The sequence below is a fragment of the Ips typographus genome, linkage group LG6 (assembly GCF_016097725.1).
Source record: "Ips typographus isolate SLU linkage group LG6, UJ_Ityp_2.0, whole genome shotgun sequence".
In the NCBI taxonomy this organism is placed as follows: domain Eukaryota; kingdom Metazoa; phylum Arthropoda; class Insecta; order Coleoptera; family Curculionidae; genus Ips; species Ips typographus.
Window position 1 is genome coordinate 3638911 of NC_138427.1, and position 119368 is coordinate 3758278.

General features: G+C 34.1%; 8 protein-coding genes and 2 long non-coding RNA genes across 16 annotated transcripts; 4 read left to right on the forward strand and 6 right to left on the reverse strand.

Annotated features, from left to right (window-relative positions):
* Positions 1 to 1977: 1977 nt before the first annotated feature.
* On the forward strand, positions 1978 to 21162 carry LOC145730370 (cadherin-AgCad1-like). Of its 3 annotated transcripts, none has more exons than XM_081981552.1 (31): positions 1978 to 2242; positions 5086 to 5136; positions 6048 to 6209; positions 6266 to 6498; positions 6558 to 6680; positions 6818 to 6964; positions 7018 to 7149; positions 7610 to 7706; positions 7763 to 8085; positions 8140 to 8328; positions 9549 to 9745; positions 10974 to 11193; positions 11459 to 11637; positions 11693 to 11877; positions 11936 to 12104; positions 12288 to 12438; positions 12496 to 12646; positions 13231 to 13413; positions 13612 to 13724; positions 15633 to 15878; positions 16068 to 16226; positions 16284 to 16422; positions 16478 to 16587; positions 16647 to 16881; positions 17031 to 17224; positions 19118 to 19219; positions 19277 to 19496; positions 19552 to 19819; positions 19879 to 20079; positions 20294 to 20467; positions 20961 to 21162. In XM_081981552.1, exons 1-31 carry the CDS (start codon positions 1993 to 1995, stop codon positions 21040 to 21042), a joined length of 5385 nt encoding a protein of 1794 aa, XP_081837678.1. In that variant the 5' UTR covers positions 1978 to 1992; the 3' UTR covers positions 21043 to 21162. The 3 variants fall into 3 exon arrangements, with proteins under 3 accessions (XP_081837678.1, XP_081837679.1, XP_081837680.1); XM_081981553.1 differs by lacking the exon at positions 1978 to 2242 and adding an exon at positions 3148 to 3305; XM_081981554.1 differs by lacking the exon at positions 1978 to 2242 and adding an exon at positions 3562 to 3580.
* A 676-nt stretch (positions 21163 to 21838) lies between these two features.
* LOC145730374 (uncharacterized) lies at positions 21839 to 23328 on the reverse strand. Of its 2 annotated transcripts, none has more exons than XM_081981561.1 (3): positions 23143 to 23328; positions 22266 to 23078; positions 21839 to 22200 (listed from the first exon to the last, which is right to left on the reverse strand). In XM_081981561.1, exons 2-3 carry the CDS (start codon positions 22941 to 22943, stop codon positions 21916 to 21918), a joined length of 963 nt encoding a protein of 320 aa, XP_081837687.1. In that variant the 5' UTR covers positions 22944 to 23078; positions 23143 to 23328; the 3' UTR covers positions 21839 to 21915. The 2 variants fall into 2 exon arrangements, with proteins under 2 accessions (XP_081837687.1, XP_081837688.1); XM_081981562.1 differs by having other exon boundaries at positions 22266 to 23096.
* A 971-nt stretch (positions 23329 to 24299) lies between these two features.
* Brr2 (U5 small nuclear ribonucleoprotein l(3)72Ab) lies at positions 24300 to 40375 on the forward strand. Its single transcript, XM_081981551.1, has 15 exons — positions 24300 to 24521; positions 25884 to 26047; positions 27286 to 28397; positions 29804 to 30903; positions 31961 to 32099; positions 32162 to 33461; positions 34164 to 34727; positions 35869 to 36265; positions 36872 to 37061; positions 37119 to 37282; positions 37346 to 37658; positions 37716 to 37944; positions 39448 to 39676; positions 39733 to 39975; positions 40034 to 40375. The coding sequence occupies exons 1-15, from the start codon at positions 24477 to 24479 to the stop codon at positions 40271 to 40273; spliced, it is 6429 nt and encodes a 2142-aa protein (XP_081837677.1). The 5' UTR covers positions 24300 to 24476; the 3' UTR covers positions 40274 to 40375.
* Positions 40376 to 40779: 404 nt separating this feature from the next.
* slo (calcium-activated potassium channel slo) lies at positions 40780 to 83124 on the reverse strand. Of its 2 annotated transcripts, XM_081981556.1 has the most exons (30): positions 82933 to 83124; positions 79863 to 80149; positions 77830 to 78015; positions 75538 to 75599; positions 74312 to 74408; positions 72688 to 72799; positions 72479 to 72630; positions 72258 to 72425; positions 66500 to 66591; positions 65396 to 65506; positions 63057 to 63162; positions 59254 to 59406; positions 59041 to 59196; positions 57383 to 57495; positions 54994 to 55149; positions 54856 to 54932; positions 52490 to 52558; positions 50293 to 50343; positions 49666 to 49692; positions 48952 to 49014; positions 47833 to 47862; positions 47399 to 47540; positions 46005 to 46070; positions 44988 to 45162; positions 43744 to 43968; positions 43414 to 43693; positions 43146 to 43282; positions 42976 to 43088; positions 42671 to 42920; positions 40780 to 42130 (listed from the first exon to the last, which is right to left on the reverse strand). In XM_081981556.1, exons 2-30 carry the CDS (start codon positions 80043 to 80045, stop codon positions 42008 to 42010), a joined length of 3675 nt encoding a protein of 1224 aa, XP_081837682.1. In that variant the 5' UTR covers positions 80046 to 80149; positions 82933 to 83124; the 3' UTR covers positions 40780 to 42007. The 2 variants fall into 2 exon arrangements, with proteins under 2 accessions (XP_081837682.1, XP_081837681.1); XM_081981555.1 differs by lacking the exons at positions 52490 to 52558; positions 57383 to 57495; positions 66500 to 66591 and adding exons at positions 56725 to 56837; positions 71521 to 71612 and having other exon boundaries at positions 82933 to 83123.
* LOC145730376 (uncharacterized) lies at positions 67943 to 69248 on the reverse strand. The gene is made up of 2 exons (XR_014178608.1): positions 68045 to 69248; positions 67943 to 67997 (listed from the first exon to the last, which is right to left on the reverse strand). It is a non-coding gene; the product is annotated as an uncharacterized LOC145730376 (long non-coding RNA).
* Positions 83125 to 84051: 927 nt separating the features above from the next.
* On the forward strand, positions 84052 to 87576 carry Rh50 (Rhesus blood group-associated glycoprotein Rh50). Of its 2 annotated transcripts, none has more exons than XM_081981191.1 (9): positions 84052 to 84502; positions 85239 to 85425; positions 85481 to 85631; positions 85686 to 85836; positions 85892 to 86055; positions 86614 to 86751; positions 86805 to 86903; positions 86966 to 87080; positions 87172 to 87576. In XM_081981191.1, exons 2-9 carry the CDS (start codon positions 85259 to 85261, stop codon positions 87342 to 87344), a joined length of 1158 nt encoding a protein of 385 aa, XP_081837317.1. In that variant the 5' UTR covers positions 84052 to 84502; positions 85239 to 85258; the 3' UTR covers positions 87345 to 87576. The 2 variants fall into 2 exon arrangements, with proteins under 2 accessions (XP_081837317.1, XP_081837316.1); XM_081981190.1 differs by lacking the exon at positions 84052 to 84502 and adding an exon at positions 84560 to 84822.
* Positions 87577 to 87627: 51 nt separating this feature from the next.
* On the reverse strand, positions 87628 to 91826 carry LOC145730150 (glycerol-3-phosphate acyltransferase 3-like). 2 transcript variants are annotated; one of them, XM_081981189.1, is made up of 9 exons: positions 91608 to 91826; positions 91188 to 91451; positions 90977 to 91134; positions 89586 to 89661; positions 89279 to 89530; positions 88863 to 89215; positions 88460 to 88810; positions 88296 to 88409; positions 87628 to 88235 (listed from the first exon to the last, which is right to left on the reverse strand). In XM_081981189.1, exons 2-8 carry the CDS (start codon positions 91332 to 91334, stop codon positions 88322 to 88324), a joined length of 1425 nt encoding a protein of 474 aa, XP_081837315.1. In that variant the 5' UTR covers positions 91335 to 91451; positions 91608 to 91826; the 3' UTR covers positions 87628 to 88235; positions 88296 to 88321. The 2 variants fall into 2 exon arrangements, with proteins under 2 accessions (XP_081837315.1, XP_081837314.1); XM_081981188.1 differs by lacking the exon at positions 87628 to 88235 and having other exon boundaries at positions 88279 to 88409.
* Positions 91827 to 91983: 157 nt separating this feature from the next.
* LOC145730153 (uncharacterized) lies at positions 91984 to 94080 on the forward strand. Its single transcript, XR_014178552.1, has 2 exons — positions 91984 to 92945; positions 92997 to 94080. It is a non-coding gene; the product is annotated as an uncharacterized LOC145730153 (long non-coding RNA).
* Positions 94081 to 94587: 507 nt separating this feature from the next.
* Positions 94588 to 95584, reverse strand: LOC145730152 (uncharacterized). Its single transcript, XM_081981192.1, has 4 exons — positions 95430 to 95584; positions 95098 to 95372; positions 94812 to 95041; positions 94588 to 94754 (listed from the first exon to the last, which is right to left on the reverse strand). The coding sequence occupies exons 2-4, from the start codon at positions 95360 to 95362 to the stop codon at positions 94686 to 94688; spliced, it is 564 nt and encodes a 187-aa protein (XP_081837318.1). The 5' UTR covers positions 95363 to 95372; positions 95430 to 95584; the 3' UTR covers positions 94588 to 94685.
* A 5369-nt stretch (positions 95585 to 100953) lies between these two features.
* Positions 100954 to 113213, reverse strand: LOC145730335 (arylsulfatase B-like). The gene is made up of 7 exons (XM_081981508.1): positions 112980 to 113213; positions 107945 to 108104; positions 103580 to 103806; positions 103271 to 103526; positions 103060 to 103217; positions 102865 to 103000; positions 100954 to 102204 (listed from the first exon to the last, which is right to left on the reverse strand). The coding sequence occupies exons 1-7, from the start codon at positions 113076 to 113078 to the stop codon at positions 101297 to 101299; spliced, it is 1944 nt and encodes a 647-aa protein (XP_081837634.1). The 5' UTR covers positions 113079 to 113213; the 3' UTR covers positions 100954 to 101296.
* Positions 113214 to 119368: the final 6155 nt, after the last annotated feature.

Sequence of the window (119368 nt, forward strand, 5' to 3'; positions counted from 1 at the left end):
CCGGCTAGAGATAATTAGCAATAGAGGACAAACGTTTTCGATATTAATGTATTTTTTTTAAATAAAACTTTTACCGGATATGTTCTGTGTTTTTTTGTACTATTTTCAAATTTATTTAATGGAAAGTAACCGGAAGGTTAATTTGTTATTTTGTAAGAGCTTTAACAATATTTTAGTAACAAGAGAGAGTTACAAAAGAAACGCGCGGATTTGAGGCGTATTGTTCCTCCGTTACTAGGATCTGGGCTAAGGCTAGTCACGGTTCCTCTAGCTTCAAGGCCTTTATAAAAGCCAGCAGCTAGGTAGGTTTTAGAGAAAAAATATCACCATCCTTAATAATGCTGCTACCAAACAAGTTGGTCCTTATGTTTGAGACTGCATCACATTCACAAAGCACGTATTTAGGAGTCTCTTCACAGAATCTGCAGTCTTCGTGCTTTTCTAGGCCTCTCAAGCGACAGTGTCCTGAGAGGAAACCTGTGAGCGAGAATAGGTTTCTTTTGCTCAATTTTACAAATTTTTCCTTTTCCGGTTGTAACCTCCAAGAAGTTTCTTAGAGTGCACCAATCCAGTGAGTTGTTTCCAAAGCTTGACTCTTTCGTGTTCCTCCTTCAATTTGAGCTCGTGTTACAGGTTCTGGTCTAGTAAAAGTAGTTCCGATTTCTTTTTAAGACGAAATGTTGGCTTTCTTATTTCCCTTTGTGTCCTGGAACCCAGAGCAAGGTGACTTTATTATTTTTGCCTAGTTCATTGAGCTTGCCTAGATATTTAGAGCTGACTCTGAACTATGGTTGAGCTCAGCGCTGTTATGGCTGCTTGACTATTGGTCAGAATTGCAATATTCTACTTATATCTTTCTATTGCCTGAAAGATACTGGGACACTTTCCCATTGGTTCCGAGTATTTGGTTCTTAGCTCAAAAACTCCTGGTCCTGTTCCCTTGTGTGTCTTGGACCCATCCACATACCATTTAATGGTGTGTTCAACCAGACGGTAAGTAACAGATTCATTAGTTTACTCTCTCTTGTTGCTTAACTTAGTGAAAAACGTAAGTACTTCCAAAGTTATATTTCCTGATGCCTGATCCTTTCGGATACCTCTGATGTGGAATGCTTTTCGATAGAGATGTCTAAGCTCTCCTACTTACCAGCATTCCCCCTTCAACACTTCAACGATTCGGGGTCAGTCCCATCTTTCGATCTTCGGCGATTTGTACGGTTGACAGGCGTTTATGGCCCATTTCAACCGTTGTGCATATGATGCTATATCCCAGTCAGCCAAACATTAGATCATTATCTCATTTGATTCAGAAAATTTAAATTAAATAAATGAAATTTTCAGCTGCGTAACTGAAAGTTTATTAAACTATTTCACAATAACAAACATTAATCATTTACGACAAGGGGAAATAAGTACCTATGTATAATTCAACAACGTTTCATGTCACTACTGTCACGGTTACCACAAAATGATCGATTAATGCTAAAAGTAGAAATGTTATTGTGATTTGGAGAAGCAGATAAGTTTTTGGCATGTAATGGCGAAAAAAAGATTTTAACTTTTTCTTTTTTCTTCGAGTTCTTTTTTCGTCGAGTTACAGATGGATCCAAAACCGTGACGGAGGCAGGGGCAGCTGTGTATGGTGCGACTTCGGAGACGAGGCTTAGCTTCCCTCTAAGCTGCCACACCATCTTCCAAGCCGAGATCTTCACCGCTACGCCGGGAAGATATATTTATCTGTATGGACAGCAGGGCAGCAATGGCTGCCTTAAAAGCTGATTCAACGACGTCTGCGCTGGTGCTGGAGTGTAAAAAGACACTCCTGTCGCTCACGCGGATCGCCAAGGTACGTCTAACTTGGGTTCCAAGGCACTACGGTGTTAGAAGAAACGAGGAGGCGGACCGGTTGGCCCTACGTGGCTCCAAAGAGAGACCCGTAGTATCCGAACCATATTGTAGAAAAGATCCGATATTGCTTGGGAGCCCGGAGGCATGTGGCAGTCGCGTTGTCTCATGTGCTTCTTTCCAAGAAACAAGTCGAAGTCCCTGATGGAATTATCCAGAAAGGACCTCAGATGTGTAACAGGACTTCTCACGGATCACTGTCGGATGAGAAGACACATGCACATTTTGGGTCTGTCACAGGATCCGGAATGTCGCTTGTGTCTGGAAGACGAGGAAACTCCGATACACGTTCTCACACAGTGCCCGGCACTTGCGGCGATCAGAAAAGAGCTTTGGGGTAAGAGTGTATGTAATCAACCCCCGTCACCGAACTGGAGGGATACTAGCTTGTGATGGGTCACAATGGGCCCGGCTAGCGGCCTAAGTGTCTTCTCCGAAAGGAGCCCATCTAACAATATCATCATCATCATCATCAAATATGTCGCTCTATGAAAGTGGTTGACGAATGACTTGGGGGTGTATTATAAGGTGTCTATTTAATTCCCACGGTCCGTTGGTCATCTTAAGGGTATTTGCTCACATGTATGTACAATGTTGATCTCGTTATTCGATTTCGTGTGAAATCCCACTCATCTTCTAACAGTTAAAGATGAAGTTTAGTACTTAACACACGTGTAGAATATACTACAAACATTGTAATTTTTACATATGCATGCGTTAAATATCCTATATATAAATATTATCATAATTTGTTTCAGGAGGCTTATCTAAAAAAAAAAACCATATATAATACATCCACCTTAATACGCAAAAACAATATGACAATATCCAGATTCCAGTGTGATTTGTTAAACGTGATGAAGCGTTAAATATGGTTTTAAAACTGGAGCTTATTCATAAATATATCAGATAACATAGTGTTATCTTTTAATTAATAATATTTGTAAAGCGTATTAGTTCTATCTCTGTTGAGTCTGTTGTCAACCATTATCACTATTTATGTACATACTATTAATTTTATGCTATGTAAGCTTTTTATAACATATTTTAACACACACACACACTGAAACTTTCTTTGTGATTTTAATTGCAGATATTCTTGTAAAAACAACAAATTCTGCCTTGAAGTTTTGATCATATCAGCTTGACATTTAAATTTCTGCGCAGCAAAAGACAGAAAACAGATATTTACGAAAGCCTTGTATAAGTACATTAATAAAGCTTACCTATGAGATATCACTGATACGGATTATCTAAGGACAGAAACATTTGCTAGCTCTTAATTTCGGTATTTTGCTTGCTGCTGTGATTTTTTTAGATTATAGTTATCATACAGTAACACAATAGAGACGTGTGTGGTGCTTTCTTGTGCTAATGTGCTTTGTTTCAATTATTTGAAGGTATTTTTTCAGGTTATATAAAGTTTTTTGTTTTACTTGTGTCACTGTTCATATATAATAGTTAAGCACTATTCAAAACAAAAATTTCAAATAGGAATAAGTGTGGAGCGAGAAACATTTGAAAAGGTTTTCAATTTACTACATGAACTTGTAATTTTTTATTATTAATCTTATCAAAATCGCAAAAAGTATACCTAAAGCATATAAAACATTTGATAAGAACTGAAGAGTTTCAAGTGAACAGAAGATAAACTTAAATAAGTTTTCTTCCAAAGGTAGATGCAACTTCTTTGTAAAACGTGCCTCCGGATTGCATTGACATTTTCAAATCAATCAAAATGTTCAACTTTCTGTTTACTGTTTTTTGTCCTAACTTTTCTTCTTCTTTGTTGTTTTCATCAGTGTGTGTTGCCGGAGTGTTTATATTTACGTTTTCTGAAGCACTTTTTTCATTTTCAAAAAACAAAACATGATTTTCTAAAGTTACACCTATGTAAGACGCGTTTCAATCTATTGTATGATTCATGTAAAATTCAAAATTTTGTAATTTACGTAGTTGGTTATTCCAAACCAGTCTCACCTAGTGACTCACCTATTTTTTATTGAGATTTTTCGTTTTCCAATCCAAAATTGTCACATTTTGCAGGTTAGTCTACTTATGCGCTTTTAGTACATTATATGCATAAACATTCTGTCTTATTCATTAGTATGATTTATAGGTTAAATGCATGAAATATCTTCTAGAGAATAGTTTATACTTCTACAATTATTCAACGTCTTCAATTTTAAGACAACAACATTATCATAACTAACGAATCGCAGCTTGTTTAGTTGATTAGGAAACATCCTCTCAAATTGGAGATCAAAATATCTGAGTGGATTTTTTTCTGACAAGAGAAATTAAAAACAAAATATTATTGCGATTTTTTTTGTTGATAATTTTAATCAAATTTAAGCGTCAACTTTATGAGTGTATGTACAGATCTTATATTAATATTGAAGTGATCTCAAAATATTTTTTCCGAGTTTCAAGTGATTGACACTATCAATACTCTACCGTTGTACCGGGTGATAGTAGCTCACAGTGTCCTATGATGATTGTTGAAATTAGATCAGATTTAACATGTAATATGTTAATAAAAGATATGATACTTACTTCTTGTATTGGCTCACGTCTAAGGTCTGCAAAACCTCTAGCGCTTCTTTTCAAAATGGCAGATCTAAAACTGTGGTATTGTCAGTCATTGCCTCAACAGTAACCTCAACTGTTTTCTGTAAATCACTTTTATTGTAAGGTTTGCATTCTGGTTTCCATTTCGCCGTTCAGTTTACTAATCCGACGATCTAGCTTTCCTTATGGGCCCCTGAATAGTCCCTTCATGGTTGCTTTCGTGTCTTCGCAATTTCTTTGCTGCTTGCTTGCTTGCATTGCTTCCAAATTTGCTTTGAACTAGTTTTGACTCACTTGTCGTCAGCTTGCAATCTTGCTTCCATCAGCTTCATAACGTGTTTCACTGCGTTCTCCATTTTCAAACTTTTTCGTCCTAAAGCTCTTCTGTCTTCTTAAATTTTTAATCCCACTTCTTCTCTTTCTTCCACTTTTTATTTTTATCTCACCCTTCAAATCGTGTCATCTATTTTACAAATAGCTGTATCACAAAGTTAACTCAAACAAACAATTATACGAAGTAACACAAAGTAAATTATCTGTATACGGGGTGATCAAAAATAACTAAAAGCTCCTTTATTACAAATATTAAAACTTGCGTACATGTTTTAGGCATGCTGCCCCGATGGTATTTAGGCTTCATCGTCAACATTTGCCTATTAAGTAAGTATAGTATGTTTTGTTTCTATTTTATTTAGTATTAAAAGCCCTATACAGAAATTGCTAGATGCAGCATTTTTCTTGTCTACATATTCTCCAACTTATAAATGAAAGTTGTTACAAACTTCAAATCAAGAGTAAGCTACTATAAATTATTAATATAGTACTCATTTATCTATACTTCCGGTCCAAATGGTTGTAGATCTTCCGGTTTTCATATCCTAGTTGAAATACGAAAGCGTATGTCGAAGTTTGACACCATTGTTCACACTGTCCTACAGTATATGTTCTCTAGCTCTTAATGGACAGATCAAGCTTTCTTCTATGAAATGAACAGAACTGAACATAAATATTAAATACGAAAAATATAAAAATCAAAGCCCTAGAACTCATCTTGAAAGTCGACGACAAAAATGAGAATATTTGTTTTACCAATGTTAAAGCTAAAGGAATTGACAGAGATCAGAAGAAGTAATTATGTATTTGAACAGTTTTTGCATCGTGAGGTCCTTTCAAAGACCACAAATTGAAATAAAAGTTGGGAAAAGAGACAAGACAAACAAAACAAATATTAACGAAAAACTGTATCTCTTCAGATAAGCAATTTGGTATATAGGTGAGTTCGGCTCCTACGTCATTTTTGAGTGATCTCTATAGATACCTGCGCTATATTGATTGCTTTACAAAACACCTTGTAGATTCACTATCAAAATTGTATCTAATCATGCACACCTCATCATGCTCATTTCCTTTAACACCATGTATCTTGCAAACGTTTTAGAGTTTGCAAATCTAAGATCATATCAACTTTCAGTTTTCAGTTGTAAAGCAAGCAAAACAATCGTAAACAACCTGTATATTTTACACTGAATTTTCTTATTATGTAAATTAATTATCTTATTGATAACATTTAGATCACTTTGACACTTACGTTTTGGAACAAGCAGACAACGAATATATTTTAAACTGGACGGAAGACTACAAGAATGACGCATTCACTTTGGACTTAAAAGAAAACAATCATGATGGAGAAAACGCTTCACGCTTACTATTATTTACTCTAACTCCAGATGCAGGTAAGTGCCTGGTTGTCATTTCACAAAATATAAAATTAAAAATAATACATTTTTAGGTGAAACGTTTTCGACTTGGACCTTTTCTAAAGGATCATTCACTTCAAAAACGGTAGAGGTGGATGGTTCCTATCAGTTCTACACCCAACAGTATATGGATTATGAGACGGAAACTGATCACTCCTACACACTTTACACTCTTTTGGGTAATAGCCAAATAACAGTAGTAATAACCACAATTAACATTGATGATGAACCTCCGACTCTAACTGCAACAATGTGCACCATGAATGTATATTATACTGTTTATATCGAAACTCCTATTTGTTACGTTTGAGTTTATTTTTATAGGAAAATACTGACTATACAGGAACTAATACAAACTGTACTGCCACATTGTCGGACCCTGATGGTTGGTTAGGAAATACAACGTTCCAAATTGTAAACAGTAATGCAAATGCAGAAACATATCTGGTAGGTTTTCTAGATGTTGTTAATTTTGTAATCAAAATTACTTTTTGGCAAAAACGCAGACTAGCAAACTAAGCTACTAATTATCACTGCAGGTGCTTGCTTTCATCGAATTTTAAATCAGATTATTTACGTTCCAGGAAAAAGAAGACGAGCTATTTACATTCTATTTTGATAAAGATATTGCAGCTAATGTCTACAGTACCACAGTATACTTAAATACCCTTCCACCCAACCAACTAGACTACGAGACAAAGATTTTTTACTCTTTTACGGTTCAAGCAAAGGTAAAATCTATTTGATATGTTATCTGGGTAAAATTATGTTTGTTTTTGAAAAGGATGGTGCTGGACATTCGACAACCCCTAACGCGGATGTTACGTGTATTGTGGATGTAGGCGACTTAAATGATATGCCTCCGGAATGGACTGACTATTTTAACACCATGCAAATAACCGAAAAAACCGATTATGTAAGTGTATTAATGTTGTTCGGTTTTATTACTAAATTTCCTATGTTGTTCATGGATATCCACTAAGCTTTTATCACCACATCCCTGAAACACCCCGTATAACAAACGCTTATTCTTCAATTGAATGTAGTTTATATGGGACTTTGACATTAATTTTGAATAGATAATAACACCAATTACCAACCAGTGAATAATGAATCATTCTTCAGAAGTCTTTAAGACCAAAATGTCTCGCTTTGGTATTTTTTCTTTATACTTTTGCTAAATTCTGTCAGGAAAAAGAAAATCCACAGGTTAAAATTGTTTTCAGAGACTCACAGATCTTGAAAGGTAAATTATTGTGTTAACCACAGAAAACACAACCGGTCTCACGTTAGTGTTATTATTATATCATATTATCATCATAACTCTCATTACATGCTTGTTCATAATAATTATAATGTATAATAATTTTTTACAGTCATTTACTGTTACTGCGATAGACGGAGATCGATATATTAATGCTGATATAATCTACTTCCTTCTAACCTCTGATGATGGAGGTGATTACTGCAACGGTAGTAACAACTTACTGCAAAATAACTAGATAAATAAGTTATGTTTTTAATTGTAGGATCATGTGTGAACATCACAACACAAGGCAAAAAGGGAAATATCACAGTGAAACCAATTGATCGAGATACCAATGATATTTCAACATACAAGTTTGATATAATGGCTCAAGAAACGGACGAGCCTCCCTACACTGTAAACCTTAGTATCACGTTTTTCCTTGAAGATCTTGATGATCACAGTCCGGTTTTCTTGTATGTTAATAGAACAAATGACACAAGTTTCGACGTCAAAAATGAGGATAAAAAAATCGTACAGTTTACTTTTTACGAAAATTTTGCAGGCGCTATCGATGGAAATATTGGGATTCAAGATTTAGATACTGTAGGTAAGTTTTGAGCAAATGTCTGCAAAGTAGGTAATCATATGCTATTTTAGGGTGAAAACGCTCAGTTTTCGGTAGAATTACAGGAGAATGAAGAACGGTTGCATAGCGATGTTAGCTATACTGATGCATTTTTGGTTGTACCCACCGCAGGTTACAAAAATGGCATTTTTACTATAAACGTGAAAAACTCTACTTATTTGGATTTCGAAAATGAACCTTGGCAAAATATCACATTCTATGTACGAAAATTTGTATAAAGCTGTGCATAGTGTTTTAGTAACACGTCAAGTAGCAGGTGGAATTGGTCTGAGATTTTCTTTATTGGAAATGCTTTGATAACTAACGAACACAGTTTCAGTATATCAATTGGATCAGAAACAATATAGTTTTGCTGCAAAATCTGATGACATCTGTATTCAACTGTATGAGTTAGACTGAACAAATGGCGCCCCCAAGTCTAGGAAATGCTCCATAGATGCTACATCATTCGTCGTGTCTCAGTGGATTGGGATTAATTTCCAATAAACATACATATGATATCTGTGTACAACCAAATGATGCGCCATTTATGGAGCAGTTCCTAGACTTAAAGACACCATTAGTAAATTCTGTCATACAGTTGAGTACAGATGTCACCAGATGATGCACAACAACTCTATCTATCTAAACAGCGCTAAACATCCATCTTTGCATATAGGCCTCCTCTTTTCTACTCCATGCCTCTCTATCGTTGGCGGTTTGTGTCCATTTTACTCAAGGGTTAAGACCCTTTCTCAAGTCACCTGACCATCGCATTTGGGGTCTTCCTGTTTTACGCTTGTTACTCCATGGTCTCCACTGTAAAGTAATTTTATTCTATCGGTCGTCTTTTGGACGCATTGTCACAACCACTATCTTGAGCAATACGATATAATTCAAAATCAAACATCAAAACATCTCTGTCCTTTTAAGATTTTTCTTCAATGGAGTTGGAGAGGAGTGGAGAGAGATTTGTTCTATTTCCAAGTTGCAGTTTCATTTTCAACGTCGTTTACATGTTTGAACTAGTTTGATTGTAGTATTCAATATCCCAATCAAACAGATTCTACGGGTTTTACATCCTGGGGAATGCAAACTGTGTCGAAGAACACCCTTTTTACGTCATTATGATATTTCAATGTTTTCTCAGCAAACTCATATTCAACAAGTTTTACATTTTCCAAGTGCCTTCATTAAGTCTTTTTGACATCTTCGGTAAATTTTAGATATTTGGGTTATACCAAGGATGCTAAAAGTTTTTTAAAATGAGTTGCATCCACCAAATTTCTTCTTCAAAGCATTTTATAAAACTCTTGTTCAGGTCAAGACAAATCTTGTCCTACGATACGTTGGTTTAAAATTTGCATTACTACTGAATGGCCTACACTTGCTACTCGACGTTAAAACGTTATGCATTTAAAACATCAATGTAATATTTCAGATTCATTCTTCTGGGACATTGAACAGTTCCAACGAAGACTATTTGCTAGTAAATATCAATTTACTAGACTACAACGATGAGCTCCCAATTTTTAAAAATTCCTCATATGCTGTGTCAGTTAAAGAAAATATTAAGAAAGGTGAAGAGATTATTACTGTTAAAGCCACTGACCGAGACGCTGAAGATGCAGTACTAAAGTAAGTTCAAATTAAAGAATTTTCATAGAGAAGTTTAAAAAATTACTTAATACCATTAAACAAATTTTACAAAAGAACGACCACAATTTCTCTATAATTGATTATTCAATTAAAAACCACCAGTAGAAATCTCATCAATCAGGCCTACAACACCAACCTCTCTATATCTTAGCTCATTTTTGTTAAAAATCTCATCTGACGAGCCAATACTCTACATCAATATATCTCACCTATACCAACTCTATCCACTTATTCAATTCAATCCGACAGATTTTAGCGCTGAGGATGTCTTTGTTAACCGAAACCGATGCGCTATAAATGATTTTGAGAAAAATTCGTACAAGATGTTCTCATTGCGCACCCTGCAGTCATTACAGTACACGCAGCATAACCAAAACCTTCTTGACAACAGTACATTGCCCGTGATGATCCTGAAGACTTGGCTCTGAATCTTTTTTGACCCTCTGTTTCTTTTTACCTGAAATCTTGTAATCCTTTAGTAAGCATATTCTAGCCAACGGAACCTGCGCCCCACCAAACCTTTATAGAATCTTCCATAATTACTTACCACTTTCAACTTTCAAAATGTTATAAATAATGTGTTCAGTCCATTTCATCTGTCCATAAAATGTTCAACCCAGATAAATGTGGTTTGTACAGAAGTCAATGTATTGATTCCCACGTTGAAGCCTTCTGGGTGACGGCAGCAGCACATCTCAAACCTCTCCTCGATTACGCATTGCCTTTGTCAGAGTACATCCTTTCATTCCATAGTACAGAGTTGAAAATACGTAGCACCGCAATCATCGAATACGTAGAAGGATTGACAAGTCTCGAGATGTAAGAAATTTTCCTAAATGCTGCTCTAACCTGCTCGATGCGGAAACTTTTTCCTCCTTGTTATTCCACTCACTGCTCAACCAACACTCCAGGTATCTGACGCTGGAGACTTTCTGAATGTGTTGGTTTCCTGTAAGCTCACCATTTTTGCTAATAACCATAGCTTTGGTATTACCTGATATTCAACTTTTGCCCTCCTTCTTTGCTTTTGGTCAAAACTCTATCCAGCAGCGCTTGCAAACCATCAGACACTTCCCGCCAGCAGAACCGTATCGTCCGCATAACGCAAGTTATTAATTACTTCTCCGTTGACAACAATTCGTTCCCGTGCTTTTTAATTTATTTAAACCGTGGTTAAAGTAATTCAATATGAACTTCTTTGTTTTAGACATTCACTAGTTGGTGCTAGCACTATAATCGATGCAATGGCTATCGACAGTGCCGAAGGCATAATTACAGTGGCTGGAGAAAATTATGTGTTTGACTATGACCGAATAAATCCAGTTATTTTCCAAATAGAAGCAGTCGATAAAGCTGATCATGTAACGACCGTACCTGTTACTATCAATTTGATAGATGTTAACAATAAAGCACCTACTTACGTAGTGGTAAGTGGTTGATCTTAGATAAAACTCTCCTAAAATGTATGGGGTAATTAGATATGTCTTACTCAAATGCTTACTCCGTTAACTTGGATTAGCAGGACAGTCGCTTCCTCAAAGTGTGTTTTGACCAAAACTAAATATAGTTTCAAGGAAGAAAGCCATTTTAAATGTTGCTTTAGATATTCGATTATAGAGAATTATTACATTATGTACCTACTGCAATTTTTCACAAAATTCTTATGATAGCCTTTTTGTTGTAAAACATTAGGAAGATATAATTCAAGTGGAAGAAAACCAAGTAATTGGAATTGCCTTAAATGCAACAATAACGGCATCTGATGTTGATACTGATCGAAAATTAACGGCCGAAATAAACTGGGATAGGTCTTACGCAAGGAAAAACTCTCAAATGCTGCCGACAAGTGCCAATAATACAAAGGCTATGCAGTAAGTACTCAAGCAATTAAAAACCCGCATTAAATATGTTTTTTATATTTGTTAGATTCTTGGATCTGACTTATGAGCAAACCAGTACAGACACAATTTCCATAACATTATATGTTAGTAACAACAATGCTAACCAAACAGCTCCAGACTACGAGACCTTCGATACTCTATACTTAAGCATCAACATAACCGATCTAAACACGTTAGTTCCAGAATTTGAATCAAAGAAAAGTACTGAAGGTATAATCACCCGAGCTACTTCAATTATAAAGTATTGTAAGAACGGTTGGATTTGCAGCTCTTGTTATTGTAAACATTATCGATATTAACGACAATCCTCCTATATTCACCGATCAGTCGAAAGCGAAAAATCGGACAATCTACGAAGAGTCTCCGATAAATACTATTGTCGGCACTATAGAAGCTACAGATTTAGATGTGGGTGATGAAGTAGAGTACACGTGCACGTAAGTATAGAAAATATGTCCGCGTGGTCGTGGCTTTGATTGATTGGAGAAGAAAATCATTAATTATACAGTTTAGTTCAAGAAAATATAGAATAGAATAGTATGAAGGTGGTGGATATCTGTATTTTATATTGATCATGACACTTCATATTATTTTAGTACATAACATACATTAATGTTTAGTTATGTCAATGAGACTCTGGATTGGTTTGAATGCGACTCTTCCGGTCAAATAACGGCTAAAACCGCCAATATTGACGCTGATACCGGTCCTGTATACAACGTAAGCATTAATTGTACAGCCACTGATGGATTCTGGACGACTTGGCACGTTGTAAGGAACAGGTTTTACTGTTAGTTGGCTAGTAATATTGTATTAAACTTTTTGTAGTTTGACATTTACATATTGGACACGAACAACAAAGAGCCGCAAATTAGAGTCAACGATTCTTTACCAAGCGCTGCGGTCGTCGAAATACAAGAGCAGTCTCCCATTGGTACTTTTGTAACTACTGTACCAGCTCCAGACGCTGATCGAGATGGTAAGTTATTTAAGATATACAGAAAATGAACTGAAGTTGTTCATATACAGGTGTGGTAAAAAAAACCGACCATAGGAAAACCGTGTAACTAAGTTATGGGTTAACATAATTGGCCTATTGGACTATTCCTATTTATTTCGATGAATGAGTGTTTACTGATTTCTGAACTTATTTTTTAATGGGACTACTTGGACATTTTTTGAGTTTTCTGTCTTTGTCTCGTGCATGTATTAATGTTTATCTGTACGTTACACGGTTTTTCTTTTACCGTAAAAAATTTAAAATAAATGAATGAACATAAAACAAGTCACCATGCATATGTGTCAGAAGAAATCAATCCACCTTATTTTGTTCGTTAATTAGTTGTACAATATAAATCATTTTGAAATTTTCATACCTATACATACGCTTATGCTATTTTTGTATGCTATTTTACAAATTTTTAAACTCTGTTCAGTGTAGAGTAAAATTTAGAATACGATGACGCAGATACCAGAAAACTACTCTTGAGGTTCTGAACTGGTGTTTAACTTTAACAAATTCAATAACAAAATTATTTTATTATTTCATAATTTGTTTTGCAGTTCCCTACCATACGGTCCAATGTCGACTGAACCAAGGTGAAGAATGTTATAACTCGTTTGAGCTGGACTATGAAATCTTTGAAATCAGAGTGAAAGTAGGAGGATCAGACCTCGACAGAGATACTAAAAAGGCAAACTATACTTGTACTTTGACTTGCACCGACAATCCGAACAATGAACAAAGTATGTATTGATCAAAAAAGAAGGTTTGCTTTTTGTTGTTATATCTTGTTGAATATGCCGAACAATTGTTCTTTAGATACCCAGTATTTTTGATGGTTTTGATCAGTCGGTTTTTCAAAATAACAATTATTTATCTTACTAAAGCCTAAAGTGATACTTTTTTGAATGAGCACGACTTATAATTTTTAAATGTTTTAGATGGTGGACAAAAATCAGACACCACCAGTTTCGTTATTAAGCTTCTTGACATTAACAACCACTGTCCAGAAATGAAAACGTCTGAATTAGAAACTATCGAAGCCCTTAAGGAGGTAAGATGAATTAACTTGATATAGGTATACCGAAATTCAAACAAAATTGGTAGGGCGTTACAAATACTAATAATTTACAACATAAAATCAATACACCAGTATTATTAGTGTGAAAAACAAATTGGTTTGATGACCATGAGGTTGGTAGCAATGAGCGTTATTCTCAAGTTTGTTTAGTTCCCACATAGCAAAATTGTATGCCTGGAATATGCTTGGCAGTTACTTTCAGACAGGGGTATGTATATTCTCAAATATATGCCAGATATGTGCCCAGTATATGAAAGTATATTACCATTACGGGCCTGGCATATTACTTTGTCCCTTTAGTTCATGTGCCAGGCATGTTTCTCAGGAATCTAAAAATAACATTGATGTAGGCGGAAACTTTAAAATTGTATTTTTTTTGTAATTTCATTAATTTTTGTAGTTTTTGTTTGGTTAACGCGTTGTAATCTTCTTGTGCTTGAGTTACCTCAACGGCTGAATGAAAATGTAAGGTTTTAAAATAAGACATATTCATATTTTGCTTTTCTTATATCGATTTATAGTTTATACTATATTTTCATTATTCTCATTTACTCATTCAGTTTGAAATAGTGTGGTATATCTTGTAAAAATTTTTACAAAAGTAGAAATAGTGAAAATAAAAGAAGAAGCGTCTAGAAAAGTTTCGAACATTTGTAGAGAATTTTTGGCATTTATTTTATTAGGGGCGTATCTCGCATTTCCAAAAGAATTCTAACGGCTTCTCGTAATTTTTAGTAAATATTAATAAAATCAGGACCTCTATGTTTGGTAGGTTTTAGTAGTATTTAGAGCTCGATTTAGAGACTTCTGACACTTCCAAAAAAATTCTAGAGGCTCCTAGGAATTAATCACTCTGGCAATATTGCTAAACTTTTTTTTTGCAGAACATCACCCTACTTTTGTTTGATTTTTGGTATCTATACATAATTATACAGGGTGGTCCTACGAGAACTGCATCGATCGATTATGGAAAAAGTACAAATAAGAAAAATCTGAAAATTTGAGTAGCCACCAGAGTTGGAGGTCATCATTCATCTAAAATATGGGGATACTTGCTTATTTTAAATGGAATGAAATAATTCATTTATAATGTCGTATACCCATATTTATCAGTTTCTGAGATATTCACCATTTTTTCTTTGTTTTTCTGTTTTGCTATGTTAAACAAAATTGGTTCTAAGTGCGGGTGCAGTAAGGCGTCCAAATTAATTATACAAAGTGTTAAAAATTTGCCTTAATTTAAAAATGTAATAATATAGAGGGTCTTATTTTAAAATAAGCAAGTTGATACCTACTTCAGGTATAAACAAAGGTGCCTCCATCTTAAAAATATTTTAGTTGAACGACCCCCATCGACTTTGGTGGCTACCCAAATTTTCAGATTTTCCTTATTTGTACTTTTTCCATTATCAGTCGATGCAGTTCCCCGGAGGACCACCCTGTGTAGATTAGGGAATTTTAAAAAAACCAGTCGAAGATACCGGGTGTCCAGTATAGAATTCAGCAACACTTATTTCAGAGACCGTGCAACACCAAAAAATTTTTACTGAAACTTGTTGAGACTCTTGTAAACTATAAAACAATTTTTTATACAGAGTGAGTCAAAAAAAAATGCGATCAAAACTACTTTTTTTAGGAGGAGCAGCTTCATATTTTTGAATTATTAATTTGTTTTTATGTTCCATTCCAGGTAAATGTCTACTACTAAATGTCTAATTTTTACAGTTAACTTTGTAGAATTTTTAAACTCTATATATTTGAAACTATATTTTCCAAATTCATATAAATAATATGTTTTCTTGTAGCTGTTGATGATTTTCTAGACTGGTTTTTCTAAAAGATTACCCGGTAAATACGAAAAAATGCTTATTTATCTATTAGGGAGACCTGATTGGAAAAATTGAAGCTGAGGACTTGGATGAAGGAATTAATGCTGATATTATAATGGAAATTGAGACAGTTACAAAACTCGAAGATGACGGTAACATTACTGACTACACTGACGATGAACTGTTTAGAATGGAAAAACATGATGACTACTACATAAACGCTACTAGGAAACAATGGCACATGGTGGCCAATAAAACATTAAGAGATTATTATGGACAATATGTGATTCAACTTCGCGTAAGTGGATCTTCTTCTGAATAAAGTGCGCTAATTACAATTCATAATGTTTCCTCAAATATATAAACCTTAAAGAATAAAGATTTGAACTAACATTCCTGGCATATTATAATGGACCTTTAACAATGCACAAATGTTGCAACTATCACATTGATTGATATTATAATAAGATATTATGATCATTAACAGCTCACAGATGAAGGAATAGAACCTCAATCTACTGATGATGAAAACAACTTCGAAGAGAAAGAAAAAGCAAAGTTAACATTAACCATTGGAAAGTTCAACTACTATCCTCCAGTTTTTGTTTTCCCCACTATATCAGGACAGAATTTTTCTCTAACCGCAGTAAGTACCAAAAATGTGTGATTAAAGCAGTTAACTGCAGTAATTCTACTATCCCAGGATCAAGAATCTGGAACCCAACTTGCAATGTACTATCAGAATCAAACATTTGCTGATATTGAAATCAGTGATGGGGGTGATAACTTATGTTTAGAAAAATGGAATCCAACATTTGATGTTGCTTTATTAGACATGGCTTGTAGGTTGACTGCATTCCTTTGAACAAATTTTTGCTAACCATTACACATTTCTAGCGTCTGTAAGAAATTTCTTTGTCATGGAAAAGACGGGTAGATGCACAGCACAACTCCAAGTAGATGACTCTTACAACAAAGACTATGCCGTTAACATAGTTGCTTTTAAGGTAAGTAGAGCTCACTTCGTCTTTCGTTTAGTGTTGCTATTTAGTTTTGTTATTAAAAGCTTAGACTCTCTGTCTCCTTGGATGATAAAGACGCGTCAGATGGAGAAGCCAACTATACCGAAATTACAAACATAACCCTAAACTTTATTGACATAAACGTAGATCCAATATTCAATCAAGATTTAGGACAATGGAACATTTCATTTCTTGAAGATGACGCTAGTCAGATTCAAGAACTGCCTGATGATAGGAAGGCCTCTTACCCTAATATTGACAACAGTTCTGATTTACCAAGTAAGTGATTGTAGAACAGAAATAATATATAACAATAACAAAAACTTTGAGGAAAATACGCAAGTAATGAAACAAAATCCAAAATAGTGCATACTAGATAGATGCGGCAAAATTAGGATGCTTTATTAATATTAAGATGTTTGTTATAGAATATTATTTTTTGGATTCAACTGACGAAGATGTGTTGGAAACATTCGAAATCGAAGTGGATTCAGGCACGATTAAATTACAAAAAAAACTAGATTATTTGGAAAGAACGTTTTACACATTTGACGTGTTAGCTGGGAAAAATCAGAGTATTGGATCGGACAAAAGCGCTTCGAAAATGACTGTCAATGTTACGGTAAGTAAATCAAATTAACGTTATCAAAAAAAAAAAACATAATGCTAGAGTAATAAGACGATTTCTCTACGACTGTTTATGTGTGCTCTCTGTCTTCTTGACGCAACCGTTGTTGTTCTTCTTTTTCTTGTTGACGTATCCTTTCTTGTTGTCGTACTCTTTCCTGTTCTTCAAGCATTGCCATAACTGTCGTAGTTTGGTCTTGTTATTAGCAGGAATTAATTAAGCACACACCACTCATAAAAAAATGTCTAGTTTCAATGTCCTTGCTTTGGCCTGTTGGAGATCCAAAGACAACATCACATGGAAGTCGAAGTTCTCGACTAAATAAAACTTTGGATGGTGACTGTCCTGTTGAGTTGTGGACTGCTCCATACGCTATCAAGAAGAGCGGAATATGCCTGTCCAGTCCTTGTCTTTTGAGAGATGTTGCTCTATGGTCTTATTGAACCTCTCGACCATACCATCCGACTCAGGATGCAGTGATGTTGTTCGGGTTTTTCTAATGCCTAGCACGTTACAGAGTCTCTTAAAGATGTTGGACTCAAACTTTTATACCTGGCCAGAATGTAAGTCCAACGGCACATCAAATCTACTGAAGACATTTTCGACGAGAACATCAGCGACTGTGCTGGCTTCTTGATTTGGAATAGCAACCACTTCAGGCCATTTGCTAAACTAGTCCATGTCTCTGTTTGTCTCAGGAAAAGGTCCACGAGATCTTGTCTATGGTTTTTGGCTAGCTGCACAAGTGGAACATTGTGAGCACCATGATTTCACGTCTTGGCAGTAGTTCACCCAGTAAAAACGTTACCGAATTTTGTTCAAAGTCTTTCCATTGTGCATTTTCTCAAGTACATAGACGATCAGCACTCTGCTATAATGAAAATAAAACAACTGTGACACCAATTCTAACCTACGCGGCAGAAACTCGAGCCGACACAAAGAGAACAAAACAGATAATGAGTAACTAGAAATAAAGACTCTAAGAACAATTACGGGTATAACACTTAGGGACAGACAAACAAATAAGAGTATACGGGAGAAATGTAACATCCAAAGCATCACCAAATGGGTAAAAGCAAGTGACTGGTATAGTCATGTTGATAGAATGGCACCTGACAGATTAGCTAACATTTGTATGTATTGTGTATGCCGTATCTAAGATCCAGAGCGTTTGCAAGGGCATAGAGTCTCTTTGTTACCTCTTTGGAATGTTTTGGAGTATTTTTTGAGCGTTTTTCTCTTTAGAACCAACGTGTGGCGTTTTGATGTTCAGTCCGTCCATTAGCCCCAGCAACAATTTTAAACTGCCTCCTGTACAGTGCCCCTCCCAAGCTTTCTTCACAAAGTTTCTCCATTAAATTTTAGCTTTTACTTTAAAACTTGTCATTGAGGTTTGAATGAAGTTTTGTACTGCTTATCAGGCTTATGTCGACTGATTTTCAGTTTGGTTACCTTCTCTATTTGATGACCAATACAGCTTTACAACTCAATTTCCAAATCGTAAAGTTTAGCTTGTAGTCCTTTTTGTCCTCTTATTTTTCTCTTTGTAGGCGTTCTTCTTTGCTCTTGTTTTCCTCTCTGTCCCCATTCTTCTTCCTTAATTTTTTCTAGCCTTTAGCATGTCAAGCAATTACTTAGATTCAGCCATTGCGTCGCAAACAATAAGAATTCTTTGCTTCCTACGCGAACTATTTTTTTCTGTCTTTCTGACTTTATTAGCCAATACATGTTTTGTTTTTTCTTCATACAAATTAATGGTTGCATTTGCCCATCTTACTTACCGATACATCTAAATTACAATTCACGCTACTATTAAAAGTTTCATTGGCACATTCTGACTGATAAAATTAAATTAAATCACCATGTACATACATAAACCAATTCTAGGTGATTGATATTAACAACCACGTGCCCCAATGGACCGAATCGTCGTTCTACGGTGCCATTTTGAGTACCACTGAGAAAGGCAGCACTGTTGTCACTCTAAACGTATGTACTTAACAACAGCTTGTGTAGTTATTTTTATGGTTTAGTAATACTTTCTAGGCAACCGACCTGGATACAATAGATCAAGGTAACCTGGAGTACTTCCTGAACGGCACAATTGAATCGGTTGGTTCCGACAATCTTCACAACGTTGTAGAACCATTTTTGCTTGATAAATCAACGGGAGTCATAACGTTGAACTTTAAAGTAGAAGTTAATATGAATGGTTACTTTACTTTTTGGGTTAAAGTACAAGATCATGAAGATGATTATGGGAATGGTTCGTAGAAAGAAAAACTTTATTGTGGGATTTAATTACTTTTTTTTAAAACTAGGACCATTTGAAAACACAACCGTGGTTAACATCACTATTATTACTAGCGACAATACGGTAACTTTTAAATTTGAAAATACTTTGGATACTGTGGTTGAACAAAAAGCTCAGGTATTGGAGACAATTAGCTCAAATTTGGGCTGGAGCTGTCATTTTAAAGATATAGCAAAGTACAGTCAAAATGGAGTGCAGCTTGACAACGTCACTGCTGCTGATATTTACTGCATAGATGGTAATAATAATCTTCTTACTGCCGATGATATGAAAACGTAAGTTTGCAGTCATATCAATTTATTTTTTTAGTGAAATAAAATCTTTATTAACACAGGAAACTGAACAATATTAATACGTATCAGCAATTGAAGCAAAAACTACTGAGCTATGGAATCCTCCTCCAAACCTTCGAATCCGGTGAAACAGCGATAGATAATCTGGAGAACACACTTAAAATTGCTTTGATAAGTGTTTCGGTAGTACTCGGAGCTGCATGCATTATTTTAGGAGTTACGTTTGTCTTCAAAATAAAAGAGTAAGTATTCGTGAGGTAAAGAACAATATCTAGGGATGTTATACTTTTTTCAAAACCGATCGTAAAAGTAAATCAGTGGTTATTGGCCGCTTTAGAGCAAAACTAGCTTTAATAGTTGGAATGCAAGTAGCATGGTCAATTATAATTCGAGCTGAATATACTTTTGCTCCTTTTGTTACTTCTAAACATTAAACAATTAACAATTTTGTTGTAGATTGCAGAATAGACTAGAAAAACTGACTCGTCAAGACTTTGGTTCGGACGAGTCTGCAGTTAATAGAAATGGAATTAACAACATTCCCACGTCAAATTTGTTTGCTGTAGAAGGTGCTAATCCTATTTTCAATATCCAGATGGATAAAGATGTTATTAAGGATGATGTTTTAAGGTAAAAATTAAAGAAATTATATGAGACGGTGACACATGCGGTAGTAAAACAGAAAGGAGTCTATTGTTAAAATGTTGAAATTTTTGAAATTGTCCACATTTTGGCTATTCACAACTTTAGTTGTCCTTAAGCTGTGTGTTGCTGTTTTGCCCCCAGCTGAATTACTTTATGTTGTATTTTCATCACATACATGTTTGTTCTGATTTGAGGATAAAAAATTAGGTTTTTACACCGTGATCTTTGATTTTATTGGATGATTTAAATATGAAATAGCTTGTTATCATCTGTGATTATACCAATACCAATTAGTGAATGTTACATGTACAATTCTACATAGTTGAGCATGTTTGGCTTAAATCCCCAAGGATATTAAGTCTCTGCGTGTAAATTATTTTTCGAAACACGCTACTTTACTCACTGTTCTTAGCTTAGTTGCAAATGCTACAATATGATGTTCTAACCTATATTCTGTAAAACTTGTTTTTCTTTCTAGTATACGTAGCGGCAACTCCGATTTGATTGGCGTCGAGGACAATCCTGAATTCGACGAAATGTTTGGAAAGGAGAAATTTTAAAAACCTTTATTTGTAATGTATGTATAGGTATATAAATTATATTTAAAGTAATAATAAAACCATAGTTATAATCCAAAATATTATAGTATTGGGTTTATTTAAATAAAGATCTTACTTTTATAGTATTACTACAATAATGTAGCTAAAGTTCAGGTCAGAGTTATAGCAAGAGATAGTTTTCATGAAATATACTAGATAATAGATTATTTCCCAAAGGCGGTCCTGACAGAAACCCTTTAGTATACGTATTTCGCTAAAAAAAAATTGATTTGTGGACGACACCACTCTAATAGCAAAAAATGAAGGAGAAATGACCCGAATGCTCGAAAGTGTAACTAATGAGAGTTAGACTTTAGGTCTACAGATTAACCTAGACAAAAGTAAACACGGGGTAATCAAGGGAAAATCTTAGCTCAGGCTCAAGGAATAGAACAATGTTGAGAAATACAGAAGACAGAGTGAGGATCCTGGATGAGTTCTATGGAGAGCTCTATAGACGCAGTAAAACGAGGGCTCCGAAGACATTCCGGATATAACAACATCGGAGATTGATAGTGCTCCACCACAAATGAAGAACAACAGTAGCACAAATTAGGCACGCGGATTGTGTCCTACAAGCTCTTACCAGACTATTCACAGACTGCTGTTATGGCACAATTTGTAAACTCTTTACTAAAGTAATTACGAATCACTTAGGATCTAAAGTCTACTTTTACCAACCGAGAGAACGGCGTGTCGAGTCTGTTGATGTTATCTGTCGCTGGTTTTATCCTTCTGATAAAACAAACAGGACAGCTAGGGATAATCTGTGTGATTTCATTTCTTCAAAATCATCTATTTCTAATACAAACTTTTATCAGCTTAGAAAAGAAATTACTTTACTAAAAATTGGATAATAACAATACAGTAGGTGGTAACGGTTGAAGTTATAGTACCCAAAATACCCCAGGTGATACTAAGACACCCGCCAGCATGTAGGCAAACTAGTCTCGATTTGCTCTCATCTAAAAGTTGATTCAACTGCTTCTCAATCAAATCATGAGTTTTGCTTTGGGAATAAGCTGGTAATTTATTCTGTAATGAGTAGCAGTATTTGGTGGTGTTTTGGCCTTCGTCTTTTAACTTTTCGCCAACGTACCCCACTAAAGCTGCTTGAGCCTTAAAAAGAAAGAGTAATTACATTAACAATTAACTAAACAGAAATATTACTCAAGACTACTCACTGCAGATATGCCACCAAGAAAGAAATGGATTGCAAAAATATATGGGGTTATTTCAAAGCCTTTGACGATTTTCGGTTTAATTCCGAATTCAATCAAAATAGCGCAATCATACATAATATTGCCTATAATGCACATGATCATCACAGTTAAGGTTTGTTTAGTGCTTTCATTAATTTTGTCAACCATGTCGCATAAGTTATTAAAAGTCTGACGCAATTTGATTAACTTGAATAAGTAATCATTAGGTGTTAAAATACCATTTACGTTTATTAGCTTATTAGTGATATTCTTCTCATGTCGTATTATACTGACACTGTTGGACATCAAATATTGCTCACTAAACTCTTTCAAATATACGTTATTCAAGTTTGAGAAGCACTTAATGAGCCTCAGTGCTAGAAAAGTATACACGACAATCACCAAGTTGTGACCCCAGTACTCTACATCTCTCAATATGTAGTACTGATACATATCCCATCCAATCAGACCAGCCATAAAATATATGTTGATTAATATGGGTACAAAAACTGATAACCTCAAGACCCAAACAACAGTTAAAACAGCTGAACAATCTCTACCCATTAACAAGTTATTATTCCAGGCAAAATTTACCAACTCTACGAATACTTCAGTTGTTGGCATAACCGTCCATACAAGTATGTTAAAACTCAGCAGCATAAAATCGCTTAAGCAATTTACAAACTTTAGCACCCCATTATTGAAGGGTTCCAGTGAACCATAGATTAAACATTTGCCCTTTTGACTGATGATAAAAGAATTACGTGAAATCCTACCATACACATTTGCAGGAATCTGAAAATCAGTTTACGTCTTTTTATGGTGTTGAGAAATCTAATTTCTATAGGAAAGTAGTCACTTTTTGAAGCTTCCGAATGAAGAGCGCACATACTTAATGCTTTAAACTAAGTGATTGTTTGTCAGAAAGTAAAATGTTCTATTCTAAATGTTAATCGAATTGAACACGCAATAATGCAGTTTACATACTACACGGTTATGATGAGTATTTTAATTGATCAACTTATTAAAATAAAATAATGTGTTTGCTGATAAAGAATCTTATTACCATCATGCGAGAATTTATTCGTGTATTTCAAGTACATCATAATTAGATCTATAGATTACTATACTGCGAAGTTTAATTAAAATCAACTGAAATATCACGTCTACAAGTATCAGATAATAGGCAATAGCTATGATATGAGTGTATCATTGTAAAATATATCATATGAGAAAGTTAGCAGGACAAGCAAAGCGCGTTAAAAGTAAATCACTTTTAACACTAGTCTCTTAAAACGGTATTTTTAATAGCTATCAGTAGCGTGATCATCATTATTTATTATTAAAAGGTTAAAAAACAGAGTGAAACCCATTTAAACCATAAATTGTCATACAATCATAAATCATTGAATTCGGAATAAAAATAACTTTCAGAATCTGATATTTAAAAATAAGAATGATTGATGATGGTTGCGCAAAGACGAAACGTTGGATTAAAATACTGATAATGCCGCTTTAAAAGTTGATACGGAAAAGTCTAATTAGTTTAGGTCTACGTCTAATTTATAGTCAGAAAAAAATAAAACAAAAAATCAAAAAATTCACTAGTTTCAAAATATTTCAAAAACCAAAAAAAAAATAAATTGTCGTCTTTTAAGTATCATTTTATTAAGGCCATTATTGCAAAACCTTTCTTCCATTTAACCAAATTTGTATCTCTAACCGTTTTCAAGATCCCCAGTGGCCCTTCTTATCCTGGGCACACTGTATAGCGCTTTCACCATGTGTCAAGATTCATGTTGTATAAAATAGAATATTTATTCATGCATTTTTTATATGCACAAGTCCATGCAATTAAAGCTTTATTACTCACGAAGTGGAGGGTAAACACTACAACCAAAAATGTTTATTATGTTTTACAACATTAATGGAGATGGCACCTCGCCGGGAATGGAATTGCGAGAGAAGAAAAGACGACATTTTCTAATTTTATGATTTTTAGGTTATGTTTACGCGTTTCCTATTCCTAGTTTTGTCTTGAGTCTCAGGCATAATCTTTGTGGGACTATTATTTGGTATTTCCTATTTTATTTACAGTTTGTAATTTGCATTGGCATTATTTACCTGAGTCAACAGTGTATCAGTGAAGTACTTGAAAAATTGGAGTAGAAGAGGTTTGCAAAACGTTTAGCCATGGCGGACGCTGCTGCTAGACAGCTTCAATATGAGTACAAAGCTGTAAGTACACATAAAACCATTATTTTTTATCCTTTTTGTTATATGTTAATAATCGTGAGTGGTGTGAGTGCCTTTTGCATGTTATTATTTAATTTCCAAGTGTTTACCAAGTAGGTAAAGTAGTTTAGGTTATGTTATGTATTCATCATTCAAACAACAAACAAATTCATTTAAGGGATTAACAAAAATATATTGTTTGTTACTAGCACAATCACATAATATAGTTATTTATGTATTAAGAACAAAAAGTTTTGTTTTTTTGCACTGAGAATGAGGTTTGGGGGTGAAACTTTGCTACCCTTGGTCCCTTGGCACTGGGCAGTAAAGTCAACTCGTTGCAAAACAGTAATTTTTTGTTGAGACTTGGAAGAGAAAAATGCATTATTATTGAATGTTTGTAGAAAAAATAACAATGTCACAAAACATTCAAATCTCAATTCAAATGTACCTACCTATTCTGCACAATATGATGATGTTCTTTAAGTAACTGTTCAGTGACTTCTGATTGTTGCCTCACATTTCTTATCTCATTTTATTAGCAGAATATGGAATAAAAATGTGTGTTTTACAACATCATACAACTAGCTATTGTCAGTTTGATGTTCAACTAATGTCAGATTATCTCCAGGATTATCTATGTTTTTATCAGTTTCATAAATAAGAGTTGTTTTATAGGTATAGAACAGTCCAAAATGCCCTTCAGCTATAGTAAAAATGAGAGTGAAAAGGAAAAAATTCTCATATTAAAACTTTTCATAGACTATTTCCAGAAGTTTTTGTTAAATAACACTCTTTACTTTCTACTGATGTCACATTTTAAAGCAGAGGACCAAATTGGTACAAGGATCAAATTGAGTACCAATTACGTTTGGTACATCTGTGTTTACACAGAAGTTTTCAAGAGAGAGCAAATTTTGATTGAAGTTTGTGACAGAAAACAGCTGTTTTGAAACAACAACAGCAACTTAGTTGAGAGATGTGACAGTTGGATCCACCATTAATTCATCAGCACTTTAAGAACACTTTTTATAAAATTGTGGTGCTTGTGTTGGCAACAATACCTAAACTGTTGACTTTAAAAATACGCGTATACCTATACCAAATCAAAATGAGTGTTTTAACCACAGTAGTGTCAACTTATTGTCTGCATGTCTGCAAATTAAATAAGCATCAGTTGCTAAGAAAAACAAAGTTCTTCAAAAAGAGCATTTAAGAAACCTTATGTTAATGGATACAAGTCAGTATAATCTTATCCCCTAATTAACATTACATACAATAGGATTTGGAGTAAAATTTTATTTTTTTTATAGAAAAGTTTTACAGTCCTTTGTAACTAATTAATATACTTTTTAATTCATTTAGAATTCAAATCTTGTACTACAAGCCGATGTACGGCTTATTGAAAGACGTAGCCGAGATGAAGCTACAGGTGAGGTTATGTCCCTTGTGGGAAAACTCTCTAATACAAAAATGGGAGACCGCGCACAAAGGACCAAACCTGGAAAGGCTGAAGAACGGAAAGCTAAGTAAGTATTAAGTCATTACCATTATTTGCTAGAACCAGTTTTGAAACTGCAAAATGACTAATGTACACCCGTACTTAACAAAGCTTGTTTTTACTAAAAACAAGCATTACACTTACCCTAAAAGTATTGTCAATATTTTGGGATACTTTATATTAAGTTAAGAATTATGATTGATTACAAACAACGACGAAATTAGGGGCGTCAACAGTAGAGCAACAATTGCGTTCAATAGAAATTTATTTTAATAAAAAATATTTTATTTTAACATATTTTAGAACAATAACAATCAGAAATATTACATTAAAAATAATATAAAAATATACTTTTTGACACCATCAAAGCATCAACTTTTGAATGACAATCTTTGGAAGATTGGTCACTAACTTTTATTTCCATAGTTCCATAGATTTTCAATGGAGTTTAGATTTAGGAATTGTGCAGGCCACTCCAAATCTCGAATGTTATTTTGCCCAGATCAAAGTTGAACAATTTGTAAAGATTGTTTTGGATCATTGTGTGCACAAGAAAGCATAGTATTTTACATAATATCCTTATAAACAAATTGGTTCATTGTGTTATTAATAAAGAGTATTTAAGCTACACCAGTCCATGAAAAACAACCTCATAAAAAACAGCGCTTTTTCTACGTTTCATGGTAGATGTTATGTATTTGTCATAACATTTGTCTGTCAGAACTAAATAGTTTCTAAGACGTTTCACCTCTAAATTATAAGGGATGATTTCTCTTACTACTAATATGAGATTTTTTTAAATACAGTACAATTGTCAAGATAACACAAACTGTATTGAATTATCTGCTGGTTTGGTATCTATCTTAAATGCATTTACAACTCTTTGTTTTCATTTACTGTATTTACTAGCTTTTTGAAATTGGAATTTCTCTAATGCTCAAAAAATTATCACATACTGTGTTTAAAACACTATACCTAAAACATATCCTGCACTATTATTTTTCAGTAAAAATATATTTTCAATGTTTTCGGTGAAATTAATTTAAATGTTATTTACTATTGATCTGATTTATTTAACAACAAAGTTATAAAAATGATATTATGTTACTTTGTCAAATCTTGATTTAATATAAATCACCGTTGTGTCCCCAAATGTATAAATATTTTGAAAAAATTGCGTATTTTTGACGTCTTAAAATTGTGTGATAAAGCATAACTATAAGGTACTCAAAAATTAGGCATAACATAGTCTATTATTTCTTAAAGGCGTCAAAAAAGAGACGAGGCTCAGTACGACTTTGCCAGAATGAAAGGAGCCACGTTACTTTCGGAGGGGGTAGACGAAATGGTTGGAATAATTTACAAGCCCAAAACCCAAGAAACGCGACAAACTTACGAGGTTCTGCTCAGTTTCTTGCAGGAAGCTTTAGGAGATCAACCTAGAGATATTATTTGCGGAGCTGCCGACGAAGTTTTATCGGTTCTGAAAAACGACAGGCTTAAAGAGAGAGAGAAAAAAAAGGAAACTGAATTGCTAATAGGTTCGATACCCGAGGAACGGTTTGCTTTACTGGTAAACTTGGGCAAAAAAATAACAGATTTTGGAACGGATGAACTAAAATCTAATACCGGAGAAGAAAATATTGACGAAACCTATGGAATCAATGTTCAGTTTGAGGAGTCGGAAGAAGAAGATGATGAAGACATGTACGGAGAAGTGAGGGAGGAATTTGATGAGGAGGAAGGCGAAGAAGCCCGGGAAGATGGCGCTATTCATGCAGAAAACTTGGGGGTCAGTGTGGAGGAACTTAAAAAAGAAAAATCGTTGCATCCCATGGACATTGACGCTTACTGGCTGCAAAGAAAATTGTCGAAAATTTACGATGATGCAATGATCTCCCAAGCCAAAGCCGCGGAAGTGCTAAACGTTCTACGAGACGCCAGTGATGATCGGGAGCTCGAAAATCAATTAGTTCTTCTATTAGGTTACGACTGCTTTGATTTCATAAAGCAACTGAAGAAAAACCGTAAAATGATATTGTACTGCACTTTGTTGGCCAAGTCGCAAAGCGAAACCGAGCGTCAAAAGTTGAAAGAGAAAATGAGCGAAGATTCGGCTTTGAAGAAGATTTTAAAACTTTTGGAAACGGGTAGAGGTGATGAGGAAAACGGCGACGATGAGAAATCATCTAAATACAGAAAAAGAAAGCATAGCAGCGATGATGAAGACTTGGATGGGGATGACTTAGAAAAGAAACAAGTCGCTGGAAACAGAAAATTGGTTGATTTTGAAGACTTGGTGTTTTCACAAGGATCTCATTTTATGGCTAACAAGAGGTGTCAACTACCAGATGGCTCTTTTAGGAAACAGCGAAAGGGTAAGTTTGTTTAATTACAACAATTATTAAATAATTTATTTTATGATCCCACTGTCTTGTAATTTTATATTATGGAATCTTTTAAAACGCCATCCAGTCAAACTTGCTAGTACATTTAAAACTAGTGATGGGTAAATTACCGATAAAGTAAATATTTAACTTTACCTGGACAATTTGACCGGTAAATTACAAATATTGTGTTTCTGGCAGTTCAAACCTTGACATCGTTTTTCTTCCTTACTGTACCAAATTTTATAGTGTTTAAGAACCACGTGATGTGTCCCTAATGTCAAAACTCATAATTTGCAAGAATTACAGTTTAAGACATTTTTGTTACAGTTTTCGAAACAAGACCTGTTTCTGAGATTTATTACAGTGATTTTGACAATTGTCAGTAAATGACTGGTTTTGTGCAAGTTTCTGTAAGAAGTGTTTCGTAGAAGAAAGAAGAATATCTTTATTTTACGCTTATAATAATAATTTGCTCTATCTAAAGACATTATTGCAAGATAATTCAATTCTTACAGAAATTTGCTTTTAATTTTTAAACCTTAATATTTATGAGTATGCATACCATTTGCAGGGTATTTTAATTGTCTTTATTAATATTTGGTAAAACACAGAGAACTTTAGAGCTAGATTTGACAAACACTGTATAATGTAGAACGAATTTTCTTTTCTAATATAAATTGTCAAACTTTATATAACATTTTAGTATGAGCGGCAACGCTGAATTTTTGCAGGAGTCAAAACCAGCATAACATAGGAAACCCTAGTTTCAAAAAATCATCATCTTGTTATCCGTAAATCTACCCAACTACCCATTTTCATACATTGAGGTTACCAAAAAAAGTCATAAATTTGTTAATTATTAACAAAATTATATTTGTATTTTTTTAAATATGGTCATATTTTTTAAAACGGACCCAATTGCTTGCCACTGCGGAATTCATCTGTAGTGTTAAAATTATTTACTTACCTCAGCATAGTTATGCTTGTCATCTGTTGATATAGAATCTCTCACAAACATGTCAAGAACACGTTCCTGCGGTGTACAACCTATTGTTAGTAACAGGTTTTCTTATTTATGTGCCGTCTCCTCTGAGAATGTTGGCAACCATCACAGCAATTCGAACCTTCGATGTCGCTGTTCGAAATAAATCCACAGAACTGCAGTTGAACCACATTCTTAGGTGGTTCAACCAGGAAATGCGTCTTGTTCCTATGCTTCTCCGCCCCTGAATCATCAATTTGCGCTGCAAAAAAATACGTACTTAACTCACAAGAGTAGAAGAATCTGTCACTTCCTCATTTTAAGCTGGACATCCGGTATATTTTGATTTTAATTTTTGAATACGCACTTTAATCAACAACGACCCAATTTACGTTGACTTGATAATTTACAGGTTATGAAGAAGTGCACGTACCAGCGTTAAAGCCAAAACCGTTTGGCGAGAATGAGAAACTACAACCAATCGATCAACTGCCAAAATATGTGCAGCCAGTCTTTGATGGTTTTAAAACACTGAACCGGATACAAAGTAGACTGTGTAATGCAGCTTTAGAAAAAGACGATAACATTTTACTGTGTGCTCCTACTGGGGCTGGTAAAACCAACGTGGCTCTTCTAACAATGATGCGGGAAATCGGGAAGCACATTAACTCTGACGGCACTATCAACGCCGACGAGTTTAAGATTATTTACATTGCTCCAATGAGGTCTTTGGTGCAGGAAATGGTGGGAAACTTTGGAAAACGACTAGCTAGTTACAACATGATTGTACACGAGTTAACAGGAGATCATCAGCTGACCAGAGAACAAATAGCAGAGGCTCAAGTAATTGTTTGCACTCCGGAGAAGTGGGACATCATAACAAGGAAAGGGGGAGAAAAAACATTTACTTCACTGGTTCGACTGATTATTATTGATGAAATTCATTTACTGCACGACGAAAGAGGACCGGTACTTGAGGCTTTAGTAGCCAGAACCATCAGAATGATTGAATCCACTCAAGAAGAGGTGCGTTTAGTAGGATTGTCGGCTACTTTACCCAATTATCAAGACGTGGCAGCATTTCTGCGTGTCAGACCTGAATCCGGACTGTTTTATTTTGATAACAGTTTTCGACCGGTGGCTTTAGAACAACAATATATCGGTGTAACCGAGAAGAAAGCTACGAAACGTTGCCAGATTATGAACGAAATTGTTTACGAAAAGACGATGGAGCATGCAGGAAAGAATCAGGTGCTAATTTTCGTTCACTCCAGGAACGAAACTGGAAAAACGGCGCGGGCTATCAGAGATATGTGCTTGGAAAAAGATACTCTGGGGCAATTTTTGAGAGAAGGATCAGCTTCCATGGAGGTGTTAAGGAGTGAAGCAGATCAAGTGAAGAATAACGAGTTAAAGGATTTGCTTCCTTATGGTTTTGCCATCCATCATGCTGGTATGACTCGTGTTGACAGAACCTTAGTCGAGGATTTGTTTGCTGATAGACATATACAGGTATGCATTAGCTTTAGGCGTAACAGTAGCATTGGAAATGTATTGGATAAAAGTGTAATTCTGCAAAGTGTGAAATTAGTTCTCTGAAAGTTTTAGAAAATGTTGTGTAAAACTTATTTCCGATTTCCAATTTTAATATATTTTTCTTCGTTTTCCGGAAAATTCGGACTGCATTTGTTCATATAGACTTTGATAAATCTGCCAGCATATCATAGAAGAACAATGTAGCCAAATCGTTCAACCTAAACGAGATGAAAGATATTCTTCCAGAGTTTGACTACAGGAAAATACCATAGACTTTTAGCAGAATAATTAAAAATGCTTTTATGGAGAAATAAAATACATTCTTGCAGATACTTTTCTACTGTACTACATACTGTTCTTCTAGTTTTTTGTTTTTAACAGTGTCTGAATTTAGAACGTTTTTTTAATGTTTAAAAGTAAATTAAGCATTAAACATTTTATCGGAAATTTTGAATTGGTTAATTATTTAGCAACTGTTACTAACTAGTTAATGGTTAAAGTTAATTTTTGTAAATAAAGTTACGTGTTTTCTTCAAAAACGGACCGTTGAATAGTTGAAAAAATACTTAAAGTTTATTTTCGATGTAGAACATTCCAATGCTTTAAAAAAAAGTCAAAATGAAGTTGAATATCTCCAGGAGCCTAATTCTTGAAAGCAGGGACAATCAAATCCGTCATCAAATGACCGTATTTGAGCTGGCCTAATCTACTTTTTTCTAAATTTAAAACGGAAAAATGAGATAGGTCTAACTAGGTAATAGACAAAATGGTTGATAAAGATTTGTTAAGCCAACTCAAATACTCTGTCACTTGACAAATAATTTATTTTGGCAGACTACACCTTATTTTGAGCGATTTGGCTACATTTTCGTCTCTGATGACGTGCAACTGCTGATTTAATGTCGACGACTATACATGTGTAATGCTACGCTTTTGGGATGAAAGCTTTAAAAATACTTTCGATTTGAATTTTGACGAAAATATCGTATTTATTAGGACACAAATTTTGGACTAACTTAACTATTACTTTAAGGTATTAGTGTCAACAGCCACTTTAGCGTGGGGAGTTAATCTACCAGCTCATACTGTTATCATTAAAGGCACCCAAATATACGATCCCACTAAAGGCAGATGGGTTGAACTGGGAGCTTTGGACGTATTACAAATGTTAGGTAAGATCTTTTCTTAGGTATCTATGAACAAATTTCTATAGGTTTCATGAATTATTAATTAGGTCGTGCTGGAAGACCTCAATATGATACAAAGGGCGAAGGCATACTAATAACTAATCATAGCGAGTTACAGTATTATCTTTCGTTGCTCAACCAACAACTTCCGGTCGAGTCTCAATTAATAACAAAACTCCCAGACATGCTTAACGCTGAAATTGTCCTTGGAACTATTCAAAATATGAAAGATGCTGTCACTTGGTTAGGCTACACTTACCTTTATATTAGAATGTTGCGAGCATCATCTCTGTACGGAATAACGCACGATCAAATTAAGCAAGATCCTTTATTGGAGCAACATAGAGCTGATCTGGTGCATACTGCCGCGCTACATTTAGATCGTAGTGGATTATTAAAATATGATAGGAAAACAGGACAGTTTCAAGGCACCGAACTGGGTAGAATTGCCTCGCAGTATTACTGCACTCACGAAACTATGTCAACGTACAATCAGCTCTTAAAACCGTATTTAAGTGACATTGACCTGTTTAGAGTGTTCTCACTTTCTGGAGAATTCAAAAATATTGCCGTCAGGGAAGGTGAGCCCGGCGAACTGCAAAAACTAATGGAAAGAGTCCCTATTCCTATCAAGGAAAGCATTGAGGAACCCAGCGCCAAAGTTAACGTTTTGCTTCAAGCCTATATCTCACAACTAAAGCTTGAAAGTTTTGCTCTAATGTCTGATATGGTGTACGTGACTCAATCCGCGTCAAGGCTGATTAGAGCGATATTCGAAATAGTATTGCACCGCGGTTGGGCTCAACTGGCAGATAAAGTGTTAACGCTTTGCAAGATGGTCGACAAGAGAATGTGGCAGTCTATGTCTCCTCTCAGACAGTTTAAAAAAATGCCCGAGGAGATTGTTAAGAAAATTGAAAAAAAGTACTTTCCTTGGGAACGTTTGTATGACCTGGGGCCTAACGAAATTGGGGAATTGATCAGGGTACCGAAGCTAGGAAAAACCATCCATAAATACGTCCATCAGTTTCCTAAGCTAGAATTGTCTACTCATATACAACCAATAACAAGGTCAATGCTGAAGGTGGAACTGACAATTACGCCCGATTTTCAATGGGAGGAAAAGTTACACGGCCACGCCGAAGCTTTTTGGATATTCGTAGAAGACGTGGACTCGGAAGTTATTTTGCATCACGAGTTCTTTCTCTTGAAGCATAAGTATTGTCAGGACGAGCATTTGGTCAAGTTTTTTGTGCCGATTTATGAACCGCTCGCTCCACATTATTTTTTGAGAATTGTGTCAGATCGTTGGATCGGAGCCGAAACTCAGCTTCCCGTATCTTTCAAGTAAGTAGTTTTTATAGTTTTAATTTAATTAACCTATTTGTTATGATGAATATTTGCGTTCTAAAAGGAAATTTATTTTTTTGAGTATTTTTAAGCTAAAAAAAGTTTTTCTATTCAATTTTTTATGGAGAAGGGCTATAGTTAGTGTTACTTACTCCACTAACTGTAGGTAATGTGAAGCAGGAAGATAAAAAGTATAATAATGTTTAAATGTATAGTCTGTCTCAGTATAACAGGTAATCAACTAATTGCAGAAGGTTGGCTGTATTTAAGAAATTAAAAATTGTACAGGTTTGAAAGGTAGGTTTTATAACGTTGCCACATTTACATGAAACCAGTAGCAAACGGATTTTTGTTTGACCATACTACATCGTAGCAACTAAACATCTTAGTTTTGGAGCACTTTTTATTTGTTGCTCTTTATTCTTCCTAGTTGACTATTTCAAAGATTTTGTTTAGACTTGTTGTTTACGATAGAAAATGGGATAGTAATAAAGTATAATAGATACTGTTGTCATCAAGATCAGAATACAGATTTCACTCATAAAACATCACTAACAAATTCTTTGTTTTTTTTACATTAAGTCAATAAACAATAAATTGGCATAAATTTGGCTTAAGTCGTGAACGTTACTTCTTATATTTTGAGGCAGACTATACAGAAGTTGCTTTATATCTTAGTTAGAGTTGTTCTTTTTAAAGGCACCTCATTTTACCTGAGAAAAACTTTCCACCTACTGAGCTGTTAGACCTGCAACCTTTACCAATCACAGCGCTAAGAAATGAGTTGTACGAGTCGTTGTATGCGGGAAAGTTTCCCCAATTCAACCCTATACAAACTCAAGTATTCAATTCCGTCTATAACGGAGATGACAATATATTTATCGGCGCTCCGACTGGCTCGGGCAAGACTACCATTGCGGAGTTTGCAATTCTCCGTTTATTGGACAAGAATCCTGAAGGTAGGTGCGTGTACCTCGTGCCGAAAGACGCCCTGGCTGAATTGATTTTTGCTGACTGGCACGTAAAATTCGGACAGACACTCGGCAAAAAGGTGGTGCTATTGACTGGCGAAACCGGGACCGACTTGAAGCTCCTGGCTAAAGGACAAATTATTATTACGACTGCGGAAAAATGGGACGTGCTTTCTAGAAGATGGAAGCAACGAAAAAACGTGCAGAACATTAATTTATTCATTGTGGACGAGTTGCATTTGATTGGTGGAGAAGATGGTCCTGTAATTGAAATTGTTTGTTCCCGTATGAGGTAAGAAATTAAGACATGTAAATTTAACACAGAGTTTGTCATTTAAAACGAAACATCTGAGTCTAGGTGAATTTAAAAAAAATCGCTCGTATACATAACACTAGTAACAAAATTTTGATTTTGTTTGGTCCCATTGACTAAACGTGTTTTTTTTTTGGGTTTTTTGGGTCCCAAATATTGGAAAACGACCATTGAGAGCTTGCGGAAAATTGGCATAAGCTCAGGAAAATCGGAAAAATGCACTTTTTGTGTTTTTGCCAAACATTTTTTAGCAGTGAGCAGAAGTTTCCGGTCTTTGTTAATGTGAGGTTCTAGGATGGTCAGGGGACCTCAAATAAAGCCAACCTACGATTTTGTAATCATAACCATTTTAGCCAATTTTTACCCATTTCAAGGATTTTTTAGATTTTTTTTTAAGATATCATAAAAATTTTATTTTTTGATCGGACTTAGATAAAAGGACGAAGAAAGATCCATATTAAATATAAAATAACTTCCCACCATCAATTAGCTTGGCTAAAATATTAAAAACTATCGTAAATTTATCTAAAAACTTGGACTTTTACGACTTTTACCGATTTTAGAATTTTTGCTATAACAAAATTCGATGTTGCTTATTTTCAATAACTATTAGTTTATATCAACAAAAGGAGAAATAAGAAATACAAAATAAAATTAAATCAAAAATTTGCAACTTCCTTGTAGACTTTACGTTTGCTGAATGAACTACCTTATGTTAGTTATGTTTAAAGTTTTCTGACCCTCCTAGAACCTCACATTGACCAAAACACCGAAAATGTCTTCTCCTTGCTAAAATATAGGGCAAATTTAGGCAAAAACTTAAAAAGTGTAATTTTGCGATTTTCTTGAGCAAGGAACCCAAAAAAACACTTTTAGTCGATGGGAGCAAATATGACCTAAATTTTGGTACGTAATGTAACAAAAAAATTTCTCTTGTCAAGGGTATTAAATGATTTGAGCAAAAAACTTGTTTAATTTGGTAGTAATTGTGTTGGCTGGTGCTGTTCTACTTTTGGGAGCTTTCTGTTCCATGTATATCACTCTTTACGTACTAACCAGAATAAAATTGCTAAAAAACAATAATCTGAACGATATTACGTGTCAACTTAATTTGTTTCAGATACATATCCTCTCAAATTGAAAAACCAATTCGTATAGTAGCATTGAGCGGTTCACTAGGTGATTATAAGGATGTGGCCCAGTGGTTGGGGTGTAACGCAAACGCCACATTTAACTTCCATCCCAGCGTCAGGCCGGTACCGCTAGAGTTGCACGTGCAAGGTTTTAATTTGACGCACAACGCGTCCAGGTTGATCGCTATGAGTAAACCGACCTATAATGCCATCGTGAGGCATAGTCCTCATAAACCGGTTATTGTGTTTGTACCTACCAGGAAACAGGCCAGACTTACCGCAATTGATTTGTTGACGTACGCCGCCGCTGAAGGGCAACCTAACAAGTTCTTTCACGCTGATGAGGAGGATATTAAACCCTTTTTGGACAGAATGACTGACAAGGTAAGGTAGTTGCAAGCGAAATGTTTACTTTTTATTTGAAACGAATAATTCAATAACCTTTCCGCTTTATTGTCAAATTTAATGTTTGACGCTTTTCTTTAGCAGTTTTCAGTTATTTTATCGATGTTGCTGGTTCTCCGTAATATAGTGACATTCCCAAAAATGGCCATTTTGAATTAAGATAAAAATTCTATTCCCATTCCATATACATCAGCAAAAACAACGACTTATTCTTATTAAATTGAATTTCTTATAACTAAATGACACTCTCCACAAAAGTTAAGGGGCTAAATCGCCGAATTGTAAAGCCCTTTTGGCCCAACAAGTTAAACGAGACGTGCGTTTACTACTTTAATAAACGCCTTTACCGAGATATGGTTACAGAGGTAGAATCAAACCACTTGGTAGAAAAATATAATTTAATGACTAAATATCAGTTAAAACTAAATGACAAAATTTTCAGTTCAGATTAAGGGCGTTTTTTTCAATTATTATAAACAATTAATAATTATATTTTAACAAACTTAATTTACAGGATGACCCATTCGGTCATTCTATTTCATTTGAACATTGTATATCTTGATTGTATTTTTTTTTTTTTGACAGACTCTTAAAGAAACATTATCCCAAGGTGTGGCTTATATGCACGAAGGCTTATCAGCAGCAGATTTACGGTTGGTAGAGCAACTGTTTGATTCCGGCGCTGTTCAAATAGCAGTAGTAACACGAGATTTGTGTTGGGCTGTCAACATTTTTGCTTATTTGGTTATCATCATGGATACGCAATTTTTCAACGGTATTTTTTGAAAACAATCGCGTTAATTAACTACGATACTGAAAGTGTCCTTTTTAGGAAAAATTCATGCTTACGAAGACTATCCAATTACTGATGTGTTGCAAATGGTTGGTAGGGCTAACAGACCTACTGAAGACGAGGATGCAAAATGTTTTCTCATGTGTCAGTCTGCAAAGAAAGACTTTTTTAAAAAGTTTTTGAGTGATCCGCTACCAGTCGAAGTAAATTTAATATAATGTTTATTATGATTGTACAGTTATTAACATCAAACCTGGTTGTTTTAGAGTCACTTGGATCATCGGCTTCACGATCACTTTAATGCGGAAATCGTTACGAAAACGATTGAAAACAAACAAGATGCCGTTGACTACTTGACGTGGACTTTGTTGTACCGGCGTCTAACGCAAAACCCTAATTATTACAATCTCCAAGGGGTTAGTCACCGGCATTTATCGGATCACTTGTCAGAGCTGGTGGAAAACACTTTATCAGACTTGGAGCAGTCAAAGTGTATTAGTATCGAGGACGATATGGATTGTGTTCCTTTAAATTTGGGAATGATCGCGGCTTATTATTACATAAACTATACCACAATCGGTAAGTTAACTTCCTACTTAACTAGATAAATATTGTAGGTTGGATGATTTGTTACAGAACTGTTTAGTCTGTCGCTTAACAGCAAGACTAAAATCAGAGGTTTGTTGGAAATAATTTCGTCAGCTGCCGAGTACGAGGATATTCCGGTGCGGCATCGCGAAGATAACATTTTGCGGCAATTAGCTCAAAAGTTACCTAATAAGCTGACGTCGCCATCTGGTGGTCAGCCCAAATTTAACGACCCACACGTCAAAACTAATCTACTGTTACAGGCTCATCTTTGTAGGTAAGTGTTTATTTCAAACCGTTTTTTTGTCATCAAGTGTTAGTTTTTATTGACGCGCTTTATTTTAAAAATCGATTTTTTGCCAACCTCTTGTTGAATGATCTGTCAAAAAACCGAGTTACGAACCGTCAAAATTGTAAAATTCCTCAGTCAGTTAAACTTGCCTTTTTCATTTAAAAGCTTAGTTATTTGACGTTTTTCTGCTATTTTCACTACAGGGTGGTCAAAAGAGAATTTCAAGGGCTACAAAATGATATATTGAATCATTTCAAAAAATATGTTCGCCTGTGTTGATAGGTTGGTTTGTTTGGCCGCCAGAGGACTCCAAAGCTAACTAAAGGTTTTCCTTGACTGTTACCGCTCTAATTTCTTCTCTTTCTTAAAGGATTTTTTTTAATCGGGGACGTACGTACGGCCCTGATATTTAGCACAATGATTGCCAAATCTAGGGTAGTAGCAAAACTGTAGAAATGCAATCATTAAGGTCGATTTTCGCTTGCACTAACTGGCCAACATAACGCAAAACCCGTTAGGATAGATGGTGTTTCAAGCAAATTTTACTCTTACAAAAATTGTTATTTGCAAAAAGTTTTCAAAAAAAATCCAAGCATTACGTCGTGGTAGTCCTAGTAAGTCACGTGACCGTGTTTTCCTTATTTTCTATGTATAGTCAAATTAGCCTTTAACCAGTCAAAAAATGTTTGTGGTGCACCCTGTCACTAAACCGTAAATAACACGTGCAGGTATTTGTAGCACATTGTATATACTTTTATATGTCGATGGGCAGTCAATAAAATGAGTTTTTTGGTTTGTGGTACCGTTTGCCCGCTAGAGGGTGTCAACGTTGATCAATTTTTTTGGAGTATCTTTTTGTTTAATCCGCAAAAACTCGCTTAATTGTACTATTTTTTGTACGTCAATGGACAGCCAATGAAATGAGCTTTCTAAAAATATATCTATTTGGGTTCATATGTTAGAGGGTTTGGCCGCTAGAGGGAGTCAAATTTGACCAGATTTTTTATCACTTTTTTGGTGCATGTTTAATCCGCAAAAACTCGCTTAACTAATGGAAGATGTTTGCAAAATAGGCTGGCCCTTCATTTTGTCTAATCAAAGCATTGTCATTTTCTGTCACTTAAACGTAAATAAATGCCTAAGTTAATGTCCTGCTACAAGGGGAAACTCCATGGCTAATCGCAAATGATCTACTTCTTTCGAATACAAAAGTAACAGTTTTCACCTGCTTGACGTCATTTAAAATGGGTAAAGTTTTGATTTTTTGTTGTATATTTCTGCTCGAACTGATACGTCATTTGACATGTTAATCACCTGACCACAGAGTTCGTATTTTCCATAGCTGTATTATTTTATTTTGTTTGAAGTTTTATTTGATCGGCTTTTGCAGAGGTTTTCCTTTGACAAAAATCATCCTTTATTTCTTTTATTTCATTTTTGCTACGGACATTCCAGGTTTTTTACTAGAAATTTTTTTTTTAACTTTAGACTACAGCTAGGGGCTGAGCTTCAAGGCGACACTGAAGTTGTTTTGGCTAAAGCCATCCGACTTATTCAGGCTTGCGTGGATGTACTAAGTTCCAATGGTTGGCTGTCTCCTGCCGTGGCGGCTATGGAATTGGCCCAAATGGTCACTCAAGCTATGTGGAGCAAGGATTCTTATTTGAAACAACTACCACACTTTAATAATGACATCATAAAACGATGCACAGAAAAGGTACCACGGTTTTCACTTAATAATTTTGTATTATATTTTTTTCTGATGATTTGTAGGGTGTCGAGACCGTATTTGATATAATGGAACTAGAGGATGAGGACAGAACTAAACTTCTGAATTTAAATGACTCTCAGATGGCAGACGTGGCTAGATTCTGTAATCGTTACCCGAATATTGAACTGACATACGAAGTACTGGACAAGGACAAAGTACATTCCGGATCATCAGTACACGTTGCGGTACAACTTGAGCGGGAAGATGAAGTTAACGGACCGGTTATCGCCCCATTCTTCCCTCAGGTAAATTAACTCTAAAGTGTAAGTTATGTAATTTTTGAATTTTTTTGATTTTTTGCAGAAACGTGAAGAAGGCTGGTGGGTGGTAATAGGGGATCCCCGCACCAACTCTCTACTCTCCATAAAGCGGTTGACCTTACAACAAAAAGCGCGAGTCAAGCTAGATTTCGTGGCTCCCAGTCCGGGACATCACGGTTACACTTTGTACTTTATGAGTGATGCGTACTTGGGTTGCGATCAAGAATACAAATTCTCCATTGACGTGGGAGATTTTGAGTCCAGCGCCAGCGACTCAGATTAATTGGCATTTTTATGATACATAGTTGTAGACATTTTAAGTTGGGCTGATTTAATATACAGTTATATTATCAATTTTGAGTAAATAAATAGATTTAAAAGACAATGTTGTGTTTGAATTTAGTTTTATGTGTTTTTATGTTTCTATTTTCCATATACCTTAATTACCATTGGGTCAGGTATAGTTTTTTTCATGTTTGTATGTCAATATGTGAATGTCTGTTCGAATTTTAAAAATGTGGTATTAGAATTTTGTCCGTTTATAATCCTGAATAAATAGATATAAAACTTTTTAATAAGTATGCCCCATATTATAAACTCACTTGAGATTAGTAAAGAAAACTAAACAAAAAAATGATCACGCAACTTGAGAGCGATCAACTTTCCTCTTACCTTTTTCTATTATCATTTCTGGTGTGTCCCATAAAAAGAAAACAAAAATACTGTAAATTCGGCACTCACAGATATGAGCCCTAACAGCAATGTGTGGTAAAACAAAACAACGTAATATTAAAATGATCATAACGTTTATAAAATCGAATCAACAATATAATTAGCTACAAAACATTTTTTCTAAGTGAATTTAGGATAAGAATCCTTTTCCTCAAAAGACACTCATGTGATAGCAGTTTCGCAACTTTAACAATGATGAACTTCTTTCTTTGCAAATCTCTATACGTAAAAGTATGTGAGAGAAATAATTATAAATTAAACTAATTGATGGGCGTTTCAAAACAAAAAGTGAAACAGGTTTTAACGTTATATAAAAAAGGATCTGATGTAAATATAACAATATTGTTTTCACATTCCGTATTGCTAATAAAGAAGTACTATATGTATAGGATAGAAACCTAAGAAACATCATATTTATATTTAATTTTATATACAATATCACAATTCAATTGTTTAAATTAATGATTTTTGTGTAGCATCTTTTTATACATACTTATAATTTACAACACCGTTCTGACTTTATTCTATATAAATGATAGTTTCAATTCTACATCCGGTTTAAAATTTATGTACGGACTTACAGTACTACCCCATGTATTATTGCAGGGTTAATGCACATTGCTTAAGTATGAAGTAAGCCTCAATAAGTTACAATAATGTTTGATGATCCAAATTTTGGATTTATTTTTTAAGCTTTTATATAGTGCAATAACCAGCAAATTTTCTATATTTTCATAAGACAACAACCATTCAGTTCTACAGCGGTATTTTCTTGTAATGAATGCAAAAGTGTTGAACTGGTCGATATTGAAAGTGCCATGGTAATATTCTTATAATAAACAACCAGTGCTAAGCGTATTGAACAAAGCATCACACACACTCTGTACAAAAAATTCACTCGCATTTTTTTACAGATTAGGTATATGTTTATAGCATTCAGTATAACTAAGACTAAGTTAGTCTAATCATTCGCATATTGAACCATGTAGCGCCCTCATTTTGTGTTAGTTTCCAGAAAAATCAAAGAAAACCTCTTTTAGGATGACAAATTTGTTTTAATTTGCAATGCAATTAAAAAAATGGTTGCCATATCTAAGCCAGACTATCTTGGTAAATAACTATAGTAAATTTTTTATATAAAAGAATGTATGTGGGAAAATAATCCTAACTTAACTACATAAATTAACAACGGAATGGTGGAAACTCATGTTTTTTTTTCTGTTCGGGACCGATTTGCTTAAATGTAGGAGTAGGGTCCGTCAGTGAGAGCGCTACATAACAATAGTCAAGAATTTTCGTCCTTGTTGGTTCCTCCTCCTCCTGTACCGCTACCTTGGCCAGTTCCTGTCCTACCTCCTCTGACTTGTTTATATTCCAAACCAGGATCGAATTGCATTAGTACAAAAACCTGGAATAATAGAGTAAGTTAGGTCAGTAACGTTAACAATGTTATCTCCGAAGTGTTGTGATCTGGAGCATAATAAGAACTACTAAACATTAGTGTGTATCAGCTAAATGACTGAGTAATGTTGTGAATGACGACAGAAACTTTTGGAACTTCTACAACCAGCTGGCCTTACAGATGGGTATTTCTACGACCTAAAAGCCCTAATTCCTACGAAACCTAGGCGTAAACCAGCATTATTACAAGGCCAATTGTGCGTAAAACCATTTATTAAAGGTTTTTTAGATCATATCAATATTTGCATTTGATTACATTTTACGTACTTTTAAACGTTAAATTTACTTTATTTTTAGTTTAATATAGAATATGGGAAGAATTTTTCTCTCAAACTTTTATCGGGTGTATAAAGCGGCGTTTTTATAGCGACGCGATTAAGCTTGTTACGCTGCGTTCTTCGTGCTCTTGCTCGATTTTTTACGGAAGAAAAGATTTTAATGAAAGGAGAAATAAATTATTTCAGACATTAAGACAAAAATCTGTTACCTGATCCGTGGGTAGTAATTGAAAATCGTCCGGAGGGTTTGTAATGACGTAACGCTTACTACTTGCATCACATGACGAGCTTGTGTCTCTAAATCGGTATAATCCTATGCACAGCATGCCAAACTGTTTCAGTGCGGCTACGAACAAGTCACCGTATTTTCCTGTTTCCCCAAACTGTGCTAAAGGCCCATCATACAAACTGATTTGTCCTACTCGACATCGGTCTCTGTTGGCTAAACTTTCTGGAGTGCTAAAGATAAACAATTAAAACGGTTTACATATAGAAATCATGGTGGAGTTCTCACCTGTAGCCACCCCGCAACCCAGCTCCTTCTGCAAGGATCAGTTCCAACTCAGGAGTGGCTCCTCCGGTGATTAGTGAACGTATTAAGGTTAAGGCATTTTGGTTGAAGTATGTCTGGACGGTAAAAATGAATTAATTGCAAATCAAAAAGGAACCAAATTTAATGCTTACCGTAGACATTAAGGAATCTAAAACGCTAACAGCAAAGGCAGTGCCACAGGCAAAAGGTTGTGTTAAGTATAGTTCTGTATCAGGATCGTCGTCATCGTCTTGATCCAGGAACTGTACATTGCTATCATTAACCAACTCTAAAAAATCAACAAATTAATGAAAACCTCCTTAGCATTTTTATTCTTACTGTGTTATAGTAACGCTTTTATGATCTTAAGACCACAGTGTGAACTGTTTATAGTAAAACACTACTTAATAATCGTCTTACCCGTTATCATGGGGACGTTAGCTCCATAAACAGAACCCCTTCTTTGTAAAATAATAGGACTTCCAACCGGCGTTCCATTTTCAGTGTTTTCATTATTTTGGCTCAGCACTCCTATTGTGTCATCAAACGTCATAGCTTTAATATTTAGCGACGCCAAAATAGCCTCTTTGTCGGCCAAAGTGGGATCATCATTGCTTGGCACTTTGGCTGAGAGAATGCAGCACATATCACACAAATTTACGTTCACAGCTCGAAGGTCCGCCCTACTTAATGGGGAACCCTAGAAATATTGGTTATAGTGGAATGAGTCGGCAATTTAGACAAACTCACATTTAAAACAGAAATTTTTGGTAAATTTTGTAACATCTTCCATTCCCTCCGTATATAGTCGACCGACCCAACGATCACTACGTGTTTCAGTTCATGGTAGTGAAAGTTGCTCGCCCGCAGAGGCATTACAAGGTTCCGGAGCCCAATTAGAGGCGAGTCGGGATCGGCGAACAGGCAGACCACCACGTGACCGTTCAACACCGTCATGGCCGCTTGGTTCCGATCCTAAAATCAATTAAAGTTTAATTATGGTCTAACTTAAAGAAACTTTAGGAATATAATCATATTTGTCTAGGGATTTACTACTTCTCAAAAGACTAGTAAAGGGTCGGTTGTACCATAGTGGTTACATTTTTAAACTTGATTTAAGTCAGAACCATCATTTTAACAACAATGCTTTCTAACTAGCTACCTAGAATAGTTTACTCAATTCTGACATTAGTTGAGGTGGTAAAGAGCATCTATTCCACAAGTTTTAATTTCTGAATACGAAATTTTAAGATGAGACGTAAAAGAGCAGAAGGTAAGGGTGAGGATCTGCTCAATTGTGATTCTGAATTCGGGCCGGAGTCTCTCAAAATCATTTCTTCTAACCACATGACCAAAGAATTCAGCTATTCTTAATTCTGAGGTCCAGAATGGATTAGATGGTTATTTTCTCACTATAAGACACTCTCAGCATTCTGTGCCAGCAAAACATTTCGAAGTTCTGTTTGTCAGTTTTAAAGTCTTATAAATTTTGAATTAGCGGTATTAAGTGTGTGCGCCCATTTCAGTTAAAATCGTCCATAAATTTTGCCATCGTATGCAATCTAATGTTTTAGAGTAATTTATTAAGCATAAGTAGGTAGGCACATTGAATTCTCTTGATTTTTTAATTATTTGTCGGAATCACATTGAAATGTAATTTTTTGTTTTAAATTTAGTTAGATGTTAAACGAGAAGTCTGTACAAAAATCTACTAGATAGATTCCATGGGTGAAAACATGACAATTTGATTACTTAGTGTTGATCAGTTGCAAGGGATAGGAAAGCGTTTCGTTAAGCGATCGTCAAATTTCATCAAAAAGACGGCATATAGAGAAGAAGAAAGAAAGTATAAAGCCTGGTATAATTATGCATAACAGGTACCATAAGATCATTCCTGACCAAACATCTTTGCATCTAACTTAGTACATGTCTAGACAAATGCGTAAGATTGTTATGCATATGCCATATTAGCTACATTATCGGTTTATGCCTACCAGAATGCACTCTTCTAGATTTTTAGCCGGGCCCCAATGAAACATGCCTGTGCTGTCATATTTCATTTCAGTCTTTTCGAAATCGAAATCCTTGGCTTGGTCATCGGCCAAACCCACCGGCAGTGCCACACCATTGTTATTCTGGTTGGTACCACCACTACTTCTACTTGTAGGCCTAAAATAAACAAAACAGTTAAACATTCTGTATGTTACGATCGATACTAAAATAGACACAAAAAAACTAGCTTAAAGAAAATAGTACGACAATATATTGTCGAGTACAGCGACTCCAAGAGCACACATGCAATTCTTGGTAGTTTTTGTAATTATTGAACTCTATGAATTGATAGTTTTAAGATAAAAACTAGCCAAAAAAAGTTTAATAACAAACTTTTCGTATTTACTCGCTAAACATGTATAGTAAACGTTACATGCCTTTCTGATTGAAATATGAAAACGTGGCTGACCTATCAGCAGGTAAATAGCAGAAAGGCAAGACTAAAAGCGTCCAGCAAACATAAAATGAGGAACATGCATTTGGAGCAAAATACTCTTTTAGTAAATCATGCATAATGTTAATTTAATTAAATAATGCATCCGTATGCTCAAGAAATGTGTTAGAAATCAAAACCACAGTCTAAATTAATAAAAAACTGGACGTTTGTTTAATGCTTGTATTACAGGATGTCCCAAGTTTTAACTATCATAGTACACAGGGTGTATAAACTTAAGATTTTCGTATATCTCTGAGTACTTCAGTAACTAATTTTTTTTACGTGGAATAGAGAAGATAATTTTAATAGAAGTATCATTAAGGTATTCATCAATACAGGTAAAAAACAATAAACATATTCAATGTTAGAAAAAAATGCACACGTAAAACTACCAACAGGCACTACGAAAAATTAAGCCACTACTCAAGCCTGCAACAGTCAAACGAAACAGTGGCGTCTCCAGTTTTTGCCGAGCCGCCACTGATCCTCACTAAGAAAAGTTAGTAGTTTGGCTAAAGCGTACATGAGTTTTTTGACTTCATAGGCAAGATGATAGCCGGCGTAAGTGGTAGTGTCTGGATCCGGCGGGCTGAAAATAGCACACACTGCTGATAGCACACCACATATTGTTTTAAATAGATCATACTACCAGATTACATTAAGATTATTCAAATTGCTGTTTACAATTGTTTTAAATACAGCATGAAAATAGCAAGCGCAGTAGTATGAAAAAATTGGTTTCAGTTAACAGATTTGCTTCATATAACATAACAAATAATGTAATAGCTGTTTCTGTCTTAAGAGTGAAAAGCATAGATTTTGTTGCTTTGAGAGGGAAGTTTGAAGTTTTCAAAAGAAAAAATATCTCCGCTTAAACAAACATGTAGCGCTTTTCTTCACGGTTACGTTGCCTCGTTGAAGGACCACTTTACGTTGCCTGGGTAGCCTTTAGACAGCTGAAGAAAGTTTCAGGGGTTTTCAGGAAACAAACAAGAGTAAAACAACTGTTTTCCAAACCAAATCAACCAAAACAACCAAACCCATCAATTACGTAACGGCGTCATACAACAGAGGTTTTAAGTCTCGAGACGTTGCCAATTACACAGTAGCTAATCCCTCCAGTTCTCAAACTCGCTTACCACACCAGTTCCCCGGGGGCCAAGTAAACGAATTGCCGCTCCTGCTGAGAAGGCTTTCAGTCCTTGGTTTTCTAGGTGGTTTTCTTTGTCCTCAGGTAGCGAGTAGGTGTGGTACTCTTTTTTGGAATCGTTCAGGAGTTTGGTCAGGCTCCTGTAATCTTGGGCGGTGGTACACTCCTTCCCTTGCCATTTTGGTCTTCTGGTATTGGATTTTCTTCTTATACAGTTTACTGCATACCGTTGTACAATCTTCAGCGTTTCTGAGAACTACCGCCGGTATTTTCTTCAGTTTTGTCTATTTTCCTTGTCTTCCGGTGACGAAGTGCTTGGAGTTACCTCGCTGACTACCATCTCCACTACAGGAACTATGGTCTTCTTTTCATTCTTATTTTTCCTCTTTTGTTTGTTGGTTCGTCTTCATCTTGTACTGAATATATACTGACTATATCATAATTGCGTGCCCTAAGCTAATTCTTTACTATGTTATGTAAGCAACAGCTACCCTCCAATAGGTTCTTAATACTTAATATACTGACACTTCACTGAATCCTCCATATTTATTATTTCTAATTAATAATTTCTTGTCATTATATCTTATTAATTATGACTGAAAACCACTGCGATTGCTATCTCCCACACAGAATAATTTAAACTCACTAAAAACTTTTAATTTGGTTTATAGTAATTATTAGCTGTTACATAAGTTGCAGTAAATGACATTTGAGTGAATTAAAAACTTTCCGTAGGTTAAATTAAGTAGATTGATGAATGAACTTACCGTGAGTTGTAGGTAGGTGAAATTAAATTATCAGTGGCGTTTCTAGTGATGTTTGGTTTCACTTTATTCACTTGTTTCGTCGAATTCACCATGTTCATTTGGGGTACCGTGCTATTCCGGTGATTTTGGTTTCGATGTGCCACTAAAACGTAAAGACATTTTATCATTGAACCATTTGTAAGGCTACGGAAAATATGTAGGACATAGATAAAACACAAAAAATAACTAACTAAAAATAATGGTGAACAGAAGTTGTTTGGATTTTGCAACAAAACAGCGAAACTTATTTTCTGGCTCCGTAATCGAGACATGAAAAATTTGCAGTAGCCCTTTTGTACATAATATGCTGGACTGATTACTGGACAAAGGACTGTTAACGCCACAAAACTAACTAAATCTAAACATTGAGGGGATTATTTACAACAAAAACTTACTAAGTAGATCATCATGACGGTTCATATCACCTGAAAAACAGAAAGAATGATGTAGCTTAATACTATTTTGTTATGGTTTTCTGTAGAATACTTTAAGTGGTACCATATAGTTCTAGGTTTCTAGCTTTCTATTCCTAATCGACTAATTCTAAGATGCCTACTCGCTACTTTGCGAGATAAACTGATTGATGTTGTACGTGGGGATCGAGAGGAGAGGTTTTAAAACAATGACCTAAACGTTCAGTTCAATCATGATGAACAATTAACAGAGTTTGTCAAGAAGCTGGTTTGTGTATGAATAGGCTAAGGATAAGCACACAGTCTAAACAGAAAATGATGGATTGAACAAATAAATGTTAAAAAATGGGAATATAATGATATGTTTTGATTGATTTTGATAATGGTTAATTACGTTGAGTAATATCAATCTCTTCCTGCTAATAGAAAACGATATAGTTAAGATTCTTGAAAACCGGAGAAGGGATAGTGATCATAATAAGTTATGACATCAGCAGTAATCTCTTTACATCGGGAGAGACCCTTCAACTCTACAGACAAGATGTTGAAGAGCAGTTTTGGTCAATTTACTACTTTAGTGAGCGTATTGATGTGGGTGTAGGGCCCGGGGGTGTAATCAATTGCACCTTCTTTAGTTTGCAGATAGAATACTTTTAACTTTCTCGTTTTTTCGAGAGTTTAGTTGTGCTTATGTTCTTCCACAAGAAGTACTTTGCTTTGGAAGATTTAATTTTTGGTTGGACAAGTGAGAGAGCTTTAGTGACAACTGCCGACATCTGGTTGACTACAAGGTCAATCTCATCAGTACAGTGAGTCCGTTCAGAAAGGATATTCAACACATTCACTGATACAAATCACCTCTAACACTAACTGTCGCAAAGTCTGTGGATTTACTTGATATTACTATACATAAAATTATATATTTAAACGGAAAGTCATATCGCTATATCATAATCTACTAAAACGTCGATAATTTAGGTAGTTATTCAAAAAATGGAGTCTGATATTACTGAACGCAAACTTTAAAATGACGATGATGAAATGAAAACAGGCAGACAAAACATTTGTTTAGCGAATTATCAGCTAAGTTCTGAGAAGTACCTCTAACATGAACCTTCTTGGGCAACTCTGGTGGTGTAAAAGTAGGAGGAGGATGATGGTCATCTGTAAACCATAAACCATACTCGCATTCAACTATGTATCTTCCACCCTAAATCTACAGAGTAGGTAAAGTTCCATTAATTGAAGGTGTAATGTGTTTGTTTACACCGAGGTTTCTATCCATGGCGGAAACAACACCATGTAAGGCTTTCGATTATTTTTATGACCCGTTTATCTTGATCAACGTAAATTAGTATTTTTTGAGCTAAAACTGGATCAAAGTTACCTACTCTTATTAGGGATGAAGTAATCAATTTACTACAGTAAATTGCAACTAAATCACCCTTAAGGCTGTGTACTGTTGAAATGCTAAAATTGTTTAGCCTTCAGAGTGTACAGTTATTATCTAGTCTAGAAATAAAATGGACAGAAAATGAAATTAAGCAATATGACATATATAGTCCATGCGATCAAGCATTGTACAATAAAATAGTACATAATAGGCAAGATGCACAGTACGTCTACAAAAGTGCACAAAAGTGGTGATCCAGGACTGGAAAGACATGTCATGCAAAATTGGAATTTTGAAAAGGTTTGTTCCTTTACGAATCTTAGACCATATTAGTAAAGTTACTTTTTGAGTCTAAAATACCACCTTCAATTTTGATTATAAAAAATAAACAAAACAAATCATATTTTCTACTTAAAACTTACTTGATAAGGTCAATGGGTCCATTTCGTCTGTAATACGATTTAAAAAAATATATGTTTAATTGATTTTGTTTTGCGAAAACGAGCGCAAAAACGGAAAACTGTTCAGTAATTTTGGTATAAAATTGCACTACTTACTTTGTAAGATTTAGTGCAGATTAATTTAAATTTTGCAGTAGTCTGAGAACTACTGCTCGTTTGAGCCAATCCAATTACAGCCCGAATATATCGTAATCTATCTAGACTAACTAATTCTCACGTTTTTTCATTCTTATAGAGAAAATCCAATCTACACATTCTAAGTTTTCACACACAATCTAGCACAGAAATGATTAAAATGAACTATACTCGTATAACAAACAGTTGCACTAAAAAGAACTCAGCAATACTAATTTTAACATCAAATAGTAAATAACTTGGCTGGATTCTTCTTAGTGCCGGTGTGATATTTAAGTGCCAAGTGTTCGAAAATTTAGTTCACTTAATGGTGAATAAATTTTGTACACCAGATAACATAAAGTATCGTAGAAGAGTGCTACAAGTGTGTGTTTCTTTTAGTGTTGTTGATTTTTCAAACGGACATTTTACGTTTTGTTGGTCACATATAGAAACATGTCATAAAATACGTACTTGCTCGACCAACCAATTGGATGGCCCGGACCCCTTTCCTAAATGGCGCCACTGCGGACAAATCAACCAAACAGAAACATTATTATTTTTTTGTATACTTTGCTCAGAAGGTTAAAACAAGTCAGGCTGAGATAAAAAAGGAACAGGAGAAAAAGGATCAGTGATAGTTATTAAATACTTGGTTAAATCCCCGTGGTGAAGGCAGAGTGTACCAATTTGCCAGGTGATAATTTTTGTAGCGTATACACTAGCAAACAGCAGTGACTTTTAACTATATAATTGTGTTTTCTCTATTATTCTAATTTAAGAACACTTCACATAATTCTCGTTAAAGGTACGTGTGTACAGGATAACTCAGTTTTTCTCACATTTAAAACATATTATCACTTTTGGTCGATTGTTTTCTCTGATAATCTTAATGTAAATTTAATTTTGCTGTCTTAATTCACACTTTATCTCAATAGTTAGTTACCTTAAACTATTTTATGGAACGAGAGTTTTTAAAATAATTAAGACACCCAAAAATAAACTTTTTAAAACGAAGAAGATCGCTAGGTTCGGTTGTATAATATAATTTTCAAAATCAGCATTTTTTACCGTAAAACGTCTAATTTAAATCTTTAAAAGTGGTGAATAAACACGCAACCTTCTCCACAATACCACTTTTATAATTTCACCTCCACTGTGAGTACCATGGAGTACAACCTACTACTTACTTACTCTCTTACATCTTTAAACTTAGATAATCAATAATTTTTGTCCGAATACAGAATTTTATAAATTTTTCCCTAAATCTAATAATTTTGCTATAATAACTGTTAGTTGTGCAAAGTTTGACAACGTCTCACTTTTTTAAACTCATTTTGGATAAGCCTAATGTTCCTTCAAAAAAAAGAAATCTTCATATTCTTTCCTAGAAGGGTCGAAAATAGCCAACATTGCTGTTTGCCTGGAAAAACTAAAAGTTTGGCAACGTTGTACTAGTTCTCAATTGGCATACTTTTTGAAATCAGAATTTTTTACCGCAAAACGCCCAAAATAGCTCTTTAAACTTAAATAATCAGTGATTGTTGTCCAAATACAGTTTATAAATTTCTCTCACGTTTTGTTGGAAAAGTAACATTTTGGCAACGCCGCATTAGTTTTTAAAAAGTAGTTTGAGTCAAAATTCATGGATTTACTGTTAAATATTAATCTCTTTTGATAATGCCAAATTAAAAAGTAAATGCATAAAAAAAATGTAAAATTTTTGTTGTTTAGTTGTTTTTGGTTATAACATAATTCTTCACAGTTTTCCTACGATATCTCGTAAATTTATTGTGTAGAGTTTAAAAAACCAATAAATTGTAGTGAGAAAAACAGTTTTGACAACCGGATATTACGTATTCTTTTTTAAATTTTCGAAACCGAACAAAAATTGAAAACAGTGTCTCAAAATGTTTACTGATCATCATATTTGACAATTTGTATCTAATTTAATCAAAATTGTCTAATTGGTAAAATGTTAATTTCAAATTTTGCGCCAGTTTTTAACGTTTTGACTTTTGTGAGGTGATTTCCAGTTTAGGCTGCCTTATGTTGCTCACTTATGTATATTTATCACAATTATGTATTTATTATTAAAGAATAGATTAAAGTTACTAAAACCAATCGAGGTATTGTGTTTATTGTACCTATTATGAGGTACATTCGTAACTTTTACTGTTTAGGAGATAGAAGCAATTGAACTACTCTGTTTAGGTTAACAGTTACCTCAGTTGCCATAAACTTGCAATTGCATTTTATATTTAAAATCAAAAAAAGGAGAAGAGGAGAGGAGAGTAAGCTCTGTTACAATATATTACCATATTACGGAATAACCTGTATAAAACCTTAGAGAATACTTAGAAAAGAACTAATTTGGGCAATATAGCGATGACAAGGAAACATTTTAGCAAGTCTTTTGGTTAAGGTTTAGTTAACTAAAATTTTCTGCCAGTCAAAGATTCTTAACTGTCTAAAACGTAGCTAAATAATCGGTGAAATCAGTTGTCTGTCCTTTATTCCTGATAAATCTATTCGTTTGGTTAAAAACTGTAACCGAACCTAGCGAGAACCATCATTACAAAATTGTCACAAATATATCGTCGCAGTAATAGCAAAAACTAAAAGGGACACCGATTAAGCGCCAAGCAAAAAGTGTGATACTTTGGCCTACCATCGAGATATCTTTGGTAGTTTACCCCTTGTTTGACCATACCCGTTTGCATCATGATCATTCCGACATCTGGAAAAATCCAAAGTAAAACGCACAAAATCTCAGTTGGTATATTGATTGTCGTGGTTTGATTAAATTCAATCATAACCTCAGAACAGAAGAAACTATACCAGGTCTTGAATCGAGATCAATAAAGCACCCGAAAGGAGAATGATGGGGGTAAGTAAACTCAGCCATGCATTTGATGTGCAAAAGGGTACAGAATGTGTGTCAATATACATTCGTTTTGTACAGGCACAAAATTGACAGCGATTCGCAGCCTAGAAAAAGGATCAACAAAATTCAGATTTGTTTCAAAACTTGGGTACCGATAAAATAATAAAATATAGAGTGCAATTTGTGATAATCTACAAAATGTTCAAGATTCATAATAATCATGTAAAATGGTCATAATCTACACAATTCGAGTAGTTATTACGGAAATACTAATAAAAGTGTGGGGAAGTTGAAAAAACGTAACGTGTGTAATCAAATGCATGAAGAAAAACAGTAAAATTCAAATGCAGACCCAAGTAGAACAAACCAATTTGAGAATAATTGCAATTCGTGTAAGGGTATAAGGTTGATTTTACTTGGGAATTACGATTCTAAATCATAATAATTTAAAAAAGTCAAAAAGAGCTGATCCACAGGCAAGATCTAGATCGATCTAGAGTCAATATACAGATCAGGAATTACCTAGATCATGGGACCAGTTACGTTGTTGTGCCACTAGAATCCATTAGAAATGACGTCATAAATTATATGTATATCTCAAAAGGGGAAAGTTTGGTAAAAACATAAAACACCTTCCACCACAAAAATACTAAAAATAACATATGTACTGTAGTTTTTACGGAATTTAGATCAGTGTAAAAAAAGTTTCTCTTTTAAACAAGCTAAATCTCATGGTTCAAAGGGAAAAAAATTCAAATTTGGACCTTATTCTAACTTCGAAAGACTTATAAAAACTGTGTTTCGAGGGCTGACCTGGAAAACCTGCATTTTGTTTACTTGCATGTTGTTGTTCAAATCAGTTGAAGAAAATCTGCAAAACATCGAAGAAATCTTTACGAACGAAGTTCAGAGCAGCAAACTTGAAGGTAAATCCAAAGATGTGCAGTTTTTTCCAAGAAGTTCTGGGATGTAATTGCTTCAAAAGCAGACAAAAAATGGGCACCTTATAAGAGTAATTATGAACTGAGGAGCCTTTTGGGATTGTCCTCTTATTCCGGAAAGTTTGTGGGTTTTCTGATATAGCTAGTTCCTTACACAATTTGACAGAAAATAACCAGCCCCTTGACCTCAACATATCAAGGAGCCATGGAGAAATTTAAAGACCGCCAGTTTTGGCTTATCCACTACCTGGTGAAGAATTGATTGTAAACGCAGATGCTAGTAATAGCGGTGTGGGCGGAGTTTTCTCTAAAAAATAAAATTGTGAAAAATGAGTGATAGGTAATTTTACCAACTTATTGCGTAACCAGGAAGGAGCTGTTAGTGAAGATAGTCGAGAATTTCCACAAATATCTGTATGAACAACAGGTCAAGCTAAAGACAGATCATGCTTCTCTGAAATGCTTATTTCAATCAAGAAATTAAGGACAAATACTTTCGTCCAGACGTTGTAAACATTGAAAATGGCTTGAAGTGACGGAGTTTGGAACGCCTTGTCGAAGAACAGCTTTAAAAAACAATGTCGCCTCAGACCAGAAAAAGCCACAAAACAGCGACAAGACCCCGAATTGGCCAATTATCGATTTGGCTGGAAAGAATTTTGTGAAAGATTAAAGTGGGAGGCGATATTCTCTAATTCTCCATCATTGAATAATTTGGGACTTGTGAAAGTTTCTTATACTTGTGTGGATAGTGTTCTTCCAGGAAACAGAGTTCAAGAGGTATTGCAAGAAATCTCCAATGGAAATGGTGGTAGACACTTTGGTATTAACAAGACACTGAATGTTGGGAAAAGGTAGTTTTGACTACGTAATGTAATAATAGGTAATTCTGTGTGTAAAATGTCATATACTACCTATCTCTAGTCGTGTAGAGAATACTTTTTAAATAGCGTACCATTTGGTAATATCCTTTACCCACTATATCTAACAGAAACAATGTCAAGAGAACCCTCAATAAGAAAGAAGACTGATCTAAATCTCCATACGTTACTTAAAAAGAATCATTAAAAAACAACATTATTCCAGAGATATGTAGTGGTGGAAAGTGGTTCCCATTACAAGGAAAGAACGCCCAAGAAATTGATTAAGGATTATCTTATGACTGTAATTATATTTCCAGAAAAGTTTCGATAAAGTTTGAATACTTACAGTTTTTACATTTGCACTTCTTAATCAAAGTCTCATCTTTTATGTGCTCATGGCAGGCCTTGCAGTAGAACCAGGCTCTATACATCAAAAAGAACGCTAATTTATTATTTTATTTCTGTTACATAACTTAAAACTTACCTTTTCACCTCATCCGCTGATTGAGCTATAAAGAAACCTTGGGTGTTGGCAACAATTTTAGCGCCCTTTGGATTAATGGAGATTTTTGTGTCGGCCCCTTCGATTCCTTTGACTTCGATAGCCAAGAGCAGTAGTTTCAGTTTGGTAAAGCACAATCTAAAGATTAAGATAGTATTGTGATATTATTTCGACCACACCCTGGTTGTTACACACGCAAGCTGGACAGAAAACCCGTCTAACTACTGGTTTTGGCAGCATAATCAAGTTCCAGGAAACATTTTAAATTGAATTACCAAATAACAACTCGACAATGCGCCAAAACTGTGTGAACACATGCATATTGCACAAATTTAATGTTTAGGAAGCATCGGCTTTTTGCTCTAGACATGCATTTGGAAAATCGTTAACTGAAACAAGCTGGGTTAATACAAGGCCCTACTTATTGAGATTGATTTACATGAGAATGTAGTATAATATGCTCAGATAGTGATTTAATTGTTAATGGGAATGGTTCAACAGTTATACTCTATCCCCCAATTGGAAATATTCCCTGATTTACGTCAATAAATCGAAGGTAGTGGCTTTTTATGCAAGTATCTAAATAACTAAATGTCTACTATAGTAATATACAATAATTGATTCACACCGATGTGTTTTATAGTTTTGCTGTTTGTTAGCCGTAACAGTGGATAAGGTTTCAGAAATAAAAATTAAGCTTTTTAGATAATAAAACGACAGTTTCCAAACTAGCGCTGGTAAATTTTGATTTCCGTATTTTTTTAAAAACAACATTGACAAACAATTAATAATTTCGGCTATGCAGACGATACTGAAAATATGCGTGACCTACAAGAACTGCTGAACAGGGTGGTCACTGCTAGTCGACATTTTAGCTTAACACTTAACAGAAAAAAAGTCGCAAGAACACCATCTATATGAACGAAGAAAAAATAGACACACAAGATATAACTATCTATACATCACATGCACTGCGATTACTGCTCCGAAATCAAGATCCGTATATAGAAAGCAGGTGCTGCTTTTGTCAAAATGAAGAAGATAATGCTCTGCAGCCGTTTATCCGGTACTATACTATGGCGTAGAAACTTCGACACTTAACAGAATGTTCAGAATATCGTGGGTGGAGCGACACGACCAACGCGAAGTGCTTACCAGAATGAATACACAGTTGGAGGTGTTAAAGAAAGTAAAGAGAAGAAAGATTAATTATCTGGGTCACATAATGCGTGGTAAAAAATATGAGATATCCACTTAATAATCCAGGAGAAGATTGTGGGCAAAAGGTTGGAATTAGAAGAAGAATATCTTGTCTGCGGAATCTGCGAGAATGGTCCAACAAGTCAGGATAGAAATGATGTTGAAACTGCGAAACTCATCTAGACAACTGATTGATGAGACCATTCTGTTCGATCAGTCGATTGACAAAATAGCCACTGTTTATGAAGAATTAAAAGGTTCAAGTTTCTTCTTGTAACTTTTCAGATAATTAACATTTTTGGTTAATTTCAAGCGTGTGTCGCTAAATAGTTAGCCCCTTATTAACCATATTTAGTTATCCTTTAGTTTTAGTTAAGCAGTATAGTAGCAAACTTAAAGGGATCAGTCGTTCTATTATCTAAGGTTTGTTCAGTGAATTGTTGAATATTGAAAAGAACAAAATCTGGTCTAGTGTGTGTTTTTGTAAAATGTCATAATGATAGGGAGCCTTACTCGCTAGCCTGGGGGAATGTCATGCCCGTGAACGAGGGGGACAGAGTCTCAGTATACATCTCGCAACCGGTTCCTTGAAGATAATCGTTCTGCCACACTTGGGTGTCGGGAGACTGAAAAAACCACCCATGTTCTTTCAACTGTTTTTTTTTTTCATTTTAACTGCTAATCGAAAGTAATCTTGTAATAGTTCAGTCACATCGACTGATTTTCCTAATAATATCCTCATTTTGTCTTTTAAAAGAACGTTGGTTTTACCCATATACAGTTAGAAAAGAAACACAAAACATAATAGGTACATACCAATAGCAGATTTATGCCACAAAAGCTTGAATCGAACACAGTATAGCTTATAGTTCGGCTGAGAAGTATACTTTTATTTTAAATCTGGACTATATATACAAAATGTTCTACCACACATCACAAGTTTTAGGTTTTAGGACGCTTTTATGAGTATTATTGAGGTTTTTATGTATGTATTATTTCAATGAGTAGACAACACGAGTAAACCTCGATAACAGTCAAAGTCGCTGCACGAATGTAAGACAGGCGTAGTGATGACTGAAAGTTGCAGAGACGGGTTCAGCAGAACGGACAGATCATAACGTAAATAAGTGCAAGTCTGACCAGGGCCGGACTTGTTTTTTTATTAACTTACTCGGCCGCATGTGCAAACGGAATGCCGATAAATGAAGGGCTGAGCGTCTCTGTGTACATTTCCATACCGGTGCCACGCAAGTAATCGTTGGTCCACACTTGCATACCCGGCGACTAAAATCATGTTTTACATTGATTTAATAATAAAAATAAAAAAATGTTGGAAAGTAGTAAATAAGCAAACAAAAACCTATCGCGGTGATCAACTTTTTTAGATGTTTAGACGCTGATTGCAGGTTGCCGCGTGTTACAGAAAACAATAACAAATTTCAGTTTTGCTTTCAGTAACGCTTGCTTATATTGTCATTCCGGGATATGTATAACAGACTGCTGTTTGGTCCTATTTATGCCCAGCGATCATTAGGCCACTATACTCGCGCCCCGAAACCTCTTTAACATGGCAAATCCTGACAGAGATGAGTACAGGCCAATCCTAGACTCGGAATTTCTGCCTTTAGAGTTAGCCTCGCGTGGGAATTGAATAACACGAACGTTCCTGGCTATGTTGGTGACTTGGTGTCTGACACGCTCGTCAGCGTGGAAACTGATCTTATTGTGGGAATCTCTTACAGCACGGCATTTCTTTTGATGAAAGAAATGGTTGTAAAATTTGTTCAGCAACGCTAAGCAAATGCTCCCAACATGAGGCAGAAAAAATACATATTACATGGTCCTGTCCTAAACAAACACTTCTTCAGCCTTCTTCCATCCGTTTTTGGACATAGGCCTCTCCGTGTCTCTTCTAATTCTGCTGGTCTTGTTTCACCTACTTCTTCCCTGATATCATTTATCTAGCGCCTTTGTGGCCTACCTCTACTTCTCGTTGTTTCTCTGAGTCGCCAAAGTACAACCCTGATGGTTCATTTTTCACTGTTCTGGCGTACAACATGCTCTACCCAGCTCCACTTTAACTCGGCCACTTGTGATATTACATCTGCAGCTCTGGTCCTTCTTCTAATTTCTTGATTTCTCACTCTATCCCTAAGGGAAAATCCCCAACATAGCACGTTACTATCACTATACCTAGAATCTATTCTGGCGTTCTTGAGGGCATTTAAAAAGATCAAAGCCTTTTGGAAATCAACAAATGATCAAAAGATATATGGGAAAATTGTAATCTGTTGATTTTTCTATTAGGGTAATGTTTGTAGATGGTCTGTATTTGCTTCGAAACCAAGCTGGCTCCATTGGTTGATAGAAATCTATGGTAACTGGGCTAATGACAGATACTGATGCTGAAAATCCATGGAAATCTAGCTTACGGAGACTTCTCAGAAGACGAAGAAATTGTAACTGCTGTAGGTCCAAGCAGCGAGGAGTTTATCTAAGGCCTCTCTCTCTCCTAAATTACAGAATCCAAAACCAAAACCTTTTTCCTCATGTAATTACCTCAAACACGTATTATAGCTGAATTGATTTATATTTACCAGACACAGTTAGCTATGGAAGATCTAGACAATTTTTTTTTTATTTTTAATGTTTTTTTTTGGCTGGACTAACAACCAAAACAACTGAAGCTTTACAATTAATTACCTATTTAATCGATGACGCAATCTATCTTTTTCAAATAAAGCAAGAACAGAGAGACCAAACCAAAGCTCTGTTGTCTTCTTTAGAATATTAAACTAAATCAACATATCTAATGACACTAATACTTACAGTTTTAAAAGATCGCATGGCAAATAAATTCGCCATCATGGTGGAGAATCCCGGTGCTAAGCAAGACTGGGCTATGAACCCTAGCTTCAGCTCGGCCAAGCAAATAACGTCATCGCCTTGCTTCCAGTCCCACGATGGAATGTTAAGTAAATATGCCTGAAAAAAACGAGGTTAAAGTTGTACTCGATAAAACTTTAATTAAAAATAATTTACTTTGTTATGGTATTGCATCAGTTGAATAATAACTCTAATGTCATCGCTGTAGTTTTTAATAGAAATGACCCTCATTATGTTGGCGGCATCTTCAGCATCAGGATCTTGACAGTACTTGTTGGCTAGTACTAAACATGCGTCCGCTTCATGCACCTAAAAATACTTTCTGGTTAGTATAAACTTTTATAACGCAGTTGGTAGTAAAACGCTTGCTTTATTACCAACAAGTCTTGATTTTCTTTCGAACTATAACACTATCTTGTAAATAATTATTGCTTTCGTTACTGGCATGGCATGCTAAACCGCTAACATTCATCTATTGGTTAAGTAGAGTAACCTGAAACAGTGGTTAGCAAAAACTGAACGTCAAAACTTAACGTGTGTGCTTTTGAATATGTGTCTGGAAATGGATCTAAAGAAGTAATCTATCTGCATGCAAGCGTCATCTATTTCGTATAAAAATATTGCTGCTCAAATAATAGAATAATGATGATATCTGCTGCGTGGGGAGCCAAAACTTACCCAAAAACTGGCTCTAATCCATCTAAATAACTACTTACTTCAGTACAATATAAAAAGTCGCCATTGGAAATATAAATGAATGTTGAAACTTTCAAACAATATTTAACTTTTCTTCTTAAAGCTGTAGAGTAAATTTCCAGATATACCCAACGACCTTTTTTAGTAGCTCACCCGGTATATTCAAGTCATTTATTACAGATGGTTTTGTTCGAAAGTTACAATTTAACGAATTAATAATTTCAATAACCATATTGTTTTTTTATTTAAAAAAGGTAAATTACTGAAATATCTTTGAAATCAATTAGGATTTTCTTTAAGAACCGACTACGTTCCTAAACTATTAAGTGAAAGTTCTTAAAAAGAAACTCGAGTTTGTCTTGATAACTATAACTAACCAACATTTCTAGCAAACTAGCGTGAACTTAATGAATAGAAGAAACCAAATTGTCAGTTTTCAAAGGGACTAACAGAGTAGATCAGAAGAAAATGAGAATATATATACAGAGATCAGCACATAATTAAAAGGATGCTGACATGTTCCTTAGATTGAAAGATGACGTTTAATGACGAATAATTGAAAAATAAGCAAAAGGATTAATAAAGGAAGGTGGTTGTTTCTGTCTCGAAAAGACAAAATATAGAATAATTAAGAATAACGAGAATTGAGAAGGGAATGACGGATGAGAAGAATTTGAGACGGTTATACGAGAAGAATATGAAGAGTGATGGGAGAGCATGTCAGAAATATATGATGGTTTTGTGCAAGAAAAAGTGTAGAAGGGAGTCGTGGAAGTGGAAATGAAAGATGAGACCTTTAATAAGCGATTAGTAAAATAATAATACGTGAGACTATGATGAGCGTGTGTGTGGATTTGCTAGTCTACTACAAATGTAGCAGGCTTGGTTATTCAGCGAAAAACTGTCGGTAAGTGTTGCCATAAATGTATAAAAGGGTGAATAAAAGAAAAGAGTGTGAATGTGAGGGTTGCTATTAAGACTGTACAGGGTGCTGCATTTTCGATGGTTTTACGGGGTACAGAGAAAACGGTAATAGATAGAAAAAAAGTAGCATACGTGTTCCGATCTCATTTTCCGAGCTGAGATGACTGGCGAAGAGTGGGCTGCGCAAACTTCTTTTGTTTCAAAGATACGGGGGGTTTTTGAAAAATGGTCATTTTTCAACCTCCTCTGTATTTCATTTGCTATAAAAGTTATTAAAAAAATAAAAACGGTATCTGGTACAACTTTTCACGTAGAATTCAATGACGTAGCCGGTTTTTTTCTATTACGTTTAGTTTTTGACATATGGCAGTAAGTTACATTTTTTTAAATGGAACACCCTATATATTTGTACGTCATTTAATTCTGTTCATTTTTACCTTTTCAACAGTGTATTACAACATATAAGTTTGTAAAGGTTAATCGTCTTATTTAAAAAAAAAGTCGTTTGCTGAGTTAAAAAAATGCCAATATCTAAAATACGAAACAAAAACAATCGGAAATCATATAAACTAACACATCATAAAATTCAATATTTTTAATAAATCCTATAATTAAAAAAAATCTAAATTACAAACAGTTCTACCGTCGCTTTAATAAGAAAAGTGGCCATTTCTATTTTCTACTATTTTTAAGGTAGAAGTTAAAAAAACTGTTTATAAACGACATGTAACATGTTAATATGAACATAGCCAGATTTTGTTTCGACTGTGGGTATTTTTATACATATTATTTAGCCCATTTTTGTTAAAGAAACGCCTTTTTTCTAAATATCAAGATTAACATTTACAAACTTATATGTTTTAATACACCGTTGAAACAGTAAAAATCAACAGAATTAAATGACGTAAAAATATATAGGGTGTTCCATTTAAAAAAATATAACTTACTGTCATATGTCAGAAACTAAACGTAATAGAAAAAAACTGACTACGCCATTGGATTCTACGTCAAAACTTCTACCGGAAACCGTTTTTCCTTTTTTGATAACTTTAATAGCAAATGAAATACAGAGGAGGTTCCAAAATGACCATTTCTCAAAAACCCCCCGTATCTTTGAAACAAAAGAAGTTTGCGCAGCGCACTCTTCGCCAGTCATTTCAGCTCGGAAAATGAGATCGAAACACGTATGCTACTTTTTTTCTATCTATTACCGTTTTCCCTGTACCCCGTAAAACCATCGAAAATGCAGCACCCTGTACAAACTCTAAACAAAAAACGTAAACAGGGTCAACAGTTCAGTCATTAAGCACTTTCTTGTGTAGAAGAAAAAGATGATGACAAGCGACGAGATGTGATGATAGTGTAGGTGGAACAGAATGACATAAGTGTTTGTGACTACACTTTTTAAACAGAACAGGAACAGAAAATTTATGAAAGGTAAGGAAAAAAACAGACTTTAGAAGCTTATGATGGCAGGAATGTACAGGTGAAAATTGGTGGATGAGGGCAACCATCTTCTGAAAGCGCTAATAAAAAATGCTGGTTGGATGTGACTTAGTAAAGAAGAGTAGAAGTTTTTGAATGCAAAGTAGAGAACGTGGCGAGTCTGAGTGGTCACAAATATGTGACATTCAGAGACAAAGTGACAACTTTCAGCCCGTATATCTTCGAAACTTTTTCTGCAATTAACAGTGGGTGGTAGGAATAAGAAGTGGGTGAATGGCAGAATAGATTAAGCAAAGGTTCTGGTATAAGTATTTGAAGCAATGGAAACAAATGGAACGAAAAGCAGAAAGGTAAATTGTTTTAAGTTTTTGTAAAACTATTCTTCGAGAATATCATCAGTAGCAGTGGAAGCCAACACTTCTTCTTAATGGCAGACATGTCAAATAACCGCCATTCTTCGATCTAAAAAATGTCACAATACCTTTTGCATCATGCGCTTACAAGATTACATGTAGATAAGTTTTTTTCTAAAATGTGAATGACTTTATCAGAAAAATGTGAATTAATAGTTGTTACTTAAACTTAAACGTATTCTTCATTTTTAGCGACCATGTAGTTTAGTAGTTTACTAACAGTAAATTGTCATACGTATGAGTATGCCTTAAAGTAGATATACTATAAGATATTCTATGTTGGAAACCATCAGTCAATAGACACATTGTATATTTGAAACTATCAGTGAAAGAAGATTTTTAATTGAATTGATTTATTTCACTTATTTGCCAATTGAGTCCTACGTCCAATTATTTTACCTTAAAAAGTTGAACGCTGGAAAACATTGTTCTCTTTGTTTTATGTCCCTATCTGAAATCAATTATAGCCCTCTTACTTACCTTGACCCGTTGAAGATCGATCGGATTCATAATGGTACCTTGGAAGAATTCCACAGTGGTAAAATGCCGCTTGAATAGACCTTCCAGTTCGAGATCAGGCGGCTTCCTGTATGTTCCCCAGAAATTAAAATCCGTAATAAAAAAAAACTAATAAAATAAAAGGCAAAAGGGCACGACGAAACTAATAAACCACCCTGTCTAAATTCATATTAATAATCAAACAAGAACTTGGAATTCCTGAGATGTACCATGCAGCAACTACGTAACTCAAGATAAACATAGGCAGTGTGCAATAATCGTAATATACAGTACAAATGTAGTTAATGAGGCAGAAAAGGCATATAGTTTTGTTTTTGATAATGTAAGCGCCCACCCTCCCTTAAAGGTTGCTACCTTGACTCTTTCAAGGTCAACTGCATTCATCATGGTGCCCTGAAAAAACTCCACAGTCGTGTAGTGTCGTTTCAGTAATCCCTCCAATTCCAAGTCAGGTTCTTTTCTACAAATTATTGGTTAACGGGGGTTAAATTGTTATTTTTAAAACTAAATTTCATAATTATCTAATAAGGAATGATATTTTAACCGCAAAATAAATTAATTGGAATGAACTGGTCAATAGATCAGCCCTTTCGTTTCCATGAAAATTGGACTAAAAAAAAATTAATAGAAAATGGTAAACTATAAACCGTGCAAAAAAGTAATTTTTTAGTGCAAAAAGTTCTTCTTTTTTGTGTTTATTATTACTATACTTGTTGGATTCAGAATTCAGACATTCACAGAAAATTAGCGGGTAATGCCAAGTATGCTACGTGCAAACATTTTTGCACCTAGCATACGCTTTTTACTGAACCACCCTGTATTTACAGAAAAAACTATCTAAAAAGAACAACGTGATTATGATATTTTTTCTCTTGCGCTCACAAACTGATCCGAAACAACGTTGCCAAATGTCAATGGTTTTCCTGTGACGTCACACGTCTAAGTTTTTATTTATTGTATAACGATGATATGATGATATTTATGATTTGTTTTTGTATATTGAGTTTTATAGAAATTATCAAAAAACTTTAAAATATATGAAATTCATTTATTACAGTAGTATTCATCATTATATGACTTTTATTCATACAAATCGCCATCCTGTTAGTATAAACGTTCACCATGTATTTCATAAATACATGTTTTTTCTTTAAATAAACAATCTTTTGCCTTGAAAGACCCTGTATATTATAAAGAATCGTTCATAATATTTTCATTTTTGTATATGTATTAGTAGTAGTTATCCAGGATATCCAAAGTATCCAAACGGCCAAAACTCTACCATGCCCAGAGAATTGGATTTTATGCAGAAAGCTGTAATAAAGCTGCCTGAAAATGCGTTGTTACCGAGATACAGGGTGATAAAGTTTCAGATTTTTTAAAGGTATTATTATACACCCTGTAACTCGGGTAAACGCATTTTCGGACACAACTTTGTTACAACTTTCTGCTTGAAATCCATTTCCATTGGCATGGTATAATTTGGCCGTTCAACTCTGACTCACCCTGTATATTATCAGCTTTTTTGCTACCAACTTGTAATTTGTTCAATACCCTAGGTTTGGTCATTTACGTTTAAATTACTTGATATTTTTGTTTCGAATTTTCAATCACAAAATGCAAAAACTATATGATACGAAAACGTGATAAAGTTACTTTATGAAAAGCAACTTCGAATAAATATACGAAAATGCGATAAGTTGCATTTATAACCTCACATTCGGTGTGATTCTACTCAAATTTATTTTACAGCTAAGTTTTAACTTGAATGTTTTTGACAAGAACTTTGTACTGTCCCACTGATAGTGATATTGAACCATCATCTCTGTATTAGCAATGCACTAACAGTGCATTTAAGCAGGTTTTGTAGTTTTATAGCTTTATGAAATGTACAAAATTTAAATATTCGAAAAATTAGAAACGTTGGTTAAAAATGGCTAAAAAAACAAAAAAATTTGAAAAAATTACATTTGAAACGTTTTTCCATTAAATAAATCATTCAGACGAAAATTTCCATGTTAATCTTCTATTTGATGGTGTTTTTTTGGGAGTTGAATCTGTTGTACTTTGAATCAACGTTTCGTTACTGTTGAAGTTTAATTCAGAGTACCTACAACAGATCCAGCTTCAAAAAAACACCATCACCGAGAATCGTAAACCACAAATTATTAATCTTCTATGTTGTTGTAAATAAAAGATTTGCAACACGGTATATAAACCATTTAATGGCTGAAAACTCTTATCCACATCCATGTAATGTTAATTTATTAATGGTAATAAGTAATAAAAGTTTTGCTTACCTATGAAGAAAAACAACTTCGACGTCAACGTCCTCTCTATCTTCGTGAAGAAAGTCTTTTAAGAAATGGGACACCGATTCGTAGGTAATGTGTCCACAAACGACTATATGCCTATACACATCACAGAAAATGTATGTTAGATATGATGCAATTAATTTCAATAAAACTAGTTAGATTCTTAACTGGCTAAAGTTACGAAATAACTCTAAACAAAATTAGTACTGTTATTGCTGGTAACAAAAAACTCAAAACAGTAATTCCATGCAGCTAGCCAAATAACTTTTAAAAGTCGAAATATGTAATAAGATATAAAATTTAGATTGTGCATGTATAATAAAACCATATAATACAAAAACAATATTCGATCAAAAAATTAAACTTTCCAAATTTACAGTTTCTAAAAGTGGGAACCTAACCACAGCCTGGCCACGCACATTGTTGTTAGAACCCAATCGGTTTGAGAAGAAAAAAACAGACACAAAAAACTATATCCAGTTTTGTCGATAACACTAAGTTCTCATAAAGCCACATCATGTCATGTTCATGCAAATCACATCTACTATAGAAATGTTGGTTTTTTGAAAAACATTTCTACTGGACCAGTACAGTTGACTTGCTGGTTATAACGGCGTTTTTGAATCAATCGTTTTCGAATTTAAGTACAGGATAACAAAGTGAAACATCTAACACAATAATTAAAAGAATGACATTCAACAAAAAAATCAACTGAGAGGGACATCATAAAAAGCGTGCAGGAAGAAAAATTAGCCACTGAGCACTTAGACTACGGCATGAACACACATCGATTAACATACAATTATTATTACTAGAGTTAATGACCACAAAATGGAAAACTGAAGAAGCTTGCACACTTCTTCAATAATTTTCCTAAACTATTTCTTTGAGTGAAAGTCTTAAAAGAAGCTTTGATACGGCATTGCTATGACTGTCTATAAGATGCAGACAATGCCGAATCTTTAGTTTAATTTTCTTTTAATGGTACTTTCCCCATCAATACTATGCTGTCGAATTGCGATCGATTCTAAGGACCGTAAAAACCTTATTGTTTGGTCCAAATGCAAAACAAATTCTAGATTTCCTCACCTTCGGCCACGTTCGTTCTTCAAGGTGCCGCCGTATTTCGGTCTAGTCCCGATCAAGTCAATGATTTCTGGGATACAACTGGCGAAAATCGCCTATGCGAGACAAATAAACATTTGCAATAACTCGAGGGTAATTAAACAACATATTTGAGGCTACTTTTTGCATGTTAATTTAACATGTCAGGAATGCAAAATGTCAAAAAATGCGAAAAGTAACCGTCCTCCAGTTCTCCACTAACGCTGTGATAATGAAACACCAAAAAAAGTAACACAAACAGTGAAACAACTGTACTTTTATTTTAAGACTTTTAGTGTAAAGCATGGGGTTTTAAGAGGAGTGGGGAGCTTGGTGCGGAAGTGGTTGGGGTGGCTAACAAGAATTCAAAATCACAAACATGGGACTAATAATTGAGGAGCCTTATAAGGTAAATGTGTTAGCTAAGCTCAGTTCTTGTCAAAAAACATGTGTGTTGATGAGCAGCCACATAATTTTAGATTAATAACTAAAACTGAGTCCTATTAGTTGCTGCATTCAGATTTCAAATAATTTAAACATACATGATGTGATTGACTGATAATAATAATGGTAATAATTATCGGGTTGCGTTTTGTACTCTATTTTTGGCCTGGGTCGACCGCTTCTGCTATTTATTGACCAATTTTGACCCGTGCGTGGCTCAGTGAGGCTGTGCAGGCAATAAAATGCTTCTAATTGACTACCTACTTGGTCTAACTATGGGAGCTAAAAAGGCAATAAATATTGGTACAAGTGTAGTGGTCATCAAAACAATTTTATTTTCTCGGGGGCCGATTTGTGCTCAAATCACTATTTCAAGATATTTCTAAAAAACTCCCATTTTGTATGCTTATTTTAAAAGCAAACAAGCGAATAGTAGTAAAAATGTATCAGCTAAGCATACAAAATGTTAAATCGGCTTTGGTTCGGCGTCTAGAGCCCAGCGCAGCATGCCAAAAAAATTATTAAAAAATCTAGTAAACATAGAAAAGACTTCAATCAACAAATACCACCACAGAAACTTCATTCTGTAACAATATTTGTTGGTTATTCTAAGACATGCCGTTAGTTAGGCCAGGTCTATTTTGCAAAATATTGGTTACTTAACTGATTATTTAAAAGCATTGAAAATGGTTCTTGAGATACTTAAGCTCAACTTTATCGAGTTTGGACACTTTTTTTTGAGACTGAGTGAATACAACCAAAATAAAAAGTTATAGTACTCTAAGTAACACGACTAACATCAAAACACCACAAAAGAATTTTTGCTGGGATTATATTGGTGTTTTAAATGTTATTTTAAGTAAAATTGGATGCAGTGAAATGTTTCATCAGCCAAGCGTTCCTTGAACATGTTGCATGACTTACTATTGATCTTTTTGTACACTTTGATAGTGCATTCCTAACTTCAAACAACCTAAATAAATGTAATAATTTCTGGTGACAAATCGGAAAAATAGGAGTTATCATAGAAATGTGTTTCCTCTAGGCTAGAACCAAACCCTACACAGTGTCTTCAAAACGAGCTACTCTTCCTTTACCAGGGCGTCCGTTTTTGGAGCCCCACTATGGGGATCTCGGTTATAAGGAGAAATTTGACATGACACTAGTCCACGTGATATTATTTCCATTAGCAAAATTGTCAGATAATGACACTAAACGCAATCTAACCTAATCTATCATCTCTTTGTGAAAAACACATACCAAAAACCTAGCTTTACCTTAATAAAAAAAACATATAAAGAAGAGAACAAAAACAAAGCTGATAATGAATTCCAAAAACTGAAGTTTTGTGTCTCATTATATATTACATACACATATGATGAATGGCAGTGGTAAAGTGTTATTTATTTTCAGTTTTCTCATCAAAATCAAGAAAGTGTCAAAAATTTTGAAAATGGCAATGATGTCACGTGAATAAGCTTCAAATGACTTAACAGAGAATTGTTATCTTGGTATTTTCAATAATACCTTTATTAAAACAAAAAATGTTGGCTATTTTCACTAAATTCCAAAATTGAACCATAACATAGGACACATCATCTTAATTAAAATAAGTCAATTAAATGATATAAAAATCCAAGTTGAAAAACCATGATCATGGCTATAGAAATGCTTTGAACCCATGAAAACTATTTCAATTATTAATCGCTTCCATTAAAACCGTCGTTGGTTAAATAACTAATACACAAAACTAAATAACTAAAAAACACCTATGCGAGTTTTATACATGTCATTTACGAAGTTTTTTCCATCTTCGAAAAGCGCACCGATTTGAAACGGCTATCTTCTTTTAATAACGTTATAAAGCTCACACCTTTTACAGAGCCTTTTTAAAAGTAGCTGTTCTTGGACCACTTTATTCATATTATGAATAAAAAATAGATATATTTTTTCTTCTCTAACAAAGTTGAGCTTAAGTATAAAATGACTTGAGTTAGCATGTTTATCCGTCTTTTAATTCCAATTGTAGTAACAGTTCTTAAAATATCCAATCGGCGTATGAAATTTTTTTTTTTTTTGTAGAATTTGTAATGATAGCAGGTGAGGTAAATTCACATCTCTGTGTATCTACGCCTAATATTCCGAAAACATGGAAAAATCTACAGCTGTAACCAAAATACATTTACGCGTAGATGCACGAGACTAGCACACGTTAATTAGTTAACGCATCCTAAAGAAATCATATCGGCTTTCTATTCTAAAAAAGTGCCAAACTCGGTCTGTGACTGCATCGAATACCTGCGCCTGATATCTTTGCTGTATTTCCCACCATATTTTGATCGATTGGCCGCTAACTCTGTGATCTCCGGGATCCAACTGGCAAAAACAGCCTACCAGAGAACCCACATTATCCCCAATTAGGCTCCCCAATTAACTCTTTTAAAGTCTTACTCTAAACTAGTTTTGTTAATTCACGACTAAGGCGTAAGGAACAAACCAGGTATCGTACTGGACTTTTTTTCGAGCTCCTTTTTCACCCCAAGCGAAAACTCATACGTAATATGTTGAAGGGGTAGAAAAAAAGCTCTTCATATATGACACTGTTTTAAGTATGTGATAAATACAAAAAGTGTGTGTATTTTGAAGGTGTGGACTACAGTCTAGTGGGGATGATGAATGATAAAGTAGGAAAGAGGATATTCCATTAGAAGGATAGAAAGATGATGAAGGAGTGTTTGTTAAGGGGGCAGAAGGGTGCTAGTCTTACAAGTCAGTATGTGTTTAACAATGGGTCATTCAATGTGCCTTGTTCAAGTTTACTGGTACTACACAAATCTACAAGAACTACGGTTTCATATAGAATGGAAAATGTTTATAGGTACTGTAAACTGCAGCACGCGTATGTAAGCCTGATATTTTTCCACTTTGGTTTGATATGGGTTTGATTGGATACTTGTTGAAAAGAAAATAGAAAAAAAGAATACAAATGTTGTTCACCAAAGTAGTTATTTACGTTTCAAGGGCTGAAAGAAGAGGATTACGCCCGGGGCAAGATTGAGAACCCACGCAAGAACAACGAAAAGTTTTACGCTCAAATGATCTTTGGTTGTAAACGTTTGAACAACTAGCGTTACATTACTGATATTATACAGGTGTGGTAAAACTAAAACTGGCCATAGGAAAACCGTATAACCGACCGAAAAAAGACAAAAAACTTAATAAAATATCTAGTCAAGTACGCGAAAACTTCGGGACAATGTTGTCAGAAGTTCATGTGAACTCATCTACTGGATTAGTTACGTAATTTTGTTATTAGCCTATTGAGACTAAGTTTTTAGACTAATTTACACATCAAAATCAATGAAAATGATTAGGAATGTTCTAGTCACCAAATTTTGCAATTTTGCTGTTAAGTAATCTAGTCGACGAATTCAGAGAGACATTTGACAACATTGCAGCAAAATTTCCTTCCCTCCTTCCTCCTTTTCCTTCTTCTTTAGGTTTTTTGTCTTTGTCTCGCGCATGCAATTAGCAATGTTTCTCTGTTGTGTAACTACACCAGTTTTAGTTTCACCACACCTGTATACCTCAGTTGAGTTATTATTAGTAATAGAAACACTACATTCAGTAATATTACTTGATGTGTTTGCTGTTACAGGTGAAGGTCTAGTTCTAAACAAATTTACTTAAAACCGTATGATCAATGTATTACCCGAAGATTTTTTATCTACTATTCTTTGATAAAGCAAGAAAATAAAACGAAAACAATTTTCTCCAGGATTAGATCAGTTGGTTTACGTCCGAACGTAAAACTTTGCGTTTTTTACAACTGTGCGTAACGAGGGTCATTACGTAATTGGCTATTTCCACTGGCGGTCTTAGGTAAAAGTATTTTATAGGAAAGCTTGGTTTAGTTGTATTGGGTGTGTATTATATCGTAGTAGTGAATATCAATATTAACAATTTGAGTGTGAGAGATTTTGAATAGTGAAAGTAGTATATGCTATGTACCTACAACGTATTGTGTGTAAAACGTTGTAAATACGTACCACAGGAAAAAGAATTGTGCCCTTAGCTGAATAAATGCCTCAAACTTCAGCCACAGGCGTAATCTTCTTCTTTCTGCTCTCTTCACGTAAAAACTACAGTTTTTTGATTATCAAGAGTTTTGTTATTAATATTGAATAGAAAAATATCAGACAAATAAATATAAGGGTACAAGTACAAACGTATGTGTAGTTACTAAACAAAAACTAATGTTGTGCGGGCTGGCTGTGAGAAGATAAATCAACAACGGTTAGTCTTTATTACTTCCTGCGGCATGCAGTTTTAGGTATGGGACGAAGTACAAGTTCTTCATGTTCCTATATTTATATTCATATTGAATTTGCTCATCAATCATTCATTCGTAAAACTGTACATTATTGGCTGTTGCTCCGCGAACAGCAAAAAAGGAAATATGGCAATAACATGCTTGTGATGAGACTGTTACAATATGGCAAACATAATGGTGAGCACGATATAACCACATTTTCTTTAAACATTATATTGGTTGCCAATACCTCTTTCCGTGTTCTCTCTTGTACTCGCCGCCGTACTTGGACCTAGTACCTACTAGATCTATGATTTCGGGAATGCTACTAGCAAAAATTGCCTGAAAATCATCTTCAAATGCATTATTCTGCTTATAAATAGTATGTTTTGCGGGGTTTGTATAGATATACACGCATAAAGTCAAAGAGACCAACATTGACTTTATTTAATAATTGTTTCTATAGTAAAAAGTCAATTTTAGTTCTCAAAAACCACCCCTAAGTTTTAGCAAGGATACAATATTTTAGCTAAAAGCTTGTAACATAACATCAACATACTCAGCCAAAAGCTTTGAAGCAACAGGGCAGTGCGGACTGTTACATTGGTCATGCTGACATTGATTCTAAAGAATATAATATATGCAATTTTCTGATCTGTATAATATGTTCTACTCTTAAATCTACGGCTGCTATTATATTCTTTTAATTTGAAAGGAAAGGTCGTGGACGAAGGAGTAAAAGAAGTGGATATTAAGGCAAGATTTTTGAAACTTAATTTTCAGTGTAAACATGTTGGTATGTATTGTTTATGTTACGTAGACCAACGCTATACTTAAAACGGTCAATTCAATGGAAAATTGATTAATTTCGAAAGGAGAAAGCTGTAAGCTTAAGAGGCGACATCACAGCTCTCTCTTTGACGTTCGTAGTGTTCGAAAAAGGCAAAAAAAAAATCACCAAGGCAATATTAGATAAAATTAACTTACCAAGCCAACAAGAAGGAAAAATACTAAGAAAGTTCGTCCTAGAACCGTGTGGCAGAATACGTCACCGTATCCTACCGTGGACATTGTCACGATCAAAAAATAGACACAGGTCCAATAAGGCAGCGGATGGGGATTGTCGAAGTCCAATGGATCTCCAGAATTTTCGAGCTGAAACCAAATTTTTCACGCTAAAGAAGACATGAAAAACTCAAATGTCTTACCAAATGAATAATTCCAGCAGCGGTTAGCCATACAGATATAAATATAGAGACTAACTGAGCAAGACGAATGGAACTGGAAGTCTTTAAAATATTGAGATACTGTAAAATATCCGGCACTGTCATGAGACGTAAAGCTCGAAGAAATCGGAGACCTTAAAAAAAATTAGATCATAGTTTTCCAATACCAAATAAAATAACGGGACACTTACCTATCCAGGTTCGATCCAGATAGATGGAAACGAAGGACGGGGGTATCGTAAAATAGTCTACAAACGAGTACATTTCTAGCATGAACCATAATTTATCACTAGCTGCTATAAACTGAAACAAATTGTGTTTTAATTAATAAAATATCAAGTTCTATATTAAAACTCTATTCTCACAATTAATTGCAAAGTGATAAACTACTACTTTGAAATATAAACTGTTCAGCAGTGCCGCTCATATAAACACTTTAAGAGACTATTACAATTTTATTAGAGTCCGAAAAAACATCCAGACTCTTTACGATGTTCGATACTCGTTAAATGATTATTTTTTTAGCGTAAAGTAAATGTTCCCTCATCGACAGGTTCTAATTTTTTTATTGTTTATCAACTTGTTTTGATTGGATTTTCAACACGTTACTTCACGGAAGTTTAGAGTGTTTATTATACTAATTGCTACCGAACAGTAGTAGTTCTATATAAGTTTAGAGTGTCCAGTAAATATAATATGAATAGTCAAATAAAACTGGCATTATTCAGTAATTAAAATTACATATGGCAAGAATCAAAGTAAAATGAGATAATGTAACAATGTATTAGAAAGGTAACGTTTTGACAATGTTACGTGAAAAATAGGACTGAGTATACAGTAAAGCCCAGGGTGCGTATTCTTGCAACGAGGGAAGGGAATTATCAAGAGAAAGACATGTAGAATGTGACAGGAACCCGCTATTGTCAGCTTCTTCTGTCACATTCTATCAACACTTCTCTTGGCAATTCTACTCCCTGCGTTCAAGAATAGGCCCCCTGGTGTCTGATGATATCGGCACAAAATATTCTCGTCATTGAGTAGTTTGTAGGATTTTATGCTTATATCATAACGTCTTCGATTCGAATGTCTTGGAGATCTGCAACAACTGCTAGATCGTGTTGTGGAACTCTGCTCAGAGAGGCATAAGCAAAACCACCATCGCATCTTCATAGTAAGCAACTAAGAAACCTTCTGTAATAACCCAGTACTTATCTGGAACCCACGTGTCGGGAAAACCCCAGGTCTTTTGGTGGAACTTTGGAAAGGTTAGGTTAGCCTACTACTTGTTACCTTCAAAGTGCCTCATTTGGGAGGGTTCAATAATTTAAAGAAACTTTACACTTCTGAGTCGTGTTTAAGAATTATAACTTTAGATGAACAGGTGTTGCCTCTCTGAGCACGTCTGGTCTATGGGTTTTTCTTTGGTGTTTTGTCTGTGATTAGGTCATCAACCACCGGATCCTGAACTCTCCTTTCTGATATCTTAATAATGGCATGAGCGTTTGTTAAGGATTGAACTTAATGAGTTACAGGTTCTAGACTTAATTTAAGCTGGCAAGATTAAACGGTAACAGATTAAATCAGATTGCCACCAGAAAAATCTAGTTGGTGTCCTTTTAAAGTACATACTTTAATTCCTGGCAATATCTTTTATCTCATTTTACTTAGATTTTCGCCATATTAACAATTTAAAGGTTATAAAGCGTTGATTTGTATATTTTCTAAAACAATAACAGAATTGCTCAGTACCTACTACATTAATACGTAGTACAGTAGAATCAGTAGTGTATTTAAAACTTCTTAGTGGATACTTACTCGTATAAAAAAATACACCATAAAAAATATGTTGAAGGCAAGATCTATCTGTTGAGTTATGTTTTTACTCCATTCTTCGCAATGTTCCACTCCTTCACTGCAAAGAAACATTTCCATTAAATCCAAATCGAATTAATTTTGAAATATGAAAGAGAAATAATTATTATTAGATTAACTATACAGAGTAAAAATTCTAGTTGAGTTAAGTTGTAAAAGAAGAGATAAGCTAAAAACAAGTGCATATGTAGAGTTAATTTAAACAAACGAAACCACTAAAAAGTGGACCAAAAAAACGTACCTAACAATGGTTATTATGATAATGTGTAATTTTTTGGTTTCAAAAATATGGCAAAACTTGATATTAACAATAATACAGGGTGTTAAAGTTGAAAACATCTTGAAATCTTGTGGTAATCTCCGAGGTCTTGCCAGTTATTTGACTTTACAGTAATTTGTATTATAACTCAGCGTTAATAAAAAAACAAGAGTTTAAGTTTAAGTACAGTAGTGATGTATAATTAATAACTTTCGGCGTAATTCAATTCAGTAGGTAAGACATCTGAAGTAGCTTGATATTTCATTAGTAATGGTCCATCCTGTATAATGTCTTGTAATCTCTAACCACCTGTAGTAGTTAATTTTAATAACATGCTATGACATTACTGTCTGGCCAATTAGAACCTTCCTTTGAGGGTTGAAATTATACTCACAAAGTGCCAAAATGTCATTACCGGCTTCGAAAACAATATAAAACCAACATTCGAGTGACTCCTCCATGTTTCAACACAAATTAGATGGCATTCTCTTCAAAATGTAGATAAATGATTAGCATTTTAATAAATAATCAAGCAGTTATTCAAATTCAAATCATGTTAGTGCTTCGGACATCAATAGCAAAAATGGTTAGACAAATAATATATCGTAATATTACTTTATTTGGTTAGTATTAGTTTTGTCCCATAAAGTGATCAAATACTTATCTGCACGTCCAAGAATTAGTAACAAAAAATATTTACCCAGCATGGTAACTAAAAAATAAAAAAAAATATTTACAAACTTTTTAAAAAATGTTAGCACATCTATAGCTACATTGATTTAGAATGAACTAAAAAAATGTTTGACAAATAAAACGAAACAAAATGTCTTTTTCATTGTTCTACACTGGAATCCTAAATTAAAGCTAAACACGATATTAGTGAAGCCAGAATATTAATAGATATACTTACTACGATGCGTCTATGAAGTATATCACTAGTGAGGCGATACTTAAAATGAACACCAACACCACCTGAAAACCAAAACAAGAACTATAACAAAAAAATACACTTTTATGTAACAAACAGATTTTTGCCAAACGAGCGAGTTGCACAAAGAAAGTTACATTAAATAGGAGTTCCGAAACGTGATTCATACTTAGTTTGTCTAATTTGCATCTGGAAATATAAAATGGGTAAACAAACTACTAACTCAGACCATGAAGGCTTTCACGGCCGGTCACAACTGAAATATGAAAGTTATCCGGGCAAAAAAAAGGTCGTTCGTTTCCAAAAAAAAAAGCAATCTCACTTTTGGAGACAGAACAGCTGTTAAAACAGTCAATCAAGATAAAGAGATCCTTGTTTTACCTGCTGCTAAAGGAAACGCAACAGTGATTATATCAACAACAGACTACGAACGGAAAATCGCAGCCCTTTTGGATCTCATAAGCTACAAGAAGTTGCCACTTGACCCAACAGCTCGAATACTTAGGACCACAAAGCAACTGCTGAAGATATCTCGAAACTCAAGAAGTCAGAACCCAGACTTTATGGTTTACCTAAAATACACAAGCCGGATGTACCACTGAGACCCAACGTTAGTGCCATAGGAAGTATGAGCAAAGTACCTTTCAACACTTCTTGTTTGTTTGTCTTTGTTGTCTTTATTCACTATGGTACCCATGAAAACGGCTATGGAGCAGATAGAACGAGAACTTCTACTGGGCATCGCCAAGTTGTTCAGACCACCACTTACTTCCAATGGCAGGATGAATTCTTTGAACAGAATGATGGTGTAGAAATAGGCAGTCCTCTCAGTCCGGTAATAGCAAACTACTTTATAGAAACCTTCATTTGTGAAGAAATTTAATAAATGAACAAGAACAAACATTTTTAATAAAAGAGCTTGGAACGTTCATTTAAAAAGGGCAAAAGGTCGTTTCAAACACTGTTTACTGCTCTCACTTTCTGCTGTAATTACCAGCTATATTGAGTTAATTAACACTGCTTTCGAGTTTAAGTTTGTTGATTGATTTTTCTCTAAGCGTAAACAATCACCTAACGATCAATTTGTACGAAAGTGCAGAAGAAACTGTATAATCAAGTTTATATGTATTTACATTATCGGAAACCAACTGCTGGACTGTTGAAGTGTATAAATAACTCAAATAGTGATAGAAATAGTTCATTGTAAAATCAGATGTGCTTCAAACTGATTTAATATGTCAAAATTACGACGAGATAATTTTGCAAAGTGGTTTCCGTATAGTACGTGGTATTTATACACAAATATACCACACGAGTCTAATTATAAACGATATATATTTTTAGCTGGGTGTAACCAGAACGGCGCAAACAACTTTGTTGATTTTTAGTTTGGAGACCAAATTTACATACCTAATTTGCTACTTATGAAAGAGTTTATGAAATCTAGTTTAAGTAAAATATTAGGAATATGTCGATAAGATGGATATAAGAAGCCACTTTTTATTTAAATATTAAAGTCTCTAGCTAAATTTGAATCATGAACTTGAATGTGTTACACCAAAAATTTATAGTTTATAGAAATGCCTATCTCTTACCGTTTTTGAGATAATTTAAATATTATTTGATGTCTGATGTCTCATTCTATGCATACAACAGAATATTATCGTCGTGTTGCATTAAAACAACTACTCTTATTTTCTTAGTTTTTTGGATTATGAAAACATATTAAATATATTTATTCCCTGTATTCCTTGAGGCAATTGTTTTTACTTTCCAAAAATATGTTGTTTTTCTACGACCGTGCGGAAAAGTGTACTTTGCCGCACTTTTTTTGTTCTCTATTTTTACGTTTTTAATATTTGCCTGGCGATAATGTGTATGTATGTCTAGGGATGGGCTTATTAGCTCAATTACGGTGAAAATGATACCCGATCAAAATCGATATCCGATAGGTGATCATGATTAAAAAAAGTAAAGTTGGGTCTATCTTTAAAGTCTATTTTAAGTTTATTTACGATCCTTTATTAACAGATAATTATTATCAACTTACTACTTAACTAATAGAAAATTATTAATCATTTTTAAGATCCAAGAATTGGCCTATCCCACAAATAACAAATTTAGTTTTTATTATTTGGAATACAAAATATGAGTGAAAAAATATGGTATTTTTCAATTAAAAAAAATTTACTGAAGTTTTAACAAAACATTTTTGGATTAAATTTAAATTGAGTATTCTCAAAAAATGCAAAACGCTACTAAACATAAGCTTACCAGTATGCGACCAGTGGTAGTTTGTCCAGAGATAAGTTCTCCTGCCCAGTCTTTGGCCTCAGTCATAAAAGTGCCCTCGAACTCCTGTTTCCCCTGTCGAGCAGCTTTTTGCTCTTTTTGTTTGGGGTCGTTGGGCCCGTATTCGGCCTCTTTGCGACAACAGATGAACGCAAAGAGACGCCATACCTGAAAACACACACAAAAAGCACAAATAATTAGTTTGCTTTGGATTTTTCTAGATTAACACAAATAGGCACCGCATGTCATTTAAATTATAAAACTGAGGAGTAATCGCGATGTTATGTAGACCATAAAATGTAATCCGCGTAAACCTCAGCTCGTTATACTTCTTCATGTTACGGGAATCATTAATGTTACTGTGTATCTATTAAATTAATAATGAAAAAAAGCTATAAGGTGAGGTCATTTTAAGAGAAACATTTTATATAAACAAATGTCCGATTTTAATTATTTATATAACTAGAGAACTTTTTTCAGGGAGAGATTCATTTACTACAAAAGGTCGGTACCGTTGTTTTTTCTGTTATCATGGTAGTAACAAATCTCTTCGTCCAGGACATGCAGAGCAGCGAATAGAGTTTTGTCATTGGCTACTGCAGCAGCATGCTCTAGGCAATGATTTTATATCACATATTATTTGGTCTGGAATGGTGTTTTACACAAGATGAAATAAATAATTTCTATAATGAACAAGTTTGGGTATTACAAAATCCGCACGCAATTAGGCCAAAGAGATTGCATACAAACATTTTTTGGACATCAAACTTTTTACTTGAGGATACCATTCAATGTAATCCAAAATATCTGGTACCAGCATGATGTTACCCCACATCATCGTGGAGAGTCACGTGGTCTGTGGAAGTTATGGCCACCACGATCTCCCAACTTAAATCTGCTGGATTTCTATTTATGGGCTGATATGAAACAGATTCTGTACCAAGAGACAATTCACACAAGGGCAGTTTTTAGATAGAAGATTAGACTAGAATTTACATAGCTGCTGCTGATTCAAGAAACTTCTGTAGTTCGTCACTGTAAAGCATGTATTCTTGCAGAAGGAGGACATATTAGGATTTTTTTGCTTTTAACTTCTCCATTTGAGTATTCAAATTATATAAAACTTATAAGTCCTCTGGTTCTTCAAATAACTCAAACTGAACATATGTTTATATAAAGTTTTTTTCTTAAAACCATTCATTGGTATATGTTTCTAAACTAAAAACCACGAGGTAATATAACTGCATATTTTCTTTAGATACTGAATGTTGAGTACTGATTTGGCAACGACACAGTTAAATGCTTTCTTTGTTAGCTGTATCTCATGCCATTGACCACTTTGTATCACTCTAAATCACCTTTTCATTAAATTCTATTCTATCGAAAGGACGAACCGATGACTTTGTTTTGCGCCACTTTGTACGTTGTAGAAATTATGATGTTCTATTATTACGACAGCATTCCATACGTGTGCAAGATGACTAATAAAGCAGTCACCTAATTATAATTCTCAGTGTAAAAAGTATGATTATTCTTCACCATGAATATATTAGTCAATAAAATGAATCATGTGTTTATTGGTTAACTTACAAACCTAAAGCAATAATGTGGAAATTCTGTTATAAAATGCAAGACACTACATACAAGGTGGACAAATTGTCGATGAGTTTGATTAAATTTCAGAGATTAATTATCCTTCCTTGGGTAGCAAAAAATTTTTCTGCAATTAATGAAGACATTATGAAATCTCATAAAGGACCCCCTGGCTCTTCCCACGTTTTCATTGACTTATTATTAACTTTAACATTAAGGCTCGATTGTACAATGACAAGACAGATTCAGTTGACTGATAGTTAAACATTGTCATATGAAATGCAGTCAAAATGACGTTTTTGACTTGAATTAGGTTTAAAAGTTGAACCACTATTGTACAACAAAGCTTTAGTCTCTTGAACTCTACCTTTTATTGATTGTATGATCGACATAATGTCTTATTTATTAGTAGAAAAACTTACCAAAACAATACATAATCCGGCAAGAAACGTGCAAATCGAAGATAGCAAAAAACACCAATATTTTCGGGTGTCCAGACAATCGGGATGGATTGTAGCGTCTATGAGGATGTCGGCAGCCACCAGAGTAGTGTTGAGGGCGGGCGAGGGCGGTCGGGCGCCGCCCCTCGCGTCCTCGGTCGTCATTCAGTCCTCGGGACAGGCATCGGGTGTCCCCGCTTCTATATCTACTTCAAATAGCTGTTCCAGTACCTGGCTAACATTGGCCTGAACTCGTCTTCACAAAAATGCTAGAAAATATCGCAAAGTTTTAATAAACTGTTCTTTATTTTGATTTAAATAGATTTTTCGTTTTTCAAATATTTATTATTCTGTTAAGCATCTTAAAAACCTATAATATGAGGAGTTTAGTCTAAGTGGATAGTGACAAGAACTGAACCAGGGGCCTGTTAGCATTAACTAGAGGCCTTTTACAACAACAATTACAACATAAGAGACGTTAAGGGGGTCTTCATCTTCAGGGCTACAAAACCAAAGGACGCAATATAAGTAAATGACTTGTTAAAGCACCATGTTAAAATAATGTGATTAAACTAATTACATTACAGTTACATTGACTTTCACTTTTTGTTTCTTTGTTAAAACTTACCTAGATGGTAAAATGGTTCAAAACTACACATTAGAACAAAAATAATTACGCAAAACTACATCAAAAACTAGGCTCGCAAACAACACGAAAAGTATCTTTATAGATAATCAGACAAAGAATCAGACAATCGGGATGGGCGGAGAAACGTAGGCATTGATGAAATAGATGCATATTTAGTCCGAGTATGCACGAGGGATATTTAGTAAGGTTATTTCCTGAGTTAAATAAACATTTTATTTTAATTAAAACAATAAGAACAATAACTTTCAAGCTAAGAAGGGTAACACTATTCTTTATGTTGCTGTGAGGAGTGTGAAATTTTTTCGAATTTTTTTTCCGGAAAAACTGCTGACAGCTAAGTTGACAGTTGTTAAGTGATTTTTCCACTTAAAATTTACATTTGTTATACTAATTCTTGATAGCGATTGGTCAAAATTGATAGGAAGGAAATAATCGGGGGTAATATCCCTAGTGCATTTAATTTTTCCGGAAAAACGAGTTTCTAAGTAATTTGTTTTAACAAATAACATGAGCGAGAGTGGTTTTAAAAATCATCCGAGTCCAAGACGAGGAGATCCGAAACAAAAATGAATTTATTATTTTTTTTTAATACCTATATTCAACATTTTTAGGTTGTTTTAATATACGGAATATCAGGAGCATGTCGACGTAATGAACTGGTAAACTTGAGAATTCAAGATATTGAATACATGGAAAAATTAATTCTGGTTAAAATTCCAAACACACAAAATTACAAGCCCAGAACATTTACAATTGTTGGAGAATTTTACATATATATTTGTAAAAAATACTTGTCTCTTCGTTCAGATGTTATTGATACAGATCGTTTTTTCATTAAATATCAAAATGGAGTTTGCCACAGAGTTGTAATGGGTATTCACAAAATCTCAAGTATTCCCAAGGAAATAGCGTTGTTTTTGAAATTGGCTGATGTCAAAGAATATACTGGTCACTGCCTTCGCCGAACCTCTGCAACTCTTCTTGTAGATAATGGTGGAGACATTTGCTCATTGAAAAGACACGGTGGTTGGAGGTCTACAACTGTAGCAGAAGGCTACATTGACGATTAACCTTTCAAGCATCCATGTGAACCTTTGGTTGTCGTTCGGTAGAAACTACCTTTCTTACAGGGTTGGTTCCAGTTAATTTAACAGGTTTAGAATATTTATTAGCACTTTTTTGTCTTATGTGTTTCTTAATGTATACCTTTTGATCAGGTTGAAAAATATTAGTCTCGTCTCGTTTTTCATTCCTTTTCTCAATGAGTTTTTGTTTATTATTCATGAGATCTGAATTCAATTTTGAATACAATAATTTTGTTTTCTCTTTATGGTCATTAATGTAATCGTTTACTAGAATTTTATCTATTTCAAGATTAAATGGGTCGTCATTACAAATATGACCTTTAAGAAATAAAAATGACACAGCAATGAAAATTCTGGATGTAAATGATTGTAATTTAATACCAATGGAGAACAATACCACAGATGATATCAGAGAACCAGTAATTTCAACAAACCCACAACAACAACCTACTTTAAATGTAGACCATGAAGTAAAGGGGCAGGAATTTCATTTATGGCAGAAGCTTCGCTCAGATGAACAATTCCTAGCTCAGCACAATAATCGCCCTCTTTCTACGCCTAATAACATAATATACTATTTCCGTTTTGGGATATTTCTTCAAATAAGGTTAGAAAAAAATAAAAACCGAAAATCAAAATTTCAGTTTTTTTCGGAAGTACTAGGAAAAATCGAAATTTTTAAAACGATATTTGCTTTAACTTTAAATTGAGCAACTTTAAAGCAGGAATTAGAAATAAAGATCAAACAACAGCTATTGATCGTAACCGAATTTGACTAAATTATCTTGAAACACTATTGATAAAACTCAATATTTTCAAATTAAACTTTGACAACTCGCATTTCCATAGTAAAACCTTTTAAGAAACGTGGGTACATATATCGCATTAAGTTTATTTTTGGACCTAAAAAAATGCAAGGGTAATAAATTATCCTTTCGTTATCATGCAGTTTATAGGATGGTTCGTTTTTGATAGTGAATTTAATAGACAAAGCACATTTTGTGCCTTTTATGATAATAAATAAACAACAAAACATCACCACAAAAATAAATCGGTCTTAGCAGTTTTGTAGGTACTGGCACTGATCAAGGTCTTTGATGTTATTCTCGCGCAACCTTGTGGCCCTGGTTCAATAAAAAAAGTTCCAAAAATTGTTGACACGACACTCACAACTACCTATTGAACGAAACTTTTGCTCATGACAGAAACATTCACCAACATGACATTCTCGTGTGCTTTACTTAGCAATAATTAATTTTTTGGTGACCTACAAAGCTACCAGACCTACCAAGATTAAATAAGTAAAGCGTTAACTTACTTTATGTTCCTGGAATGAATCTTTGAGGATACTCAAAAGGTTTTCATAGTCAAAGTTGAACACTAACTAGAAATTTAAGGATTTTTAAAATTGAAAATCACTATACACTGTCGCGATCTGCACCGTCTAGTGTTGAGAGTCGAGAAATAGTTTCACGCGCACATCTCAACGTCAAGACGCGACTGAGCGGACGCCCGGCCGGTAAAGCGTCGCGACGCCGGCGCGACCCGTTGCGGTAAATCGATGATCGTGGTGACGCTATGTTGAGTTGTCCCGATCCCCCTTGTGGAGGTCAACCTATATTTTTTTGTTTGTTTTTCTTTCTTCAAGAAAAGATAATTTCAACAATCCATTACAATAATACACAATAAATTTAGGACAGTCCTACTAAAGATTGTTTTACCCATTTCTAAGTTTCTTGCATAGGAGGGTTCTACTAGGGTTCCCCTTAGTATACAGAGATTAAAATATTACTCACTCTGTAATGTAGAATTTAAAACAATAATTCAATTTCATAAGAATTTAAGAAAGGATTTTAGAACGTTAAATAATATACACTGCGCAGCAATAGTATGAAACATGTTAATTACATAATAAATGTTCATTTTATGAGAAATCTTCAGGGTCATTTCCTAGGGACTGACCAACCCTCCTTTTTGGGTTTTCCTGTATGTAATTAAAAACAACTGAAACCGCCATTTGATGTAGTTTAAAAAATTACTACCAAAATCGTCCTAACCTTGAAATAAAAGAGCTATACTCAATAATGGTGTTTTTTCCAACAAACTACCTTAAATATTTTCGGAATGTGATCGAAATTCTGCAAATAGTTTTGAGCAACTTTGAACTTTTGGATGTTTGAAAAATCTTTTGACAAACCTTGTATATGTAATATCTGTAAGTTTGCACTAGTGCGGAAAAGTCTCTATTTCGAGAACAAAATAGTGCGAGAAAAACTTTGTAAATACTTAATAAGTCCCTAATTCCCCAAAATATTGTTTTAAAAAGTTTCAAGTTGTTGTAAAAGAAAAAAAAACGGTTATATTAAACTTAATTAGAGAGAAAAAAGGTAAGATTTCCAGTCTTCCATCCATCCCATCTTACTTTTTTCTTTCTGCCAACCTAGTTTTTATAGTTTTTACTGGGGGTGCTAAATACACTTGGAATATATCAGGCCTTTTCTGGGGAAATTTTAAGAACTAAATCAGGAATCTGAAATTCAGAATCTGCTTTAAAAAACCGCATTAGGGTCGGATATTGTATTTAAATAAAATAAAGCTGATAGTGAAAAATAGAAACGTCGCACTTCAAATAAGACGTTTGCATGTTTTAGAGGAGAAAACGAAAAGTGTCAATTTTTTTAAATAGTCCCATCAAAATATAAAAATTCTGGTTATTTATGCGATATTGCAATTAAACCATCATTAATAAAATAACCCCATTCAAAAAAGTAGAAATTGAATATGGCGCCTATAATCATCATATAAAATAAGGTAGCCAAAAACCAAAACAGTGGATCCTAAATATGAAATTGCCACGTTCTAGAGAAGAAAAACTGCCTGCTTTTACCGTAAGTACCTCCTTGAAGACTCCACCAAAGTATATTTGTGATGACAGGGAAACATTTCTTGATTTATTGATGTAAATAATTCGGCCCGAAAAACAAGTCTTCAAAGCCACAAACAGATTTTTTTTGTAAGAAAATTGCCCTTAATCACGAAACAAGTTAAAATTTACTGTGTAAACCTTACTAGTAGTGTAACTTTGTCTCAATCATGACCAACCAAGGTGGCATTATGTTATCTATGCAATTAGTTCTAGTAATTCTATATGCCTCTATGACAGTTTACAGTCCAAATCAAAAGGTGATTTTAAGAACAGATTACAGCTGTAAGTACATATTTTATTATAAAAAAAAAACAAATATTCTATTGGTTAATCTGATACTAGATTACTTACTTTTATATCGTTGTAATTTGAACATGAAAAAATATCTCAGATTACAAGAAACGAAATATTTACCTTTGACACGTTTGAAGCATTTTGAAGAGCTTTTCCGGACCTACAAGATGCGCTAGAAGAAAGGACCAAAGAAATTCGACACGTTAGCATATTATTATCATCCTTATTCAGTGCTGCTTTGTATTGGAAAATTCTGACTAGGTTTTTATTACTTTAAAACGTACAATAAATGTGCAACAAATTTGATTAACAGGTCCTGTTGTTGTGTTGAAACGATATTATGATAGCTTAAGCAAGTGAACTAACTCTAAATCACGACTAACTAACTAACTTGTATGTTTCAGTATTCCAAGATATCCACGTAATGGTGTTTATTGGATTTGGATTTTTGATGGTGTTTTTAAAAAAATACGGATACAGCGCAGTGGGTTTCAACTTCTTATTAGCTGCTTTGGTTCTGCAATGGAGCATATTGTTTAGAGGTTTGTTTGAAATGAACGACAACTATAAAATTGAAATCGGGCTTAAAAGGTAAAATTTTACATATTAATGTAGTTTCTTGATAATCTTATTATATTGAGTTCAGTTTGTACAACGCTGATGCTTCTGCCGCTACTGTTCTCATCTCCATGGGAGCTTTGTTGGGCCGAACCACCCACTTGCAACTACTCATATTAGGCATATTGGAGATTATTTCTTTTTGCCTTAATAATGTACTAAACGAGTTGTATTTCAAGGTTGTTTAGCATTGTTACCAGTTTTTAATATTGTTATAATGTGATTGAGTTAAGGCAGTAGACGTTGGAGGTTCTATTGCAATTCACACCTTTGGAGCCTACTTTGGATTGGCAGCCAGCTATTCCAGTTTAAAGCACAAGCCGACATTTATTAAAGAAAAGACTACAGATGCATCGTACATTTCCAATATTTTAGCAATGATTGGTAAGTATACTAACAATTGAGGGTTGTGACTGAAGCAAAATAAATTTTGTTTCAGGAACAATATTCTTATGGGTATATTGGCCAAGCTTTAATTCCATTGACCTGGAAGATGAACAGGCTCACAGGGCAATCGTCAACACTTATTTGTCATTGGCTTCTTCTTGCGTAACTAGTTTTGCTGCCTCCCAACTTGCTTCAGATCAGAACAAACTTGATATAGTTAGTTTATGTTATACTACTACTCGCAGATTTGACGAATTGTATAAAATGAAGTATACATCTGTAGTTCACTGATTAAGATTGATGTGGCCATCATTTAATACAAAATCTCTATGATCAGTGTCTGATCACTACTGATATTCACACACATCTCTTTAAGTTTGGCAATGTAACGAACAAACTCTTTGGATGCAATGGTATCAGTCAGTTTATGTTTAGGTTCTTATATAGTCCAGAAATATTTACTGGATACTGCTTTAAATGCACAAGAGCTACTTGATCACTAAACCTAATAGATGGATGGAAGTCTAGGTTTGTAGCAGAGGGTTATGTAAACCGATCAACGTTTAATCAAGTTCTAACTTTGAGACTCTAGAGGATCCAAGAGAAAATTTCACCTACAGATTCAACGTATACAACTAGAGAAATTATTGTTTTACATATAAAAATATAAGTAACAAGGAATGAATTATATTCTATTTGTGTAAATATTTTTGTATGTCTGAATGTAAAACAAAAATTACAAACATACAGAGTATCACTGAATGATTGATTTAGGTGCATATTCAAAATGCTACTTTGGCTGGTGGAGTTGCTATTGGTGGTTGTGCCCATCTATTGGAATATCCATATGGTGCAATTCTTCTTGGATTGTTGGCCGGTTGCTTGTCTGTTTACGGATACACAATAATGACGGTCTGACTACTCCAAAAATGTTTGGTTTTATAGTAAAACTGTATTAAAAACAGGACGTGTTGGAGAATAAATTGAATGTACTGGATACCTGTGGTGTTCACAATCTGCATGGAATGCCTGGTATTTTAGGTGGCCTAGCAGCAATAATTGTAGTAAGACTCAAAAGCAAAAAAGTCTTCTTGTCATACTATGTATAGTTTTTTCCCTTCCCTAGGTAACAACTGTGAAAACTGATATTAACCGACGAAGTCCCCAAGAGCAAGCAGGTTACCAAGCTCTTTTTCTGTTGGTTACTATTTTGAATGCTCTAGCTTCAGGAGTAATTTCTGGTAAGGGATATTCATCCCTCCTATCAATATAATAGTTTGCACAGTAAAACTGCAATACGTTGATTAGCAATACAAGATACTCCTTTTACAGGCTTAATAATTCGCTGGAAGATATGGGGAGAAATAAGTTCCGACAATTTTTATAATGATCAGGTTTTATGGAAATTGCCTAGAGATGTTGAGGACACAAACATTCTCATGGTGCAATCGATGAAATGGAAACCGTTAGGAATATTGAATGGCAAAATAATGCCTGAAATATAACTATATCTTGTTAAAGTATATACATATAATGACTTGAATTTACCTATGTGTACAGGGTGGGGCAATCTGGATGTTTCCATAGGAAAACTATACAAACTATTGCCGCTTGTACTGCAAATAAAAATTGAAAACAATGCCATTAAATATGTTATAATAGAAAGAAAATACCCTATTTTGTGACGTAGATGTTTTCTTTATGCTCTTTTGGCATTATTTCAATTTTTTGAGACGCTTCTTTCTTTTTACATATTAGAAGGACAGAACTGTTGTGTTTCTAGTCAAATAGGTAAGTAAATAAATATATTGTGTATTATATGGATATATTTATTAAAAGTTACATCATTTTCGCTCCAAAAAAAATGCCTATAGGTTTTATGAGCGATCACACATATTCTATTATTTGAACTGATGCAGCAACTAGCGCCACCTCTGCCTAACTCTGTGAATGAGAAGTAAAGATGAGGCCACCAAATCTAGAATACTGGCTTAATGTATGGGTGGATGTTGATGTGTCGGAGGCAAAAATCCATAAAAACATTCGACACCCATTATAGGGAAAAAAACGTTTCTTTCACAAATAACCGTACTTAGTGTGTAAAATTATAAATAATAAATGTAGAATACCGGTTGATTTTAGCTTATTGTAGTTTCATGGTTTTTTACTCATGTTAGTTTACTCAGTAGATACAAGACAGCTTCTCTTATTGTTTATTGTTTAGCATAAAAATGTTGACTATTTACTTCGTAAATATCAGCTTGCCTTCAAGTGTTTTTGAAAACGGTAAGCTACTATAGAAATATCCAAAAATTGAGTCTTTTATCGTTTGTAAACATCATTCAGAGCACTAAAATTCAACTGATAAAAAAGAGTTGTGCTGTATACAGCACTAGCTGAAAAGGCAAAATTTAATCAAAAGAAAATTAGGCAACATACTTAACTCAACAACACACTTTTATTTTCACAGAATATTTGCTAATCACTCGGCTTTCCATACTTGACTGATCTTTTCCTGTTGCTTCTCCATCCATTCACGTTTCGGTTTTGATCGTTTCAGCTGACCATCCCTACAAAATACCTTTTAGCCTACATATAGTAATTTAAAAACTGCTCTTACCACACTAAATCCACTAAACCTCCTTGTTGTGCGATCAAGTGTTTGACTCTGTTAGCATACTCCACTGAGCTTTCCCCTTCTTTTTGTTGAACTGGAGGCAAGTACCACACATCACAAACGATTGCCCAACTAGTCATCATCTTGAACAAATATTGCCCCATGGAGTCTTTGCTGCTATTCCAGAAAGCGTCTCCAAAGCGTGGATCATACTTAATGGCCACTGGATAAATAGGACATCCTACTTCAAAGCTGCCTTTTTTGAATTGCATTACTGATGTGTTGTTTATGCAGGTTCCTTCCGGAAATATAAGCATGGGAGGATTTTTTGAGTCTGAAGTATGTTCTTTCAACCTCCAGAAACAAAATTAGTAGTACAAACACGTGCTGTATTAGAATAACACACCTGGTTAACACAAATCCGCGATCGCGTGCTTCACTTCGTTCAAACCATATATGAGGCGAAGCTCTATGCAACGCTCTTTGAATAATGCCCAAAATACCACCGTGTCTCTGGCCAATGAGAGAGTAGCAATTATCATTGGACAAGATAACACAATCTATGGGACTAGTATGGTTAGCAACGCAAATTGATCCTCTTTCAGGTCGCCATTGTTTGTTGTGAATGTTTATTACTGCAGAGAGAGATCTGGTGAGAATTCTAAACGCTATCACGTAGCAACGATGGTTTAACCAACGTTTGGTAGAAGATTCAGGTAACTGTCCCACTATTCCTGTGGTGATTGCTAACCACAACAACTATAAAAAAATAACGTACGTTTTAAAAACATAAATAATAATACAAAAGGGTAATATACTTACACCAAAACAGAATATGTAGAGTCTGATAGGTAATAGTAGACAGTACCGGGCGAAACATCCAAATATCCATAGAAATGTCAGTTTCCATGATATAAACTCATAAGTGCGATTGGTTCTCGTAAGAAAATTCCAATTTTTTAATTCTTGAGCCTCAAATCTAGACGTAACTTCATCCTCAATGATTGACTCAATGCCACTTTTGATATAGTCGAACGCTTGCAGCCAATGTTTCAAATCAAAGTTAATCTCTTTCTGAAAAATGTTTAAATTCAAAAATGTTCTTTGTCTAAGGGAAAAAGTATATTACATTTTTATCCTCACTGTTGGATGTAGAACTTTTGCCAGGAGTAAGCTGCGGCACCAGAATTAATTCCTTTTCTCGGCTACAAAATTGATAGTGTTAAAGTATGAAATGTAAAGGGTGGCCTAATTTGCTTGTTTTATATGGAAACTATCAGAACCATTATGAAATTTAAAAATCAAAAAAGCGTTGCCGGGGTATTTTTTCATGGTTCAAACAGAAATGAAACAGAATTTTGTTATGGTTTTTTGTTTTCTTTTATTTTTCAAATTTTGGACAAATCCCTGTAACTTCGTTATTGTAAGAGTTTGGCAAAAATAGTTTTTACTTAAAAATTATTAATAATTAAAAATTAAAAAGGTTTTTGTAGATCAACCATGCGTTTAAGAATGAAAATACTCTAAATAGCTATTTATGTAACCAGTTAAGAAAAGTTCGATTTTGTGTAACGAATGAATGTTTGTAGGGCGAGCGCAGCGAGGTCCTACAATTTGAATGAGTTACACAATAAGACATTTTCGAAACGTGTTGCATACATAATTTTTTCTAATTTTGACCAAAAAGTGGTAAAAACCATCTTTTAAAGTGATTTAACACAAATATTCACTTTCATAGCACCTTGTATAAACAGTGACAACGACATGTTATGATGGATGTCGCCCATATGTTTCTACGGAAATGCATAAAAACAGGGAGTGATGAAATGAACTTTTCTTAACCAGTTACATAAAGTGATCACTTTATGTAACTAGTTACATAAAGTAAAACGTTTTGTCACTCTAATCAGTTTTGAAAAGTGTCACTTTATATGCCATAATTAGAAAAAAATTATTTTCTAAACTAAAAGCGAAAACTCCATTTGAAGTGAAATTAACGTAGTATACCAGATACCATGTTCCATGTGCGAATCTGTATACATAGGACAGAACAAAAGATATTTAAATTTCTTAATGAATTCTGGCAGTTTTCATATAAAACAAGCAAATTAGGCCACCCTGTAGTGTTAATATAAAAAAATTTATATAGCAAAAGCCCCCGGTGAGTGTGTTGCCAGATAACTAAGGTTTTAAATATGCCAAATTTTCGAATTTACTAAGGGATTAGCTTCCAGAAAAATTAAAATTGTATTAATATCCTTACTGGTTCTAGATAAGAAGTGACCTTAACATGTAGTAATATGGAAAAACCATATATTTTTTGCACTATGTTTCAATTTTTCCTTACAGCATCTAAATTATCTTACATAGTGGTCAAGCCCTGAAATCCAGCTGAATGTAGAAGAATGATGAAAAGAGGTTTCAAAAGGTCATTTGACACACTTTCAACTTTTGTCCAAACACTTGACTAATAATAAATAAATTAATATTCCCTAATTGCAACAATAATGGAAATATCACCTTATTAATGGAGGTTCAACTTCCAATGCTGTCCTGTTTATAATAGCTTGGCCATCCTCACTGGTTACTCGCCCTTCTTCAAACCCTTCATCATCCGAATCAGATGCAATAATTCGTCGTCTGTGCTTGGTAGCATTTTCGATATTCGTCCTTCCATACTGGTAAAAATAACAATATTCCATTAAATGTTCATGTAACAAGAACAACTTACTTCAAATATTGACAGCAAAGTTCTGATATACAATCGTCTCACACCTAAAGATTTTCCGATAGCTGCCAGAAACACTATGCAAAGCAGCAGGAAATTCCAAGGCACAAAGTAAATAGACAGTAAACTTCCTAGCGCGAAAACCACCATGTTGTTGTTTTATTTTAAGTGACTGACCGTTTGATACTAGTCATAAGTATTGTATTATACTTTTATCTATGATTTAAATACTTGAAGGTAGATAAACCTGGTTAACGGCTCCAAAGTCTAAAGTGGAAATAGATTGTAAATTGTAATAGCAGATCAAAAAAATTGGGTCGATTTATGGTAAGATCATACTAAAATTGTCACTAAAATGAAATTGTGCTACTAAACAGTTTATTACTATTAACTATACCTTACTAATCTAAAGTTGTTTTTTACCTCTAATAAAGTGTAGCATGGCTTTTCATCTTTTGATCTAAACACAGTTTTCTGGAAGGTAGATTATAACAACAAAACTAACGAACAAAACTGCTGTTTACTAACAGAAATCGCGATTTTCCTGCATATGATAGTTAATCATTCCCACTAATGACTAAACCAGTTCAAGGCTGAATTCGTTTATTATTTTTTATTCGCTTATCAAAATATCACTCTCTTTCATTACTTGCGCTCGGTAAAGTAGGTGTTCATGACCTTGGCAACTGCCGATTGTCGGCTTGTTTATACATGGTGTAGTTTATAAAAATCACAGGATGATTGTATACACGGTGCACCAGTAAACTGGCTCGATTTTCGAAGTCGTATCTTAGTGCTATCAAATGTTATTTGTGGTTGAATAGAGTAGTGGTGACACAGTATAGTACAGCCCGTGACAAAACAGCACACCACCAGAATAAAATGATAACTTCCATCTCTAAGAGCACGATGTCCAAACGACTCAAATTTCTCCGCACCTTTCACATGGCCCGAACTGAATGAGGCACTGAAACGAATTAAGCCTGGTAAAGCACCTGGCTTGGATAATCTGCACCCGGAGTTCTTGATACACCTGGGTAACCACCTGCCCGAAACCAGGTCGAAAAAATTTTGCTACGTTGATGATATCCCTCTCACCTATAGAGCCAAAGATCTTGACCAGACGGAGACAACTCTCACAGAAGATCTAGATCTCCCTTTGCTCTTACTTTAAAAGGTGGCGACTTATACCCAGTGAAAGCAAAACTGAGGTCTGTACATTTCATCTGAACAACCAACAGGCAAACAGGGAGCTCAACGTGCAATTTAATGGAAACGCTCTTCGGCACAACCAGCACCCGAAATACCTTTCGTCACCCTCGACCGTACTCTTTCTTATAGGAAACACCTTGAGAATACCTCTGCTAAAATAAAAACACGCAGTAATATCATCAAAAGGCTTTGTGGTACAACATGGGAAGCTTCAGCGGACACCCTGCGTACATCGTCCATGGCGCTGGTCTTCTCAACAGCCGAGTACTGTGCTCCAGTATGGCTAAACAGCTGCCCCACAAATTTGATCGACGTCCAGTAGAACCATACAATGCGATTAATAACTGGAGCAAATCCGACCAGCACCCACTTATTGGCTTCCCTTGCTGAGCAACATCTACCCTCCTGCAATTTGTAGAACCCAGGCCTTGCTCAGAGAGCACCGTAAGATACAGGATAATCTAGAACTACCTGTACAGGAAGATATACCTACTCTACGAGGAAATAGACTCCTAATAGTCTAGGAAAGATACAACTTCGACACTGCAGGTACAGAGCTAGATAGGAAACTGTGGGTCCAACTAAACAGAGCTCGTTTAGGTCATGGACGGTGGGCAGACTCACTCTTCAGATGGGGTGCTGTAGAGTCTCCAGGATGTGACTGCGGAGCTCCAAACCAGACAATCAGACATATTAGAGAAGATTGCCCCATACGGTCTTTTCAAGGGAGCTGGAGCGATCTCCTGATGTTGCAGCACGAACTTGGATTGGAAAACTATGATTTTTGAACACACTGTTTGTTAAAGGACTTTGAGAATTTTTAGTTCACCAAAGCATCAGCATATTTGCTTGCTTCAATATTCATATAATTTTCGTATATTAACGTAACGTATGTATGTTACTAAAGATGTTAGGAAAAATATTGCCAAATACTTCCGGAAAGTGTTTTCCAACTTGACTGATGCCCACTGTCAGTCAAACTTATTTGTATCTCTTCAAATAACGGAGATCCTCACCATGGGGGTCTCCTAAAACGGGGTGGGAGCTCCTAAAACGGGCACCCTGTAGTTGGTAATGCATGTCTACAATTATTTAGCCACAAACATTGCAAGTAGCCAAACAGATGCTTATTTCCTAGGAGTACCGAATTGAAAATTGGCTGAAAAATAGAACCGGTTCTATTTTTCGTCCAATTTTCAGTCCTAATCCATTTTCGGCCCAATTTACACTATCCAATCTACCTTAGACAGAAATTTATTCAAAATTTTGTAAAAATAATTGAATAGTCTAAAACGGCCTTAATATGTGTAGAACAAACGAAGCGGTGCATAATTTTTATATCATGTTACAGTTTTGCTTGTTGATGTAATAATAGTAATAATATTATTTACGGTTTAGTTAATCGAACAACTATGCGCAATTGAATAATCTAACTGGTGACACTGATATTTAACATAAGTATATTATGTTTGCATTGTGGTCGTTGCTATAGAGAGCAAACCATAAAGTACTTAAATTTTGTTCTATTATACCTCAATTATTCAACGGTTAGTGACAATTTAAACTAAGTTTTATTCACTAGGGAATTCTATTTATCACTCTTACATTCAGTTCAAATCACATATGATAACACACTACATAATATGTAGAGTTTTTTTAATAGATCTACATTTCTTTCTTATTCCTTATATGGATTTCTATTATTTGGATTTCATTATTTGATTAATTAGGAAAAGAATTATGGTTTCAGAAGAATATTTATTGATTTACTTTTTATAATTTACTTCACTGATGAGATGTTCGGAAGAAAATTTATTCTTCAAAAATTCCAAAATACGTTACAGTCCTTGAATCACAAAGTATACTACACGTAGTACTTAGTAGACATCGTAGAGATTGAAGTACGATCTTAGAAGTAAATAAAATACTAAATAATTGGACATTGGGTAAATCTTGGTTAGTGTTTGATTTCTAATAGATTCGGTAAGCTAGTTCAAACAAAGACATACCTGAGTATTTTTCCCTCAATCTATGAGATATTGAACTTTAAATACAAGCAGATTTCAGCTTAATAAATTTATGAAGTTTTTCAATAACTTAATTACAAGTCATTTATTTTTTAATTTTCAATTCAAACAAAAATGTTTTAATTTCATATAAAATAACAGGTCTTAAAAAATTAATAATTCAGTTTATTTCACAAAGGTTTTAATTTTTTAACCCGGTTTGTACAAACATGAGAAAATACAATTATTACAAAATACAACATATTTTTACGCAACTGATTACTTATAAATATTTCTCCAAAATAGGCGCTAGCTCTAGAGGATCTGTTTTTGGGGTATACCTTTCCACGACCTAAACAAACCCAGTTTTAAAAGCTAAGTCAAAAAAAAAAATTAAAACTGAACTAACCTGTCCTTCTTTATCTACAATAAACTTGGCAAAGTTCCACTCAATTGAACTGTTGTTAGGTACACCTCCTGGCTGTTTGTATTGTAAAAATTTGTACAATGGAATAGCGTTTTCTCCGTTCACATCAATTTTGGAAAACATGTCAAATTTAACGTTGTGCTTTTCAGCAAACTGGGCAATTTCTTCATTAGTACCTGGCTCCTGCTCTTTGAATTGGTTAGAAGGAAAAGCTGTCATAAAATTTAAATATAGTGACTGTGTTAACCAAAAGTAGCATAAAACAAACCTAAAATTCTAAGTCCTTTCTCTTGATATTTGTCATAGAGTGTGTTGAGTTGTTCGTAGTTTTTCTCTGTTAAATCGCAATTGGAAGCTACGTTAACGATTAACAAAACTTTTCCCTTATATTTGTCAAGGGTTACATTCTCGCCCTTAATGTTTTTAACCGTGAAGTCGTACACAGAGTTGGCTTTGGTGTAGTCTTGAGGATTTTCGGCCGAAACGTAGGTTAAAATAGCCACCAAGGCACACAATACACTTTTTGACAGCATGTTGTTTAAGCTACAATTCAAAACACTTAATAAATAAAAAATCAGAAAAAAGCGCTCTTAAACTCACCTTCCTTTTCGTACAAGACAAAAGCGTAAACTACTGGCTTCTCTGTGCTTAAGCCGGGTAATATAGGGAACCTTGGCAATGAACGGACGAATGAACTACGATAAGTACCTAATCGCAACGTCTCTAGAACCTGTTCAGCTCATTTAAATTCGCGACCAGTGATTTGACCGACCATTGTATGATCTGATCATATTACAAGAGAGATAAATTAAAACCACAGGTTGTCTGAATTTCTTGTTTACATAGTTTTCTATTCAAATGAGAATCAACCAGACAGAGAAAATGGAAAACATACTTTTATATGGCAAAAATCAAAGTAAAACGTTTGAAGAAACAAACATCATATATATTTAAAACATTTACTTTCATATATGATGTGCATTAATCTTAATCTAAACAATTATTTAGAAATTTGTCATATCTGCAAAGTAGAAAAAATAAACGTTTGTCTTTTGTAAATTTATGAAAGTTGAAGAGCCAGAAAGAATAGCAATAAAAGTAAAAAAAAAAAACTATTAGAAGCAAGTAACGCAGATTTTGGATACAATAAAAAAAAGGAAATTTTATAATAAATGTAAGGGACCAAAATTGTTCAGAATGACATTCTGACTAAATTTACACCCACTTAGAAACGAGAAAACGTAGTCACAACTGGCAGTGCGTTAGTTTAAATTTTTACTGTTTTTCTTATTGTTTTTGAACACGCTGTATATGTTCAATCGAGTTATGGTTAGCACGAGATGAAAAAGCACTTCAAGACAAACTTTTTGAGCATTTTACAGTCGCTGAAAACTCAGAAATGGCGCAGATACCGATTGATGCAATTTTCAAAAAAATGTCGCTTATTTCGAAAACGGTTAGAGCTACACAAATTTTGAAAGATACCAAAAATGTTCAGAATGACTTTTTGTACTCAGTGAACTAGGTTTACACCCACTTAGAACCGTGTAAACGCGGTCATAACTGGCAGAACGTTTGTTTAAAATTTAGCCTAGTTTTTTTTGTTTTTTGAACAATCTGTATATGTGCAATCGTTTTGCGGTTAGTACGAGATGAAAGAGCATTTCAACACGAACAATTTGAGTTTTTTTAGTCTCTGAAACCCCAGAAACTTGTAGAATTAGGTAAGAAATTTTCAAAATGTTGATGCAATTTCCACTAAAAAAGTAAAAAATGTCGTTTAATTCGGTAACGGTTAGAGCTACTCAAATTTTGTAAGATATATTCAGAGACTTTTTGCACTCAGTGAACTGGGTTTATACTCTCTTCGAGTCTCATAAACGCGGTCACAAATGCCAGAGCGTTAGTATCAAACTTTATAACATTTCTTTTCGTTTTTTGAACACCCCTGTATACGTTCAATGGTATTGCGGTTAATACGAGATGAAAGAGCAGTTCCGGACGATCATTTTGGGCTTTTTTACAGTAGCTCAAATTCTAAAAATTACGGAGATACGAATTTTTTTGAAACTTTGATGCAATTCCCAAAAAAAAGAAAGTAGAAAAGTCGAATATCTGGGAAACAGATACAGTTACGGAAATTTTGAAAGAGACCAAAATTGCTTAGAATGACTTTCTGCATCTAGTGGACTAAGTTTACGCCTACCAAATATCCAAATAGGAAATGCTTTTGGAGTAAAGTATTTTCATTTTATAATGCACTTAGCCCATCTAATGGTATTGAAAAGTTACTTGTCTTACATAAAAATTCAGCAGGAATATTAGTTAAAAACAATTTTGTAATAGCAATCAAGTACCTACTAAGTGAGTAATTTAAAAGAATGCAATGATAAAACACAATGACATTTCTTAATACACATGAAAACGAGTTTTTAATGCACCAAGCCAAATGAGCAGGAAATTTGTGTTTACTGAAGATTGCAGTGGCACCTAGTAACCACTTATTTTTAAGCAGATCTGTTATTGTTCCTGGTAAATCGTAATAAAAGTAAAAAATTTACATAACCGACGTTTTTATATCTTCTGATTTACTTACGTAGTAGCACAGAGAAGTAGTTATTTTTGTAGCGATAGCTGAAGTATTTCTATCAAGTCTAAAAGAAAACTGATATAAACAATTAAATTGCCACATTTTACTGGTAAAATAATAATAATTTTTTCATATGTGCTTAGCGGAATTTTTATTCATCATCATTTTTGAGGTGTGAAACAATGAGTCAGTTAAACAATCGGCGATAAGTTCTTAACTTTTCCGACACAGATCGATCAACACTTGGTTCTATTACAATGGAAAGTTTATATGGCCGCACATTCTTGATATAAAGTTGTTTTGATAGTGATATCAAACAATACAAACCCACTCAATAATCACCAGAACATAAACCTGAAAGCTACTGTATGTTCATTAGGAAATAAGTTGAAAAACCTGTTAAGGTATAAACTGATCGTCACCTTAACCAAAACTGTTGTTTTTTTCGCTAATTTTTAAAGCCTCGTCTTTTTCTCTTATTGGCTTATTTTTAATGTGAAATATCTTGATTTTTATGTTTAAGAAAAATGCACCTGCTGGGATAAAACAGAAGATGCAAACAAGAGAAGTTTTCAGAGAAGATTTATACATTACTTTGTAAAACTATTAGGTATTATGTGATCGTCAGAATTTAGGTTAATTTTGCGAAAAAACACGTAGGATGCGAGAAACTAAAGGTAATTTTTAAAGCGTTTCAATTACAAGTTGAAATAAGAAAACAAGGACAATTGATGATTTAAACCAGGAGAACGTATTATAAACGTTCACGGTACTCTGGAACTTATAAACATGCTTTTAGTTTAATATGTATAATTTAGAAATTGAATAATACATAGTAGTCGATAATGCAGAACTAAGTTGCATTCTCTAGCTGTCTTTAAATGTTTGTAATAAATTAATGTAGTAGGTATTTACCTACTTGTCGTATATGTACTACTTTTTCTAAATAATGTAGTTACTTTTGTGTTTACAAGTCTTTCGTCAACTGTTAAAAAACTACAATTTGCTAAAGAGGCTGTTCAAAAAAACTTAAATTTGAAATGGATTTATTGCTTTTTAAAGCAAATTACCTTTTTATCAGCTAAACAACATTGCTTCAGACAAGAAACATTGATTGAGTGATATTGACCTGAACAACCCTTTTCTAGGTTGAAAACCAACAAATTAACAAAAAAATATTTAATAGGCAAACCTTTTTGAAAATTGTTAAAACGATATTCTCTTCTTCAATAGTTTTAAAACAATAAAGTCAAAGATGTCTATCAGCAAAAAGCGGAATGAATTATCTGTAAAAACTGTTTTAATTTATTGTATTGTTTTTTGTTTTAAGACTTTACTCTGAACAAAAAAACCAACAGTCACTTATCCAAGACTTACATTTTATGACACCTTTAAAATCCTTTAACTTTTTTCAAAATTTAGTAAAAAACAAACTTTTTTCTGTTTGGCATACTAAATTCATCATCCATTAGATCATGCAGTACTCAAAAAGTTATCGTAAAAGCATAATTTGGCAATAGTTTTGACACTGCACCAACGAAATGGCTTGAATCGACCTGGGTTACTATGTACTTGGGATATACAGTACCTACTTGGGATGCATTATTTGTACACAACGCTGTTTCGATACCAATGAGGAAGATTACGCCTGCTTTATAGATTACAATGAGTCGTTTGATAGACTAAGACATGACCATCAGCTAGTAGAAGTGCTAAACCAGAAAAGGTTGGACTTACGAGAAAACAGGTTTATTGTCAACCTTTACTTTAACCAAAAGCCAACTGTGCGAGTACAAGAAACGACGACTAACCCTATAGTAATCAAATGGGGCATATGACAGGGATGTGTCCTATCGCCAATTCTATCCAACATCTACAAAGCTCCAACAAAGAACAAAGCTCCACAAGAACCCCTCTATATGGACGGAGAATTAGAGAGCGTTACAAGAACCGTCTAAGTACAAACATCACAGAGTGATGCTAAAAATATCGTGGGACCACCGCAGAGTAGGAGGTGTTGAAGGAGATAAAGAGAAGACGGCTCACCTGTCTGGGTCACATAATGTGGGTTTCAAAATATGAGATACTCCACCTTGATAATTTAGGAGAAGATGTGGGCAAAAGGTCAATTGGAAGAAGAAGAATATCTTGGTTGCGGAATCTGCGAGAATGGTTTAACATGTCTAAGATTATGGCCATTAGGAACTATTTTAGATATACCACCACAATTTTTGCACATTATGTTATAGAAAAAAATCTATTGTATTTATTTCTGAATAAGAAAGCCTATTCCTATATTATGAGGTTTTTAATCCAATTAAAGATTGACGTAAAATCTTGATAACTTTTTAATGGCAAAAGCATCAACGTGCACCAATTCTCGACAACTTGGCGATCACAACCTGTATACCTGTTTTTCTTTTCTGATGCCATGATTACTGTATGTCATTTTTTAGTCGGCTTAGCAGGTAAAAGTTTAATTTATGTATGTGCAGTGTACAAAACAAGGTACAAACCAGGTACAAACCAATAATAGAATTGAAAACAAATATTACCAGTTACAACTAATGTTTTTCTGATTAAAATAGTACGTTTTTATACAAAGCGACATCTGTTACCGAACATAAAAAAATTTTGCCAGGCATTTACAGTGGATCTGATAGAGAAAAAACTGCGCTATTTTCAATTCAAATATTATAATTTCTCGCAATCAACTTTTGACTTACCCCCAACACTCCATTTTAAACGATGGAACAACTTTCAACTAGTTTTTTTTTCAACTAGTTTCAACAAGCACTAGTTATCTAAGGATAATAAAGCTGAACGGTATTTCCATAAACAATACAAGATACGCTGATGATACAGCGATCTTAGCAGATAACATTGAAGATCTACAAGCCATCGTAAATGCCTTAAACACAAAAGGTAAGGAGTTTGGCCTTAATATCAACATAAACAAAACCAAACTGATGATAGTGAACAGACAACCCCAGATCGAACACTAAACGACAAATGGGAGAACGACGAAGAGTTAAAAATACGCATAGTCACTGCTCAAAACACGTTTATTAAGTTCATTACCTACCTTTTGCGACAAGAGGTACCACTTCTTCTTGTGGTGAAATGTTACATATGTCCTATACTGTTATACGGAGTGGACACCTAGTCACTAAAGGTCAAATCCTTTCAATTGATAAAGGCCTTCGATATGTGTATTCTGAGAAGACTACTTAAGATTTCCTGGATAGAACATGTCACCAACGAGCAAGTCTTACAGAGAGCAATCACCAATATATGGACATATTCTCCGAGGTCCTAAGTATCTACTAAAATCTATACTAATGGGAAAAATCGGAAACAACACCTGGGCTACGCAATACTCAAGACTGGTATAACATCACTGATGCTGCCACGATATTCAGAAGAAGTTGTTAAAAACTGTGCTTTTTTTTATTTTGTACAAAAAAAAATTTCTTGAGATATCGTTTACATGCAGTTATGTAAACCTACACTCACAGACAAAAACATTACATATTTTATTTCAAGTCATTACGTTTATTTCATTTCTTTTAGTGGACATGTCTTTATTTTAGTGTTTTCACTTTTTCAATTCAGAATCTGTAACTACTAACTAGTAAAGGTTTCTGCATGCAGAACAAGACTTATTTAGCAAATTTACCAAATTAAGTAATACTATTAATCCAGAACTTAGTTGTATTTTAAATGTAAGAAAAATATTTACAATAAATTAACTTATATTCTAAATAATTTTGCGTAACAAACGTTTTCCAAAAGAAAAGGTTTAAACTCCAAAAAGTGTCATGCATTATGCATTAAGAGATACTTCTGGCCAAAAATATCTATAACGGTTTTTAGTCTAAACCTCTCTAAATTCGTCTTTTAAACATGTCCTCATTTGTTTTTCTCTTTCTTCGAAAAGATTGTCAGACTTTGATTCTATATGAATAAATTTATTTCCCGGTTCATAAACGGGTGAACTATTTCTCTTTGGAGACTTTCTACAGGTTAAAGTCAGAAGAACTATGATTATGAGTACTATTGCAACACAAGCTCCAGAAATTAGCCCAATTGTGAGGTGTGAGAGGGTTCTGAATTGTATCTTTTTAGTTGTAACCTCGACATCCTGCCAATTAGTCCATATTCCGTTGTAATTTGCAGGATCTGCATTTGGATCTCTAGGAACATTGATTGGTTTGCGTGCGGTGCTTCTGTATTTCATCATTTCCTGCTCTAAGGTTACTGCCATTAGTGGTCTTTGATTAGCTAAATTTACCATTTCACATGGATCATCCTTCAAGTTAAAAAGACAAGGTGATATCAGTGGGTTGCATTGGTAGCTGTCAAGTTTATCTTCCGGTTTTAAGGTTTTACACATTATGGTTGCTTCTTTTCTAAGCAGTTCAACAGTATCAGCGTCTAGGATATTGACGGAAAAGTTGTCTGTTTTGTGTAGCGAGTTTTTCTCTTTGATCTGTTGGTAGGTGGTGAGACCCGAGAAAGCTGTTCCAACAAGACTGTTTAAGACCGAGTCAACGCTGTATGTGTATAAGGGATCCTTGCCGCTGCTTCCATACCAACCGTCCTTCTTTCCTTTTGATCCTGATCCGTATACGTATTTCCAGTCTCCTTGTCTGATTGCGCCTACATTAAAAATGTCGTCGATGTTGTGTAAAATTTCAGTTCTGGGCGACGGCTCTCCTTCGGATATGGCTTTCCATTGGTCTTTTCCATCAAGGGAGGAAGGAAGCTGGGAGTGGTCAATTCCTGTAAAAATAGAAAGAAATGTAACAGAGATACAGTGTGGTGGCTATTTTATTAGGAATTAGATATCTTCGAACGTTTTGAGTCTCAGATATTCAGCAGTGTAAAGGTAATAGTGACATTAAAACTTATATAAAAGAAGACAGACAAGGCTCAATTCGGTTATGATTTCTTTATACATACTACTTAAAAACCATGAATGACATAGGAGCTCGTACTATAAGCACACACTGAACGATCATACATAACTTAGTGATAATTTATTAGTTAATTTGCTATTATTGGTTTAATTAATAAAACTGGAAAATCGTGAGAATAAAAGCAATAATAATTATTGGGTTTGGTCGGCGTCACACGGTAAAGTTTATGAAAGGCTTTACATATTTGTGTTGCGGTATGAGATTAAAGAGATATATTTAATATCTGATGTTGAATGGTATTTTTTTCCTCGAGGTGCAGGGAACATGCTATTTGCCTTAACCTCATAATGTTACTTAGAGAGGTAAAAAGAAAGAGAGTTTACAATAGTTGGTCTGTGAGTCAACTGCCATTGTTTGATATAAAGTTTGTATAAAATAGTTTATAAAACATTTAGGACCATAATATCTTTAAGCAGAAATATACCTACATCGAATTTAAAAATTAGATTCAAGAAATAAATACCTGCTGCACTGAATAATGTTGGCAACCAATCAGAAATATGCATCAAATTGTTGGTGACACGTTTTGGTTTTTTGATCAGTGGACTCCAAATTGCGGCTATATTCCTCAATGCTCCTTCCCAGTTTGATGATTTTATCTGAAAAATATTTATCGTTAATCTAAGTTAAAAGAGAAGCGTTAAATAAGTTTTTCTACCCCTCTAAATGGGTAGTTTGACCCATGATTAGCATGAATCCCATCGGAAGCAGCTCCATTATCAGACATGAAGATAATTATGGAGTTTTCTAACATGTGCTTCTCACGTAAGGCGGTTACTACCGCTCCAACACTCTTATCAAGCATAGACACCATAGCTGTTAATAATATTGGATGAAAACTTGATTATTAATAAGAGGAAAGAATTTACCTGCATAAATTCTTCTTTCAGGATCTTGAATATGAGCAAACTTTGCAATTTCTTCATCTGGCGCTTGAAGTGGATCCCAGTCATTACCAGCATGTGGAGCCAAATGGGCGAAATACATAAACATGGGATGATCAGTGTTGTGCTCATGAATTAACTTTACAGCTTCATCAGTGAATAATGTAGTGGAATATTTTCCTTTGGCATCCAAGTCTACAGTCATATTACGACGGAAGTCGTAACCCACTTCGTTTGTATACTGCAATTCAATAATGTTAAAACAAACTGAAAGCGACGACACAGCAATCTTACAGTGGCATGAATGGTGTGATCATAATAGTCATGGAATCCTTGCCAGTATCCATAATGACTATCAAATCCACGGAAAGTAGGAGTGTATTCTTTCTTGAAAAATCCTAAATGCCATTTGCCCAAAGCTCTGGTAACGTAACCGTTGTTTTTCAAATATTCAGGTAACAGTGTCTCGTTTAATGGTAGGCCCCAAGGTTCAGGTTCTAGAATCACTAAGTGTTGCATTCCTGAAAAAGTATGATAGTATACGAAAAGTGTTAAACAAAACGTCATACATTTTTTGTAACAATTGGTATGTGTGATCATCAGTGTTTAATTAACTAAATTCTGCAGGTAATTAGTAAAATTCATCTATTACAATAGTGAAAACAATTTTGATTGTAGAACCGAGTTTTGTGGAGAATTCACATTACTATACAGCACAAATAAATATGTGGTGTAGTATTATTAGTGGACATGTCTTATGACCATATTTTACAGATAAAAATTCTTCGCTTCACTTTTCGAATATTTTTAAACAATAACGATCCATATCTATCAGCGGAAGAAATATGGTTTCAACAAGATGAGGTATTCTCTCACTTTGGTACGAGAATTTTTTTTTGGTAAATGGATATTTGAATTTCAGTTGTTGTTGTATTACGACAAGCTTGCATCTTATAAGTGTTTTTGAAATTGTCAGCCATTTTTTTTGAGGTAGAGATAATCATATTTGGAGACTTTGCTGCGAAATTGAAGCGGCATAGCAGCCTTTGGAGGTCGTCTTGTGCAATTACCACAGGATCATCGGCATAGCACAGTATTGTTATATTGCGGTCTCCCATTTTGTATCGAGTATGTCCACGCACTTGCTTAACTACACAGTTACATACAATTTCAATTTTTATGTAGTAAAATGGAATTCATAATACGTGACACATTAAATCAGTTATAAAATGACTGGAAAATCTATTAACACTAATACGTCACTGTAGTAAGATGGATTTCAAACCTGAATAGCAATATTTATTTTGAGATATAAACTACTGTAAATAGCTATGATTTAAATAAATTATTTCTGTGACCACATCTAAATGGTAGTAGCAATTCGAAAAATACCGAATTCCGGAAATCCATTAACGTGTAAACACATACCATAATTATATCTAGCCTGCTTGTAAAATATTTGAACATGCTTTAATAATGCTGCAGTATTACAGGTAAGGTAAGTATCAGTTGCATATCCATGAATATACAAGTAACCGATAACATACTTTTATTATTTATTTTATGACTGAAGTTATGTTTCCAATGAGTAATTCATTTACATATAATATTCCAAAATGATTTATTATTTTCATAGTTAACTTTACATAACTTTTATATGAAATGTAATGCGATTAAACTAAAAAGGTATATGAATGTAATTGAGCTTGATAAGTCAAACTAAACTTAGACAAATTAAAACGCAATTTTTGTTCTCGTGTAAGTAATTATTTATTATTTTAATCTTTGTTACATCTTGAAAGTCTGTACAACTGATTGATTGAAAAAATATTATGTCATTGTAAAAACCAGTGCAATAATTAAGTATCTTAAATTGTCACTTGTTTCCTCTTACTAATCTAGCATAAAAAATTTGAATCAATTAACACATACACCTGACCTGCTCTTGACATGTCTTGAAATAAATTGATTAGAATCAGTTTCTATATGTGATATGTATCTAATACAATAACGATAATTTTATGCAGTGTAAAATCCCATTATAGTTTCGTATTAAAAAACCTCCGCGTATCTAAGGAAACAGGATCTATATGAGTTAAATATCTCCAGACAGTTGTGAATGTTTACTACCATTGTCTTTTAACATTACGCAGCAGTTTGGGGCTTTTTTGCCACCTAATAAAATGTTCGTTACAAGGTCCTGCTCGGATTTTCGGATAAAGCTAAATGATTAGTTTTTATATCTTGATTAACTGGAATTTTATTGATTCTAAAAGACGACTTTATTTCACTGTGTCAATTATATTTAATTAAAACACAACAGTCTGGTTTAAAATTATTAACTTTGGTACACTTAATTAGTGAAATCTTCAAGGTTATCCCAAGTTTTTTTTTTAGAGTAATCAATACTTAAAAGACTTTAAGAGAAAAATGTCAATTATATTAATTAAAACACTACAGTCTGGTTTAACATTATTAACTTTGGTACACTTAATTAGTGAAATCTTCAAGGTTATCCAGAGTTTTTTTAGAGTAATCAATACTTAAAAGACTTTAAGAGAAAAATGTCTGTGTATGGGTTTGGTTAGGAATGTAATTACCGTTAATTGCCAGAAGGAATAAAATCATTATTTGACCTGAACAGACACGAAATATCAGAACCTGCAGCTATAACTTGATGGTTCTTGGGAAAATCCATGCCAATAGCCTTTAAGAGAATCTACTTAGTTCGGGGATTTACAAATGCACACGTACCAGTTTTATTAATATAAATTTGCATTAAGTTCGCATAAAGAATTGCACTTTCAAAACCAGTAACCTGCTGTGACAGTAAAAACTGTAATTTTGATTTATTTCTTCAGGCAGAAAGCAATAGCCGAATTAAAATCAACTTTTCAAGGTTACACTACGGAACTTTTTGCCTTAACCATCTAAGTATAGTACAAAAAAACCGTATAGTTCAAATTCAAGAACAATTTGTTATTACGACACGATAATACAGACTCATTCATTGTCTGCTGTGCCAATTTCATACCAATCGTGGCAAAAGTTGCGTAATGCCTAATTACTATCGGTTTTACGTTACCTAATTACAAATCAATATCAAGTTCACGGTGTATAAACTTGAACCACTGCTTTGCAAAGAAACACTGATTGTTGTGTTCTTAAAATTAGAAAATGACTTTGTTAATTATGTTTCAAGGGAAGTTTTGAAAAGAGCTTTTGTTCTCCTGTTTCTCTTGACAGACTGCAGTATTTTAACTAAAAATAAACGTTTTTCTGACTAGAATAAGTCATCAGTGGTTAAGATTCCAGCAATTAGCAGCTGCATATTACATTTCCATATTGTATAAAAAGTGTGGCAAATGTATAATAAAAGTTAATAGTTCGTGTTTGTAATACAATTTTACAACAAATACACGACAGTAATCTTCGGGACATAATATAATAATTGAACTGTTGAACATGTCACAGTTCAACCTTGAAATATTCCAACTTCGTTACAACATGCACGCGTGTGTGGAAAAAGTGATTTGTGTGAAAAGGAACTTGATTGTTTAATTCTAATTCCATAAATTAGTGTCTGAATACTGATGACTTCTTAAAATTTAAATAACGTGTTGTAGCGATTCTGGACTCAAGGGTTAGTTAAGACGTTCCTAGAGAAGATGTCACATTACAAAAACAGAGTATATCTGCATATGAAGACAGCAAGAAGACCTACATCTATAACAACGGAACATATCACCAAACCTTGTTACCTAGGAATAAAAATATCTAAGGAAGGGACACTAGACGAGGCAATATCGGACAGAAACTTACAGGGAAGAAAAGCTACTTTCTTCCCACATGGAACAGTATTTTATGGTGAAAAACCATTACAAAAGAAAATAAAAATTGGATTTACAAATCGTGAAAAGCATAGTAACATATAGCTCGGAGGTATAGTCGATAAAATAAAAGAAAACAAAAAGAAAGTTAAAAAGTTACAGGAATGGACTTTTGGAGAAGAGCGGCAGAAAAAAGAAATGGAAATACAGCACGACATTATTGATGACGTTGTAACAAAAAAGATAATATGCTACGGGCACGTCCAAAGAATGCCAGAATACAGAATGCCATAGAAAGTACTAAACTGAAACCCCCAAGAAAACCGAAAACGAGGAACATCACGCAGAAGCTGGAGAGACAGTGATCAAGGAAATTTGAGAGACGTACCTGGAAAAAGGCCTGTGGAATAACAGAGAGGAATGGAAATTAGGAATCGGAAGACGTAAATCGTTATCTTCTTCTTCTATAAGTGCCGTCTCCCTTTCGAAGGTTGGCAATCATCAGGGCTAGTACGGTACTCGCTTTTTTCATTTTCGACTAATTTGGGGATGGGGAATCCATTGCAACTGTCAGTTTGACAGTAGCTGTCACCCAGTTCGAGAAACTGCCCCTCAAACCACTTTCCTGGGGGTTGAGAAGAAAATTATCACCACCATCGGATTCCCCGTCCTCGATTTAGTAGAAAGCGAGAAAGCTTAAAATTGGCCAACTGTATTAGCATTCTAAATACTATAATATCTCAAGCATTTTAAAAACTAACATTCTAGGAAGAAAATAAGTTTTAGGAAATAAAATGTATTATCAGAATTTCGTAAAAACCAAACTTACCTAAATGTATTGGATATTTTCCAGTTAGGAATGACGCTCTTGACGGTGTGCATAACGCTTGAGTGTAGTGACTATTCAAGATAACTCCATTATAAGCTAGTGCATCTATGTTAGGAGTTGGTATTTCATTGCTTCCATGGAAACTAACATCGTTGAAACCCTGAAATTAATTTAAAGTGTAACCCGACAGTAATGTGTGATGGAAATAGCCCTTTTAGACTTATTTTTTAACTAACATGCTAAACGAGTAAAAGTATGTTCGTTGTATAACAGCATAAGTGCAAGCACTAATTTACTTCTTGGCATTTATGAATCATATTTTGTTTATTTTGGATGATTTGTTGTCGGTATTTCTTAAAACAGGCACACTGTGTTAACTGTATTAAAATTATACATATTTTAAACCCAAAACCACAGCATTAATCATGCATATTGATGTACTGTAATAATAATTGTTGTTTTTATATCTCAAAGTGTTGTTCGTAGAATTTGTTTAGAAAAGATAAAAACAGTTCAGATTTGCAGAAGTATGCGTCAATAAATAATCAGCACGTGACAATTAATTAAAATTTATTTTTACAAGAAGAGAATTTGATCAGAATTTACAATAGCAACAGGTCAATTCCGAAAACATTATTTATATTGTATTCGTCTCATTTTTAAACTATGCTTTAACCATTATATGTTCTGAATGACATAAAAATACCAACAAATCATAAAAGTAACGTATTTGTCGTGAAAATAATTCCTTATTAAAAAAATAGTCACTTTTTGGCAGAATATAATGGCTTTTATCATTATTAAACGTTTTCTTTTCTTATTAATTATTTTATTTCTCAAAAAGTGAGTAATATCCAACAAGCAAATAATTTTTTTCTTTCAAACTTTGAATGTAATTACAATTTTTGTTTAGATAATTTTAGTACTTCTTTGAATCATCAATCATCATAAATAACTAATATACAATGATGAGGTTATCACCATAAACGTGCATGATACAATCAAGTTGAAATGTTTGAAAAAATAAAACAAACGTAATTTCCAATACACAAATACGTAATAAAAAAGCAAATTTAAATAATTTTCTGCTTTGCAAACCTGAAATCCAATTATGTTTGCTTTTACGACAATCGCTCCATTAACCTATCTTCTAACTAATTAGCCTTAAAACATTAATAAAAACTGATAAAGCACACGTTTTTAGGAAACGTGCAGCTCAAACAGTTGGAAGGAAATTAGGTAAAATGTTGTTTCTATCAGCGTAAATATATAAAATAATAAATTTTTTTATATATTATTGGCAAATTTATTGACTGTGATTTTAGGAGTTCTAGTTTAAAATTGTTATAATTCTATTTCCAGCTCTCAAATTAACCAATCACTGATAGATTTGAGAATATGATTAGAAATTAGAATTTTATTGATGAATAATTTCGCTTAATAGTCCAGACTTAATCAAAAAGTTTTAAAAAGTGTCAAAAAATAAATACACAAATCTTAAATCGACTTATTGAGATTAATCATTAATTAGAACACATTTAAATTAATGAATAAAACAAATTAAGATTAGGAGGACTTTGCTGTGTGTCGCAAAGATGAAATGTCGCAATTTGATTTCAAACAAAAGCAAAATTGTCACAAATTTGGCAGTTGAAGACAATATTAAAGATAACCTCAGACAGGTTATCAATTAGATTCTAATTGAAAATATTATTAGACCCTAGAATTTGGAATTGGAAGGCACAGGAATTTTTTTTTTAACATCCTTTTTAATACCAAATGAAATTTGTGTTTGTGTTAAAGTCTATTCCCTGTTGAAAACAAAAACAACGAATGAGGTATACTGAACTAGTAATCTTGTTAAAATGACAACGCCTGTAAGTCCAGTGTATACACATGTGTTTTAAATGAATTGCAATTTTCCTGTTTCAGCTACTTTACAACTCAACCAGTTTACGAGATGTAATTAAGCAAAAAACTTGCAGTGTGTAGTGAAATATTCCCATCTCATTATCCCCAGCATTTTAAACTGTAATTGAAATGAGTCTTCTTTATACTGAGAACAAGATACTGTTTAAATAGATTCAAGTTCAATAAGTTGGTTCTATTACATCGGAGAGTAAAAATGGTATGGAACTGGTATTGAAGGTTTTTACGAGTATAGTTCAGTAACCCAACTGATGAGCTTTAATTTCAATATTATCTGAACTTTTACTTCTGTTGTATTAATTAGAAAATAACATGGTTAACTAAATTTTTTTTTACTTCCTCACTGCTCTGGTGTGTGTTTTTTGTAATTTTTTTAAATGGTGTACATTCTTATTTAAGGTTATTCCGTGAATCAAGTATTCTTTATTACACACAAAGATTCATTTTCTATAATTAACACGTAAAGATAATTGTACTCTTATTGAACTTTAATGCACTTGAATCGACTTTACAAAGCTTGGTTATGTTAATAATAATTAAATATTACTGCACCTAATTAATATAATTTTATTGAACAGACAATGCAAGGTCATTATCAATACTTCCTTTGTTGTCCCTGCACTCTCATTAACACCCTCTTAAGTTAACAGCTGTTTTAACGGTTGAATTAAAAAATTGTATTTATGAGGAAAGTGAAACTTTTTGCACGATTCTATTAAAGATATTCTTCAATGTTAATAATTATTACGAGTCTTAATTACAGTTTGCAAATTTTACTCCTATTTCACATACACCATATTCTTATTATATGCAAATTGCAATTTGTAATTATGTATTTTATTATTTTTCAATCATCGAACAATTCATATATTAGTTTTTGTTCCTCGTCGAAGATTTCGTATAAAAATTGCACATATATTATTTTCCTGACAAGCTAATAGTTGGGTTGTACTTTTTTCCTACCAATTACTCTTAGAGAATTATAAGTGCGTAATATAATAAACACTATTTCCCCAGGCTTGTCGGGAATTTACTACGAGAACTACTACTTTACGTATTAACATTCACTTACTCTATATTTTTAGTTTTAAAAGTTTGCAATATTAATTTGTTGAAATGATAGTTTTAGGTAGTTTTGCTGAATTTTAGGTAAAAGTATGTATTCTTTATTGTACAATTGTAGATATAATGAAAAACGTACCTACTCTAAAAGTCAGATATGAAATTGAGTTTTTCAAGAGATGTCCTCAAAAGGAATTAAATTCTATATACAACAATCCTGGCGTGAGCTGTTCTTGAAAGTCCCGTATGGTACAACTAACTGGTGCCAGTACAGAGTTGTTACAAAGAAAATGACAACTTTTCGTCATATTTCGAGCACAAATTTGGATAAAAGAGATAATAAAAATTGAACCAAGATTTCTTCTAATAAAGGAAGATGTAGAAGAAAAACAGTACTACACCAAACATCTGGTGCGCAAGTAGACTATGGGTTACCTACTTACTTTTAAAGAAATAATCAACAGAAGATAGTGAAAGATATAAGCCCTGTCTTAGTTTATTAATTTCTCTAAATCGTGCAAATCTGCTTGTATTTGGCAAATTTATAAACTGTTGTAGCTCGAGTTTGCCAAGGGATTTACTATTTTAGCTTTTCCCCTGGTTAGAGTGGTGGTGCAAGTATTTACCAATGAAATTTACATTAAACAAGTAGCTGGGTTACAAGTTATTGGTGCAAGTAACTAACTCTGGACAATTTGGAAAAAACTTTTTGCTAGTAAATGTTTCAATTTAGTTTGTTATGATGCACAATATGTTTTTGAACTATTTTGCTAAAAATTATGTGTAGTTTCAATTCAGAAGAAAATTAAACGTTATGACATATTTAAAAAAGCAAACCTATTGAAGAAAAACATATTTACTTTTACTTTTACCTTTTAAAACGTTTGTACTTTCGTGTAACATCATCGCCATAATCAAACAATAGACCTTACACCGTGTATTATAAAATTCGGTCTTACAGCATACTATAATTTGTTTAAGATGAAAGTTTTTCTTGCTAAACCTCTGGCTTTTGTATTTGGCAGTAGTTTAGTTTCGTGTACTAATTAGTATTTAATTCTTCCCAAACATAATAGAAAAATTTCTGCATATAACAGAAAATACTCTAATTCAGTAACATATGTAATATTTTGTCTGAAGAAACAATGCAATTCATTCATGTGAAATAATTTTTTTTGTAAAATGGATGAGAATTTGATAATAGAAATCAAGTGACAGAGGGATTATCAAAGACCAGAAAATTAATCTCATAAGCCTTCTTTCATGTTTACTTAGATAATTGATTTGTCATTAAAAGGAATAAATTTCAAGATCAAGTCTTCGGAGCAAATTGATTATTATGCAAATGTTACTTTGAACTTGAACTATATAGAACGTTAAAAAATCATTGTCATCTAGATGACCGTGGACATATCTTTACGTTACGCTAGTCAGACTGATATACTTCTAAAAGACCTTCCAAGTGACAACAATAATAATAACTCTTAAATAGTTGTACATAATTGAATATAATATGCAAATTTCTTTATTCTATTTAACTTAATTACGACATACATACAGAAAAATTGACCTGATATAGTAATCATTAATGCTAGTTGATCACGAAATCTTGGGACACATGTCGTCAAAATTATCAAAATTTAGTGCTGGTTAAATTATTTTTGCTTCAAACTTCTATCAGTAATGTGAAAATTTTTAAATGAAAAGAAATTATGCATTACAGTTTTATTCAATTCATAAAAAAATAGATTAAGAAGTGTTACGGCATAAAAAAAATTTTACGCGAGTAAAATTGTTACGTAGTGGATTGATTTACGTAAAATACGGATTTTCAGATACCGGTTGAAGGCCAATATGATTACAGTTAAAGTACTCGTATTACTTGGCTTTAAATTGGTCTGCCATTGACTATTTTTTGAAATTAAGTTGCAAATTAAAATAAAGAAAACATTTAGTACAACAGTTTGTAAGAAAAAACTGTTATATTTTTGGCTGTAAAACTGCCCTAAAAAACCGAAATTGCACAAACATAATACAATCTTACCATGTCATCTGCAACAATCACAATAATATTCGGTTTGCTCTGTTTCTGACTCCCACAACAAAGAGCAACCCAAAAACCCAACAAAAGAAACCACTCCATTTCAATGGCACACCAGGAATAAAACACTAAACTACAAAAATACAATCTAAAATCCCGGCGTCAATCAAAAACCCTTTCTTAGGGCCTATGATGTTGACCAAACGAGACTTGGAGCTATTTTAGACCAATCCCATGAAAAACCATACTTATGAACATGGTTGTTTAATGGGGGGGTTTTACGTTTGTCACTCTTACCGCAGTTGTTGCTTATACGACGTCATTGGAATCGCCAATGCTTTCAAGTTGTCTGTAGAGCTGTTATAATTTTTTTTTTCAGTATCCTGCTATCTTTAAGGTTAAGTTTTTAATCCTGTTGAATAAATTTTCAAGAAACAACATACGAAAAAGTTTTCCGTATATTAATTACAATTTACAAAGTTATTAAGTTATTATATTTGCTTATTTATCATAACAGGTGCTAATTGCTGCAATTATGGAATTTATCATCCTTTAGACTCTTATTTTGTACATCCAAGATTGTTAAATACATTAAGTTCACTTAAGTACCTAGACTAAAGTGAGCTTTTTGTTTAATATGTGCTGTGGTCCCAATAAACTTTCAGGACTATAGAATCTCCTTTTTATCTTTTAAAAACTGCTTTTTGCGACGGGTTTATGGTTACCTCGACATTTGGTAAAATCCTAAATTATTCACCTTTTTTACTCAATCAGTTTATTACAAGTGGTTTTACAAAAAAATGAATGAAAACACAAGTAACATGTGATTGTTCTTGACAAGATAAACTTGTAAGATTGACCGGACAAGTAATAAAAACCCATTTTTGAAAAGGTAATTTTTAATGTTTTTGACATGACAACCAAAATTAAAAAAAATGTGTAATAAGTCTGTTAAAGTGGGTTTATCACGCCTTGGATATGAATCAAAACGTCTGAATATCATAAAAGCTGTAGTAAAATCTTTAAAGAATAATTTTGCGACAACAACCAACTATACCAAATCTATACAAGGTGAACCATTCTGGGGATCATTTGACCTGGACGAAATTTAAACACTTTTGAAAAATGTGTTACATGTAAGTACTCTTGGAGAATCCAACAGGGTTATCCTAATGTGGATTCTGGGTCATTACGGCTAGTGAACTTTCAAAACCAGCGACATAAGAGTCCTTTACGTACCAAGAACCGGTGATCGGTCTAGCTCACAGTGAAGCAAAAAGAGTCATCTCGGAGTCGTGCAACGAAGAACAGGTTCTTGGCTGAGTATGCCATGAAGGACCCGTCCAAGACTAGGTCTGATAATCTTCTGCAACTTAGCAGACAACACTTAATGGCTATGACAAGACTGTGTACAGGTCATTGCCGCTTAAGAACTCATATGCATCGGATTGGCATGGCAGATGATGCTGAATGCCGCTGGTGTATTGAGGACGACAAGTCGACAGCGTACCTGCTATGCTGCTGTCCGGCTCTCGCCAGATCCAGGTATCCCACTTTTGGACAGAAGGCAGAGGATCTGGACAACTCAAGATCTGGACATTCTGAGTGAGCTATGATCGAAGAGATTATATGTGAGCCATAATAGACCGACAGTCACAGTGGAGGGCAACAATTGTCCACTCACTTATTCCATAACATAACATAACATAAAATAACATCCATTGTGTTTGCAAAAAATCTGTAATATCAATATAGCTGCTTTGTAATCTAAAACCGTTTTTACGATGGATTTCCTTAAATAGTGTTTATTTCAAGTTAGGGGCTATTTTAAAAACCGCAAATTTTTTAGGCTTTTGAAAATTGTTATGTTTATTCAGCTGCATCCATCAGTATGGTGGCAGAAGTCTCATAACGACCACAACTTTTGTTTTTAAGATAAATTTTTAGCTTTATATTATAAATAAACATTGCGGAAATATGTTTCTGCATTTGCAGTCTAATTAAGGAGACTTCAAGAGAACTGATCTTGAACCTACAGTAGTAATGTTGTGGTCACCTGCTGTGTTGTGCGTTAATCTGAAATTAATTCCGCGACTCTTGCTATGTAAAAGTGACTTTGAAATAACCGCAAATTTTATAAAAAACTTCGAATGGTAAATAAATTATTATCGTGTCACCTATACGCTTCAACAATTTTTATGGCTGATATAAGACAAATATGAAAATTATAGTATGTTTTTAGTATGCAGTATAAGATGGATGTATCGTAAAATGCCATTGTCTATAATAATATTCAACTAATCTTAACTACTCAATAAATTTATTAACGATATTTTACTTAATAGGTAGATTAGAGCAGAGTATTTAACAGCTTATGAGCAGTTAACGGGTTCCTGGTATATAAACAGTCGATGTACCCACCATATGTGTAAAAATCAGTCATTTTTTGAAGACTTGCATTGGAAGACAGCTGCATGGTTAAACTAGGTGATGGACCAAAGGTAATAGATTGGGGTGAATGAAACATTTGGTTGAAGGCTTTTAATGGTAGTAATGGGAGTTTAGTGCGACTGGAAAATGTTCTTCATGTAACAGATTTATCAGTAAACTCGGTTCCTGTTATAAGTGCACTGGACAAAAATTTGAAAATGGCTTCAGACCAGAGAAAAACAATGACAAAATGGCAATTGCAAAACGTGACGACAGATTGTTCAAGATGTGCTTTGACAAAAATTCAAAGAAAAACCTGACCTAGATTATTTTGACACTAGCCACCAGGGCCTACATTCTTGAAATGAGGGAATGAAGTTATCAAGAGAAAGGAAAACATAATTTGACAGAAACCTGCCATTGCCAACCAGTTCTGTCACCTTCTATCAATACTTCTCTTGGCAATTCTACTCCCTGCGTTCAAGAATTATGGCCCTGAAGGGTTGTTACAATTATTGTATGAATTTCATAAAAAAGCGGTGTAGAAAATCACATTTTGCAAGAACCACCAAGACAAAATCTATTGATGAAATAATACAATGTAGATTTATGTTGACCACTAGAAAAAAATCACTAGAGGTTTCCAAATACTTTCTTCTATTAAAAGATGACCTTTCTCACATTATTTATTAGTCTGCTTTTAGAGTTAGAAGTTATCAGGCACCAACTCTTATTGATTCGACATTATTTGTAATCTAAACGGTTTCGTGCTTTAAGCATGCAAACAAATGTCAAAAAATCATCAAAGATTAGTGAGTGGCTTACTTATTAAAAGCCTGATGAAAGCCAATCCCACTTAAATTAAACACTTGAAATAACAAAATTATACATTTTTATCAGTCAAGTGACTACTTAACTTAAGAACACCTGAACACGCTTCTACATTTATTGTCGACCAAATAGTATTGTTGTTGTGGTTTTAACGGCAAAGACAGGTTAACTATTATTACTTACAGACCAGGCTTGGCAATTTGTAGCTTTGTCCCAGCAAAATTGTTTAACCATATACAGGAAGTTTTAGCCGAAAAGGAGTGTTATTAATAGGTTATCAAAAGGAGAAACAATATAAAATAAAGTTACTTTCAAATAATGCATTAATTAGTTTTTTTCTTACATTAGTCTGGATGAAAAAACGCCACTGAAAATGCACTAAATGCTTTGTTTAAGTGCGTCAGTTTAGTAAATTAGAGACTAATGGGGCGAAACTAATATCCATAATTAGAATAATACGTATTTTACGCTTTCAAAGTGAATAAAAATCTTAATCCTTGTTGCATAATTCGAGTTTTTCGTATTATGCAATAATTGTAATCATTTTTATAAAACTTTTTGTGGTGCTTGAAAGTTTGGATGTACGAGTAGGCTAAATGTAAAGGTTATAGAATAGTAGTCACCTTTAAACTGTGTCCATTTGACTATTTTACCTGACTGTATTATTACTATTCATTAATATAAATACCTCAAGAAAAACAAAAGCTGTAAATGGAAGCAATGTGGACACCCCATAAATTAAAAATTTATTAAAACACGCACGTGGAAGTACCAAGGACGAGACTATTACAGACTAGATTAAGTTAATAGTTTTAATTTGGTTCTTAATTCTGAAATTCTTCACATTTAGATTTAGCATCATCTGCATGATACTTTATCCACGATTTACAAAAACAATATTGCTCATACAAGGAACTGACCCAAAGCTCACATTTTCATATGTTGGTCGACAACAATCGACGTTTTAATTCAATCTGCCTTATTTTTTCTTATTTTGATTTGATTGTAGGTGGTGTAACCTGAGTAGTTTGATGACCTCTCTTTCAACTTCCACCAGTTTTAATATTTTGTTGTTAATTCCAAATGTATCGTTCTTCCAAGATTCCTAGACCCCCGTTAAAACTAAACACTAATACAACTTTTACTGTAAAAATTTCAATAAAAAACTTCTGGCAGGTCAGAATATTCTTGGAACGATTAGGGCACCTGTGAAATCTTCTGGCAGTTTTTTAATCTTTTTGGAAGATTTAAGTCACTTATAAAGGCATTTGGAATCTTTTCGAAGGTTTGCAGTAGTATTTATGGAGGCTTCTGGCAGTTTCTGAACATTCTTAGAAGGGAAGAACACTTGTAGAGGCTTTTTAGAACCTTCTTGGAAGGTTTAATACATTTTTAGAAGCATCTGCCAATTTTTCGAAAAATTTTAATAGCATTTAAAGGTTTTTGGCAGTTTCTGAACATTCTTGAATGATTTAGGGCACTTATAGAAGCTTCTGGCAGTCTTTGCAATGTCTCCTGTAGTGTATAAATTTTTCTGGCTTTCCCAAAATTAAAACTAGTCTGCTATGGTAAGTTTAAAAGAAATTGGGAAGTTTATGATATTTTGAGTTGGTTTCTGACTCATTTAGGTATTATACGCTGTTTTAACGTTGTTTTTGCCACATTGGGTTCATGCAGAGCAATTAGCATAACTTACAGTAATTTGAGCTAACTAACACTCAAGACTGAATAAGGAAAAATTATATGCCAAAAATCACATTTTACTGTTCTACTAAGCACTATGTAGTACTTAGCAACATAGTTTCCTAATATCATTCACCTACTATTGTTACAAATTAAAAATATAATAATTTACATACAGTGAGGTGTTTATTTTTTGAGAAGTCGCTTGGAGCCGTCGATTTTTTCATTTTAGTTGCGTATTTTTGGAACAAATTTTTATTTATACAGGATGACCCAAAAAAAAAGTTACAATATCAAAGCCAACTTTTTTAAATAGAAACCTGTCTTCTCTGTAATTTTGTTCAGTTCTCTGCAAAATTCTATCTTCATTTATGTCTTTTTTTATGTAACATAACCTATACTTATCTTTAATAACGGTTTTCTAGCTTTGCACAATTCTTGATTCTTGAAGAAAAAATCAAGATTTTACATGCATATAAGTATGAAAAATAAAATAAAATAACAAGAAATTAATCATTTACATGTTACTACTTCTGTAGTATAATTATACTTGTCCGCACTCCTGAGGTTTAAAAAACTCGATTAACCTTCCAAGCACATGTCAGCTGTCTCGTAAGAGTAATTTACGTTACAAGTCCGGGAAATTGCTTATTAAAGTACAAGTCTAGATGTTTATGGACGAGGCGAGGTACGATACCGGTACGGCATATAACGGACGTTGTCTTTGTAAAAGAGCAGAGAAAAATCAAAAAATTTCAGTCCGGAAAAACGACCAGTTTTGACTTTTCCGGACCAGTGATGTAATGCACCATTTCCCGGACTGAAACCGACAACGTAATTAAAATTGTACTATACTACTGCATAGCTGTTGGTTTTAAAGTATGTAGCATTCAAGTCAACTGCGAAAACATTCAATAATTCAATTTGTGTAGGTCGAAAATATTTGATGTTATAGTCTATCCGGCGAACCTACGGAGTAATAAAAGCGAAAATTAGGAGTATTGGTCTATATCCGGTCCGTTTTACAATATAATATCTTCTTCTCTCTCTAATATAAGGAGTTCTCGGGTCTCATGTCTCGATTCACTTTCACGTACCTGTTTTACAGTGTAATACGGACCGACCAAAGTTGTCGCCCATCGAATTTTATTACTCCGTAGGTTCGCCGGTTTGACTATAGTGATTAATAGATTTCTGGACTTTTCACTAAATAATTATTATCAGTGAGTAACTAAAACGCAGAATTAATTACAGTAATCCTGACTATCAATTTATACCTACTTGATATAATTCCACGTATATAAGCTGAACATCTTAAAGATGTGGTGATAAAATGTTCCAGTTCAGGGTTACCAAACCGGATACCGTCTGAACGGATGACGGAACTTAACTGACAAATTTCATTTGAACACTCTCAAGTACATCTAAATCTTTACAAGCCGAATTGC

Bases quoted from the DNA above. Each gene is read 5' to 3' on its own strand.
- LOC145730370 (XM_081981552.1), top strand. From the start codon at position 1,993: ATGTGGCAGTCGCGTTGTCTCATGTGCTTCTTTCCAAGAAACAAGTCG. The intron at 5,137-6,047 runs GTAAGTATAGTA...GATAACATTTAG, and splicing joins CGTCAACATTTGCCTATTAA to ATCACTTTGACACTTACGTT. The intron at 7,150-7,609 runs GTAAGTGTATTA...AATTTTTTACAG, and splicing joins TAACCGAAAAAACCGATTAT to TCATTTACTGTTACTGCGAT.
- LOC145730374 (XM_081981561.1), bottom strand. From the start codon at position 22,943: ATGCTGCTGAGTTTTAACATACTTGTATGGACGGTTATGCCAACAACT. The intron at 22,201-22,265 runs GTGAGTAGTCTT...TTTCTTTTTAAG, and splicing joins TTCTTGGTGGCATATCTGCA to GCTCAAGCAGCTTTAGTGGG.
- Brr2 (XM_081981551.1), top strand. From the start codon at position 24,477: ATGGCGGACGCTGCTGCTAGACAGCTTCAATATGAGTACAAAGCT. The intron at 24,522-25,883 runs GTAAGTACACAT...TAATTCATTTAG, and splicing joins TTCAATATGAGTACAAAGCT to AATTCAAATCTTGTACTACA. The intron at 37,283-37,345 runs GTAAATTTAATA...TGGTTGTTTTAG, and splicing joins GTGATCCGCTACCAGTCGAA to AGTCACTTGGATCATCGGCT.
- slo (XM_081981556.1), bottom strand. From the start codon at position 80,045: ATGACGACCGAGGACGCGAGGGGCGGCGCCCGACCGCCCTCGCCCGCC. The intron at 55,150-57,382 runs GTAAGTTAATAA...CTTAATCTTTAG, and splicing joins CCGTTTGCACATGCGGCCGA to ATTGTGCTTTACCAAACTGA. The intron at 52,559-54,855 runs GTAAGTATTCAA...GGATTTTTCCAG, and splicing joins GAAGTGCAAATGTAAAAACT to ATGTCGGAATGATCATGATG.
- Rh50 (XM_081981190.1), top strand. From the start codon at position 84,708: ATGACCAACCAAGGTGGCATTATGTTATCTATGCAATTAGTTCTAGTA. The intron at 85,837-85,891 runs GTAAGTATACTA...ATTTTGTTTCAG, and splicing joins CAATATTTTAGCAATGATTG to GAACAATATTCTTATGGGTA. The intron at 86,904-86,965 runs GTAAGACTCAAA...TCCCTTCCCTAG, and splicing joins GCCTAGCAGCAATAATTGTA to GTAACAACTGTGAAAACTGA.
- LOC145730150 (XM_081981189.1), bottom strand. From the start codon at position 91,334: ATGGTGGTTTTCGCGCTAGGAAGTTTACTGTCTATTTACTTTGTGCCT. The intron at 89,216-89,278 runs GTAAGTATATTA...ATTTTTTTATAG, and splicing joins TCTACATATTCTGTTTTGGT to TTGTTGTGGTTAGCAATCAC. The intron at 88,811-88,862 runs GTGTGTTATTCT...TTGTTTCTGGAG, and splicing joins CGCGGATTTGTGTTAACCAG to GTTGAAAGAACATACTTCAG.
- LOC145730152 (XM_081981192.1), bottom strand. From the start codon at position 95,362: ATGCTGTCAAAAAGTGTATTGTGTGCCTTGGTGGCTATTTTAACCTAC. The intron at 95,042-95,097 runs GTTTGTTTTATG...ATTTTATGACAG, and splicing joins GAAAGGACTTAGAATTTTAG to CTTTTCCTTCTAACCAATTC. The intron at 94,755-94,811 runs GTTAGTTCAGTT...GGGTTTGTTTAG, and splicing joins TTGTAGATAAAGAAGGACAG to GTCGTGGAAAGGTATACCCC.
- LOC145730335 (XM_081981508.1), bottom strand. From the start codon at position 113,078: ATGGAGTGGTTTCTTTTGTTGGGTTTTTGGGTTGCTCTTTGTTGTGGG. The intron at 108,105-112,979 runs GTAAGATTGTAT...AATTAATTTCAG, and splicing joins TGATTGTTGCAGATGACATG to GGTTTCAACGATGTTAGTTT. The intron at 103,218-103,270 runs GTAAATTCTTTC...TATTATTAACAG, and splicing joins TGAAAGAAGAATTTATGCAG to CTATGGTGTCTATGCTTGAT.